This window comes from Haemorhous mexicanus, chromosome 5, assembly GCF_027477595.1.
Source record: "Haemorhous mexicanus isolate bHaeMex1 chromosome 5, bHaeMex1.pri, whole genome shotgun sequence".
Classification (NCBI taxonomy): domain Eukaryota; kingdom Metazoa; phylum Chordata; class Aves; order Passeriformes; family Fringillidae; genus Haemorhous; species Haemorhous mexicanus.
In genome coordinates, this window is record NC_082345.1 from 14,495,972 (window position 1) to 14,640,150 (window position 144,179).

The window sequence follows — 144,179 nt, forward strand, 5'->3', positions numbered from 1 at the left end:
TCTTGCCTTTTTTCTCTGTGTTTTTATACCACAGAGACATGTATCTATAAGATGCCAATACATCTGCCTACACTTATTAATATAAAATGAGACCATCAGTGATTTAGTATTCTGAAGTTTTCCATGTCAGATAAATCAGTTCAGAGAAGTGTTAAGTTCAGTCTAAATTTGGTTTTAATAAAAAAGCAGCAAACTGACTATGTATGGAAACTCAGACTGACTGCTCTCTTTCTAAAGAAATCTGAATTCCAGTCCCCTGTTGAAGATAAAGGTAAATGAAAAGCAGAGAATCAGATTGCATCCAGAATTGGATATCATCCAGTATGTTTCAGTTTGGTATCATAGTTATATTATAAATAAAGTCAACGGGAACTAAATATCCAACAGTAAAATGGATATTAATCAAGTTCAGTACTGATACCTAAGTTTCCCTCATGCTCAGCTTATACCACTTCAGGTGGAGCTTGAGTGACTCTAGTCATACATACCTTTGTTATTGATTGGTGTAAAATTCTCTTGCTTTGCTTTTAAAGACACAGTTTAAAAAAATATAGAGCGTGTGCCCAGTGAGGAGTGGTTGTACCTTTGGGATGGAGGTGTGTGTTAAAATTACAATTATATCATGAACCAAGTTCATCCAAGGAGACTGATTTCACCATAGACTTTCCCTCCCTGCAAAGATTTCAACAGCGCCTGGCCGCAGCTTCTCCACACTGCTCCACCCTCCATCCCATCCCCCTCAGCAGGTGCTCACAGTTGCAGATTGTGTGTTTGGGAGTCACTCTGGAATAGGTCTCTGAGCATGCTAGCCCCATTCCATCCAGGGAGCAGCCACTGTATTGTACCCTTTATTTTGTCTACTGTTATCATCTCTGTTGTAAATTATCAGATCGGCAGCCAATTTTATAAAAAAATTTTATAAACATCTATTAGATCAACAACAAAAATAGAATTGCGAAAACCACCACAGCTAAGACAGCCTCAACCCCGGGAGTCGGCGCTGGGTGAACCCTGGGTTCATCTGACAGTGTCAGCATCTCCGACGCGGTTCACCCCGATTGCCTCTCACAGCCGGCATATATACCATTTATTCTGCCTGAGGCAGAAATGACAGCAGACTACTGTATGTCCCTTCATATGTATAACTGGGACTATACAGATTCAAACATATACAGAAGTTAGTCCAGAAGTCCAAATAGCTCGTCTGAGCTTTCCCGGGGTAGCCTTCTTTCACATGTAACAGGGATGTCGCTGGTTTTGATGCAATCTCTCCAGGTGCAGGCCCTCCTGAGTGTCTGGCATTCCTGGGAAATTGGTACTTATTGCCCAGGAAGGTCTCATTCATACGTTAACGGACTCAATGCTATCTGGATGTCCCGGAGGAAATACTTGCATAGACTTCGCTCCTGCCAGAGCAGTAGACAACCTGATTTTATCTGGACGATGTCCGGGAACTGTTTGAATAGAAAAGAACTCTCTGCCTTCGGCTTATGGTATTCAGAAGCATATGCTGGATCTTTATAAAATTTTATACACTTATATACCATGAATTATCTATATCATATACTACACCTCTGTTAGGATGTGAATATGACTCGTCTGTTTCCTCCAATTGTACCCCCAGTCCTCTCTTCAAGGGGTTTCCTGTCATCTTTCCACACCTGTGGCACAATGACCTCTGACCAGCACATAAATAAAGGCTTTCTGATTCAGGGTAGAAATAACAAGTAGTGCAGGGGATGTTTTGACATGGGCATCCACAGAAAGTGGAGATGGCACTTGGTGTCCTTTGATTTTTTTTTTTCTGTTTTTACTCTAACTTTTCTAGTGTTCTACTCCTTTACATCATTTATCCACCATTACTTTATAAGATATACTATAAGATATTTTGTTTTCCACTAAATTTAAAACATCAGGCATGTTGATTCTTCTCGTCTCTCTGAATTTCTCCAATTGCCCCCAGTGTGATCTCTCCGTGCTTTGGATAAGGCTGGTACGAAGATGCTATTATCTCCACCCTTCTCAGCCTGCATGGCTGGCAGAGAGGATGGATCAAATGGTCACATCCTGTGATTTTTCCTGAGACCACAGAACCAGTGATTGTCCAGACACTAAAAACTCTCCTAAATGTGAGATTCTCAGCCTGAAAAAATACATTCATTCGTGTGACTTCAAAATTCTTTTGTGTAGTGGTCACTGTGTTCTGTGTTCTTTTAAAGATGAAATGACATTAAAACAGCATGCAGATGAAATTGAAAGAAAAGAAACCAACCCTTCCCTGCTGACCAGCTAATTTTCAGTGCTTTAAGAATTACAGAGTGAAGTAAAATTATTTTATTGCCTTCTTTCATCATTATGCTGCAGTACTAATTATGCTCCTGGTGTTCTATAGTTTATAATGCTATTTCCTGCCACTGAGTTCCTATTTCTTTATTAAATTAATTCTTTAAACATATGCTTTATGCTGCTAGTGAGGCCCTGGTAGCAGACTGTCATCTTAGAATGACACCAGTGGGTATGTTTTCATCCACTGCAAAGATGCAAATGATGGAACAATGGCTGTATAGAATAAGAACCATAGAAAAGTGATTAATATTTTTCAGAATGATCAGCATATGCTGCCACTGAGTGAATATGAAATCATCACATTTCATTATGGAAAACTGATGAAGTCTAGAGCATAAATAATAAAAGTTATGCAAACATATCTTTGCATGCATATGAGAGACTGGACTATGGAAGGCACTATGCATCCTAAAGGATACTTGCTTTGTTGCAATCACTGCTTTGCATAAACTTCAGTAAGAGTGACTGACATTTCAGACACATTCCCAGCTGACTTCAGAAAGATCTAAGGAATTTCAATCAAGAAATGAGCACATTTTTGATAAAGATGGACCCACTGCCACAGCTCTGATAGGCTTAACATGGAACAAAGGGTCATTGCTGTCTGGTCTGGGAAGTGTTAGCAAACTGCTTGCCAGCATTGGCAAGCTTAATAATGATAACCAGCTTCAAGGTGCTTCCCAATCACTGCTAGAAAGAGATGCATGAAACATGACTCTGTTCTTGTTGAAGGACTAACCACCAAGGAGAAACAGTCCCTCATGGGAACCATGCTTGTGTCACTAAAGGGAGTTCCTTATGGCAATTTAGTCCAATGGCCAACTGCAATAAGAACTCCAAAGCATTTTAATGTAGTCCTTAAAGCAATGTTGTGCCTTTTCCCATGGCTTGTAGAGGCATTTTGGCCCCTGGGGATTTCTGCACAGGTGGCACCCCTGTGGCACCCCTAGGACTGGAGCTGCCAAAGGTGATGGCTAAGGGTTTGGCAATAATAGCAAAAAAGAAATGAAAATAGCAAAAAAATAGCTAGCGAAGTGCTGGCTATAATGCATCTGGATTGTGCTGGGGAAAAGTCCTTGGCCAGGCAGGAGTCATGAGTTACTGCAGCTCCTTTGCTCTATTTGAGCAAAGAGAGGCAGGCTAGGGACCAGGGCTGGAGGTTAGCAAATGCTGAGGAAAATTAGGAAATGGGAAATTCCAACATTAAGACTAAGGCTCTGCTATTAAGGAACACTTTTATGCCTGAATGAGGTCTCCAAACACAGGATGCATGTCATCAGTGCACTCACCTGGCAAAATTGAGTGATGTGGGTTCCAACCATACTTTCAGCAATTGTCACAGGCTTGGTTGCAAACCCTGTCAGACATCACTCTGGAGTCTCTGTTTCCATGTCCATATTTTTCTCTCCATTCACGGATTACAGGTGCAACCCCTGATAAAGCCATCGGAAATCACACCCCAATATTTCAGCTATAATCAGGAAGTTGTTTATGTTTTTAATAAGTTGATGGTAGACAGTTTTATTTTTAATGAAAAAACCTTTTTTTTTTTTTTTTTTCCTCTCGGTAATTACAAAATTTCTGGTATTGACTGAAACAGTACATAAGTGAGGCAGGTCATGGCAAGATCTTGTTTCAAGAGCTTTGTCTTTCCTGTCTCATTACTCAAGTGTTCAACCTTTTCTGTGTGAAGACCACTAAGTTAGATATATCATTATAGTGATTTTGTCATACAAGCACATGCTTAAGGAAAATGTAGATCATCAGAATAATTTCCCATTTTTCCTACCTTTAAAGATATTTTATATCTTATTTTCCTGTTGCTAATTACCCTAAAAGGGGCTTTGTAATAGAAAAGGATTTTTGTCACTGAACCAGTCATTTTTCTGGCACACTGCACTGCTAGTAATGCGATTGTTTAAATAAAAAACGGTGCAGCTTTAACATCATAATATATGCACTCGTTTCTTTGTCTTTCATTCTAATAATGTAAGACATAATGAACTCTTGGTAGATATAGTAATATCCCATAAGTATTTCTACAGGATTTGTGTTGTCATTTAATATTATTTCAAAGGACAAAACATAATTCTTGCCATTTTGCTCAGCTACTCATTTTGTAATTTTTTTGTTCTCCCACTATCACAGAAAAGAAATTATCAAATTAACCATTTTAACAAGCATTTGCTAGTTGTGCCTACATAGCATTCATTTAAATGACTTGTGAAATCAATCAAATAATGGAGCCTAGTCTTCTTTCCCTGAACAATGACTTCAAGGAAGATCCACCTCCCTCTCTGGGAAAGAATGGATAGCTGGGAATGCTCAGGGGAATAAAAGGATTTAAAGCACTGCACATAAAAAGCTGGGTAGAGGAGTCTTTGAAAATAAATGCAGGCTTCAACAAAGGATGAGAAAGAAAAGGGTACAGAGGGAGCAGATATGGGCAGTGCATACAAAGAGGCTGCTGAGGAGATGCATAATACCCCAAGAGAACCAGCTGTAGGTGCTGGGCTGCAGGCTGAGGAAAACACATTTTGATGAGGGGCACAGGATGTGCAGAGGCTGGCTGTGGCTGATGGGTTAATGAAGAGACCTCGAAAGGAAGCCAGTCTGGAAAATTAAACTAATTATCTCAAAAAAAGTGTTGGCATTTCCACTAGTATGCAATGAGCCGCTCTTCACAATCAAAAAATTATGAAGGTGAGAAAAAGAGATGAAGTCCATTTAATATTTTAAAAATTACAACAAGTCTTTTTCCTATATCCCATAATTAGGATTAATTGACAATAAAAGCTGCCTAATTTCTCATCAATCCAGAGTGGTGAAAAGAATCTCAACATTACCTCACAGTTGCACAACTTCTGTCTGAAATTTTTGCATTTGTAGCAAAGTCTCACTGGAGGATTCTCTTAGAGCAGGACTGAAGTAGGCTGTAGCATTTCTGGTGAGTGTTTATGTACACTTCTCCAAAAAGCAAGCAAACATGGAAATTATTAAGGAAGATGGTGGGTGATCTTTCTAGATTAGTATCCTTAGAGTTCAAAAGATTTTTTTAAAAATTTAAGCTATTTTCTCAGTTTTTTGTTGGTTAAGTAAGTTGGTGGGTTAAACATGTAATTTAAAAGGAATGCACGTGGTTAACATTTTAATTGCATCAGAGCTAACAACTTCATGGAGAAATGCTAGATCATCATTACTGCCTGACAAAATTCCAATAATGTATATTCAGCCACCCCCAATTATTGAAGTAACAGCTGAGTCACAAGAGTTACTCATGGATATATGGCATTACTGTCCTCTGAGACTACCTATTGGACCTGACCAGTCATGGGTCTGACCAAGTATTGTAGTGACCAAGTCTGACCAAGTATTGTGTTTTTCTAGGAGTGTTTGCAATGCTTTGTGAAGATCATGTTTGAGCAGTTCAATAATGTTGGTCTGAAAGAGAATAAAAATGCCACTGTCCTTCTATAATATTTGTTGAGACTCAAATGCTGCAGTGTTTTCTAAGTATAGGATACAAATTTTAAAATAAATGTAACAACTGGAGCTCTGGTGACTGTGACAGATAGACAGGATAACCCGAGGTGTGTGCAGGACTTTTGGATGCTGAAGAGCATCACCAAGGCCCTCTTCTCTAAGTTGGTGCCAAACTTTCACCATACTCAGATGAGATTTCAGAACCTAGAGCCATGTCCAAATGCCTGCCATCCTTTAGTCTTGCAGCCTTTGACCATTATTCCTTTGTCACCAATTCCTCCGAGGTGAGCAGGTACATCACAGGTCAAGAGGATTTGGGGATTTTGTCCTCAGTAGTGCTATGGGTGACATCTGAGCTCTTCAAGGCTTCTGAGAGAGAAGCCTTGATAAGATTCTTATCTTATTCTTGTACTTCCAGGCTACTGCAGCTACAACTACACACCTAAGGCTTTGCTTTGCCTCTGAGTGCCACTGGGTTATCGTGTCCCTTGAAAAACTCCTCTTCCTATCATGGTACATGTTTGTTGGAAATGTAATTTTGGGGCTGCAGTCTGCAATTACCTGAGTGTTTTGGCAGGTGTGAGAGGGTGCTTCCAGTGTGGTAGGAGAGATTGAAGTGTGGGGAAAAGAAAGATAATACAAAAAAGATGTGTTCAGCAGCAAAAGGCAGGGAAAATGTGAAAGGAAAGGTTTTAGTTCTGAAATTCGGATAACTGAGGATAAAGCAGGTGGGATAGACACTGCTAACTTGATTAAAGGCAGTTGGCAGCAAAGAGGAAGATATATGCAGTACCCAACTGTGCAGCTTCCTTCAGGCTTTGAGGCCACTCTTCAGGGTCTGACAGCTTTGGGGGATGCCTGCACCTTAACTACATACTGGAGCTTCTTGTCATGGGAAGTCCATGAGGATTTAGGACCAATTACCCCCTTGAGTTGGAATGCTGTAGAGTTCCAGTTTCATGCAACAGGAATCTGCTTTGTGCACACCAACATCATTTTGAGAAACCAGTTAATATGTAGTTTTATGGGTACAGTCTGGATATTTGCTTCAAAACTACCCTATTGCTATCAAGTAAATTACTAAAGTTAACAGAATGACTGTGCCTTAGAAGTGCATGAATATGTCTTTTCATGACCATGACCAAGAATTTAATTTTTTTCCTTAAGGGTTTTATTGAAAGGCATATGATTAAAAAGAAACAATATGATCACTGCTATTGTTTCTGGATTTCTGCAAAATGGAGAAAACTAAAAAGAACATTTTGTTAACAGGACAGCTTTGCAAAAATACAAAGGACTGCATTCATACTTTGCTTTTCTGCCATGTTGTGAATATTTCAACCCCAAATAAGTTTGTGTAGTAGCTGAAAAATGCATTGGTTTTGTAAGAGTAAATCTTTGAGCAATGTCATATGCTTCTTTTTTTTAAGACTAAATGAATTGAAAGATCTGCAGCCCTGAGGAAGTAAGAAAATAGTAACCAAGTGTGAAACTTGATTTCTGTATTTGCACCATAATGGTGAATTATTTGCATGTCATTTGTCTAAAGATTAACTTTGGTTGATTTCCTAAACCCTAAAGAATAGTCTGAGCTCTCAACTTGCAGTATCTGAAGCTCTGCAGAACTGACATGGACAGGCCATACCACCTTGAAAATAAGCCATTTTTTAGCTTTCACGTGAGCACTTTTCTTTCATGTGCTTGCATTGCTAAGTTTAGTTTGTGGTTGGGTGTCTCAAACCATGGCCAGATGAGCAGATACAGCTGGAAACAGACTTCCTGCCCTTGCTCTGTTCCTGTGTCCTGTGCACCAGCTGTGATCTGGAAGCTGGGGAGCTGGTTGAGATCAGGGTCAGGGGTTTTCAGTAGCAGTGGAGATCCACTCTTGTGCCTCTCTAGCTCTCAGACTAACCTGAATCTCAGCATCCCTTAGCACACACAGTTCATTTCGTTTCTGTTGAGACCCTGTCCAAACGACACCCTTTGTTAATGAAATTTCATCTTTGTGGAGGCTTCAGACATCTTCTAGAGTAAAAGACATCTTTTACTTACCATGCATCCTACTGCTACTCATGTAGTAAAACTAGCAGGGCAGGCTTGGGTTGGTTTAATATGTGATGCAGCTTTCAGGTAGCAATGTCATCCTCTCTTGGTGATAATCATGAAGGCAGTCTTAAATGCAGGGTTTGGCTTGCCTGTTGATGATAGCACCTGTTTGTAACCTCATTTGTGAAAGATGAATTAGCATCCTTTTCTCCTCAGTGCAGAACCATTCTCTGTATTTGATTCTTCCCCAAGCCTACTTTATCAAAAAGCTCATAAAAATGGCACCAGCCAAGTGAGGTCACTGTTAATGAATATCTTTGATGCAGTATTTCACTATGTTTGTAAGGGTCGTAGCTGACCACACATTTTTTCCTAGTGAAGATAGGCTGTAAAATCATATCTGAAAAAGGGAGTTTTCCTGTAACTTCTTCATTTTGTGGAAGAAGGTTCTCTGCACCTTTTTCAGAGAACCTGGAGCTGAGCAAGACTCACCAATAAATGCAACTGTAGCAGAGATCTGGATTGCAGAGAAATACCCTCACAATAAGAAACTCATAGAAGCTGTTGCAGCAAGATGAGATAGGGTTTGCTGAAGCTCTGAACCTCAATTATGTTTATCCCACAAGCTGTGACCAGTGTTGCTATGCTGTGAAGAAGAGCAATCCCTAAGACGGACTAGTAGAGAACTTTGCTGTAATTTCACTGCAACATCAAAATTTAAAAAATATGTGTACAGATATTCCTGTGTCTCTGTCACTCCACTGCTTTATTAAAATAAAGTTGTGGCTCTTCAGCTTCTCTCAGCAGTTCTCTAAGCAGAAACATGGCATCCAAGATGAATTCTACCTAAGAAAGGGCTAGAGATGGAGGATTATCGAACTGCAGTGTGTGAGGTGGGAAGTGGCAGAAAGAAGCTCCTTTTTTGGTACAGTTTGTCACTTCTCTTCCTTTGTGAGTTAATGCCTTTCTCTGCTCATGCTTCACAGATTCTCTCTCCCACTGGGCTCAAATTCTACCTCTCAGCAGCCAAGGAGTATGGGGAATAAATCCTGAGTGCAGACAAGGGGCGCTGAAGATCAGGAATCTCAGTCTGCAGGATGAACTGAGAAGCTGGATACCCTGGCTGAAGTCAGCCAAGGCTCAGAGGAGCACAGCAGCATGCCAGATCCTCTCTGGATTTGAGCATATCAGCCTGGTAAGAGTCCAGCAAGGGTAAGTGTCCAACTGCAGTGCTGCTTTTGTGGTACACAATCACTATTACAGTGGCTTTACTATAGAACTCGTCTCAAACCAAACCAATTTCCCAAGATAATGCAGAATAAGGCCTTGAAGACAAACAATAATGTATTTATATAGTGCATTTCTTTTTACCAGCAAACATAAAAAAAAAAAGCACATTGATCCCAGATTACAATGTTAGAGATGCATGAAGAACATCTGTCATAATGACAGAATCATAAATCATCATGCTGAAGCCCTGACATGCCTTTTTTCATTGGCAAAGTAATTTTTTAAAATGGGATATAATTAAGTTGCTTAGAGCTACATATTATCTATTTTAAACCTATTATTTTTCTCATGTGAAAACTGTCAGGTGAAACACATTGGTTTGGTTTTGGTTTTAAATGAAACTAATAAAAAACCTGACCACTGTTCAGCACAGCAAATCAGGGTGCTGCTTGGAACTGTCCTATGTGAAGAAATTATAAGGAAAATAAATCTGTTAGTGAAACCATGCTGTAGGTGCACCAGCAAACCATCCTGATATGAAAAACAGATAAGTAGTAATAGGCCAGTATATCTGCATAAGGAATCCTCCAGTGACTTGAATATCAAAAAGGAAATCCTACAAAGAGTGAAATCAAGGGCATATTGTAGAAGCAGTGGCCTGCTTGGGCAATCCTGACCTTGATTAACAGCTCTTCTCCCATGGGAAAGCACATACCAAAGGGTAAGTCCAGCCATAAATACCTGTGCTTTGATGTACAGCCCAGAAAACTGGGCTGTGAATGTGTGTGGGATGAATGATAAGAGCTAGAAACATCAGCTCTACTTTTCTTGTTTTTGTGTGGTTGCTTTCTCTCTCCCAGTAGCTGGCTGTCTAATTGATCCTAAAACTTGCACACAGAAGAAACATGTAAATACTCAAGTGAGTTTTATAAAGGCAATTCTGCTTGATGACAAAGTGGTGGTCTGTTATTCTAAATCTCAAAGCATATAAATGAGATGGGTAGCAAAGCACTGGCATAAACATCTAGGGATAAAAGTAGAAAGAATCAGTGGCAAAATGAGTTACAACTTTCCTGGAGCATAAAATGGAAGAAAGAGAGATTCTATAAATACCGAGAAGTTAGAGGAAGAGAAGGGCAGAGGCACAAATAACAGACACCCAGAGCTGAGGAAAAGGTTTTATTAATTTTGGTTCTTTCTTCATATGCACAAAGTATTATTGATAGGTACTTAACAATGCTATTATTTTAGACAGAATGACATATGCCACAGAAGGAAAAAAATGAGTAAAAGAATGTTTGAATAATTGAGATGTATGCAAGTCTCTAGCGCTTGCTGAAATTCACTTAATACCTACTGGGCTCTTGACTTATCTCTGAAAGTTCCTGAAGGACTGGATAAGTCACCAGGGCCTACCGCAACTATGTACCCTAAGAAGGAAATACAGCCAGCAGCATACTTAAAATTTTTGGTAATTAGCAGAAATCTGACATTACAATATACATTTTGCACATTATTTTAAACCAAACACACACATGGTTTAAAGCCTTGCTCTTCCTTAATTCTTCCCATCATGGCACCTGAGTTTTAAAAAAAGGAAAAGAAAAATTTAGTGAGGTTTTTTCCCTTAAATTTAGCATTTATGCCAGGCTTAGATTTCGACACAATTAAGAAGTTGTTGGCTGTTTGCAGGGTTATAACCATTCCTGCTTTTAAAAATGAGAAAGGAAGAGCCTAGGGAATTGCAGAGTACTCTGCCTAATATCAGTACTGAGAAAGATAGTGACACAAATTATTGAGAAGTAAATTCATACCCACCATGAGAAGGTGATAAGAAGCATCCAACATGAATTTGTCAAACTAATCTAAGTTCCTTCTCGAATAAGGCAACTAGTCCAAAAGATAAAGAAAAGCGGTTCAAATGACTGTATGTAAGACCCAAGATGTATCTTGGCCTGAGTAAGGCTTTTGACATCATCCTGCATGCTCATAAATGAGCTAGGGAAAGCTGTTCCATTTGAAATCACTCCTAATTCAATCCATTGTCAAAAGTAAACCTAATACATGGTGGTTGGTAGCTGCACATGGAGATGTCTTGCACAGCTCCTAATGGATAGGCTTCTGTTAACATTTCAGTGAAGATTTAGATGACAGAATTAGAAATAATTGTATTCCTAAAAGCTTGGTAGGTGACAATATGTAAAGATTTGCAGAATGTGCTCAAGGACAGAATTAGAATTCAAAAATATCCTGGTAGGTTGTGAAATCCAACATGAAAATTTTGAACAAAGGTGATCGCAGAGAGCTACTTTTGTGAGGATGAAATCAAAAGCATAACCACAAAATGCCACTGCAGATAAAGATCTAGTGATTAATGAGAGCCATGAATGAGCCAACGGAGTGGTGCTGTTGAGGAAAAGAGATAAATGTAATTCTAAATTTTCTTGAATTGTCTGCTCATGACAGTGTATGTAAGATGAGATAATTAGCATGCTCTTCTGGGCACTGGTGAGGCCTCAGCTAAAATACTGCTTTACTCTGAGGCACCGTAATTTCAGAAAGATGTAGATCAGCTGGAGGCAATCCAGAGATCAACAAGGATGAAGATTGGAAACTTGGATACATAAAGCAAGGTTGCAAGTTCTAGTTTTGTTTTAATCTTTAATAATAATAATCATCATCATCTGCATCATCAGGTTATATGGCATTAAATAAAGGTTATATGGCAGTCTTTGAGTACATAAAAGGCTATTACAAAGAGGGTAGTTTATGGGTTTTGATGCCTACTAATGACACACAGAATGTCAAGGAAATCTTTTTCAGCTATACTACAATAAATAAGACAGTAACCCATTCTAACTAGAAGAAAAGATTACTGCTGGAATATATTACCCGAGAAGGTTGTATAATACTTGCCATTATTGATTTTAGATACAAATCAGAAGGACTGCCATCTACACTTATCAAGACAGTTGTGGACTTTCTTTGAAGCTAGGAGATGGCCCAGGTGCATGTTTTGTAGCAGGTGGCTGAGATCACTGGAACTGTGACAGAGCATACAAATTATTACAAGGTAATCCATAACACATTTTCACTAAGAGAGCATTTGAAAATTCCATATGTGATTCTGAGCATATTCAATTGCTGTTATGGAATATTGCAGAGGTTGCTCTTTAGTATTTTTTTTTTAACATCTTGCCTTTGATTTTGTGTTGTGAGGTTTTTGGTTTGTTTTTATTTTACCTCAGGAAGGCTTGGTACAGCTTTGATTAAAAATATTGAGGAATAACAAACTACATAACCCCTTGAGATTCTATCCAAATCTGTACTTCTATGATTCATGTACAAGCTACTGTATTTTTCTGAGCTGTTGAAGAGCTGTGCAAGCACAAGTTAATTATTAAACTAGTTCTTTTCCCAGGGCAGTAATGACCTAATCATTTATGATAGTGCTCAAATGAGAAATTAAACAAACATATCCAGAATAAACACAAATCAAATAATCTTTGCCAATGAAAAAGGACAAAATCTTGTTTTCATGCCAGTGGGTCTGCAAAACATCACAGATACAGACGTCAGTAAAACTAACAAGTGCAGGCTTCTCAACCTGAGAGAAATTCTGTTCTGGTAGTTCTTTCTATTCAAAGTTTTAGGATATTTTCCTATTTTGGAAAATTGGAAGAATGGGAATGAGGAAAAAAAAGTAAGTGTTTTGAAAAGGTTGGAAAGTTTTAAGGGCTTGAATTATAACTGAGCGTTTCAACATTCAAAACCCAAAATGTTGCAGTCATGGTGCACCACACGTGTATGTGTGTGTGTATATATAAGTGTGTGTGTGTGTATATCTTAGCTAGGGGAGCACAGAGCCCTCATATGCACAAGAAAATGCCAATCAGAATTACTGTGCAAGTAAAATAGCATTCTGCAATATGATATTTTTTGTGTTAGCTCAAAATTAATCTCTTTACAATTTAAAAATACTCACAAGGAAAAACTAAGCAAACCAATTTATTTTTCTATTTCACTTTTTTACTATTTAAAGCTAAGTTTTTTCAGAAAATATGCTCTTTGTTAGAAATTCAAACCTATATAAAACTTCTGACAAATTCTAGTCACTACTTAATATGAAAATAACTGGCTCAAAAATGTCTTTAGAGAAATCTGTGCTCATCAGAGTGGATGGTAGTGTCAACAAAAATATGACTGTAAACTGGAAGTGTTTTCAAAAGATGATCCTCAAAGATAGGATCAAGGTTATGACTTTCCAGAAATTTATAAATATTTTGTTTCAGTGTTTATAGGCTATACTTCTGTTGAAACCCAGGACATTCCTCTGACTGCCCTGGAGGACTTGAGACCCTGGCAGGGGGCTCAGAGACCTTTGGCATGGAGTCAAAAACACCTGTGCCTTTGATTTTAGCCCATGGAAAACGTTACCAAATTTGTGCGAAGATTTTGTGGGGGTTTGAACAGAATGATAGTGAATTTGTTACAGGGTGAAAATGTAGAATTTTGGGGTTTTTAGAATGGGGATTCAAGAGGCAAGATAGAGGAATCTGGGCATGTCCTGTCCTTCTTCTTCTTGTCCTCCATCTTCTGCTGTGGCACTTTTGGATTGGTTTAAAGTAGAGACAGACTGTCTAACATAGGCGATAGGTATAGTTTTTAGTATAAAAAGAGAACACCACCCTGGGGGCGGCCAGTGTGCCTTGAACCGACCTGGCAGACAGACCTCAGTGGGTCAGAAAAAGAATGTATTAGATAAGAGAAAATAAACAACCTTGAAAATCAGAGCTGAAGAATCTCAACTTCTTCTTTGGTCGCAGGGCTGGGATAAAAGACTCTTTAATACCTCGGGACCCATTTCAGCAACAACAAAGCCGAGATATTTCAGCGAATATCCACTGGCACTTTTGTTCTTTTACAACTATACAGGACATTTAGACACCAGAATAAGGATTTCATACTGCACAAGAACTTTCTCTCTTATAAGAAAACGACTGGAGCTTGTGAATTTTGCTGTGCAAATGGATAAATACTGACTGTGGCTTGCATCAGGTATATAATTAGATACCCAACCCCATGGCAGTAAAAAACTTGCAGAATTTCAAGGACCCTGGTAAAACATGTCAGGTGTCAAGGGCAGCCTTAATCCCAAAGTACAGAGAGGGACAATTAGACAATGGGGGTTGGGGTAGATAACCTTTAAAGATCTCTTCCAAACCGAGCTCTTCTGTGATTCTGTGACCCAAGAGGAGAGAACTCAGCTGAGCTGAGCTTGCTCAGGGCAGCCCCAGCGAGGTGATTTCATTGCTGGGACCTGTAAATATGAAGGTGGACTCTTTGCTTTGCAGGCCAGGGTGTTGGTACAGCCCCATTGCACACGCCAACACACTAAAGTGTCTTAAGCGGCTTAAATAGCTTTAAGCAGCTTTGAAGGCTTAGATACTGTAAGCTTATAAAGCAGTTTAAGCTGCTTAAACCACTCTAGGACTTTAACAAGGGCCCCACGACTGCTCCTCGCCTGATGAGTGAAACAAAGCTGGCTACAGCTCCCCCACTATGGGCTGGAAGGATGGAGCTGCAGGGCTGCCACAGATCCAGCAAGGAATCTGCTGATATTGACATACTTTGTCAGTGATGTTGTATGAAATAATGCATCATACACTTTCTCCCCTTGGTTATCTCATTGTTACTTTCTTTTCTCTTAATGACCTCACTTCCCCAGCCACTGCTGTGCCTTTTTTTCCTATTTTCACCAATTTATCTCAGGTTCTTTCAGTATCTCTTTTCTGTCTAATTAATTCTTCCTAAGAGATCAGTGGGCTTTTCTTACAGCAGTGATACCTTTTATGAAGAAAACACGTCTCAATTCAGCCTATTCAATTCACAGAGCCATGCTGGGGATAACTGCTCATTTGTATCAGGATGGTTTAACCTAAATCTAGAACTTTTTTTCTGAGAAGAAGGGCATGAGTTGATAGCGGCATTGTGGAAAAACCCAACCATGTAATCCCAAGAAGTACCAGCGGCAGTCATTAAGTTATCACCTACAAAATCAGGAAGCCAGATGGGAGAGCTTTGTTCAGAAGAAGGAATACAATGCACTGAATCTGTGTCGCAGTTTCTGGCATTTTGGAGGTTTCATAAAGGATGTAGGAGGAGGAAGTCTGGGAACAGCTGTCCAGAAAAATGGGTAAATTTATGTTCCTACACTGAATCTCTTAGGGCTGAAAGGGCTTTGTTTTCAGTTTTTACTCCATCTGTCTGAATTTGGGGTATGCTGTGCAAACCACAAGTCATGTTGTTCCTACCAAAGGATGTAACACCCCCTCCCTCTTACACAGAAGACAGCAGCTGAGTGTCGGTTTGGTTTGGTTTAGTGACAATTCACTTTGAGCTCCCATGCTAATAACCAGGGCAGTGGTGATAATACACTGGAGCACTTGAGTCAGATATGATATCCTAGCTGCAGAGGATCCTCTCAGGCCTGCATCACCCCATTTTTCTTGTGTTTGAATTCCCTTTCCAGTTCCTTTACATTCTCCTCTTCCTTTTCATACCCTTCACCCAGTTCCTGAGGCTGTATACTAATTTCTCAGGTGTTCTCTCTCCTCAACTTCACTGGGCCCATATTTTTCACTAGTTTATGGAGTCCCATCACATGTGCCTTTGTATATATCACACACGTCAACCACAATTTAGCTAAGAAATCAACTGTAAATCTCATCATAGTCAAACAATGTGTTTGAAAGACTTGAGAGTGTAAGCAGGAAGAGGGATAATGGTCAGCCCGACTTACTGATCTATTTTTTGCTGATTATCTATGTTATGCACTCCTAAATGATGTTACCCATCACCATAGTGTGTATTGTGCACACACCATGTCAAATGTGACATAACTATATAAGAATCATTTAACACTTTCATTAGGGCTTGATTTATACCAAAGGTTATTTTTTCCAGTATCCTGAAAGCATGTTTGTCTCCATTTTTATTGAAGAAAATGATTTGTAGCATGATCTATTTTTTTCGAGCCGTCAATGCATTTTAATCTCTTCTCCCATTTAGCCACCTATCAATAATGACTTCCTTCAAAATGTGTTTGAAACCCCCACATATGATGTCAATAGGATTCACAAGCTTGGTGAGTGATTGAATTATTTTTTTCTTAAATATTGGTTTGATATGCTCCCATCAGGTGGTAGTTAACAGATATATTTGTAGTGCAGTATTGGAACCATGGGAATGTGGTTTCCTGGGGTTCATGACTTGTGTCTACATCATCCTCCTAGTTGTCCCAGCTCCTTCTCCAGCTCCAGCCAGTTTTGTAGGAAAAAGAGCAGGTCTTCTGGACTACCTGTGGGCTTTGTGGATCACTGATCCACTGATCAGTGTAAGCTGCTTGGTGTCAATACAGCTCTCAGGCTGGAAAAGTTGAGCTGCAGTTCCCATTCCCTCAGCTTCAACAGTAATTTCAATCTTGTTCTTCTCTAGGAAGCCATCATTTGCAGCAACAATTAATGAGGGGAATTGAGGAGGGTAAGGTTAATTGTGAGCATGGAAAAGTCATATTTTTTAGCCCTGAATGCTATATGAAGTCATCTATTCACAACTCATGCATTTTCTTTGCCATATATGCTATTACATCTGAGGAAACAAAGGTCCCACTCATGTTGCAAGAGAGTTTGCATAATTTCAGAACTGAAGGATTTTTTTTACATTTGTAAACCAGAAAACAGAAACCAGGCATCAGGTCATGTATACAGGCCGTGGTTTGGCAGACATTTACCCTTATGGCCAAATTTCAATTGAAACTTGATTTCCCTTGACTTCCAGGAAACATCAGCGTGTGCTAAAATTAACTCTGCTGCTTTGAGGTGGCAGCAGCACTGCAGGTTTGCATGGCTTGATTAACAACTGTGTGTGCACCAGAAGTATTTTGTTGACTGCACTAAGCCTGGTGAGGTCACACATCTGTGCTGATCCACTCACCAATGGAGAAGGAAAGTTTTCAGTGCTGCTGCTGGACTAAATCACCAAGTGCTGGCAGGCTGCCGGGGTCGTGTTGCTGGGCAGATCATCAGGTGTTGGCCAGTCACTGAGGGCTGCTCACACAGCAAAAATGTACAGGACAGCAGACTCACCCTTCCTTCCTTCCCCAAAGCCAAGACGACTGTCTCCTTGATCAATCTGCAGAATTACAGCTGACCTTGCTACAGGACAGCAAGGAGCTTCTATAAGCCAAATTGTAAGTTTTTCTCATCCCTCCATCTTCTTCAGCATTTTCTCCCAAACCTTGATGCTCCCACCACTTTTTATTTTTTATTTTTTTTAAATCTTGTTAAGAAGAAGTAAAATAATAACTTATTTCAACTTCAAAAAAAACCTTTTATATACATTTATTCCTACCTATTTTTTGTTTCTTTCCAGCGTTAGTAGCTAGCGTCTTCAGCTAATGGGTGGCAGAGAATATTGCCTGAATCTATTATATATCTGTGAACACCAAATTCCTAGATTGCAGGACCAGCCCAATTCTTTGCTCTGCTGGAAGTCATCTTAAGAGGTAAACAGAGTTTAAGATTTTAGGAAGAAAGCCAGAGTTCCCACTCTACCAATATTAATTTCATGCATTCCCACCTGCATTCTTCATTCTATAATTGGGCTGTGCTTCCATCTCCACCCACATCCTGCCTTGACACATATTCACGTGTGGATGACAGGGGCAGTGACAGGTAAGCCACCAGCTTGCAGGCTGAGTCACTCCAGGAAGGCAGACTGTCATCTGGCAACTAGGATGGAGAAGAAGGAAGTGTGCCAACCAAACAGGTGATCTGAGCAATGCATGGCACCCCACATGCCAAAACAAAGGTTGCACAATATTGGCTATGACAGAGAAATGTGGAGAAAAACACAAGAATGACCTTTCAAAATGGCCTTAATAGTAGGAATTAAGAGGTACCAAAACCCAGCCTATTTGTTTTCATGGATCACTTTCATAACAAAGATGAATATAGCAATCAAGAAATTGAGCAATGGTGTAGTATAACCCTCTCAGGATTTTTGTTCACTTTTATATGGGTGTCTTTTCCTCTGCATGGAGCATCCTCCTCAAAAGCAGGATCACAAACACAATTTGTGAGTATGGAGCAATTATGCCATTTGTTGGACTGTACACACAATAAATGGCTGAGTAATGTGCTATTAGCCTAAGCATTAATACCCTCACCACCTCTGATGCAAGTAACCACTGGATTTCTGCTGGTCAGGCAGATGGCAATCACGCAGAAAAGTGCCAGCCTCCATTGCTCCTTGCAATAGGATGATCCTCAGTTTTGCTGAGTTGCTATATTCTATTTTTATTTATTTTTCTCAGAGTTTTAGAGTTATTTCAGTTGTTAATTTTTCCATGAGTCTGCAAGTGACTGCTGCCAACTCAACAATTTCGCTTCTGTTCTTGTTTCAACTTTTTTTTTATATATCTTGCTTGGCTTAAGTGCTTGTATTGTCACTTATAGGTTAGCAACCTTTTTTTAGTCAAGCAGCCTTGGGGTCACATGGCCTACCTAGGCCTTGTGTTAAAATAGTTTGAGTGTGAAAGATCTACCAATATGGTGGGAGACAGACTGATCTGTACTTGTTGTTTGATGTATTTTTAAGCACCTTGCTGGCTTAAACATGTGGGTCTTGCCAGATGGCAGAAAGACTCAGAAATAGATACTGACACAAACACCCTGCAGGGTCAGATGTTCTATATAACTGATGGTATCAGTGATGGTCTTTGTAATGCCAAGCAGAAGAGTCTGGGAAGGATGGGCAGAACTAATCAGGTAAGCCAAAAAAGGCTGCATCATAAAGAAAATAAAACCTCAGAAATAAAAATTCTGTATTTCTGTGTGGTGATTGAAGGGACATAGACCATGCTATGCAAGCAAAGCCAGTTTATTACACTAATCACCAGTATTTATAGTTCTCTAATGTCCATGCAAAACATTCCACTAAGACCCCTTTGCTTCTGTTCCCTTAGCAACACAATCTTTTCAGTGATCAAGTCCCTGTTACATTATTTTGCGCCAGCAATGTCCCTGTTACACCTTCTCTTGTCAGAGGGGTCAGAGTGACCAGACACGATGTGCTCACTTTTGTTCTTGCCTTGAGTTTCTCTCTCCCATGGCTTCCACTGTACCAGGGCCAGGAGCTCTGTGGTTCTACCCAGCTCAGCTCCTGTAGCTGTCTGATCTTCCTCATTGCTGAGACAATGAAACAGAACAATGAAGATGAACAGAGATGTATCAAATACTTAAAACTTGAAATTGAAACTCTTGCCCTGGTAGGAAACCACAGATCTTGTTTACCAAGTTACAAAAATCCTGTGTGGGTAGTTTGAACAGGAAGTGGGCTGATCAAAAGCAAAGATAGGGAAATACGTACAACAAATATAATACGGATCAGCAAAGCATTTTAAAGAAGTCAGCAGCAGAAAGTTAGCCCTACTTTGACATGAGATGATATGAATCTCTTTGAAAAGAGGCTGCCATTGGTGCAGTGATGACATCAAAAAAGCAAGTTGTAGTCCAGTAGGTAGCAGCAAAAATGCATTGAAAGACATTTTGGTTGTAGTAGAAATGCTAAGAGACCATTGTGTCACTGCAAAAGAAAAATTTTAAAAGTTGTTGAAAAAAAAACTAGGAAAAAAATGCCAAATTTTTACAAGAGAAAACATGGAGTTGTTAAAATATTAAAATGTGAGACTGGGAAAGTGTCTCTCTGTCCTATGCTATAGGGGAGGTCATTTACAGTGGAAGATGCAAGATGACACAGAATTGGAGGAGAGCAGCCTCTGGACTCAGGCCCAGAAAACTAGATGTTCATGCAAAGCAGCATCCTGAAAGAACACGTGCAATGGCATGCTTTGCTCATCACCACCTTCATTGATTATTTTTTAGGTTGCTTGACATGGGCCTCAGGAATGCCTTGTGGAACTTCAGCACTCAGCTCTTCCTCTGTCATCACAGCCTTGCAGAGAGGGGTGGATGGCTGCATCTGGGAGTCCATCTGAGTAAGAGGCTGGTTCGCTTTGAGCATTGGTGTGAAGCAAGGCTACTCTTGCTTTCTGGGGCTGTTTAGCATTATCATACATTGCTGCTGTGTGGGCAACACGAGCAGCAGCATTCTGTGGATATATGCACATTGCACATATCTTGGAAGCATAAATTGTGCTAGTAGCACTGTGTTACTGAGCCATAGACCTGAAAAAACCTGTGAAAATACATAACCTAGCAAAAGAAGTAAGCCAGACAGGATTCAAAATCAGTTATCAAACCAAACATCCCTGAAAGCTTAAAACCAAGCATCAAAGTCATGTTAGAAAATACAAATTCTGGGAAAGCAGAGCTTGCCAGTCCTGTCCATATCCCTCTTCTGACTGATTAGGAAAGAACTGACAGTAAAAATAGGAGAGTCTTCCACCACTCATTTCAGCATAAGGAAATTCAAGATATTCATTTCCAGATGAAAAAAAAAAAAAACTTTTTAGAGTTATTATTTACATGTAATTACAGTGCTAAAATAGATCCTGGAAAACAGAGACATCAAAGATGCTAGGAAAACTAGATGCCTTGAGAAAAACAAAGTGCCTATGAATGTTGGTCTCTGTCTCAGCAAAGAGTTGAACTGCCCACCACCACCTCTCCTTCCACCACAGTCAGCAGGGAGCATAGGATATAATTGTTGTGCATCCTCTGAGTGGCAGCCCCCGAGAATTCCCCCAGAGATGACCCAGTGTGTGTGAAGAAGACCCACCTGACAGGAATGATGGTGATCAATCCCAACTGTGTGTGCTAGAAACAGGAAGGAATGATGGTAAGAAAGGGAAGATGCTACCTTCCACAGCAAGAATAACATAGGGGCTGCAAAGAGGATCCAATATATTCTCCATAAGTGCTTTGTTTGCTCTGCAAAGCAAAACTTGCATTAGCTAGCTTGCCACTGGGGGTAATAGTTGTGAACTTTACCAAAGGGGAGGAAAATAATGCTCTTGCTCCAGAGATGCAAAGGGTAGCTGCTCTGCAGGAAAAAGCACTGCACCAAATACTTCAAGAAGCTGAAGTAAAAAAATAGCTTATTTAAACTAAACTTATTTAAACAGGGAAATAAACTTATTTAAACAGGGAAACCCTCTTGCTGAGGTATCACTGTGTAAATGCTGCAGCCATGGTGGACGGGGGAGAAAGTCCACGTCAAGAAGATTTGGCAGATGTGGGACTCAGGTAGTCATGCCAGTGGAAATTACTTGATCCCTGATTAAAGGGGCTTTGCCTTTCATGTATCTTCAAAGGTATCTAGAGTCTACTGGTGTCATTAGCAATGATGGTTTATTTTCATTACCTAGACTGAATGAAAGATCTTTAATCAAACTGTGTTGTATTAGAGGCAGTTCTGCTGTTTAACCATAAATATTTGGTGTGCAATCCGGTGTTGATTTGTAAGGTTAGTGGTAATTATAAAATAAGTAGTCCTTTTTTCTTTGTATTATCTACTGAGTTGTTTTTGAATATTAAGTTGAACTTAGATCCAAGTGTGCTTTTTGAGGTGATTACTTGTAGAAATAAGGGGGCACAATGAATATGTTCAGGATACATTGTTTGTGCTGCAATTCCCAGTCATTTATTTAGCCAAGTTTTGACACAAAAGCACTAAATCTATGCTTCTTTAGAAAAGTAAATCTCTATAGTCTGTTCCCAGCTTTCTTCTAGATTTCTCATAATATCAAGCCCACACACAGCCCAGATTCCTCAATGGTAGCTGGTGAAGTTTTTCCACCTTCTTGAGCTATATATATTCCTATGTCCTGAGCAGCAGCCTGTGCATGTGTTTTGAGTGCAGACTGCTGTTATTTTAGATACCTTCCTCCATAAAGGAGCCTAAGTGCTTCTTACATATCTTCATAATGAGAATTTTTTCATTACTTTCACAGAGGCTTAACCTCATTTCCAAAATGAGGTTGTTCTTGTTCTCCAAGTTAAATAACTAAATACAGATATATGTGTGAGTGTGTGTGTGTGTGTGTGTGTGTGTGTGTGTGTGTGTGTGTGTGTGTGTGTGTGTGTGTAAAATGTTGGGAGTTTGTCCATCAAGATCCATATGAATTTATATGTATATCGTGGTTGAAGTAAAGAACTTTATTCAGGAGGGAGTCTTAAATGTGTGCCTTTTTTAAAGCACCTACTGAAGAGAGGTTTCATGCATGTTTACACACTTTTCTGAATAGGGGTGCATGAAAGAACAGGCTTCTTTTCTGGAATCCAAACCTTGACTGAAATATCACTGCCTGGATCATCTGCTGCTTGCAAGGCTGGCAGCAGCAAGGGGATATAAACCATAGCTCACACTGGTGTCACCAGTAAGTGAAGGACACATTGCATGTACTTGTACAACATGTTGTTCCTCAGGTGAGACCATGTGCTTTAGTAACTCGCCTTTATGCAGTGGGAGCATCAAGATGAAGGTCATGGGTCCCAGAACACAGCTGTGATGAAGCAAATCTACATTGTGACATCCAAATTTGTTATATAATTAGAGCATTCAATTATAGACTGAAAGACATACTTAGACTGTATTAGAATATTCTCTGATGTAAATGAGGTTGAGTTAATTCCCTAACAGGCCGAGCAGTGACAAGAGAAGCAGTTAAGCTCCCAGCACTAACTGGGGACAAAATTAAACAAGTGGCATTCTTCCCTGCCCTGCCCTGCCTCACCTCCTCCTGTGCCCTGGTCCTATGGCCATGAGAGCCAGCTCCACACTGAGAGCCCCTGCCACAGAGAGTAATGTCCACCTTTTGTTGTAATCTGCTAATAAATGATTTCTCCTTTGGGTTCCAGCTGCAGCTCTGCCCTTGTGCAGGCTATTGGTTGGGTAGAGCAGCCACAAGCAGTGGGAACAGCTAAGACTCTTCAAGAATTTCAGTAGTTTTCTTGGATTAATACTGGTTGAATTTTGTCTCTGAAAACAGTAAGTTTTGATAGGAGTCCTTGTTTCTCTAGGCTGATCTGGCTGGTTCAGCCGTAGCTGATGTAAGCTGGAACATTGAGGCTTGTTTCAAAGAGAGAGGGAATGCAAGCCAAGACACAAACATGGGCCCCTATTTTCCTCTGAAAAATATTATTAGGTTTCCATTTTCCTCTTAGGCAGCAATAAGCTACTCCTCTGAGTGAGAAAAGGGTCCTTTATATTTTGGAGATATTTGAGGAAATTGCCATGGCATTATTGTTCCATAAGTCACTTCCAAAATATACTAGATCTCACGCAGAGGTGGAAAGTCTGTGACCAGACTACACAGTCTAGAAACAACTGAGATTAAATGCAAGGGCAGCAGGCACAATGTCCAAAACAGATAAATCAGGGTGACTGCATAGTTGCATTCTTGTTTTTCCACTGTCCTAACAGAGAGGGCAAAATAAGCCTGTACAGCAAATACATGAAAAAACACATACTGGAAGAAATATTTATGCTGTATTAGCATATTCTCTGCTCTAAATGAGTTTGGGCTAATTACTTATCAGACCAAAATGGGATAAGCAGGGGAGATAAGCTCTTAATATCACATTAGGAGAAATTATTAAGCAGAATAAACATAATTTATTTGATTCTTCTCTTTCTTATTTCAATTGCTTTACTTAGCAATTTCAGTAATGTTCTTTAACAAATTATTTATTTTCTTAAGCAGAAAAAAAAATAAAAATGAAAACAAGCTGGAAAGAGATTAATTTTATTCTGGCTCGTCGTTCTCCTCAGCAGATGAACAACTGCAGCATCAGCACAGATTTTTTGGATTAATAGAGTGCCACTGCCAGTCACAGGCTGTCATCCTCTGAGTAAAGCCCTCCTAGAAGGGGATTGCTGATGGGCACTGGTGAGAAACATGAACTGAGGATTTTCTTCTTGGCTGGGATGGCAATTGGATGGATGTACATTCCAGACATAAGGTAACCTAGAGTGTCTCCTCCAGCCTCTTGCCATCCTTGTCCTTTTTCTTTCCCCATTTCATCCCAGACCTCATCTTCTCCTACAGGAAGCCACAGTGGATCCCAGCTCCTGATCTCCCAATCTGAGTAGCTCTTTGCTCATTCCCCAGTATGACACTCTTTGCTTCCAATCTATTTGGCTGGACTGCCCTAACTCCCCAATTCCTTCTTATGATCCCATTTCTCATCTAGAATAGGTTTGGTATCCAGTATCTCTGTCTGAGAAACTCTTCACAGTGCATTTGACTAACTCTGTTCTCTTGATTTGAACATCTGTGTTGCTGGGACCCAAGGAAGGCAGACCCCTGGTTTTGTTTTGTTGACTAAACTCTTACAGCTCATGTCCATCCATAGCAAATGGGACCTCTTAGGAAAGTGTTCTGTTGAAATCAAAGTCATCTTTATTAAACATGCACCAATACTTTTCATATACCTGTCACTGACACAAAAGCTGTCTTCTATCAGCTTTCAAGTCCTTACAGCAAACTTGCAAGATGTAGGTTTCATCACAGAAGACACCCGAATTTTTAACCACAGCACATTTTCCCCTACAGCCTGTCAGACACATCAGAGCTGTCGGAGTTGCTCTACACTAGCTCCCCTTGAGAATGTGTGTCAAGTAAAAAGTCCTGAGTGATACCATTTCATATTGCTTAGACAGGACAACAGTATAAATGCATTTAATCTTATAAAAAGCATTCTAATATCTTTAGTGACCACTATGCAGACTTTTATTCCTTAGAGAAGCTAAGGAATGTCCTTGCAAACAAGAAAAATTAAATCATGTTGTGCCAAGGCCTATGCTCTAAGTAGTTCAAGGTGACCAGTGTGCAGCTCTGACTGTTACATAAAACAATTTGCAAAGATCTGTGAAATTAAACACAAAATGACAGCTTCTTCAAGAAAACAAGACCCCAGTGAAAAGCTCCAAGGACTATGCTGAAGTCATGTCCAGTAAGGATAAAAAAAGTGGGACCAGACTCAGTAGTAGTCTAGCAGAGTAGCTGAGAGAAGACTCTCAGTTAGGTGCAAGAAGTATGACACTGATTATGTGGGTGATTGTGATGAGATTTATTGCTAACACGGTATCTAAATGTTGCCACTGCAGTGTGTAATATAAGGAGGTCTGAAGGGCTGTAACAGACAGGGTCAGCTGGGAACATGCAGGTTTGCAGAAAGCACAATTGCAAAGCAGCAATGCACCCATGGAGCTACATAAGGATTTTATCTCCACCTGTTACTCACCTGTCCAAACCTGAGTGTTCCCATCCTCAGCAGGATGTAGCCTGCAGGTGTCCCTGCAGGGGTGGGATCCACCTGGAAGCTGCCCTGCAGCCTAGGGAGGTCACTTTGCCATTTGGCCCAGGCTCCAGGAGCATTTTGTACCCTTTGCAGGGCCATGTGTACCAAGATCAATCACAGCCATCACCAGTGCCCCACCCATGGAATGCATTAATTATGCAAGCATCCAGACAGTTCCTCCTGCAATTCCCACCTGATGTTCTTATCTTAGGACAGATCATATTCCAAGACTGCATGGGAGAGGGGGTTGGTGTATGTGGAGGACACACTCCAAGACCCGACTATTTTTTTGTCACCATCACAGGGGCAAATTGATACAGTAAACTTTGCTAATGAGCAAAATCATGAGTGGTGGGCTATTCTGGCTTCCTGGTGACCCAAATCTTGAGCTGCAAGGATGCTTCCTTTGACTCAAACTACAGAAAGATAGGTAGGCAGCAGATGCACAACAGCCTGGTTTGTACTTTTCCTTCCCTCCCCTGTTCTTTCCTTTTTCACATGTGTTTCCCTTTGATTTCTGTTTGAGAAAAATCTGTGTGAGATACTAAAGCTGTCTTTTGGAGAGCTGCTGTGATGCTGTTAACAAACTTCCAAAAAGCTCTGTTAGAAACAGCAGAGCATTGCTGCAATTCCATGTTTCCATGCGACCAACAGACAATATGCTGTCCTGAAATTCTCTAGCTATTCAGTGCCAAAAACCAGAGAGAGCCTGGGTTCCCTTCCCCTGCAGCTCTTGGGCTGTCTTTGTCCCTCTCCCATATGGCCCTGCCTCTGCAGGGAAGGACTGGACTCTGTCAACAGCTCCAGTAGAATTTCCAGCCCATCTCTGTGAACTGAATAACTCTCTTTTCTCAAATGGAAGACCCAATACTTTGTCTTTCTTCCTATATCTAAGCCTGTTAAACAACAATGTTTTTCTCACACGGACTTTAAACAGTGAATGCAAATTGGAGTTTTAAACTTAAAGCCAGACTTTTCTGCATTCTAAATATGTTTATTCTTTTTTCCCTTACATTTTTCTATATTTAACAAAGGGTTTAAAAGATTTCCTGTGATCCATATTGCCATAGGAATAAATGAGCATTTGTAACTTCCCTATCCAAAGCTTGTTTAGCAATATAGTTTTGTTCCAGTGACACAGGGCCTTTAATTCATTTGACCCTCTGGGTCTGTTTGCTTTACTGAAATTTGACTCAGCAAAGTTAAATCCCCTTCTATCATTCTGGAAGACAACTCATTTTATGTTTGGACACAAACCAATTCACTCCCAAAGCTACATCATCAACTCCCCCCTAACATTCCAGTTAGTGCTCCTAGGGCTGAATGGAAAAAGAAATGGTGATGGTTGTACAGAAATGCACCTCATTTCTATGGCATGCTCAGTGAATATCAGAACAATAGATGGTGTGTTAACTCCTATGTTTACCAACACTCTTTTTCCTTGCGTAGTTTATATATTTATCTAAGGGGGTGGCAGTCTACTGTCATTTTATTGTGCAAAATTCTTGAGTGGATACCATGAAGTAATCTTTTTTTTTTTTTTTTTCCCAAATTTATTTTTACTTGATATTTGGGAAACTGTTCTGTAATGACAAGCTCTGGAGCAAAATCTAAAAGACAGGGACTCTTCTGTATTTGAAAGATTTCTCCATATGACTGCAAATAAGAAAATTATGGAAATATCTATTCTCTTTATATTCCATATTGTTCAATCAACATGATTTTCTCTTCCCTCCTGCTATACAATCATGTGCAGATTTTATTTTGTCTCTGGTTCATTTTTAATATTTATATCTACTTGTTATCAAACAAAACAGAGCAATCAGTTGTTTAAGGATGTGCTGGAACAAATCAATACAGGAAATTTATATTTATTTCCATGTTCAGGCTATGGAAGGCTAGCCAGGGATATCTCTTTCCACTTAAAACTGTCAAGTCCATTGGAAAAGAATTAGGAGTTGGTCAAAAAAGGATTTTCCTCTCTTTTTTTTTTCCCTCCTCATCCCTTTTGTGTTAAACATTAGAGTCCGCCTATTACTGTAAGCCACAAAGCAGTTCTTTACCTGTTTCAGAGAAATCTGCTTGAAATGTGTGCAGCCTTTTTCATCTCCAGGCTCCTGGTCTGGGCAAACAGATGGAGTGTTTCTACCTGGGCTATTATTTTCTTTTCCTCTTCTACCCTTTGAGCTAAGCCATGCTCCCTGTGCAACCCAAGAGGGAAGGACTTCTAACCCAACACAGAGCACTGGCCCTCCACAGAAAGCTCTCAGTACTCTTCAGTCCCAGTGCACCAGCTCTTATGGACCCCAAAGCAGAGGTGCACATCTGCCTCATTTCCCTGCACTGCCTGATTGTATTTACACCCTCTGCCAAGCTGGTGATGGCCACAGAACCTGAAGAGGGAAAGAGTGAAATACTGCTTTCACCAAGGTATATATGAGAGGTAATTGTTGGTTGCTTCGAAGTCTGAATCACTCAATTTTCAGTGGCTTGCAATATCACTAACACAGTTTCTTTTTTCCACTACCTGTTAAATGGAAGAAACCCTTCTCTTTTATTTGAAACATTGGTTTTCTTCAGCTCCCTGTATTTCCTCTGCAAGTCCTTAGGCATTTTTCTTAATATAACTCTGTGCCTCAGCTACTGCACCTCACAGGTAACCATATAAGAAGAGTGTGGTATATCTGACATGACTCCTGTGACTCTGATCTGACACAGCCCTGTAATGCTACTGAGATGTGATTGCTACATGGCAGTCAGCACCGAGCTAGCACAACACTGGGGGGAAATCTTAGAGGCTGCAACAAGAATGCAACAACATTGGGAAGAAGGCAGTGAAGTGTGGCAAAATGTGAGTAAAGGAATGGAAAGACTGAAATGGAATATTAGTAGTAAATGCACTCAGGAAAAAAAAATATCAGAGGGTGAAGGCTCCTACTCTCTGCAGACACTGGAAATAGATACTGACAATGATAATACAAAATTGTTTTTTCATTTGTTATACAAAAGAATGTCCGTAAGAAAAATGAGGTAGGAAAATGAAAGGAACAGATTAACAAATGCACCTGAAACTGTGAAAGGTATTGGACTGGCATCATTCCAATGGCAAGAGCAGGAATCATTAACTTGAGCTATTTAGCATTCATATCAGGGCAAAACTGTAGAAAACTACAGAATGGAAAAAATTCTGCACTGGTCTATTGGATAACTGTAAATAATTTGAATCAACTTCTATCTTATCTTTTACAAATCAGTGGACAACTGATTATGCTGTTATGTAGTTTTATCACGGCTACCTCCTTTTATCAGAAAATGGTGGAGGGTGTTAAGCTAATGTACATTTCTTTTACCACTCTGATTTTGGTTGTTCAGTTTTTTTCTAGGGAAAAAAAAAGAGTTGTCATCTTCATTGCTTGATACTGCTGCTATTCAGATCTGGTTTTACATTAATTCTTCTTGGTTTGTCACTCACGTGTGATTAATCAAGCAGAAACTAAGAAATAAAATGATGTATTTTGTAAAGGTGAGCTAAGGTTTCAGTAACTGTGAAACTGTGGGTAGGAACACTGTGACAGACTGTCAGGAACTCCAACTTGGTCTAGTTCTAGCTACATTGGTGGAGTTATGCTGAACCATATTTTCTGAGAATCTGAATTTTAAGTATCCTTTCTATGTTCTTCATATGCAGTATAATCTCTGTAGAAATAATAACTTGGGAAAATTTTGCTTTGGTCAATATCTGAAATGAAAATTATGTCATTAGCTGTGAGCCGTCCCCCAGGGCAAAAATACACCCAGTTATTACTTGAGACCAGGAAAAAAATTGCAATATTCTCCTTATTTTAATCTTTTACTAGATGATGATAATGGCAAATTAGAAATTACTTCTGAGTTCCAACTTCATTTTAACATTTAGTAAATCTGTCTGCTACACATTTAATATTATTTCCAGTTTCAACAATATGTGAGATATCTCAGTATTTGAGGTCCCTCACAACAGGCCCATGGGACAGAAAAATGCAATTTCTGTGCAAATGCAAACAGAGCTATAGACAGTTTTCCCCAGGGAAGTAAGTGATTGATGCGTGTGTATATATATAAAATATAGATATGTCTGTTATATATATGTGTGTATGTGTGCATATCTATAAACTCAATCCAGTTGTGTTTAAGTCCAGAATATGTCCCTGATGCATGAACCATAATCCTTGATCCTATATCCTGAAATGTCAAATGATACCCTCAAAAAGTATATTAAAACTCATTATACTCTACACATATTGCTAAAATATTCCTGTGGGGTATGACTTGTTTGAAGAGAAGTACAAGAAATAAATTAGGCAGTTATTTACTTACATATTGCCCACAGTTCTATAGATTTATGAGGAAAACAAATCTGGAGTGCTGCATTGCACAACTTCGTAACACTGCAGTTAGATTTTCTCTTGTATTTACAGACTGGCTGATTTTAAAATCTATTCAAGCACTGGAAAATCATAAATATGCAGCTCCACAGATCTGGAGGTCAGGTTCCTGTGACTGTAATACATATTTTCTCTTGGCAAAGCTCTCCAATTTAGGGTCAAACTCTGCTTGCTTTTCTCATGTTTGATTTGGGATGGAAATACACGAGTGAAGGAACAGGTTTTGTCAGAGTATTGTATGGCTACACAGTGCTGACTGCTCCAAACACGAGCAAAAATATGTACTAAGGTTGTAATCTATGAGGGGTGGAATATGACAGTGTTTGGTAGAAATATTTCTTAAGAGGTCTATCAGCACCTTCGTGATTTCATAGGAAATCTAACTAAAATATGCCTGATATATGACTATTTATCCCTCCTAACCAAAACTTCTGAAGGCTCATAGTTGAAGCCTCATTTTGACTCCTCTATTAATATGAGAAATTTTAAATAAAATGAGTTAACAGATGTAAAAGCTGGTATCAGTGTTAACACCTTCAATTTCTGATCATAAATGCAATTAGGAATTGCCCCTTTATTTTAAATCCAGAAGAGAGCATGACTGAGAACCTGGAAAGTGAGCATCATGGTACCATCAATGCTCTATAACTCTCCTGTGATGGGGCACGGTAGAGCTGCCACTGGCGTAGTCATTGATTTTTGAAGATTCTCTTTCCTGCAGCCAACCAAAGCGTGATAACCCCCTCCCCCACCAAAAAACTGGAACACACAGCAGTGCTGTGTTCAGGGCATGACTGAACATTTGAGCAGCTGATGTGGCACCACTTCATCCCTGGCACTGCTGCCAAAAGGGTTGTGTATCACGTCATAACCCCAGAAGGAATTTCTGTACAGCTGGAAATTGCATTTGGAAAAGCAAAGGCAAAATGAACCTTACCTATCTCCCCCAGATATTACCCAAACAAAAAGATTTTTAAAAAGGAAATGCTCTTAGATGCTCAGCATTTGCCTAGATCCATAAATATCTTGAGGTAACTCAGAGCAAAATCTGTGGGGTTTAGATATTATCTATGCAAAGTTCCTATATATATCATCTACTCCTTTTAATGTCATTATAATCCCTAAGAATTAATACCACAAATAGTTCCATTATCATGTAATCCCCTAAGAATTAATATCAAAAATAGTGACAGCAGAATGAACAAATTGGAGAGAAGCTTGGGATATCTCATCCCTTATGTCTTGGGGCTGAAATGAGTCATATTGCCACGTCTCCTAAGGCAAAGAAGACTTTCATGGCTGAGAGGCCAGGTTAGAGCCTTGACATTTCTGTGCAGCAGTCTTGAGGTCTGTCCAGACACAGATGGTTGAAGGGCTCAGAAGGTGTTATTCCAAGTGACACAGTCCCGTGTCTATCCACTGTGGCTTTTAACCAGGATTGTGACCTGTTTATCCTCTATTTTATTGTCCCACCCTCTATTCAGGGCTGTTCATAGAAGTGGTGTAATGAAACAGAAGAGTTGGTTTGGCTCCAGCTGGTTCTGGTGCCTGTTGTCCAGTGTGGGTTTGGTTTAGTTGTGGGGACAACACTCGGGACACAAGGACAGAGAAACTCAGAATACTCAGAGGCCTTTGAAGAGATGAATATTTTATTTACTAGCTAGTTACCACTGCAAATAAAAATTTTAGTACACAAGATAAAAATAGTTTTATCTTTCTGCTAGGAAATTTGTAGCATGTTCCTTCGACTAAAATTGATAGACTCCAAATTTTCTAATAAGCTTTGCTTCTTTGAAAACCAACTGTCTATAAACAGCAACATGTGAAAGCAAAGCAACCCTTCTTATTTTCCCTGTAGGTATAGTCAGAATACTATCTCCAAACAACAATAAAGAAAGTTTTCGATGCTACTTTTCTATTCTTGTTAGTTCAGCATAGCCAACAGGAAAGGCCTTCTTGACATTAGGCAGATGTGCAATGATGCAGCAAAATCAATTTAGTCACACCAATGCAAATCCCTCACACAGATGTAATGCCTGTGTGCAAAGTAGGGCATTTCTGAATATACACAATATTTAAAATGAAGTGAAAGAGAGAGATCCTATTCCTCCCAACTGATTCCTTAATATGATTCATATAGGTGCCCCTGAAAGCCTAAGTTGAAAGAAAGGGACTTTCTGGTCAAAAGTAAGGGTTCATTAGGAGTACTGTTGATCAGGAAGGAATATTATGACCTTTAAATTCCAAGTTGCAGTAGCTTAACAGATGGAATAATACTTTAAAAAATACCCTTTACCTTTAAACTGAGAATATCTGACCTTAAAATCACTAGGAAAAGAAATACATGATTGCATAATTGCATTATATGGCTACTTTTCAGAATAGAAGTGAAAATTAATGTGGTTTTGGTCCTGGGCTGTTTTTAGTAATTTAATGTGATCTGCTGTCAACAAGAGGGAAAACAAACCTCTGATGTTCAATAAGACTAAGAGAAGAAAATGTACCTTATTATGGGTATCCAGGAAAAGTTCTATGGGCAAAAAATGGCACAGCCTGTGAAGGCATTATTGAAAAACAGGTGAGGTCAGTAAGGAATACCAGTAATGAGGTAATGACCATCTTCCTTTGCAGTCTGAAGAGGTCTGGGGATTTTTTTTTCTTTTTTGTTTGATTTTTTCTTTAATAAAAAATGCTTCAGAAAACTGTGAATTTGAAGCAAAAGTTTTATTAATTTTGAAAGTGTCTTTTAGCTGTTATGGAGGAAAAAGTTCCAAATACTTCATGTATATAATTTATTTAACATAGTGATAAATGAAATATCAAAATCCAAATAAAATATATTTATTGAAAGCATAGTTTTTAATCAAATACAGGGTATGTTGCAATACTTTTCTTTTAAAAGTATTTTGAATTTGGGGAAACTCCCAATCTGAATGCAAGCACATTTTAAAACCTGGGATCCTTTTTGTTAAATAAATCTGTGATTCTCCTTGCAGCTGAAGACTAATGCTAGGGAAGTGAAAAGATATGCAGGGCTTCTTTTCCATGTACATTCACCTACAACCTGACTGTTAAAGCAACATTTTCCTCCTCCACCTTCCCTCAAAAAGGAGACTAGGAAGTCCCTTTTCAGGAATGAAGTCAGGGCAGAATCTCATCCTGGTAGTTTACAGTCTCCCGGTAGAGCCAGGTGACTTGAGGAAACACTGTTTTGTTCATATACTGCCAGGAGCTGGCAGTGCTTCATTTTGTTCTGGCAGCAATGCTAACAAGAACCTGAGTAGGAAACCCTCATGAGATAAGGAATCACAGAATATGCTGAGTTGGAAGGGACCCACAAGGATCATCGAGACAGGGCAAGGGAAGTGCTCAGGCAGGTAGGGAGCTAAGCAATCAATTATTACTGAATTTCAAACCCACAGGCAATACAACTATACCCCCTGCTTTATAATTACTGAGATTCATCAGCAGGAGCTGTGGCCTGCACTGGGCGATTCCCAAGTTCCTTGAAATGAGTCTAATACCCAATGAGGTTACTTGTGCTGCTGCAGAAAGATATTTCTGGCCTTTTACGTGTCAGAAAAGAAACTGGATGTGACAGATTTGGAGCTGGCCTGTGATAATTTAGGAATATGGTCTGTTGGCCTGATTATTTGGTTGAATATCTGGGTTTAACTCATCAGAGGTTAGCCTGCAGTTGCATTCTTAAATTATCAGGGCTGATCTGTGTGCCTTACCCTGGGATGCCCCACTTCCATTGACACTGCACAGCCAGGGAGTACAGGGACTTGGAAGGGGAAGACATTAAGTTTTGAACCATGGCATCTCTTCATGGGCAGGGCTAGAATCCTACTCATCCCTAGGAGAGACAGAGGGTTCCAAAGGTGCATTGGGAATTAGAGATGGGACCTAGGAGTGTCTGACAGAACAAGTGGCTAGAGCATTGTTATGAGACATTAATTGCAATATGTTCATGTATATCTAGGCTGTTTCCATATGTTTGTGGAATTTTCAATGAAAACTAAAAAATACCTTTAGAAGAAAAAGAGGTTGTGAATACCACAATAATTTCCATCAGTTTTTATCTAATATTGGGTGTTCGGAACTGGCATGCTGCCTCTCATCTTAGGCAAACTCCTTTTCCCTGAAAGGGAATCTAATGGGATGAACCCTGGGTTAATTTACAAAAGCAGAGTGTATTCTCTGAGCATGAAACCAATAGGAAAGTGGGCAGAGGTGATATTATTCCATAGTTTGCAGTGGAGGTATGTTGCGTGGAGAACTGGAAACATTACATGGCGGCTGACCACTCCAGAGTGCTGGACCCAGCCTTACCTCTGGTGAGCTTCCAGCTGAAACTGGTCAAGAAAATCTCTTCTCAGTTGTTATTTGCCAGGTGCTAGAGAAATATTTTACTTGGGTAAAGAGCATAAATAATAGGACACAAAAAAGGTTTCCAAGAAATCATCCTCCAATCTGGAAGAAAAGTTTTATGTGTGTGCCTGTATATGTTAGGTGACTGAAGTATTGGGAAAAATGTGTATTTTATGATTGGCTTTTTGCAAATATTATATGTGTTGTGTTAGAAAGTAACGCTGCATTAATTCTCTTTAGTAGTGTGTTAAATATAGTTTTAGGTTATAAAAATTGTTAAAATAGAAACTATGCTATGTAGGATACTTTTTTTAAAGAAAGGACTTGCAGCGAGATAGCAGCCACAGGACACCTAAATCTTTCAAAGAAAAATAATTAATTGCCCTCTTATCAGAGGAAACGAACTTCTTCCCACCTCGAAGCGCTGTTAGGACTAGGAGGAAGAAGTTGACCAGGCCGAATCCTTTGTTTGAATGGAATTTATGCATCATGTATGAAGTGTATGAATATGCAACAGGCTATTTTTTAAGGGTTAATCCTTAGTTAACGGGTGGGGTGTCCTTTTTCGGGCTTGTGCTGCCCAGAAAAAGGTACCCGGACGGTGCACGTAACTCTTTGTTTTTATTGTCTCATATTGTCTTAATTCAAATTGTCTAAATTATTATTACTCTAATTGTATTACTATTTTTATAACTATTTTATTACTATTAAACCTTTAAAATTTTTAAAAAAACAAGTGATTGGTGTTTTTCACAGTATAAAAACCAGAAAATTGAAAATCCTAAGAAAATTACCTGAACCAGGTAATTTTTCTTACTCTCTCCTTACTGAAAGAACAAGTAAGTATAGCTTGATGGGTTCTTGATTGTGGAGTTCCAAAAGGCAGCCTACAGATCTAAGCTATATTCTAGATCAATTCCTAATTGAGAATTCAGAGTTTGGGAGGGACTATGCTCGTTCATTGCTTGTTCCAGATATTTTAGTATGTAAAGTTCTCCTACTTCACTGTTGCTGGAAAGGTTAATAAATTATGTTTGACTAACCATGAATTCCTAATGCATTCACCTTGCTTCCAGTGAACATATTTTATATTTTACAGATTTTGAAAACCAACCACATATTAATATGTCCATTTCTCAAAAGGACACAGACCAGTAAAGGCTGTATATTCTTGGGACACATCCTCCCAGTGACTGCTTTGTGTTGCTGTAATAGAGTCTGGCCAGAAAGCTTCCAGATCTATGTCTTGGATGACTACTGTGTCAAAAGCATTTTTAATGACACAGACAGAGAGCTGAGTCTCCTCTCCACTTCCTTCACTGTTGCCACATAAAGGTTAATCTGGGCTGGCACACTGCAGAACCCTACGGTTTTTAGTCTGTAAAAAAAAGTTTGGAAAGAGTCTGTGTAGTGTCACATGGCTGTTTTAAGAGGAGGAAATGCACATGCTGATGTTTAGTGGTAATCTGGGAAGATTTGCATCTGTTGCATTTGCAAAGCCAAGTGACAACTTTTCTAAAAAATCTAGAGATACAAGAAAGAGACAAACTGAACCAGGGACAAAAGGAGGAAATTAGAGCCAGCAAGTAAATTCTAAGTGCAAGGAACTTCTAGTTATGATATCTCCATTGAGAAATTCTTCAGTGCAGCTGGCAGCCATTTCTTTCTGCAGCTGAAGTTTCTGAATGATAACTTTTTGTAGAGCACATCGCAGGAATGTAGCTTACAAAGGGCAAAAAATCTAGACTGCAGCCACAAAGTGTATATCTGAACAGAAGGCAAAATGCTTCTGGAATTTGCTTTAAATGGGATGTCCAGAAAAAGCAGAGGAGGTAGCAAAACAAATTGTAAACAGAAGTAATGAGTAGCATAGCAAGGGAAGAGAGAAGCAGCCTCAGCTTCTGGATGTTTCCTGGCTAGTCATTTTGATTTCCAGCTATCAGCTTGTAACCATCGTCATTCTTTCTTCATTGGTTTGACTCATTGCAGTGAAACACTAGAGAGCCCAACAAGTCGTCTTCCTCAGAAACTGGACAAAACCATCAGCTCTTTTCAGACAAAAGCGAGTACAGCACATATTGCCCTGTGGTGGGTTTGTCTACATGACCTTTTCCAAAAGCCCCAAGCCAGCTCTGCCAGTGTTCCCTGATGGCCAAGTGTGGTGTAGCTGTGGCCAAAAGCTGTGCACCCAAGTCAGTATAATGGGATGCCACTTCTTTCACTGATTGATGCCACTTCTTTCTCTGATCGTTGTCACACTTTGCCTGAACAATGTGGTTGCATTTAAAAGCTTTTTTCCTTGCTCCCTTGTCTACCTGTACTGAATAGTTCCTTATCTCAGGGTAGTTTTTTCTGTTCCTCCGTGCCCTTTTGTTTCTGTCCCAAGTACTCCCAATGCCAACACTAACAAGAAGGCTCTACATTCAAATTCAAATTATGCAAGTTCAAACTTTCATTTTAAATCAGATGCTGTTCAGATGCCACGAAACTACAGATTTCACAGTCGCAGTTTGAGCAAGCTTTGCAAACATCCCAAACAAACAAACTTTGCAGGAAATATAATCCTATTATTTTACTAATCTTTGGGACACTGCCTCACGGGGATCATAATTTGCAACAAAGCATCTAGTCAGTTCATTTACAGAGTGATCTATGTACCATTACACAGTATTGCTATTTTCCTGTGCTAACATCTGTTAGAGAAATAGTTCATCCTAGTTACTACTACCTAGTTTGATGCTCTTATGACTTGCTGTTACTCCTCACAAATGTATTATTTATTGAGTTTCTGATCATGTTTGCTCTCAATACTAATCAACCATCCTTCAGTTATTGCCTGTTCCTCAACAGACCCTTTCTAATGTCGTTTTCGTCTTTGCTAATTTTCACCTTGCAGAACCTGTACCATCCTCCTTAACTTTAATTCCAGAACCCATTTCATCATTCATGGCATGCTCTCAGCCTGCAAGCTCCTGTCACAATGGATTGTTAGCATATCATCATAGGGTGTTGGATAACCAAACCCGTAGGGGGGGAGAAAAGAGGACTACAGGACTCTCTTACCACTTGGTGACTCTTAGTAAAGGGACAGAGGCAGCTGGACTGGGAGGCAGAAGGTATACTTCAGAAGAGTGCTTCTGGAGGCATTTTTCCCTTATGTGTTGGCAGGTCAGGGATTGAGAATGTATGGCTTGTCCTTTCCACTGATATTCTTAATCAGAGAATGACATTTACCTCTTAACAATTCCTCATTGTAAAGCCAAATTCTCACCAGAACAACCTGTAGTATTGTTCTCCTGTTACCATGATAAATTATGCATGTAAGACATGCTGAATCATGAACGCTCCTGTACACAGTCGTTCCTTGTGCTAAGAAATTAGTATTTTGTCATGTACAGCTTTATTATGGTCCTCTTTATTACAGGACCGATGTTAGGGTCTTCAAGAAATTGCAAGAAAGTGGGAAGTATACTAGCTGCTCTGGGAATTTAAGCACAGACATATGGAATATTCTGAGGAGCCTGGACCTGGTTTATGGTTGATCTAGCTACTAATCTAGATCAGTGCTAGATCTAGCTTTGTTTCTGCGTGCATGCTTCATAGAAGCTCACAAAACCACAGAACAGTTTGGGCTGGAAGAGACCTTAACTATTATATGCTTCCACCTCACCCTACCATGGGCAGGTCACCTTCCACTACACCAGGTTGCTCAAAGTCCTGTCCTGATAGAAAACACAGAGAAGAGAAATTTTCAGGTCTCCTGAAGTTGCTGGATAGAACTTCAAGACCAACTAACAAAAATGATAAAAAGAATGTAAAAGTGTGCACACAGGATGATAAATGTAACCAGTAGATAAACAGATAGTGAGGATTATAGTGGCTTTTTAAACCAAGTTATGTAAAAAGAAGCAACAGCACATGTCCTAAGAGGAGTTCAAGGAAATGTCATCTGTAATATTGGGGGCACTTGGTGAGTACAACCACCAAAGACCCCTTCAGAGAGCTATCCTTCTGGTGTGTCCAGCACTGTAAAAAAGAATGCCTGCTGTCTGATACTCAAAATTGGGATAGAAAGTTTTATTGTCTGATTTCAGTATTGGTCCAACATTGCCTTGAACACTTCCAGGGCTGGGGCATCCACAATTCTCTGGGCAGCCTGCTCCAATGTCTGACCAGCACAATACTTAAGGCCTTTGATTCAATAAAATGTTGTGTCTAAACAAGAATTGCACTGTTCCATTGTATCTTTTTAATTGTACCAATCACCAATTAGCTTCAGTCAGGTAACATGGCTGCATGTGGTGGTATTGCTGTGATCTGCCAAGACGACAAAACTTACAGACTCTCACCTGCACACAGGGCAGGGAGAAGGGTGACCTCTTTTAACACCCTCTCCAAGGGACAAAGACGTCTCAGAGAATCACAGAATGGGTCAGGCTGGAAGGGACCACAGTGGGTCATCTGGCCCAGCCTCTCTTCTCAAACATCGTCATTCTAGAGCACACGGCACAGGACTGTGTCCAGACAGCTCTTGAGCATCTCCAGCGAGGGAGATTCCACACCCTCTTTGGGCATCCTGTTTCAGAGCATGGCCACCCACACAGTAAAGAAGTTTTTCATCATATTCAAGAAGAACTTCTCATCCTTCCTCTCACCTGGACAGAGCCAGGCAGCCACCCAGCTGCGAGGGAGCGGTCACTGGTGCTGGGGAGCGGGCGGGGCTCCCATGACGAGGCGGGCCGGTTCCTGCGGGGCGGGCGGGGCAGCGCTCGCCTCACGTTGCGGGGGCGGAGGCGCGGTGCCGGAGGGGCGGTGCCGGAGGAGCGGGGCGGGGCGCGGACGGGGCGGGGCAGCGGGCGGGGCGGGGCGCGGGCGGGGCGCGGGCGGGGAGGGGCAGCTGGAGGGGCGGGGCGGGGCAGCCGCTGGGGCGGGGCGGGGCAGCCGCTGGGGCGGGGCGGGGCAGCCGCTGGGCGGCCGTTGGCGGCGCGGCGCGGCGGGGCAGCCGCAGCTGGGGTGGGCGCACGAACACCCGCGGGGGGGGGCCGGTAGGCGGTGGCGGCGCGGGCGGGAAGTGGCGGGGCTGCCCCGCCTCCCTTCAGCTCTCCGGCGGCGGCCGGCGTAGGACAATGGAAGAGGCGGCAGCGGCGTTAGCAGCTGCAGCGGCGGCGGCGGCGGGGGGGCCGTGCCCGGCGGACCGACCGGGGGTAGCGGCGGCGGCGCTGAGCGGGGAGAACGAGGCCGAGAGCCGGCAGGGCCCGGCGGAGCGCGGCGGGGACGCGGCCCCGCTCAACCTGTTGGACACTTGCGGCGTGTGCGGGCAGCCTATCCAGAGCCGGCGGCCCAAGCTGCTGCCCTGCCTGCACTCGGTGTGCCAGCGCTGCCTGCCGCAGCCGGACCGGTACCTCATGCTGCCCCCGGTCCTGACCTCCGCGGCCGCCGGCGCCCTCAAGGAGCCGCCGCCGGCGGCGCCTCCCTCCTCGCCCGTCTCTTCGCAAGCCTCACCCCTGCACTGCACGCCCAGTAAGTGTCCGTTCTTGCCCGTACCTCCCCCTTGCCCCTGCCTGGGGGTGCTGCCCCCTCCAACCCGGAGACCTGTGGGCCGCGTTTTGGGGGCACGGGGAGCTGTCGGGACCGGGTGCCGTGGGCGGGGTGCGGGTGCCCGGCCGCGGAGCTGCCGGGGCACGGAGCTGTCGGGACGGGAGCTGCTCGCCAGCGCCAAGGCTGGCGGCGGGGTTGCGCTTCGGCTTGGTTTGTTTTAATCGTTATTTTTTAAATTTCCCACCTCGGAGGGAAGGCAGAACTACTGTGCTTTCCCAGGACCTCTGTGGGGGTGGAGAGGGGCGGTGAGAGCCGGCCTCCCGCTCCGGGCCGTGGGTGCGAGGCCGGGCAGCCGTTATCGGGGAAGCCGGGAGGCTTTGGCCCCTGGCCGGCGGAAAACCTGAACACGGGCTGATAACAAAGCGCAAAAACGTAGCGAGAGCACAGGCTCTTTTTGAGCGGTGTTTGGAGCGTGGAGCGCGGCCGGAGGGGAGTCCTGCAGGTGTCATCCGCCGTGCGCGGCGTTCGGCCGGCCGCGCCTGGGCGGGGACCGGGGCGGCCGAGCAATAATAACACTTGTCCGGGCCATGGGCAGCCTGGATGGCTCTGATGATGCATTCATGCACCACTTACTTGCTAATTACCGCGCCGAAGGAAGAATGCCGCGAGGAAGTTTTGTTAAGCTCATGTACTGACACAGTAGCCTCTGTCAATGTGTTTGAAAAGTACATGTCGCTGTAGAAGGTGTGGAGTAAACTCCTTCCGTTTGAAACTACTTCCCTAATGTTTTTGATTTTTTTTTTCCCCTAGCCTTCTTAGGCTGAGTCTAATGGATCACTTGGTTTTGTTAAAGGCAGTTTCGTCTGAGAAAAAAGTGCAAACAAACATCCTGTAGTGGAAGCTGGTCAAGGTCTTGGAAAATCTTGTATAGGAAAGAGGAAGTGTGATGGAAATTGAGCTAATCCCTAGGTATTAGTGGAGGTTGTACTTGTTGGAATGTAGCGGGGGCTCAAGAGAAAAGTAGTAGCTCCAGGTTGACATTCTTAAGTTCTTTAAGTGGACTTTGGAAAACTTGTCCATCCTGCCAGAGTTCTGACCAAAGATTACCATTTAATTATATAAAGTGTTTGCAGCAATTCCTAAAGGAGACACCGCTCTTCAGAGAAATAAATATGTGGAACAGCTAGACATTTGCTTCAGAATATCTGAGAATCTCCCAAGTATGTTAACAGGATATGCTGAGACTCTTCATCTGTGAATGTCTGTGTTAGTATATTCATTCAGTCTTTAATTTTAGCATGTAAAGTCTGTCGTAGTCAGACTGCCTAATCCAAAGTTACAGAGTGGGAAAATCTGTAGGACCCAAAGCCTATATACTTAAGCTTGATTGATTCAGGACGTGTGATTGCTCATACATCTATGAGTAGAAATGGGAAATTCTGTATGGGAGGAACATAAAAACACAGGCTCTGGAGTATGATGAGATATTTCAAGATGAGATAGTTGGAAATAGGAAAGAGGGCATAGATACAAGCTCAGGAGTTTACAAGGTAGTGTAAGAGGCAATATCATCATTGTCTTCTGAGATTAGAAATCATGAACAGTATAGGTCCATTCCCAGATGTTCTTTATAAATATAGCAGAAACAGGGATCTGTAGCTGAATGAGAAATGAGATGCATCATAACAATTAAAAGATTAGTGCTGTTCAAACATCTGCTTGATAATGAATCACAGCAACAGTAAGCTTGTAGCTCTGTTCCCTCCTTTTGATTGTGAATTGGTTCTGTATGAATGGTTTCACAGTACGTACTCCTCCTCATTCTACAGATTTGCAGACATACTGTATTTTTGGTGACAATTATTTTTAACCTGTTGACTTTTCTCCCAAGCTACTTTCGTGCTACCATACTAGAGTTCATTGTCCAGTTGGAAGAAGAAACTCACACTCACCTTGAGGCATTTTTTTATATCTTTACTTGTCATGTGTTTGCCCTGGTTAAAATGACAGCAGCTGTATATTAGCTAGCTATGGCCAAACTTGGGCAAGTGCTTTGTCTACTTTGTTTTCCAACTGGTACAAACAAACCTGTGAATTTGAAGTTAGGATTGGGAAAGTACCCACCTGTTATCATCCAAAACTGATTATATAGAGGAAATTTGTTACAGTTGGAGGAGTTCTTAAATTCTCACAAGATGGTAGGAAGGACCAAAGTGGAGCAAAACTGTCACCTCTTTTGGTAATATGTCATGCAAAATGCTTAGGAGGAATGACATGAAGAAATGAATGGAAGAGTATAATCTTAGAAAGCTGGATAACAAATGACTCTTCTGATGTAAATTATGAAATTACTGTGACTAAACTGAAGAAATAAGCCTCAAGGAAGTTTTTTTCACTGGAAGGAATGTCCTAAGTAGGGAACACAATAGAATTGCAAACTATGAAAATGTCCTGAGAGATAAGCAGACAGGCTGATTATGCACCTGTGCTGAGCACTTGAGTTGCACAAAAAGAAGCCTGAAGAAAGATTGGTAGAATGGAGTCTGTCTTGAGCAAAAGACAGGATGTGATTTGAAAAGTGCTTCACCAAACTGGCCTTGTGTGTTGTATGGATACTGAAATTAGCTGAGAAACAGGCAGCTGAAGAGGTTGAGCTTCAAGTATAATCTGGAGAGACTTTTTGTCTCCATCGAACTATTTCCAAGAAGAAACATTTGTTCACTTTACTGGAATAAAGTGTTCAACTTGCAACATACAAACGAGTTTATTTGTTGGCTCTCTCTCTGTGAAGATTCTAACAACTAATTAAGGAGCTGTGAAAGAAAAGACTTCAAGCTTTAAGTGAATTAAGAGTTTTCGAGTTGCTCACTTGAATACAAGATTCAATATGGATGACAGCAGACAAGTGGCAAGACATACAGAGGAGTTTCATGTGATAGATGTTAACTATTATTCCTCTTGAAGAGGCAAACTGATGGAGAGGCCAGTTGGCATGGATATATTCTGTACTGCCACATGCACTCAGTTTTGAAGTAGAATAACTTCTATAGGAAAGAAAACCTGGAGTTTCTGCTTTTTTCTACCATTCCTGAAGTTGGAGGTGTTGAAGTATCATCCATGTGTCAGACACCAGTGGTTTTAGCACAGGAGAGTTCACTGCTTTCTGAATGTTCAGTGGTAGTTTATTTGCTATAGGCGATAATTTTGGTGTTGCAATGCCAAAAAATGGGTTGTCAGTCAGAACATTTTGGACTGCAGGGAGTGCTGCAAGAGCAGCTCTGTAAATGTGACACTGGCTTATGAGCAAGTATCTGCAGCTACCTCTACTAACTATTTGGCTAAGTTCATGTGGGTGTTCTTTTTGTTCCTCAAATGGCTGTTCTTTACTGTCCAGTTGTGTGAGTTACAACTGGAGCATACACAAAAAATGCTGCTATTAGAAGCATTTGCCTAGATTTTGTCTGGGCTGCACTTCAGTGAGTGAGCAGTAGCCTGTAAGGGTAGTGTTTGTAACATGCAGACCCTCATAGTACTCTTCTGGAATTTTCAAATGTTAAATAGATATGAGAACGCTGCGAAGTTAGAGATTGAAATTCTATCCCTTCTCAAAACTTTTTTAAGTTGCAAGTAGCCTTGTTTGTTTTTTGTCATAGATCTGTACATGAAATGGACTTGGAACTGGTGTGGGGGAAATACTCGTGAATGTAGTGGCATAGCAAAGTTTTATGCAGCTATCATCATGAAATCTTATTGGTGTCAATGCCAAAATAGTAGAGAGAAACTTTTTTTTCTGTAACTCCTCTGTAGCAAACCTGCTAGCAAACAAATTTATATGAAGCTGTTAGAAGCACATAATATTTGGACAATCCTACTGTCTAAGTTCTTGTAGAGTATCTGGACTAACATTTTAAATATATTCAATATATGCTGTTAAATAAGGAATAAATACTTCAGAGTTACTAAACAGGGATTCAGAGGTGTTCATGTTTCAGGTTATTACTTCCCAGAAATATTTACTTGGCAATACAGTTTGAAGTTCTCTAATGATGCAATGAAGACCTTACCCTTGACATCCCTTCAGATATGTGGATGGCATCTGCTTTTTTTATGAAGTCCCACAGGCAGTCCTTTTACAGATAGCTTCAAATGCTTTCAGCTTGTCATCTGATCTTTACATCTGGACTTTCTGGTGTCATCACTTCATTTGACCTTGAAAATACAGCTTTTGACATCAACTTAAATTTTGTTACTTGTTTCTTTAGTTACTTCCCTCCTTCAGTTGGATAATTATTGGGATCCTTATTAGTTAGTTTGTAGGATATAATAGCTTAATTTGAGGTTTCTTGTGGCGAAGTTCAATTTTTCTTCCTTGTCTTGGTAGTCTAAGAAGACTTAAGATTCTTTTTCTAAATCTGCTGCTACAAATTATTATTTCCATTTAGTCCTTGATCTTGCCACTTGCTCTAAGTGGATTCTCTCCATCTTTGCCATTACAAAGAGCCCATATTTTGTTTGTGTGGCTATACACTCACGCTTTCACAGGCATGGTTGAGTCCTTTTCACAAGGATCATCTTGTTTCTGCTGTGGTGCATCAAGAAGTAAATTGTTTAATCTCCAACATAAGGAGATTTGCGAGTGCTAATATTTGGAAATAGTGTATGTTATAGGAATATGTATAGGAAAGACATGTCTAGTGTTCATTCTGTTTTGGATTTGTGCTTACTTTGAATTGAAAATTCCCAGAGATTGCATATGTGAAATGAATTTAGCATTGTTACAGATGAAATACAATATTATTGTTTTGATAGCCTGTAATGGATGAATCTCTTGGTTAAAAAAAAAAAACTAGTAAAAGCTTAAAATATTAATTTAAGTATTAATGAATAGAGAAAGCTATTTTTCTAGTTATAATACCCTTCTTTTAGAGAAAAGTATGCTCTTGAGATATATACAATGGGATATGATACTTACTGTACAAGTGTAATTTGAAGTAGGGATATATTTGCCAAAAGTTACTGCTTTCTCTTCTGCCAGGAATTCCATAAAAATCTGGATGCATGCCTATACAGCCTTTATTAAGGCAGGCAACTGCATGTTGTGGAAATTAGCTTGAATCATGCTTGCTCTGATATATGATTAATGTAAGTGTGTAATAGATGTTTATTGTTTTATGTATGCAGAGTAGCATTTCTAGGGTAGTTTGGATGCATTTATGTTCCGGCTTCTTTCACGCATAGGAAGTGGGAGATGGAAAAGCTGAAGCCATCAGGAACATCAGATGAGTGTTAAAACAACTGCAGATGCCAAGCTCATTCCAGTTTGAAGCCTTAGAGAAATTAGGCTGTACAAGTTATCAAAATAGGTGTATCATTGTGTGAAACATCTTTTCAGACAAAGATCTCTATCCTCAGAGGCCAACCTAGCTCTGTTTCAATACAAAATCAGCTAATTACGTCTCTGGTAAGCAATTAGTTGTTTTAGCAGTGAAAAGGAATTCTAGATCATAAGGTAAAAGGATCATAAGGAAAGCAAATACATACTAATGTATTATAAATTCTCAAGTGTGTCTAATTGAAAATGTATTGGGCTGTTTTAATGCTTATAGTAGAGATATCTCTTAGGAAAATGTCTTCTCTGAAGAGCAAGGGAAAATAGTGGTGCTCATGTTCATGAAGAGGCAAGTGGAAGAATGTTTTTGTGAGCTAGTTTATTCCTAGGAAAAATGTCCTGAAGAACTACTTAGTTCTGCAGCAGGTTTTTAGCTTGGTCTGCTGAATTTCATGAGTGCTACAAAGTGACCACATTCTCTCTTGATTCCGAATGTTGTGTTGTTAAACAAAACTTTTCTTTTGTACAGGTAAATCTTTATGCCAGTATTGTGTGTGTTTGCTAAGGTGCTGTAGGAGGAATTTCCATATTATTTGGTGGAATTTCCCAGTAACAGGAAACTTGCAAAGCTGGTATTTTGCCTGTTGCATCTAATCTAAAAACAAGCCAGGGGAAAACCAAAAGGAATTTTAGGTGAATTATAAATAGGACTGTATTTCAGGATGAGTAACTGACTAGATGAAAAAAATCCATTATTTCTGAAATTGGAAATTTAGGCTTTTAAATGGTTTTTGCAGTAAAATTATATGCTTTAATACAGTAGTACAGTGGTTTGATCTTGGATGGATGCCAGATGCCCACCAATTTTGCAAATTTAAAGGACACAGAAAAAATGGTTTCATAAAAAAATTCCAGTGGTGCTTTTAAAATTTACTTCAGCAATTAGGTAGCTATGGAGTTGTGTATGTTTAAAGTAGGTGCTTGCAGTTCAAATGTGCTTTGAAGGCATCAGTGCTATAGTTGAACGGACCAAATTACCTATTTTTTTTCCTGCTGGCCAGAGAGTATGTGTAAAACTCTTTCTTTGCCATCAAAGAAAGCATGAAACAGTTGTGTAAAGTAAGTAAGAAAATGACACAATTTTTTACCAGGAAACAGTATTGTAAAATCAGCTTTGAAACTGAAGGTTGAGCCAAGGAATGTCCCTAATTACTTGATACTGTGTCTCCAGTGATTCAAGTAAATGCTTATTTGAAGCTTTTCTGTGGGACAAAATTGCATATTACCTTACATACATTACTAACATGATAGAGGACTGATGTGAAACAAGGTTTCCAGTTATTTTTGAATTTTATCAGTGGGCTATTGGAAAAAGATGACAGTAAGCAAGGCTCAGCTCTTTGAACTGCACTCATGGGTTTTGAGGGCCCTTGTTTGTAACATGGATTTGGGTCATGGTGACATCCTCATTTCAAAAAAGAAATCTGCAACTCTGGTGCTAAATTCTCTATTAATGGGAGTACATGGGAACTAAGCCATTTGCGTTCTGAATGCAGAAAGATTTCTGCTTCTGATTAATAACTAAGTTGCCACAGGCAACTTTCTATTAAAATTGAGAGTTTCCCTTTCAACTGTAGTCCCTCAAGTGAATATAGTTTGAATTTGAATAAAACAAGACTGTAGTGCAAATACCCTTTGAACTAAAATGATTGCCTAATTTGAAAAGTGACTGTATAATTTTCCCAGTGAGCTAACACATCTATCTGGACTGTAGCTTGTAAAAAAGAAGCAGGGCTATTTTAACATACATGCTGACTTGGAACCCCCCCCTGTATTTTCTAGGATGCCTACATGAGGTCAGAAAGCATTTAATAAAACTTACTTGACTGGCTTCTTTTGTGTCTAGGCCTGTGCTCTAGAGTCTGAGCATGTGTGGAGCTGAAGTTTGTTGAACTAATGCTCTAATCCAGCCCTCACACAAGTTCATGTTGTGAACCTGCTATGTCAGGGTACTTGTAACACTGATGCTCTTAGGGGAGGGAGTGCTGGCAGCTGCATGGGGAATGAGTAGGTGGAAAGGAAGAGGGAGAGAACTGCAGCACTCCTGGGACTGGAGGATGAGACATTTTAAAGTGGGAGCAAGGTTCTAATTTCAAATGCAAGGTGCAGTGCCTTGACAAAACAGCCCAGCACCAACAAGTGTGTTACTAGAAAAAAGCAGTATCCAAAATTGTCCTGAACAGCAGAAGTGTGAATTGAAACACAATTTTTTTTTTTTTTCCTATCATGGACTTTGCTTTAAAATGAGTAAACTAGTTGCTGAAATAATGTAGGAGTGTCAATTGCATGCCCTTCTTGCCAGTTGGTTTAAGAAGGGGTAGCAGCTTTGAATCTTCTCTGCCTTTGAAAAAACTTTGATGATTTGTAACTATTGTTTCAACAGTTTTCAAGTAAAAATTGGAATTCATAGCATTGCCCAGCTGCCAGTAGAACAGAAAACCATTTTAGTCTGAGGATAGTAGAGCAGAACAGCACAGCATTGTAGAAATAGGTAAAGGATGTAACTTAGGCAAACAGAAGTCATGCAGAAGGCAAGTAGGATGCCAGCTCAGGTCTGCAAGGCTGACAAAGCAGAAGTTACAGAAAATAATGATAGTGCTTACTCAAAAGTGGAGGTCAAAGAACAGCCCACTCAAAAGGACACTGGACATTGAGGGCCACTGAAAAAGACCCCCAAAGAACCCTGTAAGGACTCCCAATAAGGGGTGTGACTGTGGCAAATAAACTAATGCATATACATCAAGTAAGGAGGATAAGTAATGAATATGCCATCACTGTGTATGATAAAAACCTGTTTGCTGAGGGAACTTGATTAGAGAAAGGATCCTCCAAGAGACCAGTGCACTGCAATAAAGAGTGCCTGCTTTGTGATACTTAAAACTTGTTAAATAGTTTCTGTCTGGCTAGTTTCAGTATCACAGCCCCAAAGTGATAAATTAGGGAAGCAGGCAACTCATCAGTTGGACACTCCGATAAAGACAATCCGTGTAGCAAACAAGCTTTGTTGAATGAATGTAGAGCTGTATAATGATGGGCAGTGTCCCATAGTAGGACCTCAGTAATGGCTAAGTGTCTGGGAACTTTGAAACCCTGGGGGTATCATATGTGTGGATTATATTTATTTCTTTTGTGTGTTTACAGATTCCTACCTTTTCTTGCTTAAGCAGTTGGTTTTCAGCTGTCTTGGTTTGGATAAGACAGGTGCCTGCTAAAGAAGGCAGGAGCTTCCCCTGAAATGGAGAATGCAAACCCTCCCCACCCCTCCAAATTGCTATGAATTTTAAATTAAGGGGCTCTCAGGCAACAAAAAAATACGGGAGCAGGAAATAACAGTTCTTTAATAGGGAAGGGGGGAAAAAACATAAAATGATAAAATAAAAACAATGCAGTACACTAAAATGACAGAGTCAGAACTCAACCTGACACCCTGTTGGTCAGGGTGCTGGCAGCAGTCCAATTGGAAAAGTGGCTGCAGTCCTCCTGTGGTGTCAGGTGTGGTTCTGTTGGAGCAGGGGGTCCTGTAGGAAAAGGGTGATTCTTCCTCCGCAGATCCGTGGAAGTAGAAGCAGCTGCTGTTCCTCTGGTGAATCCAGTGGAGAAGCTGTGCTGGTGTGTCAGAATCTCCTGATTATATCTGGATAGCAATGCTCGGCTCCTCCCTCTGGGCGGAGCATCTCACAATGGGATGTTACAGTTCTTATCAGCCATGCAGTGACATTCAATAGCCTCTTATCACGGGATGCCCCCTGCTGAGGGAGGAGTGATTGTGATCTCTCAGGGAGAGAGATAAGGGGAAATTGCCCACTTAACACCTAGACAACTGCCATACAGATGGTAATAGAATACATCCTGCCTTGCAATCCAGAACATCAGCACTCAGTTCTGTTCCTTATTTGCTTTTGTCTTGTTTGTGGGCCTTTCACACATTAGCAGCTATTGTTCTCACTTGTTTTAGCTTATGGACTGGTTGTTGAGCTTACTAACTACAGACTACTTGGCCTTCAATAGTTCAGTTTTATCTTCCCTTTGGGTGTAGGGAGAAGGGACTGTGAGGGTATAGCCCACTGGTTAGCTTATATTGGAAATCACTAAACTTGGAGTACTTAGACTGTTTAGTTTAATCAACTGTTAAAAGAACTTTATCTCCTTTAGAAGTTCTAAAGTTTTCTTCAGTCCCTTCTCTATGCAATAAACTCAAATGTGGTTTCAGAGCTCATCTGTTAAATGTTGTCTGAGTAAGTATTACCTCAAAACAGACACATAGAATTTTTTCCTTGGATAAACATAGGGGGTGTTCAGATAGTTTATCTGTATGGGAGTCCCTAGATGCTAGCAACTCTTTCTTCAAATATTGCACTCTAAGTTGTTAAATAGAATGTTTATTTTCTGCTTCATAGCAAAGGCAGAGTCCGGTCTTGTGAAAGAGTGTACAGAAGTTTCTGGAATGGAACATGTGGGAGGACCTGTGGTTTTCTCACATCTAGCAGTGAATTTTAAACAAAAAATTGTTATAAGAAACTAGTCTTATGTTTGTTATAACTACTGTCTGTACCATCAGAATGACTTGCAAGCATTGCTTTTATCACTCAGTAAACAAGTATTTGATATACAGACTGTTGGCACTGGCACCTTCAGTAAAATTGTGTGCATCTTGATGGATTGTGCAGGGAGACAGTACTCTGTTGCCTTTTGCTTTTCAGAAATGGCCTTATAGCTGGACTAGATACAAGTTAGAAGCAAAGCCATGATTTGTGATAGCTCATGTGTCTTCTAGATTATTATCACAGCCATTGACACTCAACAGGGCCAAAGATCTCTCCTCAAAATAATGATTTTAGAAGCTGTTTTGGCAAAATGAAGATGACTTTGTTTATGGGTATCCCAAATGGATTCAGCTGACAGTCCCCTTTGCTGCATTCCACCTTTTGTGCAAGAGCTGAATGTAGTCTGGATTCTTTAAGAAGCTAAATGCTAATCTCACATCTTTTAGAAATCCATTTAGCAACAGTATTATTGGATTGTGTTCCAGTCTGATTGTTTGTATTGTGTTGGCTTTTTTCCTTTCCCTGCTCCCAGTTCTTTTGAGATGAGGTCAGGTTTAAAATGATTTCTTTGCCTGCCTTTTTGACTGATCTAAATTTTTGAGAATATAGTGTAGGTGTTGTTAGCTGGCTTCAAACTTTTGTCTGGCTTCAAACTTTTGCCAGAATCAGTGTTGTTCTGGCTTAAAGTTGTGGCTAGTTGTTTTTGCTTTTCATTTGTCATTATGCCAGACAAGTAGATAAGGAACCACAATGCCATGGTGGAATGCTTGTGATTATGCCTTAAAAATAAAGAAGGAATAGAAGTACAGTCCTAGCTCATTCTCAAGCTGCTATTGGATGCCAAGTGTAGTATTTCCAGAACTTCATTATCAATCCTTTGAGGCAGTATGGTGCAAGAAGGTGGAAAGAGATTGTGTGAGTGAAGAACAGAAGGTATATAAATGGCACTTATGAAGACCAGTTTTGGTAAAAGATGAATTTTCTTAAGCTTCATTCTTTGTGCCAAGAATGTCATGCTGGGAGAGCTCTTTTGAATGAGTTCTTCTTTAGTTCTGAGAAGATGGAGGAAACCATAGGAATACTGAATTTCTTCAGTGGATATGGATGTTCATTCACATCAGCCAACAGACTCTGGCTTGTCGTTCAGTTACCTACTGCAGATTACAGCAACAGAAGGAGCTACACCATGGGAACATAAGCAGTATCACTACTGACTCTGTAACCTGCTGTTTTCTGAAAGCTGTAGGGCAGCTGTTAGAAATCCCTGTTGTTCTTATTTGATCAATTAGTTCATCTCTTCAACCCAGAAGGAATATGCTTTATTAGTTACATTCAGTAATTTTTGTATTAATACAGTGTCAGAGGAGATGATAACACTACTTTTTAATTAATGCTGGTTCTTGCAGGCTGCACAGCCATGTGTGAATTTCACAATGCATATATTGCTCCAGCTTGGTACTCTGTAAAGCTGTGTGGGAACTGAAAAAAGCTGGGCACCTTGCTTTTTGAACCCTTACAACAGTGCTATGGCATACTGGGCACATGTAAGAGAAGAATATAAAATGAGCTGGCTTTTTATTCCTTTTTATTCCTACACCCAAAAGTGCAATCCCTGAAAGGAATTCTTGCAATTGAAGTGGATGCCCAGTAGTGAATAAGAGTACTACTGTGGTTACTGGAAAGAAGTGGATGTTTTTAAGGTGTAATTCATCTGACCAAGTGAAAACATCTGCTCTAACAAGTAGACCACTCATGACCTAACTATTACCTATGTCTGCAATGACTGTGAAGGGAACTTCATGTAACGTTTAGATGAATCCCGCTGAAGGTACTAAAACCTGGCAAGACTGCAAAGAAACTATCCATTTTTCAGGTGTAAAATTCTATTCTGTGGAATCAGCACAATAAATCAGTATTAGTTTTGTGCTACCATTAAGAGTTGCTTTTTCATAGATGCAAAAGTCCTGCCTGTGGACAAGCTTGGGAGTCTTGGGTTATATTACTTAAATGCATTAAATGGCTCGGAGCTTTACTTTTTTATTCCATTAATAATGTCTTGCAGAGCACTCAGACTTATCTGATATAAACTGCAGGAAATAGGTATCTTTATTTTTTTTCCTTATTAGAGTGGTAATTTTCATCAAATATTTCTGATACTTTTAATTGTCTCTGTCCCTGACAACAGCAAGCTTTAAAAAAATAAATCTAGAAAATTTTAAAATACTGCCAGGTCAAAGTATTTGTTATAGAACAGATTTAATTGCAGCACAGATTCAAAGTGTACCTTTAAAAATACTCTGAATTTATTGATAAATACATAAATTCTTCTTTTTTGCTGTTGGGTAGCTAAGTGTTGGCCAGTATACTTGGATGGTAAATCTGCTATTACTGTATTGTTGTTGAGAAGAATATATTGAAGACATTACTTAATAAAAAATCTCTTCTTGGTAACAATCAGCCCTTTTTTTCTCTCCACCCTCTCACCAAACAAAATAACCTAAATAAAGGCAGAGCCTATTATTTTAAACCAACATATTTCTATGTACTTTGAAACATCCATTCCCTGCACAAATACTTTACAGATAAAGTTGATGGAATGTTCCATTATATTTTGCATCATGGTAATCTGTATTTTGAGATAGTTTAAAGGTAACATAATAGAGGTCTTGATGACTTCTGAACTCTGTCCTTGAGGAGAATTTCAGAATAAGTATCCATGTAGCAGAATATGGACAGATGCCACGAACACTGCAGTTAACAAGTTGATGGCTCTGAATATTGCCACTTCAGCATTTTAAACCAAGTTTTCCTTTGGAGATACAGACTGCAGTTTGTTAGGGTGCAAAGATCTGCGTGCCTCAGATGTGTTCTCCCACAGGAATTTAAAATCACAGTATCAAAAATGCATGACATAGAATAGGCAGGTGAGTTGAAATTCATCTGTCTGAACTAAAATATCTTCTGCCATTGCTGAATTTTTGGGATGCCTGTAATATTTTTAAAAGGGCTGGTTAATGTACTGCACAATCCACAGGAGCCCTATTTCCTTCTGGAATAGTAGCTGGAAGCCAGGCAGGATATTACCTTCAAATTAGGTATGTCTGTTTAGGCACCTGAATTGCTTCTCTGAGGCTAGTGGCTGGGTAAATGAGGGCCAAGAGGGTAGTTTGCCAAGTCTCTTAGGTAGTTTCCAGTTACTGAATGGTGGACATATTGAGAATGGAAGCAAGACTGGTGAAGAACAGGTTGTAAGGATGCATCTGAGCACTTGAAGAAGAGAGGGAGTAGCATGAACTAGTCAAAGGCCTTGAGTTGCATTATCACTCCTGTTTGGTTGACATTTATAGTGAAATACTCTGACTAAAGCCTGTTACCTACTGCTTATGTTGTTCCCACTACTGCTTCTAATTTGGTTCCCTTAACATGATCCAGATTCTTAGAAGTTGTTTTTTGAGGCTTTTTTTTACCTTTACATCTGCTCAGTGTTGATGGAAACATTAAGGTAGCTGGGGCTAAACAGAAGTGGGCGAAACACTCAAGAGTGTCACATGTTGGAATGTAGTTTTCATCCTTTCAACAAAGAATTAAAAAGAACTAACTCTTCCAGTGCCTGAGAAGGGCTTGGTTCTTTGGGTTGGGACTGGCTCTAACTGTCCAAATTACACTCTGCTAGCCTCCTATTTTTATAGCTATGATTTCTGGGAGTAGATGCATTGTACTGCCACTACTGAACTAACAGCTGGTGGTAGATGAGAACTCGAAATGTGACTATGAAATGCAGTGCTCCAAAGAAATGATTATTAGCTGTAAGGCGGGGTCTACCTTCATACCAGAGATTCTAACAACAAATTTTTTTTATCCCAGTCTTTTTTTTTTTAATTAATTATAACATGTTAACATGCTGCTATTTATGGAGAAAGGTACTAATTTCCTTGTTCCAGAAACACATGGATACAATGGACTTGAGCACTGTTGGCAAGATCCAAGAGTATCTGCAAAATGGTATTTCAGTAGAATGTATAAATCTAAACAGCATTAAGCCCACTTTCAACATGAAATACTTGGGTGATCAGAGAAAACGATGCAAGAATATCACAGAATCTTAAACATCCTTGCATGTTATATATCTGAATTCATTACATATCATTTGGAAGTACTTGGCAATTTCAGGACTGGAAAGAATGTATTTTAATTTTGATGAAAGAAATGCTCATCACAGTCAGCAGTGACAATTGGCTTGTTGGCAGATTCTGCATCTTTGTTTAAGCACGTTCATTGCAAAACAGTGAGACTTTTTGTTCATCATCTTGTACTTAAACATTGTCCATCCTGCAATAACAATGTTTCCTTTTGTTAGCACTGTGACACTTCTTATAATTGTGTTGTTGAAGAAAATGCATTGGACAGCTTTGGATGTGAACGTAAACTCTGCCATCAGAATTTCTTAAGGTATTCAGAAGTGGCTGGAGAGTCAGTTCTTGCAAAATTAACAATTTTTGAAGCCTAATACATGCTATCTAAAATGTTTGAAGATTGGGCATGTATAGCAAAAACAATGAACCATTTCACAGAGCAGCTGAAATATTTTAATTCAGCTCTGCAGTGCTTTCCAAGAAAGTCAATGTACTGCAGCATAAAAAACTGGCCTGTAACACTCTTCCAGAGGGGGGATTACAGCTAATAGTCTTTGTCTGGTTTTCATTTATTTGCATTTTAAAGGATTTAAATTAATTTAAATTAACAATTAATTTTAATTTTAGTAAACTTCTTGCTAGATTGGTGGTGGGTTGGAGTGTTTATTTCTTGGCAGTAGGTGCCAAATTTCCCTTGAGATGTGCCTGCTTATTGGTTTAACCTATCTCCCCTCTACTAGCAGCAGCAGGCTGTCACAGCTAGATGGGAGCAGCTTTTTCTGGAACAAACTGGTTTGAAGAAGTTGCCAATTTTGCAGCACCAGTAGTGGCTTAATGAGAAGCAAGAAGAAAGCAGTAATTATTTTAAAAATTGATTCAGACATTATTTCTCAAGATACTGCCTCTCAAATTAAGTTTTCTAAGTGTTTGTTCTTTACTGGGAAACATGACCTGTGTAAATATAACCTGCTTACCCTCAAACCCATGCATTTTAATGAAAAGGCTTGCAAGTATTAATGGTTTCTACAGAAAGAGCAAGAGGAGAAAAGAATCTGTAGCTCTCAGTAAAAACACCCTAATTTTCTGTGTAGTTATGTTTAAAGTCTTATAGCTGGTGCTGCCTTCAATCTCTGACATACTTTTTATTAGTTTTAATTAGCATGTCCATGTTTTAAACATTTTAACTGGATGTGTAACTTGCTGTTAATATTTTTTTTGTTCTGAAATCTGTATGGTTAGAATTTCAAGCAAAACATCTGTAAAACTGGGAAAGATTGCTGTACAAAACCCTAATTATTTATTCTGTAATGATTATGTCGTTGCAGGTAAAATTGCCAGTTGCTTCTTAGCACTCTAATAAAGAGAACTCTCTTTCAGAAAACTAGTGGGTTTTTGACTGATTTAATCTGAAGAAAGGGAACTATTAAATCCTCCCTTTTTTAGTAAAGCACTTTGCATCTACTAACAAAAATACCCTCTTGGATCTACAAATGATCATCCAGTGGCTTTATTAAATTGGCTCTGAAACCTGTTTGCAACAGTGAAGAGGCAAATGAGTCAAAATTGGGGCAAACCAGAGCCGTCTCCTCCTATTATCTTGGGATGCTTCAGTGGTCTCGAATGTACTCCCAGGAAATTAAGTTTAGAGTTGGAAATAATACTGTATAACCTATAATCCATTCTGCTTAATGGCATGAGATGCCCTTATGGATGCAGCATGTAATTTGTGAAGAAGCCTAAGAATGGGCCATGATTTTTCCTACCGAAAATGCAGTTTAGCATTCCTTGAAAGAGGTGTGTGTGTGTTATGAGCCTGTAGACAGTGGGGGGGAAACACTCTCCTCTCCTGGCACAGCCCCATTGAATCAATATTACAGTCCCTAATCCAGCTCAGTGCATGGCAGCACGAATCTTACTGTTGCCACAGGATAGAAATGAACGAGCAAGGGAGCCAGCATTGTGGTGTCCTGGCCTGGTTCAAGCAAAATCTGAATGTGACATTCCACAACTGCCTTGGTTTTTCTAAGAATGCTGCTCAGAAGGGTGGAGGTCTTCTCTTTTGCTCCTACTTAAGAGTCACATGGGCTTGATCCAGCTCCTTTTACAGCTGAAAAAACAATGCTCCTGATGCCAAGACCCAGCTATTTAGATGTGCCTCTGCCCAAATTAGGGGTCAAACAAGATCATATGCTGAAGTCCATAATACAGATTTTATTTAATATGGAATGTCAGGAAGAAAGGTAGAAAGAAATGGAAAAGAGAGCATAAAGAGAGATCAGGTAGAAGACAGTCACCGCCTATAGATCCAGTGGTGTCTTTTTGATCCTTCTTCACCCTGGGCTTCTCTCGGTAGTGGTATTCTCCAGGTCTTTTCACTATTCATACACATTAACATAGAAACAAATTACTGCTCATTGGCCACACAGTGCTACTATTCTATTGTTAATTGATTCCCTTGCTTCTAATGCTAATTAGTCCTTGTACTCCTTGTACTCTTCCTCTTTGTTTGAGTTGGTGGTTGATCTTCCCCTGCTGGAATTACATTTTCCCAAGTCCAAGCTGATTTCAGCACAGTTGCTGAGCTGGCTTTCCTTGTGGCCCATAAATTCTGCAGTTCTGTGACAAATTCTTCTCCCCCAGCTTTGTTAACCACCCCCTAGATCTGAGATAACACTGAGACAACAGCACCCCTTTTATCTTATCTCAGGTTCCTGCTGTGGTGGCTTATCTTACAGTCCAAGTTCCAGGTATCAAGGGAGGCATTTTCAGGTGGCTTCAGTGGTTGGTGCTGGTCACAGATTTCAGCTGTCCCAGAACTTGGGGTGATCTTTCTTTGACTAGTGATCTGCATACGAGCAGTTGCTTCTTTACACACATTTCCACAGTGGGAATTTTTATCCAGATGCATTACCCAGAATGAGCTAACCAGGTCTCACCTCTGCCAGGCCTGGAGGTAGCACTACCCTGTCACTCCATTCCGTGCTTATCTCATGGCAAAGTCAACCTGTGGCTGTGACAATGTTTGAGACAGGCAACTGTGTTAACTCCTTACAACTGGAACAAAGGAGCAGATAAAAATGTGGGATTTGCTCACTCACCATCCTCACAATTATAATGATGATGTTTATGAAGCTCCTCCCAACTTAAGTCATATGTTTTCACCTTCCTGTGTTTGCTTCATTAAAGAGAAATAAGAATCTTATAGAATTACTTTGACTAATAGAAACCCTGATACTTGAGATTTTTTTGGTTAAATTCACCATCCTGAGGTTGACTAAATCTGGGTTAAAACTTATTTGTGTAGCAGTCATCAATTCAGCATTATTACGGAAGCAGGTTTACCCTCACACAGTGGCAGAAGAAACCCTGACGTAAGGATAGACAGCATAAGGAATTCTAGAAAAGAAAATTCACTAAGATTTTGAGAGTTTTGGGCAATTTTTCCTTTTTTTCCCCTTTTCCCAAGTTACACTAGAAATTCTAAGTGATTTCTTTAAAAGGTAGTTGGCAATATTCTGTTGGTGAAAAGGCACTGGAAATATTTGGTTTTGTCTTGGTATACTTCCTAATTTCTTGCCTCCCCTTCCTTGTCTTCAAGACCAACTCAAGACATCTGTGTTGACCTTGATATAAAGAACGGAACATAAAGATGTCTTACTTGTCCAAGTAAGGGAACAATATGTTTTAAAGAAATAGATTAAATAATGAATTTATTCATTACACAGAATGCTCCACGTATCTGGAACCACTGGATAAACAGATAATGAGGAGTACAGTGGGTTTTGTGGTAGCTATGTAACAAGAGGCAACAGTGCATGCCTTAAGAGAAATTCAGTGGAAGGTCACCTGTAACACTGGGGGCTCTCAGGGAATGCAGTCAGAGACCCCTTCAGAGGACCCTGTAGGAACATAAAAGGACTACTGTTACTAAGAGGTAGATGCATTCAAATTAGTTCTAGAAAAGAGGAGGTGTATGTATTAGCCAGGAAGTACACTGTAATCAATATTTATGATCATGATGGAATAAATATTTTTTTTGTAAAGTTTTGTGACACATCAGAGTAGGGGAAATAACCTCCGTGTGTCCAGTGTGCTGCAATAAAGAATGCCTGCTTTTTAGTACTTCAAATTATGTTAGAAAGTTTCCTCCTTAGCTTATTTTGGTATCAGCCCAGAGCACTGTGCTTTGTCAGGGTCAAGAATGAGCAGTAAGGGAACAGGGAGAGGGTGGTTTGTAATTGATGCTGTTGAAAAATGTAAAAAATAGTCTTTTTTGGAAAGTGTGTAGCTTGAGTATTAGGAGATGTGTTCACTCTTGACTGTAGTAAATTGATTTGCTTAATTACAGGAGAAATTCAGTACTTGTAGTTCTGCTAGCTACTTGACTTACCAGAAATGAATTTCTCAATTATCCGTGCAGATGATGATATAAAAAATGTTACAAAAGTTGTAGCCAAAAAAATGGAATTTGTATATCAAAGGAAACTGTGCAAATGTGTTTTGAAATGCAGACTGGTAAAATGGCACTTAAAGTAAAATCAGTCTTAACATCATAGCTGTTCAGATGAAAGTGAAATGTCTTGATAACAAGTGAAAAAATGCTTGCTGATTTTCCAGAATAAGAATTACTTTAGTGAAATGGGTGGACTTTTATTACAGCACTGCTTTATACTGAGTTGCAAGTTAAATGTTGAGCATCTATTGGAAGAATCTTATGAAAAAGTTACCTAAATCTTGTATGAAGCAATTTGAATAAGGAATTAAGTTCTTCTGCAGAAAGTGAAATATTGAATAGTTTCTGTACTTTTACATTTTATTGTAAAAATGAAGCAGAAACTGCTTTAAGCCCACGCTGGTTTAGTTAAATATGCAAGTGGTGAGTTATATACTGATGTTGAATTCATTGGGTTAAACAGATCTTTTTTCAGGCCCTAAATCTATGTTTCCTCTCAAATAGGAGCTGAAGGTCTAGAATCTATGTCAGTGTAGACTTGCATGACTGCTCTACTGTAGGCTTTTTGCATGTGACTTCCATGTCCTTATTTCAGCCTAACTTAGTTTCAATTGCTTCCTTTTTTGGTTTTAATGACCATGGTAATTTTCTTCAAGCAAGATATCAGTGCTTAGTATTTTATAGATTTTTTTTTTTTTTGGATGTTAAAAACAAGCCTTAGCTAATAGGACGTTCTTATTTTCTGAAGCTAGAAAAGGTGTTGCTTAAAAATGTTTATATAGATCTTTTCCATTTCAACCTAGTACTCACAGCTCAACTTCAAGTTTTGAACTTTACTTTGTTCTTTCTATTCTGTTGAAAAGACTAATTGTTTAACCCTTTGTTAAACAATTGTTACTGGTTCTCAGTTTTCTTCAACCTGGAACCTAACTATGTTTCTGTCTTAGAATTGTACCCCATTGTGTTTTGCAGAGGAGAGAAGGGAGAGAGCCCTGTTTATTAATTCCTACATTTCTATTGCTTTCCCTTGCTTAATGTGAACATAGTAATGATATTAATACAGGTCAGTTCTTCCTCTCTACAAGTCACCTCATTAAATTTGAATGTACTGCATTTGGGTTCTCATGTGACATGGATCAAGGTCAGTCACGTCACACTGCTGGCGTGTTTGTGTGTGTGTGTATGTAATACCGCCCAGTGTCCCTTATTAATATTCCACACTAATAAGTGTTTACTTTAATCCACTCTATAGCAACAAATTGTCAATGGGAATACATTCCCTTTATAGTAAAATAATTATTTCTTTATAAGATTAAGGCAAATTCCTTATGGCATTGTAACAAGAAAGTGTTTGACCTTGGGTGATAGAATATGTCAACAAGTAAACGTTACGTCAGTGATAAATGAGAATTTTCTTTTTCTTGCTCACACCTTATTGACAGGAAAGTAGGATTACATACTTTCAAAAATATTTATCCTTGCAAGTTGTCTTTGAAATGACTTAATGTATCTTAGTTTGTGCAAGCATAATCAGATTTTCTTTTTTCCCCCCCAGTCGGTGTTATCCGCTGTCCAATTTGTGGTCAGGAATGTGCAGAGAGACACATCATAGATAACTTTTTTGTGAAGGATACCACAGAGGTTCCCAGTAGCACAGTAGAGAAATCAAATCAGGTAAGTGCATTAACATGTAATCAAGTTAACACCTTTTGGATGTGTGTGCATATCCTTGGCTTCTTGCTGTGTGGCCTTTTTGCTCTTCATATGCAGACAGAACTTCAACTACTTTGACATCACATGGGGTAGCTACTCTAGAAATCATTAAAATGTATGAAAATGCATGTGAAGAAGGTGGTTATGTTACCCTATACTATTCGTAATTGTTCATAGAAACTTGCAGCTTAATAGCAAAATATAAAAGTAAGGAATAGTCATTAGAATGGGAATTTCTGTACTTTGGACAGGGTATTTGAAGCACTCTTTGAAGCAAAGATTTGAATAACACTATACCAGGAGATCTAAATGAACTTTATCACATTACTGACAAAACATGTCATTACATAGCTGGAGTCCTGTTGCCAAGGAAGAGGCTCAAAATGCTAATTGGAGAGGATGGTATATTGTAGGGGTTTCTTGTTTGTTTTCCTTATGCAGGTTGCCTCTTCTTCCCTTTGCAGTCAAGTAATAGCCATCTCATAAAAGTTGCTTATCTGGAAGAACAATAATATTGGGGGTTTTTTCTCATGATGTTTTTTCATGAGGCAAGTGCTAGCTAGTGTGGAAGCAATACCAAGCAAATAGTCACATCTGTGTAGGATCACAACTGAACCTCTGTTAGCACAATATTGCATGTCTTCATTTTTAGCTAGTAAGGGAGTATCTCATGCATCTCTTTACTCAAGGAGTTTTTATTAAACTCCAGGAACTTACTGTAAATAATCCAGCCTCTTTGTATGTTGCTGCATTCTTCATAAGAATAGTACAGTAAGGTTGCTATATCAGTGTGGCTTGCATTCCAACTCATGCCCTAATATTTGGCTGGTGGTCTCCTTTTATTTTGAAATTTCCTCTTTTTCACTTTCCCATTTTAGGGGGGACTGAATCATTGGCTCTTGAGCTGTTTGCTTCAGGGGCAGTGTCTTAGAGGTCCTTTGTTGTGCCTTCTGCTCCTTTCAAGGCTTAGCTGGAATTTGTGCTTGTGTGTGGGAATGACCGCATCTCTTGGGAGCAGATGACAGGAGGCAGTCAGGTTTGTGATTCCGACTCACTGGCTATTTAAGGCATATATGGTGTCATCATCTCTGAGGAACTGAACTTGTCTTGCAAGCCATTAAACTGTTCAGATTTTAAGGAATTTTGAAACTGGATTTCTGAGAAATGATAGACCTTACCAGAAACTGAGCTGTGAGTTGCTGGAAGTACAAGCTGTGTTCTTGAAATGTAGGGCTGTTTGAACTTGGCTTTTTTTGTATTTGGCAAGGGGAAATGTTTGTTTTTTGTTTGTCCCCTGGGAATTGCAGGATAATATCTGAGTTTTGCAGATGGTTGTGAGATTTACACAGTCTCTCAATACTGTACCAGTGAGATTGACAAAATGGGTAGTCCCTGTTGAAAATTTGACCATAACTTTTATAGTGACTTTAAAATTAGGAAGAGAAGCAAGATAGCAAATAATGTTATGCAGAAGCAGTCCTAAATGTTTTGGTTTTTTTGAGAGGGTGGGGTGTCCCATAGCCTCTGCTTAGTTAACAAGTCCTCCACGATACTGCTTTGGGGAGTGGTGATAGAAATGGATTTTTTTTTTCCCTTGGGAGTAGTAACCAATTTTTTAAAGTCTCTGATGACCCCCTCTTTCTCCTCACAATACTTTTTTTCCTTCCTGTGAAAGTTAAGTGGAGAATTCCATTTACTGAGTGATGTGAGCATATGTCAGGGAGGTTCTTGAAAGAATTTGTGTTTCCTTTAGATCCTTTCTAGACTTTGGTCTTACTCTTCTGTGGGAGCTCAGCACATCACTCCTGATGTCCAGAGCTACCGAGAGAACCCTTGGGGGGCTCGGGAGTCCTGGCATGTTGCCAAAAGCACTTGGTGGCTTGATTTTGATCCATCTAGAGATGTGCCACCGATGTATGAGGAAATGGAACCTGCGAGAATCACTCGGGTGTAAATGGTGAAGGGAAAATATCATTACAGGGTGAATCACAAATTTTGGGGTTTCGGCACAGGGGGGTTGTAGAGACAAGATGGAGGAATCAGGGTGTGCCACCAGGCTTTTCCTTCTTCTTCCTGTCTTCCATCTTCTGGGGTGGTGTTGGCACTTGTGGATTGGTCTGGGGTGAGGGTGTACTTGGTGACGAAGATGATAGGTATTGGGGACAAAAGGTAAATATGATATACGAAGTTTTTGTTATAAAAGATGCGGCCGCCTTGGGGGTGGGCAGAGTGCCTTTGGCTGCCGTGCTGGTCAGATCCTTCGGGCAGAGAAAGGACTTTATAGATAAGAGATAATAAACAATCCTGAAGACTGAAAAAACCTAGCGTCCAGTCTCATCCTTTGAAGCCCAGCGTGCAAGAACCATCCTGAGCGTGTGTGGGGGCAGAGACAGACAGCCGACCCCAGACTCTTCCATTCCATATTTGTTTTTCTCTCCCCCTGACACAAATCAGCAGGTTTGCAATTTGAAAGCGAGTCCATTCTTCAGCTAACATCCTTGGCTGAACTCAGCACACTTTCTGTAGCAGTTGAAGGCAGACCAGCAGACTTTGCTGAACCAGCAGAATAGGACATTCATGTGCTTTTTTTGCTGACTTTTTTCTAAAAAGATGCAGCTAGATGTTTTGTTAGATGCCTGCTAAGTGAGTGTGGACCTTACCTCTTGGAAACTAATGATGTGCAGTTTTCCTCATTTAAATAGATTTTTTTTTGTATGATAATGAAACTTTTTGTACATTCCTTTGTACCTTGGCATAAGAGAAAAGCTGCACTGTTCTGTAAATGTTTCTGTTGTGGAACAGCAAAGTTAAATCAATAATAGTTAAACTGATTAGTGTACTGTCCAGGGGGGAATGTTATGAGGTTTAAGGATGATACAGCCTTCTAATCAGCCTGTCTTGTTTTGCCTTTGAAGGAGCAAAGAAAAAAGAAAGAAAATTTGCCATTAGTATAGGCAACAGATCAGAGAAATTAAAGTAGAAAAGATACTGACACTTGTAGGAAATACTGCATCAGAGATCATCCGAATTCTGTTCGAAACTGGCAATTTTATAGGATTTTTTCTACTGAGGTAGTTGATTTGTCTTAAGTAGTTTTGCAGCTTTATTTGAACAATTAAGAAATTAGAATTGGAAGCAAGGCATGGGTTTTGTGCAAATATTGTTGTGGCTTAGAACCACTGGTCTGTATCTATGATTAGCCTTATATGTGTCTTGGCAGGAAGGACTGTTTTATTTCAATCCTAAAGAGACTGCAAAAGACCTCTTGCAAATGAAATGTTTGATTGTGTCAGATTCAAAATAGTACTACTGCTAAAGCAGTTTTTAGCATACTGAATTAAAACTGCAGGAGTGAATGGCATATCATGGAGCCTGGCATTGTGGGAAGAGAAAACTGGAACCCATGAAAGTTCTGTCCATCTATCTATAATCATGTTTATCTTACCTGAGCCTGATTTGGGCAGTTCAGTACACTACTGGCGTAGCTGTGCTTTCTAGCAATTTCTGCTGAAGACTTCAGCAGCAGAAGAAGTGAGCATGAAGAAAGTGTAGAACTCGAATTCCCTAGTACATATTACACAAGAGCTTTTCTGGGTAGCATTAAAGGTTTTGTGCTGGCTATTAGCATAGGAAACTTTGCAAAAGAAAAGAAACTCACAGGAAATGCAGTAATTGTGTAGGTTGTGGGCAGCTAGGACATAAATACTTTAAAAGAGCAGATGCTTTAAAATTTTTTTTCACATTGTGATTTATTGAAAGACTTGGCAAAATTATCAGCTTCTAAAGAGAAGTTTGAAAATAAAAATAATTATACTTCATTCATAAGAGTGAGCAGAAAGGGGCTTCAGACCTAAGAGATGTTGCTGAAGCAAGTGCTAGATTTGAATAAGACTGAAGGGTAGACAAGTGAGGGAAATTTAGGGACTTTAACAGAAGAACATGGTGTATGCAAAGCATTAAAAATAAAAATAAGAATTGTGAGATTGATGCAAGAGAGAGGACCTCAGTGATAACGTGGGAGTTGGTGCAGCATACTGAGCCTCTAGTGCATTTTAGTCTAGGTTCTAATTCTCATAGCTTTTGTGTCCAAAACAGAAATTGTGTAAAAATATTTTTGATGGTAAGAATAACATTCTGTAACTTTACCAGTTACTGACGTGAGAGTTTAAAATACTGTACTAGGAATGAAGAAGAGTTGGGTTCTATGTGAGATGTTGGGAATTGTGATAAATGGATATGATTCGTGCTAACTAAATTTTAACTATATCAATATTTTAGAAAATAATTGATATAAAATAATAAAGGAAAAGTATCTGTGATTAGTGTTATAAAGCACATGGGCCCCTTGGCAGATGTTACATGTAAAAAACAGGATACAGGATGTAGTATTGAGATAAGCAAGATCTCAAAACAGAATCTGCCTTGGGATGAGCAAAGCTGGGATGATTCCAGGTATGGAATCTTAGTTGTGGTTTTATCTATCAAATAATAAGACTTATTTGGAATATAATGCTTACTTATATAACACAAAGCTTAGTGTGCATGTATAACCTGCCAGGTTATTCAGAGGACAGCAAGGAACACAGCGAGCCTTCCTCTGAAAAGACCACCAAAAAGCCTGGAGAACCCCCTAGCAACTAGTGGAGCATGCACGGTGCAGTATAGTGATGTAGAGTTCAAGAATCAAAACTAGGAGGGGATTTATGGAAAACTATTGGTGGATATTTATTAGCATACAGTATATAAGTGTAGTTTGGATTCCTTTGTTTCATACGAGAGGCAGGGTGAGAAGCCCTCCCTGTACCCTGGTTGGTTTTGCTTATGCTTTATATGAACCTTAATCATACCACATTTTTGTATATGCTTGATTATATTTAATATACTTAATTGTATTCATTTATATAAAATTGCTGTTCAATTAAAACTGCTAAATTCAATTTTGTTGTTTATTAATTAGACACATAGAACTTCACTCACAACAGGAATGTAGTAACAAAACAAGGTATCGGCTTACATCTGATACTAGACCCAGATATTAGGAAAGCAAGTCTGACTGCCAGAGGTGATTAATAAGGAGAGTTTAGAACAATAAGTTTAAGTTTGTATGGTGCCAGAGGAACCACTGTGTGTTTTATTGTGCTTAAAGAGCTTATAAAGGCTGTACTTGTGACCAAAACATCTCTGAAAGCCAGTGGTTTATGAAGGTGGGTGATAGACTCAGGAAGAGTCACAGTATGCTCTTGTATGCCTTGAAGTGATGTGGGTATTGATGGGATGGTGGGGTAAGAAGGATTTCATGCATTTTGAGCTGTCAGTACTTGGTTCATATTGGGAATTACATCTAGTCTCTGTTTTTGGTGATTTTCTGTGTGCCAGGAGATAGTTGTGTAAGCATTAGCATCAGTGAGGTTTGGATCCAGTGGGGGAAAGCCTTGCATCAAATTTACATTGGTGAAGTTTGAAGTTCACTGAATATTCATCTGGACTATTTTGCTCTCTTCCTTTGAAACCTTGCTTGACTATTTAATCTCTTTAATACTCAAAGTGTGTTTAATTGGAAGAGTGGTTACTTATTACAGGAGCTGAGAAGACAGGTCTGTTACCATAACTCTTGCAAGTAAATGTGTTTTTTCTGCCATAAAAGCTTGTGGATTTTCTTAAAATAGTACTTACCTGCAACATGCTGAGTAATTTCTGCTTTCATTAAATTTGACTGAAGGCTGAATGAACACTTCCTGGGGTTATAAATACTAGAACTTGTAACTGAATTAAATGTAATTACAAGGAAAACTCAATTAAAAATAAATGTCTGTCTGACCAGAATAAAACCTTGTAGGTTAACTAGGGAGAGTTTTCTTTAAAATCACTGAAACACTGCTTGTGTGAGTCACAAAAATAAGAATGAGTTTTAGGTTTTGTAAGTGCATAACAAATATTTGCTGTAATTATACTTCCATGTGCTTTAGCTGTATAGCTTAATGTAATAACTAGGAGTTCTAGCAAAATCCAACCTATATCTGGAAATGCATATTTCAAATCAGGAGTGGATAGGAGCAAATCTGATGCTACCTAGAAGGCATTGCTGTTTTGACAGCTTGAGTTATGATGTTATAAAGTTATAAAAGCTTTAGAAATCTGTCTCCTGTCCACTTGTGGATTTGAAGAGTATAAAGATGGGATATATATTTTTGATACTACAAAGGAGGAGTTTTTGTCTTTTGGCAACACCTGATTATTGGTTATTGAATCACAATTTTCATCTCATTCCACGTACAGCAGGTCAAAGGAGTTAAAAAAACCCAACTTAAGCATATTGAAAAAAGAAAATAGATGAAGCTCTTGGAATCTAGGGAGAATTAATAACTTCAAACTTTCTTTGAACTTACCTAAATGTCCTGGCATGTTCATCTGCCTAATTTTGCTAAAGGTGATCTGGAAAGGCTGTTGTGGGGAGTTTGGTTGGTTGGTTTTGCTTTTAATTTGGTTCCTGCCTCTTTGTTTGTTCGTTTGTTTGTTTTTGTTTTGCTTCTTTGACTTAGAGAATGCCTTTTTTTGGTTTTTTTGTTCTTTTTCTCTGCTTATTTTGTTTTTAGGACTGGGATTTTTTTACACTAGAAAACCAAATATCCAGTATGTAACTCTCCATTCTGACTTTCAAAAACATGTCTGGGTATTTGGGGGCACAGCACAATCACATCTCTCTGGCCACAAGACTGATGTGAAAACTTTCTAGTGTTGCCCATTCAGTTCCCTCTCCAGTCAGCGCTGCTAATGTAACTGAGCCTTGGGCTATGGTGGTGTAGTCAGTCCTGGTTTGCATCACAGTCTTGCAGAGAGTTGCACTGGCACAAAAAGGAGGAGACAACTGGCTAAAGAGAAGGGAGGGAGAGAATTTTTTTCCCGAAGAATTAAGAACAGTTTTAAATTTTTTTTGTTTTGTTTTTCAAAAAGTCATTGAATTTAAGGGTTAATACAAGTGTTACACTCTAACCCCAGCTGGTAACCAAGCAGGGTTTTTTACTTCCTCCTTTCAGTTGTTTCCACCCTCCCTCCCCACCTCCAGTGGGATTGGGAGGAGAATCAGGGGAAAAAAAAAGGTAAAACTGTAGGTTGAGCTAAGAACAGCTTAATAAATGGAAAAAAGTAATATTAAATAATTATAATAATAGTAGTAATGAGAGAGAGGGAGGGAGGAGTAAAGCACAAGACAAAAAAGTGATGCCAAATAAATTTGCTCACCACCCACTGACCAGTGCCCAGCCTTTCCCTGAACAGAGATTGGTGCCTCCCACCCAGCTCCGCATGGTTCATATGCTGAGCATGATATTCTGTGATATGGAATATGGTATGAAATATCCCTGTGGGAAGCTCAGGTCAGCTGTGCTGGCCACACTCCCTCCTTGTGCATGTGCATGGCAGAGAGCATGGGAAGCTGAAAACTCCTTGAGCTTGTGTAAGCACTGCCTAACAAACTGATGTGCTGGTTGTTGCTATCAATGTTATTTTTGTACTAAATCTGAAACCACAGCACTGTGCCAGCTACTAAGGAAAACCCCCACTCTACATAGCCCTGCTGAAATCAAGACAGAAAGTAAAAATTTTCAATTTCCTGATTACAGTTCACTTCCTTTATTTGCTTTATTTCAATTTTCTAGACTTTTTAAAAGATGTCCTGACTTTGGTATTTTTCCCTCATCTACTGGTCTGGATAGGAATAAGAATATTTTTTTGTTAAGAGAAGAAGGGGAAGAAAAACCAAGGAGAAGTTAAATTTTTAAGATTATTTTGTAAAAGAAAACTTTCAGGCCTCATTTTTGTAAGGAAACAGAAAAAGGGGCACAAGCCCAATTTTTTCTCCTTTGTAGGTCACCTTTAATGAAAAGAAACTGCTTCAAACTCCAAGTGACAACAAGAGGGGTCAACAGCCCTTGTGTTATAACTTCATTTCTCATAAGATACTTCCTTTGAGAGGTAACATGATCCAGAAACATAAGCACAGCATTGGGAATCTGGAACTCATGTTCAAATTCCAGTTCAGTCAGTAATTTGCTATGTGGCCTAAGGCAAATTTTGTGCTAATTTTCCTTTCTTTCCTGGAGGGGAAACTGGAACATAGTTTTTTATCTGCATGAGATATAAATATTTCCTTCCTCTTTAACTTAGTCTATATTTACCTTGTGTGGGTACAGAAGTCGTTTGGTTGAGTTTTTTTAATCAAACTGAAAACAAAACTAAAACCTAACATTTTCTCCTTGTTGCTCCTGCGAGCAGAAATCTGTCACTGTAATCTGTAGCATGTTGCAATCTTCAGACACCTGAGGCTTTGGTTTGCAGCAGTGCTAAACATTGCCAGAAATGAGTGGTAGTTACCTCTACCAGTACTACATAAGCATGTTCACTATTTTTTACTACCAAAACCCTATTGAAGGTAGGACTACAGAGGCATTGTAAAGGAGGGGTAAAAATGAAAAGATGTTATGAGTGTGTGAAGTGGTGTTGTCCATCATTCAAGGTTTTCAACCTGTTGTTCAGATTGTGGTACTGTAGCAATTTTTTCTTGGGTATGTATTTACTCTGTGTAGAGAGGTTTTGGTCTGCTGACAAGTTTGTTTTCCTTAATTAGTTCTTTTTCCTAGGTCTGTTTGGTGTAGTCCAAAAAGCCCCAGGAGTTAACAGGCCACAGTTTGAAAATTCTTGTGCATTGGTTGCATATCTGTTCTGGGGTAGCTTTTTTGACAAACTTAATTGGAATACTGTCTTTAAGATGTGATGCTAAGATTCTTGAGAGGAACCTTGCTGCTCAGTATGGTGTGTTCTTCCTGAAACCAAGCAGGTGATTGGAAGCTAAAATTAAAACAGCTTCTAAAATCAGAGGCTTCTAAAATCAGAGTAGTGCTGCTTGTGTTCTGTCATTAGTAAATATTTCACAACAGCATCTTGTATACAGTAAACATTGTTTGGCTTCTAAGTGTGCAGGGAATGGCAAAAAGTTGTGGTCTGACTTTAATCATGTCAGGCAAAGATTTTAGGGTAACACTGACAAAATGACCTGTTTCTTTGAAAAGTTGCATTCAATTACTTCTGTGCTTTTATAATGTTCCTGTACCTCAGGCAGTTTTCTGTTCTCATTTCACTGTTTTCAGAAGACTGTTAAATTGCACTGATGATGTATGAAAAATAACCTCTGTGTATTTTCCAAACTTAGTTTACCAGCTACTTTCTTCCTCTTGTCAGGTCTGCACAAGCTGTGAAGACAATGCAGAAGCTCATGGGTTTTGTGTGGAATGTGTAGAGTGGTTGTGCAAGACCTGCATCAGAGCTCACCAGAGGGTTAAATTCACAAAGGATCATACTGTGAGGCAGAAAGAAGAAGTATCTCCAGGTAACATATTCATAATTTCACAAAGAATTTGTGTCTGCATTGGAAAGTTATGTTGGACCAACACACTTTTTTAAAAAAAGTGGCAACTTCAAACCTGGTGTTTTGCCAGATTTTTTGTCTTAGATAAGCTGAATAGTGGTACAGGTGGTTTTTCTTTTTTTTTTTTTAAATTTAACATGTTTTATCTTCCACATGGATTGATTGCAAATTATTGTCTAGACTTTAGAGTTTAGCTGCAGAAAAGACGTTTTTAGGCATTTTGCTTCTCTGGTTTTACTAGAGGTCTAATAAATGGTTAATATGAGCTTTATTGTTGTATACAGCAGGAAAAGGAGCACTAATAGATTATATATTTTCAGCATTCTGATAAAAAACCAGCCAAAATTCATGTTTTAGCTAAGTATCTTTTGAGCTTGAAATGTTTTGCCTTAGAAATGTACTGAAAGTATATTATGAATTGGGGCATTTTTCCTCAGTAGGATCTATGACAATTTGGGCTAGAAGGGACCTCAGGAGATCATCTAGTCCAACCTCCTGCTTCAGGCATTCAGTTCTGAGTTCCAGTTGCTCAGGGTTTTATCCATTTGGGCCCTGGGCACCAGCAATGGTGAATGTGGTGTACAGTACAGCCTCTCTGAGAAATCTTGACTAGTCTGTGGTAGAAAAGGTTGTATTTTTCTCTTCATTCAGAACCTCTTTTGTTTCAGTTTTTTCCCCACTGTGTCTTGTCTTCTAGTATCATTGAAGGAGGATAATAAATGTTACAGGATGCTCACAAACATTCTACTGGTTCTAATATGTCCATTGGACTTACATGATTTTTCTTGTAAATACATACTTTTTAGAAATTGTTATATATTATTTTTAATATATGTATTAGAATAGATACTTATTTTTGTTCCACCCTGTCTAGTACTATGAGGTAATCTATTGCTCAAAGGGTCTCTTCCACCATGGTACTTTGAAGATATTTGCTGTATTGTGTATCTCACTTTCACCTGTGGTTAATCAAAAGTGAGTACTGAGTGTACTTTCAAGAGAGCACAGAAGTGGGTAGGAGTGGCTGATGGACTATTAGGCAGAACAGGTCTTGGTGTTAGGAATGGTCCCAGTGCACTCAGGCCTCTTTGGGAGGCAATTTGTTGGTGAGTTGGAAAGAATTTTGACAGAAGGATACAGATCTGAAAATAACTTCTTCCAGATTTTTGGAAAACAAGTAAATAAATGGGTATGGAAAAGAGACCTTATTGATCTGCAGTGAAGGATGAGCTGCAGTATGAAGCCAGTTTTCGGTACAGGCTGTATAATCCTTATGAACTCAGTGTCCAACCTAACTCCTCGAAAATCAGCCTTTGTCAGTTAAATTGTTTAAAGAAACAGATTCCATTTCTATGATCTGGTGGTGCTTCCTGCTCCCTTTGATACTTGCTCACTAGAAACTGAATGAGACCTCTCACCCATTTAGAATGGGGTCCTAAAGGGAAGTTCATATCTCCTGGTTATTACATTCTGTATGTTCTACACTTTGAATATCCATGTCTTGATATCCTCAAACCCCTTTCCACCAAGTGAGCTGAGAAAAAAGAGCGTAAATTAAGTCAACCACCTCCTCATCTCCATTTAAGAAAGGAGCTTGCTGTTTGTGTAATGTCTTTTGCAGCTGCAGCAGTACTGGCTACTCCTTTTGTAAATAGTTTTGTGAGGTCAGAAGAGATTATGTTAAAATAGGTTCTAGACATTTTCCATTAGAGAGAGTGCTAGCTCCATGCTTAAGCAAGAAAAGTGAGACATTGCAGTTTGAGCTTATGGCTGTTACAGTCTCAGTGAGGGACCTGATACACACTTGGTCATCTAAGGAAAAACAGGAGAGTACAAATCTTGAACCAGTCCAGTAGACTGTGCTAACATCTTCCTTTATTCAACAGAGGCAGTTGGAGTGACCAGTCAGCGCCCAGTGTTCTGCCCTTACCACAAAAAGGAGCAGCTGAAGTTGTATTGTGAAACCTGTGACAAGCTGACCTGCCGAGACTGTCAGTTACTAGAGCACAAAGAGCACAGGTATCAAAGCAAAGTGTGTATTTTATGCATCTCACTTGCAGGAGGGTAGCCTGAAGTAGATTTGGGCAATCTGGTTCTAGCTGTATGGAGCACAGTCAGGTGGAAAAAGTGTATACTAGAATTTTCTGCTCAGAAACAAAACTCAAAAAAACCAGAGATTGTATCCCAAAGAATGTGACTGATGAGTGTGTGTTATATTTAGAATAAAACCTAATTCTTCCAGTTGTTAATCTGGTAACTTAAGCACAAGACCTTTTTCACAGTCAAGTTATTTGCTCAGAATTTGTTGCTATGCAGCTCTTCAGAGAGTCCTTAGAAAACACAGGGGCTGTGTTATGCAACTGTACACTTACATGTAATGTCTCCATTTGTCCTTCAACAAGATTATATAACAACATTACCAAACCGTTCTGAATGGAGAAAATGGGAATTCTTTTTTCTGTGCAGAGCCCTTTCAGAGGAAGAGTTAACCTGCAGTTTGGCTAATACTATACTTTGACAACACTGTAACAGTCAAATCTTTGTGTTGCTGTTCTTTTGGTTATCTCTTACTGGTCACTGAAGCTGAAAAGCAGGATTATATACAACCTCTGAGTACAAGGCAAAAATCTTGCTGGTTAACACATACTGTTGTGTTTTAGGGCAGATACACTCTGGTTAAATATTAATGTGCTTGCTATACCTGATGCAACCACCCAAAGATGCAATCACCCTGCTTGCTTGACCAGGTGAACGTCAGGAGGTGGAGGTGTTGGCCACTCTCGCTCCTCTCAACAGGCTAAACATGGCTCTTGCAGAGTTGCAATCTTCCTCTTTTATTCTCCTTTTCTTAGGATTTATATCCCTTTTATAATGTGCCACCTCTTTTTTTTCCTCGATTGCTAAAGATTTCGGTTCCTTGATTTAAAATGTTGCCAACTTCTACCAACTCAGCAATTTCTTCTATTTCTGCATCCTTGTCTTGCATGAAGTAATAGCTCACCTGCATTTTCACATTCAAAGTGTTACTACTTCAAAACATTAATTTTTCTTTTGCTAAAATTAGGCTATGGTCACACAATATCCTTTTGTATTTATGAAAATCGTAAATTCTTACCCCAGTATGACAGGAAATAGACTGTAAAATTAAATGTACTATAAATGAAATATATAAGCATTTGCTGACATATGTTTCCATGATGACAGTTAAGTTTTGGAATTGAGCAGCCCCTTTCTTCAATTAAAGAAGTATTCTTTTCTAAGTCACTCTGCTTTTTAGCAAGTATATTACACCTTTTACATGTGTAAATCCTCACTGCTTTTTACTACAGGTACCAGTTTATAGAAGAAGCTTTTCAGAACCAGAAAGTTATCATTGAGACACTAATCACCAAATTGATGGAGAAGACTAAGTACATAAAATATACAGGGAAACAGATCCATAACAGGTTTGTATTAGATTATGAGGTTAAAACTGTCAGAAGGCAACTTTACATGTACTGTAGTTTCTTGAAATGTTTAAGTTAGTGTATTTAGTACCTCCCTCCTTTTATTCTTCCAGAAAGAGGAATTCTAAAGTTCACTGTAGTGACTGTTGCCTGTTCTGTATGCTTGGCTGTGTTAGGTAATTCTTCTGCTCAGCCCGTGGACTTAATGGGCAGCAGTTGCTTGGGTGCAACAAAACAATTTATGCAATAAAGACTGTAGAAGACAGTCTTAAATGCTTCCCTACCATCAGCAAATTAATTTTCCTCGTGTAGGTTCCTCTTAGAAAGTGAAGGTTATGACTCATGTTTTCATAATGTTTGTGACATGTATTTGAAGATTTATGTAGTACTTTTATTCTTGGGGCTCTATTCACTGGGTACTACAAGCCCAGGAGAAAAATAAATCTGTAAAATGCAATCTGCAGTGAGCCTTTGTGGCTGCTCCTTCAGTAGAGTTCAGGGGCTGCAGTACCCAGAGAGGTTTAGCACAGCAGGGGATGTCAAGTGTGACTTGAACTCTTCCTTCATCTTTGCAGTAGAGGTTTCCCCAGTATAACATTAAGCTTTGCTGTTATGAGTTTGAGCACTGTTGTTGAAACAGCTAAATTAGTGCCATTCTACCTTAGATGGAAATTAGATTTAAGCAGTTTTGATTGGCATAGACCATTCCAGAAGAGTGCCAGAGCTCTGAAAATCGACAATTTCAATTACAAGGAGCATTTAATTTTTATCAGTGACAGATGTCAGAATGACAGCATTAGAGTTTGCAAGCAGTTAATTAATTTTATTGTAGGTCACTGTTACTTGCTCTATTTCTCCTAGTAACTTTCCTGGCTATAAGTGTCTGATGATACATGTATTAATTGGTGCATATGACCAAGAAGTATTGTAGTCTAAGCAACAGGGTTTTTTTTAAGTACTGTTTAGAGAATGGGTTTATGAGCTAAAGAACATTATTTTCTATTCTGTCTACTTACAGGATTCTTGAAGTGAATCAGAATCAAAAGCAGGTGGAACAGGATATTAAAGTTGCCATATTTACATTGATGGTAGAAATAAATAAAAAAGGAAAAGCACTGCTGCATCAATTGGAGGTAATTTCATTTCTATCATAAGAAAGAAAAACTTTCAATCTTAGTATTTTTTTCTATGTATTCACATTACAGTAAATTTCTAGCATTAGTCCTCTGTGCATGTCCTGTCATGATTCCAAAGCAAGTGGGGTTTTTGGTGGAGGAAGGTTTGGTTTTTGAGGGGTGGCCAGTTTTTTTCTCCATGCTTTTGCAATTCATAATTACACACATTATGCATGAAAAGTGTTCTATCAGATTTTTTCATAAATTCAGTAATCCAGTAGCAAATCCCTGCAGAGAATTGTCTAGAATGGGTACCTGGAAAAATAATATCTCCAATTGTGTTTTAAAAAGAGAGAGTGTGTGTGTGTCTGTGTGTGTGTTTGTGTCTGTCTGTAGAGAGGCACACACATATATATACATAAATATATATAGAAATGTGTCATTAGCACAGAAAGTCCTGATATCTTGAGTAAATGTGTACTGACTTTTCTGTTTGATAGCTGCTGCATCAGGGGGCAGGAGTCCTTTTTAGAGGAGCTATGTGAAACCACTTGATCATTGTGAATTACCAGTATGAAAGTTAATGCCTTTTAACTGTAAGTTGAACCTTTTGACTGGAACTCCTTTTCTACTTGCAGACTCTGGCAAAAGAGCATAGGATGAAACTTCTGCAGCAACAACAGGAAGTGGCAGGCCTCTCTAAACAGCTGGAACACGTCATGAATTTTTCCAAATGGGCAGTTTCCAGTGGGAGCAGCACAGCACTGTTGTACAGTAAACGTTTGGTAAGGTTAGGAAGACAGCTCTTTCCATTCACCCAGAGAAAGGGTTAACTCAGATATGCACGCACATGATTGTCTGGAGTTCTAGGGTATTAGAATTTTTAGTCATTATCTACTAATTGGAATATTTATATATGGTTTTCATGGTTTTCTCTTAAACATAAATACAGAATATTTCTATAAATTAAGCTCTCTGGTCATTATTCTCTCCTGTTACAATACCATAGAACTATTGTAGATCTGCAGGAGTAGGAACACCTCCTTTTCTGTGGGTTGAAAACCATGAAGCCAAGAAACACTGAGAAAAAATGTTGTGTGTCCTACATCATCATTGTGCTTCTTTACAATATTTGCTACAGCATCTGAGTTCATGAAAAACAGTATTTGTATATCATAGTGTCTGGTGTCTAGCATTTTAATGTAAATATTATTATATGTCTTTGTCTGTCAGGTTCATCTCCCACTGAACGACTTTGAAAATTGATAAAAATTAAACTAAAGTTTTTGTTTGTCCATACAAACAATTGCAAAGCCAGATATTTCATTGCTGTAATGACCCTTAAGATCTGAGTGCATGTTGTCTCACTAAGCTGAATGTTCATGATGGACAGAAATCCTAGAAAATTTCAAAGTAAAACAACCCAAAAGCTTGCCTTGATTTTTCCAAAGGTTACTAGACTGTACTTGCCTGATAGCAGAAATCTGGGGCAATGCTGAGGAAAGATGCTAGATGCCTTTTTTTCCCCCCCAATTCCTATAAACTGGTTCACAAAGTTTTTTTCTTTATTTTCTCATTGGTTATTTGGTGGGTTTGTTTGTTTGGGTTTGAATTTGCTGTTGGTTTTTGGTGGTGGGGTTTTTTTTTTTTGATACCCTTTATTGATACTGCAGGCTATAGCAGAATATTCCTTGTTTTTATCAACTTCAAGTAGTTAAATTCATTTGATCTGCCTTATACTGCCTCAGCCAGTCATATTTTTTATTTGAATAGAGAAAAAGGACATCAAACTGAGTCATGTTGTTTATAATTGCTTAGTGTTGCCATCAAGACTCCGCTACATGAGTAAGAAGACAAGTTGTGTTTCAGGCATCTTAATCATATAAACATTAGGCAGCTGAAAGAAAGGACCATCTAGCCCAGAAAGCCTCAGCAAATGAAAAGTATTTTTCAAAAGAACAGATTGAGCTCTAGAAAGTTGGTGCTGCCTGGGAGTTGAGTAGATAACCCATCTGTGGGCATTTGGAAAAATCTGTTTCCAAGGAGTTTTGCATAGAGAAGCCTGTGAGACTTGTGCTCCAGCATATGCAGGAGAGAGGAAGGAATGTCCATCAGACTTAAAGGCAGCATTAGAGCCTGGGGGCTGTACTCTCAGGCTGTACTGTTCACTACTACTAACATGAGGTAACCAGGCAGGAGTTTATCTACAACATATGTGTGTGCACAATAGTAGGAAAATATTGAAGCAAACTATGGCAGGAACTGTGTGTGACCAGTACTGGTAACAAGACAAAAGCCTAGAATTTCTCCAGTGTCATCTACTTGATTCTGGTAGTGTACACAAAAATCCTAAGGAAATCTCTATCCAAAATAATAATAATGCACTTAAATTTTTTTCATGGTCATTTAAAAATCTTGAGTCAACTTAAATGTTTTTTGAGTATGGTCTTAAACTAACCTGCCTAAAATTAAAAGAAAAAAATCTTGTGTCATTTTAAACAGTTAAGATGATTTCCCCAATTACATCTCTTTTCCAGGAAATAATCTATCACTCAAGAAAAACAAGAGTTGAACTCCTCAAATTTTGGTTTTTTTTTTCCAGGATCTGCTGTGTGTGACTCTAAAATTAGTGCCTGTTAGATTTTGGTATATCAGTTGCTGACATTTCTAGTGAAACAACTGCAAGACAGCATTTTCTTTCTAGGCACTAGAGAAATTGTGAGCATTTGGTAGAATATTCTCTTGTGTAATCACAGTCCAGTTCTTTGGAACCAAGGCATTGGAAAAATTTGAAAATATCTGTGAATCTGAGTTTTCAAAGACAGTTTATAAAAATCTGTTCTTTGGCTGTCTGAAGAAAACTTAAATTTAGTACAAAAGAAAATTCCCTGTGATCATAGTTGTTGCCAAATGAATGGCATACTTTGAAAGAAAAATGAATGGGCTAAAATAGATTCATGGGGGAAAAAGCATCAATGGTTATGTAAATCTGAGTAGTTAAAGTAATGGATTATAATGGCCAAGTTTTTAGAAGGATATGTATTCTACAGGGAAGAACTGTTATTTTTGTTTAGGCTGTAGTTAATTCTTTTTAAAACTACTTTAGGAATAAGGGGAAAATGTTAAAAATACCTCTTTATTTGTAGCTTGGACAAGCTTCTCTATCTTTAACCTCAATTCTCGAGGGGCTTGTTCAGGGGAGTTTTTGTTAGTGGGTTTTTTTTATTGGTTGCTTTGTTTGGTGTATGTGGGGGTGTGAGGGGGTATTTTTTGGGGGTTTTTGTGCTGTTCAGATACATGGCTCTGGCCCCACAGGGGAAAAACTCCCTTGTTTTTGTTCTTGTTCTAGATTACATATCGACTACGGTATCTCCTCCGAGCAAGGTGTGATCCCTCTCCAGTGACTAACAATACCATCCAGTTCCACTGTGATCCTAGCTTCTGGGCTCAGAATATTTTCAATCTAGGTATGATACATTTTTATTAGCCTTTTGGTGTCTTGAGCCTATTTTGAAAGCAGCTTTCTTTTTGTGACGACAGCCTCTGGCTATTCATTTCTTCATTTACTCTGTTAAATGTATTTCCCTAACTGTGAGAAACATTTAAAGTGCATGGCATGGGGATAAGTATTATTTATGAATAATATGATAAAGTATTAACAAACTTATCTTGTTTGAATGGTATATGTGATGGTAAAAATAGCAGCTTTCAGTTTTCTGGTCAATACTTCTAACTTTTGGCTTCTAAAACAAGGAATGCAGTTTTTAACCTTATTTCACAATCAAAGAAAGGGTTCCTGCCCTCAACCGACACTCCCAGGTCCTTTCCCTTGGGACAGCTTTCAGGCACGATGATAAGCACCCTAAGAACTCAACAGCTTAGCAGGAGGACTTGAAGGTTTTAGAGGTCTTTCAGGGTTTTGACTGTTGTTGTGCTTCCTTTCTCTCTCCACTGTTATCTTGGTAGGCATTTTTGTTTTTCTGTCATGTGCAGAAATGAGATGCCTCTGGGACATTTTCTGCCTTTCATCAGAAAGTGCTCTCTCAGTGTACAGAGGTGCAAATGTGTGATTCTCTACAATGTCAGAGGCAGAAAGTGTTATGGCAGTTCCTTAAGGCAAACAAGCTCCTTTTCCCAGACATGAGGACACTGCATGGTAGAAAGGAAATTCTCCAAGTTCTTTCTTTATAAATAATTTTCTTAGAGACAGGAATTGAAAGTGAAACGTATTTCCAGAAACCAGTTGTCAGTTTGTGTGGTGATAACTCTGAACTGCTGCTCAGCTGAGATGTTTGTCGTGAGCTAACTTTTGCCTGTGTTTGGTGGACTCTTTCTTGTGTATATTTATTTAATGAACTTCTGAAATATGGTACGTTACACTCTGAAAAGTGCTACAATAGAAATGGCACCTGTATAGACCAGCACTGGGGTTCTTGTAAGACTTTAAGTGATAGGTAAAACCAAATCATGTTTATCTATCTAGTTTCAGAAATCACAGCCTTCAGGCCATTTTGTTTATGATCAGACATGTTCAATTTCTGTAGATAAGCTAGATTTAAGAACCAGTGAAGAAAAATAAAAAAAAGTCTGAGTAAAGAAACAAATTACTTCAGAAATGGTTTTGAGTTCTAGTCAGGCTGCATGTCGCTGACAGTGTGATGGCATTTCTGCTAACTGCCATACTTCAGTATTGATTTTATTCCATTTGGTTAAAATAGGTTCTTTAGTAATTGAAGACAAGGAAACTCCACCACATATGCCCAAGAGCCCTGTGATGGAAGCAAACTTACAGCCCCCAGGCAGCTTGCCCCCCAACCAGCTCTCCAAGTTCCCGACACAGATCAGCTTAGCTCAGCTCCGACTCCAGCACATGCAGCAGCAGGTCATGGCTCAGAGACAGCAAGCTCAACGCAGAGCAGGACCAGCAGTTCTGCCAAACCCAAGAGTGCCAGGAGCCATGCAACAGCCTCCTGCTTCTCATCAGGTAAGTTAGGACTGTTTTCAGAGTCTCTTTGTTCCATGGCACTGAAGGAGAAAATGAAGTAAGATAGGAAAAAAAGGAAAGCACTTAAACCTAGATGCATAAGTTCAGGTGTCTTCATCTTCAGCACGTAGCTATGTAGCTGGCTTAGAGGACATTTTCTTTACTGAGAAATGAGTGGGCATTTTAAACTTGCCTTGCAAAATGCACGGTAGCACCCAGCCTGTATTTATTCTTTAAAAAAATAAAATCTTGCTGTATCCAGCCATATACAGTGCTTACCAACATTTTTGTGTTTTTGTCAAGTTAAAAGTTAATGTCATTAATTTTTTTTTGCTACATCTATTTTGCATAACACCCAGTGATTGTCTCATGTATCTTTCAAAGCTGGAAACAATCTCACTGGCTCTTGTTATGTCTCTTCCTATAATAAAATAATTCAAAACTGTCTACTAGGTTTTTACATTGAAATTCAATGCTTTTGATCATTCAGACAAATGGTGTGGTACTATTTATTTGGATATAATTTATGAGGAGTTTCAGAAGTTTAAAAGGACCGTTTTGTAAAAAATGTGTGGAATATAGAACAGACCTCAGCTGACTTGCAGAACTGTTTTTATTGTTTTTATGCAGGCACCTCCACGCTTGATTCATTTTCAGAATCACAGTCCCAAGCCCAATGGTTCAGCTCTTCCTGCACAACAGATGAGATTTCCCCAAAATCAGAACCTACCAAGGCCAGCAGTGAAGCCCAACCCATTGCAAATGGCATTTTTGGCACAGCAAGCTATAAAACAGGTAGAGTGTCTTTCCCTTTTCACTCTCCATTTAGAAATGAAACATCAAATGTGCCTTATATCATCTTTTATACTACACTTCTAGAGTGCTTTTCAATTAAAACAGAGATTACGTTATTTTTCTATGACAAGATACCCATAATTTTCTTCATGAGGTAACTGTCAAGTTGCTTTTATTTTGACAGTTCTAAGCAGCTGAAGCATTAGGGAGGTGAGCTAATGTGTGTGCTGTGCAGGTGTTTCATTCTCTTACTTGATATTGCTGTGGTTTCTGACCATTTATGCAAAACTTAGCATGGCCACGGTCTGCACACTGCAGTCAGTGAGTAGACAAATCAGAAAATCTCAGTTTATCTTGATGATAGTGACTTAACCAGGAACCAGGTGAAACCATGACTAAAAAGCTAGAGCTGCCATGGTTCCCCAGGGTATGGCAAATCTGAACCCTTGCAGGTGAAGGGAGAAAAGAGAGTCCACAATTGTGACACCTCTGCTGAGTGAGACTGATCAATGCCCAGCTGATCAGCAGCTGAACTGGGGCAGAAGCAAACACAATGGTGTTTAGGAAGGCTCATCTTTATTAAAAAGCATATTACTGCCACATGAGTTGCTGGGTGCAGGTGAACAGGAAAGAATCAAACAAATCTGTGACCTGAAAAGTGGGCTAATACCAGTTACGTTTGCAATGCTTATGATGTCAGAGAACTAAGTCAACTAAATGGAAGAAAGATGAACAATGTCTAAGAGAACTTGTGAGAATAAAAAGTCACTTCTGTTCTGTGCCTCTGAAAAGAAGGCTGGCCTATCAACAAGCCTTTCTTTCAAGATACCTCATAATTCAGTAATGTCTTTCTGAAACTAGAGGCCAGTAAATAGAATGACTGACTAAAAAGAAATTGAGCAGAGTCAGATTTTGCCTGCAGTTGCCAGGAAATTCCATTAAAGTCATTGAAAACTGTATACATCTAGATGAGAAAGAAATTTAGTCTGACTTGACTGTGCACTTCATATCATGGTGTTAAATGTATATATGGATGGAGATCCAGTCAGCATTTCAAATTCTTAATGACTTTATGTTGTTAAGGGAACATCAAAGACTTCAAGGCATGCAGGTTTATTTGGTAAAGCACTGGAGCAGTTGTGCATTCGGCCTATTACCTATAATGCTTTTATTTAAAAAACTGTTACTTTTTTCCTCAACATTGTCAATGCAGCATGAAATATTAATAGATACTTAACACTGAGGTGTAGATTTGAATTTAAGAATTTACATTCATTTCTTCTATTGATAGTTTTCAAGTACTTGTCATCTTCTTGTGAGATTGGTTCATGAAATGAGATAACTTCAGAATAAATCAGGATTTTATGTTTGAAGTCAGTTTCCTGAACTAAGCTGCTGGCTTTATCAGTATATTCAGTTAGATGTGACCTGTTGCAAAGAAAAAACATGCTGAATTGTGGATTTTTGTCTCTTCTCTTTAGTGGCAGATCAGTAGTGGACAAGCTTCATCCACCCCTTCAACTGCAAGCAGCTCCACATCGACTCCATCCAGCCCCACAGTCACTAGTGCTGCTGGGTGTGATGGGAAGAACTACGGTCCCCCCGTGATAGATTTGAGTTCCCCAGTGGGCAGCTCCTATAATCTGCCATCTCTCCCTGATGTGAGTGTGACATAGAGGCATTACAGATTCTGTTTTGAAGTCTTAACGTTTCTGAGAAATAGAAACCTTTTAGACTGAAATTCTGTTTGTCAAAATGAAACAATTCTAGGAAATAAACAATGCAGAGTTGCCTGCATGTTGCTGGAAATACTCAGAACCATTCTGGGAGACATCTGTTAGGACAACTAAGAAAAGTAGGATTACAAGTTGTAACTGTAATTGGACATGTTTATTTGTATGCTGCATATTTTTCTGCAGGCCTCATAATGATCCTTACAAAATCCTTACAAAAATTTGTTAGCTTAGCTTTCGTTTACCAGTGTCTGTAGATGGCAATAGTTTGCTGATGGCATTTCTGGTAGATTTTAAACATTTTTAAAATCTATTTTTAACTTATTAAAGGAGCTGTCTTATCAGTCAGCATACTGGATCTATTCCTAATATCTTTTCCTTTTGGTAGTTCTTTTCTTCATATATTCTCTAACGTGCCTGTGAGCTGGTGATAGAAAGAGCATAGTAAGATCATAATTTCTTAACCTTCTAAGCTTCTGAATGGTACATGTTTGCCAGAGGTCCATGTTGGAGTCATTGAGTCTTAGGTGATTTTATTTTTCCACATAATTGCCTAACCTGTTTTTTGTGGTCCAAGGTTTGTAGATACCTGAAGTGTCATGGTTTTTTAGTCATAGCTTGCTGTTACTTCCTTTATCTCCCATCTATGCTTTGTTTTTACCTACATACTGTGTGTTCTCTGTATTAAAATGGAGTACATAGGCTACAGAATCACAGTATTTGTCAGACTTAAAGGGGGAACTACACAACATGGTCATTAAACCACTGAGCCTGTGAGACCTTTTAGCATATTTGTTTCTGTGCACAGTATTATGAACTCTTCTACTTGTGTGTGATGGAGTTCATACCTTCAAGATATATGGCCCAAATCCTGTCAATGTGCTGACCTTGCCAAGGCTGCTGCATCCACTGCTGCTGCATCCACTTTGGATACATCTTATCAAACATTATCTTACATATTGAAAGAAACCAAACATTTCAAAAAGCCGTTCCTCCTTACCAAGCCAGAACGTGTAGTAAAGTTAGAATGCTGCATTGGGAGCCCCTGGAATAAAGTTCAGTTGTCTGGCCTGAGCCATGGTAGAAAGAACAAGTGTTGGTTTGCTGTTCCTATTTTGAGTCAATATGCATGGCTCCTGTCCAGAGGGTATGTGGGACAGATGAGATTGAGTGTCCTTTGAGTTTCGTCCAGTCCTGTTCTACACCAGTGCATTAAGGGGTAGTTTGTGTATAGCGTCTTATCTTTTTGAGAGTATTTACTGTGAGCAAGTCCAAGGAAGGTGTGGAGATAAATTTACTTAAGTGTGTGAAAGCTCCATGTTGGATTTAAGCTTTCTCTCTAGCCTGTGGAGACAAACTGGCACTTACAGAATTAGCTGCTCTTAAAATGAAGCAGTGTCTGGATTTGGCTATTTGATTTTCTTTTCAGGGAAAGCAAGATTATATGTTTTAAAGTAAGCATCTCACTTTTGGATGAGTAAACTTTGGTGAAATGCATTTTGGTCTTTGCTTTCAAAAGAGCAGCATGGCAGAGGCTTTTTTGGTTTTGTTTGGGTTTTTTTTGTTTTGGAGGGGTTTTTTTTCCGTTCCCAACACTAACTGCTTCCCTTTGCTTCCCCACCTTTTAGATTGATTGTTCAGGAAACATCACACTGGATAATGCTGTAAGGAAGGATGGCACTGTAGAGCAGAATCAGCCAAAACCCCCTTCAAACAGGACTGTGCAGTCACCAAATTCCTCAGTACCATCACCAGGCCTCTCAGGTAATTGAATGTGGTGCAATTTTCTATTTAAGTGTGCAAATGAAAAATCAAATGTGGCAATGCTGACACTGACATCAGAATTAGTTCTGTTTTATATTAAGCATGAGAAATAAGGAAGTGAACACAAAGTTGTAGAAACCATAGTAGGAGGCAGAGTTGAGATAATATTTTAGCATTGTGATCAAAAGCATCCAGATCTTAAAAACAGGGAGGGGGAAAAAAAGGGTAGATTTTAGCAAATTGGATAGAAATCCATAGGAAAGTGACTCTCTCAGGTGTACACCAGATTAAAACCTAGCAGCTGTGGTAAGAGACAAGTATTTGAGAAAGTGAGAGAGGGTGTAACAGCAGACTGGAAATGGTGCCTTGGGTGGGTAGTGCAGCACTGACACAGGATGACCAGAGAAGTTACTGTGATGGGTGGCTGAATGTGGTGGACCTGGAGGATCCAGGGGATTCCTGTCACCATGCTGGTGGCCCACCATGCTGGTGGCAGCTGTTCCTTGCTCCCATTTTCTGACCTGAGCTGTGGGAAGGCTGTGGGAGGGGGAATTCCCAAGGAGCACTCGTGAGACGTTGTGCACTTGCGTGGCGGTCCCACATTCCAGCGGGATAGCAGAGACAGCGGGTTCTGCATTCACAGGCAGCACTAACAGCCCACTCAGCCTTCTCAGGGCTGCTGCTCAGCCATCTGCCTCACAAGGCTTTTGGCTCTCTGGGCCCCAGACCTTTGGTCTCTCTCATATCTGTCCCCCAGACTTCTTCCTGCTCACCAGCTCCAAGTTTCCTGGCAGTTCTCCTGAGAGATCTGCTTGAATTTAATAAGACAAAACAGCCTGCAGAGATCAGGTGGAGAGGTTAGTCAGGCAAAGGTACTCACCCATCAGCCTGCTTGCATGTAATGGGCTCTTTCTTAGTCCTCTTTCCCTCTGTTATCTCATGCCTCTCATCCTTTCATGAAAATGTATTAAATAAGATATTTCTCACCGCAGGAGAAATTTTCCCCAAAACGTGTGTACTTCTCTGAGTCTTATCTCAGACTTGGCACAGGCCTGTGTTCTGTTCTAATCTGATCCTTCTGTCCTAGGAGGAATCAGTGTGACAAACGTACACCCTCCAATTCGTTCACCCAGTGCCTCCAGTGTTGGGAGCAGAGAGAGGTAAGGAAAGTGTGAGAGAAGAAAACGTAACTTCCACCTCCACAGAACATGCCTCAGTCTCTTCTCTCTTTAATGCATAAAGATGTCAATTTGTCTCACCTTCTCTGTTAACAGGTCAGGCCTGATGCTTGTTACAGCACTCTTTGCATTCTAAAAGCAGTAATTTCATTTGTAATGTATTAATAGAACATCAAAAGATGTATTGACTCTGCAAATGATGGCTAGGTTGGTGTTATTGAAAGAATACCATTTATAAATTAGGTTTTAAGTTCAGAAAAATCAGCTAAAGGAAAAAGCTGCATATTAAAAGTCCTTGCAGAACTATAAATTACTCCAGATTTAAGGAACTGATGCTACAAAGAGGGTTATTAAGAATTTTCTGCTGCAATACAGTTAAGTGAGCACTAGATATCTACTGAGAGTCTACACAAATGTTTTCTTCCCTTACTGATGGAATAATAATGAACAAATATATTTACACAGCGTTCTTTAATGAGTGCAGATCTGTTAATGTGTTGCAATAAATTAGAGCATACATCTGACATGAGATTAATTTTTCATGCAGAGAAAAATCAGATGATATTCATCCTACTTGAGCTGGAAATGCAGGTGCTTTTTAATCTGGGATACCTTTTCCTCTATTCCATTTACATGGTAAATTCTGTGAAGGACTCTTATGAACAGTTTAAATTAACAGTTTAAATGGTGGTTTGAAGAGTCTTTACTTGCATTTTATAATGTGATTTGATATGCTGCTGCTTGAATTAATTTTGTTGGATTTAAATTATTCACTTTTATTTAAAAAGATAAGCAGGTATTTTAAAGTGTGATTGTCCATTCTCATCCTGTTAGGACTAAATACATGAAAAAAGACAGATCTAGTTCTAAAAGTAGGGTCCAAGTTTTGGTGGAGCTGCAAAGCTGTAAGAAAGTTTCCCAAGGTAATAGAAATGTATTTTATCTGCTTTATTTGTGTAGTTTACAATGTCCAGTGAAGGTGCTTTTTTGCGCATGATTTGAAAGAAACTGAGATTTGCAAATTTTGCACTAATGGGTCAAACCATGAGTAATTCTCAAATTTTAATTGTGCAGCCAATAAAATTTTCCCATTTGGTAATGCTTTTTCAGTATACATCAAAGGAAATAAGTTTGCATGTTGCATTCCATAAAGAGAATACTACTCAGGATTCAAAGAAACAAAGTAGATTAACATCCCGAGGTCTTGGAAAGCATCAGTGAACAAAAGGGGTCCAGTTCTCACTCCCAATTTCCTTTTTTCCCTGCCTCTTCTTGTCATTTTCAGTTCTGGCTCCTCCAGCAGGCCACCAGGAGCTGATTCTACACACAAAGTCCCCGTGGTTTTGTTGGAGCCAATCAGAATTAAGCAGGAGTCAAGTGCATCAAACGAGACCTTTGATTTCCCGATTGTTGTAGTGAAGGAAGAGACAGAGGAGGAATCCCGGCCTCGGAATGTAATGTTTGCAGCTGGAAAGAGCTCCTTTCTCTTTGGAGGGTATTTTGTATTTATGGGGACTAAAATAATTTACTTGTATTCTGTTGGGAACTGTTTCAGGGGAAAACTAAAAAGCTAAGTAAAAGGAAGAGGTGAAATTCAAAATCAAACTAGCCCTACTGCCAATTAAATTAAATTGTGTGATCAGACTGCTTTTATCCATTGAAAACCTGGGAAATCTAGGAATAACTTGCAGAGATGAAATTTTCAGGTACTGCTAGGAAGTGTTTCTAGTCATAGTGCAGGAATATCCATAAACAAGGAACTAGATTTTTGGGCCGAGATTAGTTTTTTATTGCTGGAGCCTTTCATAGCTAATTTCTGGTGTTCATTTGCCGGTGTTGTAGAGTGTTAGCAATTTCTGCATGCATGTAGCAAGCTGTATGGCTGCTGGTATATAAATCTGTTATTCAGGTCAGTTAGCACGTTTTTAGGGTCGTGTAAATTCACATAAATACTGTAATCTGACTTCCTTTGTTTCTTCCTGCAGTCCATACTTACTTCCTTGCTGCTGGATAACGGTCACAATTCCACTTCAGAGGAAGCCATGCTAAGAACAGATGCACCAGACAGCACAGATGACCAGCCAGGGGCACTGCAGGAGAACACATCCCCTGGGAAAACAGGATGGATGGGATCCTCCCACGCTGGCGAGGGCAGAAAAGAGGATGATCCCAATGAAGATTGGTGTGCTGTATGTCAAAATGGAGGGAAGCTCCTTTGCTGTGAGAAGTGTCCCAAAGTATTCCATCTTTCTTGTCATGTCCCTACACTGATGAGCTTTCCAAGGTAACTGACTATTTAAATTCCATCTAAAATTGCACTAGAAGACATTAGATTTGTATTGTGAAACCCAGGATAATAAGTTTCAGTCTCGGAGTAAGAGCAGTGCCTTCTCTAATTTATCCAGGAGTTTTATTAGTAGGTGAAAATCTGAATTTTCATGAAACTTCAGCTTAATTGTATATTTTTCTACAAAACCTAGTAAAACTCTTCATTTATTTGACAATTAAGCAAGATCACATCTAGGGCCTCTATTATTAAAACTGCAACATAGAATTAGCAATCTGTCATAAAATGTTTTAAGGGTGACTAAAAATAGTTAAATTTCTTAATAATAATGATTTTAAAAAAAAGAAAAATTAAGACATGTCTACAGGAAAAATCTGAATAAATACAGTATTAAATATATTACCTCAGTGCTAAACATGGCTACACTCCAAGCACAGGCTGTGTAGTGACTGACATATTTTAAAACAGGCAGTGTTGAAACAAGTATTAGGCTTTCTTGGGTGGCTGTTTCAAAACCATTGCTCAGTTTCTTGACTTTCAAAAATTGAGCCTTAAGCAGATTATTGTTTTAAGCATTACTGACGTTTGCTTCTGGAATTAGCGTCTTTGATTGAAATAAAGGGCATTTGTCAATGCCCCAGCTTGGAAATCTCATGCAATAAGCTTGTTTGTATTAAAGGATAAAAACATTGGTCATAACATGCTCATTGGTGAATGCTTTTATAAATATTAGGTTTTCAGAATAAATATCAGCATAGTTTGCTGGTGTAAAACATTTGGATAGCAACTTAGCAGGTTGATCATCTCTGTGCTACTCTGAACAGGCATACTATCTTTTAAATGTCAGTTAAAATGGCACATAAATATGTTTCTCTTACTTTTAGAAACTTCAGTTTCCAGGGTTTTTTAAATTAAAACAATGCTACATTACAGCTTTATGCCATAAGGAAAACCCAGTAAGGTTACAGTAAGCACTTAAATTAATAAATATTTTGTCTGGCAAGGAAACAAAAAGTAATCTTGAAGCAGGTAGATAACTATGCATTAAAAGACTTTGTTTCTATTAAAATTAAATATTCAATAGCAAGTCTTTAAAATGCTTCATTTTTACTGAATCATTCAGTGGAAACTGAGGTAATGATGTCTGAGGGCAAGAGAGCCAAAAAGCACTTTGGTGGCAGGAGTTCAGACCTGTAAAGGTGCATATTACTCCAGGTGCATTGTGTTCCTGGGCTCCAGAGCACAGTTAGGTGAAGCTTCCTCCTGACTTCTGATGTATCAGGTTTTTGTTCTCATCTTTGTGGGGTTGCTTGCTTTTTTTTCTCACAACTCTAAATCTGCCAGACAAACTTTAGTCTCTTAGCATTAGTTCCTTCAAACACAAAATAATCCTGTCATTGTGTCAGGAGTGTCAGTCTGCTGCTTTCATGGTTGCTTTTTTTCCCCGTTTCAGGTGGATAGAGCAATTTCACAGGTTCATAGAGTCACAGGGTGTTTTGGGTTGGAAGGGACCTTTAAAGACCCTCTAATTTGAACCCCCCTGCAATGCTCAGGGACATCTTCAACTAGTCAAGGTTGCTCAGAGCCCCATCAAACCTGGCCTTGAATGTTTCCAGGAAAAAGGCATCCACTACCTCTCTAGGAAACCTGTGCCAGTGTTTCACAGTCCTCACTGTAAAAAACTTTTTCCTTGTATCCAGTGTGAATCTGCCCTCTTTCAGTTTAAAACAATGTTCCCACGTAGATTCATAAGGCCACAGCATTCTTCTTTTTTCTTTCACTCCAACCTACCACATTGTTCCTGATTCTTGGGTATTTTAGTGCATCATTCCTCTAATTTGTCTCTTGTATCTTGAGATCTTTAGATCATTGCCTGTATTAATTTTTGTGTAGCTGCCATATCATTTCTGTGAGGCTAATCCAGACACACAGGTGACACTGTTATAAATCACTCTGTGAAGTTTAGACAGTAGAAAGTAAAACTTCTTCTTGAAGCAAAATGCCCATCATTCACCACTGCATGCTAAAACTGGCAGACAGTGAAAATTTTTGATCACTCTAAATAGAAAACAGTAAGATTTTCTTTTTAAATCTGTGAATTCTTCTGCCTTACTATTGAAATGAAATAAAGAGTGCTGCAGAAACTATTTCCCGTTTATGAAGACTATTTATCATAACATACCTCTGGGTAAATGCATGCACTTGGTCTCACAACTGGTTATTGCTGGATTCTGTCTATTGTGTGATGATTCAGCCCTCTGGTGGTTATCTGCAAGCATGCAATTTCTATCTTTTTGTAGAGAACTCTAGTAAAAAAATAGACTCTTCATAGTTTTTTTCAAAACTTTCAAATTCATAAATTGTGTCTGACAATCAGTAGACATAGCTTTCAGAACTAATTATCTTATAATCTCATGCTGACCTTTAAATCTCCAGTACTTCTTATGCAAACTGGTAAAATCATGAATACCTGACAGTTTTAGGGAGTGAAATATTTTCAGTTTTACAAAGAATCCTGTCTGTGGTAATCTCTGTAGATTAATAATGTGCTGTAGATCAAGCTTGTAGAGGGCATGTAGTTCTCAATATAATACTAACACTTTGCCTTCTCTTCAGCCCATATGACTCCTTCAGTCTCTCTGTAGTTATAGTTGTACAGGGCTCTTCAAAGTGCTGTCCTTAAATCCTGTGAGCTCCAGTGGAAAAACTCAGTATTGACAAAGGTAGAGACCATCTGTCTTTCTGCTAGGACACCATTAATGACACCAGTGCCACTGAAAGGACACAAAGCTGTAGTAAAGCATTTTTGCCAGCAGCCTTTTGTACCACCACCAAGAAAACAAGAGAGATGCAGAGAAAACCCACCCCACAGATGAGGGATTTACCCAGAAATATGTGGAAAGCCTTCCACAAAGGAGTGCTCCCTCACTGAGGTCAATGTGTCTGTTTGTCTTCTTTAGTGGAGAGTGGATTTGTACATTCTGTCGGGATTTGTCCAAGCCAGAAGTTGAATATGACTGTGATAAACCTGCTCACAGCTCTGAAAAAAGAAAATTGGAAGACACCATGGGTTTGGCACCCATAGACCGCAGGGTAAGGATAAAATTATTATTTACAACTTTGAAGCTGAAGCAATTTTGAACTGTGTTAGAAACTTTTGTCAGTGTTTACCTGTTTTCAGTTGGCAACTTGTGTAAATATGTTGAAATGAGTATTTCATTTGTGGTCTTAGTCTACACGTAGAGCCATTTATGGCAGAGTAGTAGAGAGGCGACTCTCAGGCTCACGAGTATGACACAGATTATGTGGGTGATTGTGATGAGATTTATTGCTAACACGGTATCTAAATGTTGCCACTGCAGTGTGTAATATAAGCAGGTCTGAAGGGCTGTAACATAGACAGGGTCAGCTGGAAACATGCAGGTTTGCAGAAAGCACAATTGCAAAGCAGCAATGCACCCATGGAGCTACATAAGGATTTTATCTCCACCTGTTACTCACCTGTCCAAACCTGAGTGTTCCCATCCTCAGCTGGATGTAGCCTGCAGGTGTCCCTGCAGGGGTGGGATCCACCTGGAAGCTGCCCTGCAGCCTAGGGAGGTCACTTTGCCATTTGGCCCAGGCTCCAGGAGCATTTTGTACCCTTTGCAGGGCCATGTGTACCAAGATCAATCACAGCCATCACCAGTGCCCCACCCATGGAATGCATTAATTATGCAAGCATCCAGACAGTTCCTCCTGCAATTCCCACCTGGTGTTCTTATCTTCAGACAGATCACACTGGCCATCATTTGTGTGTGTATGTGTAGGACAGACTTTGTCACACCATTATTTACATGTGCTCCATTTGTATTTTGCATTTAATATAAGTTATAAGCCCTGTAAAGATGCTAATATGGGATCAGCAAGCATAAAATCACACAGAGGTATTTTTTAGAATCTCTTTTGAGGCTCAAGAGCCAATTTATTATATTTGTATACACAAAGAAAAAGGGGAATACTGAGTTCAGTATTTTCTTTAGTTTGTAATTTTAGAATAAGCTGTGTAGGATTCCTGAATTACTTGGGTATCTATTTTTCTTGGCACAGAAGTGTGAAAGACTGCTGCTACACCTCTACTGTCATGAAATGAGTCCTGCCTTTCAAGATCCAGTTCCTCCCACAGTATGTACCTCACTTCTGTTTTATGTTAGCAGCATATTTGCCATGTTTCTAGTGGCATTCTAAAGTCCATTGTCATAAGTCGGATTCCACAGACATTCAATGCATTAAACATGTTTAGTTTTATTCAGACTGTCTGAAGGGGGAAGTTAAAAGTTGAAGCATTGGGTTGGCAGGGGATTTACAAGTAAAATTCCACAATAACTGATTTTACTTAATACTTCAAAAATAGTTTTAAAAAGTAAGTTCTAACACTGCTGACTTCATACCCCGAGTTACATCACTGAGAAGGTAAATTGGGATATATTTGGGGGTTTTAAACATTACCTGATTTTGAGAATTGGGATACTCCATAGTACTAAGATGAAATTGAATTTCTTATTGACTTGAAATTTGTTAGTTTAAAATGGTAATCAGTACCTGGGTGCAGTAGGAGTCCAAAGCTACAAAGAGCTACCACTGTGATCAGATGAAAAGATGTTCTTCAGGACAAGGCAGTGGGGAAGGACAAGCCAGTGGGGAAAGAGTTCATCAAAAAGCAGTATGGTCCTAAGCAGCCTTTACTCCATTTGAATAGGAATTCTGAAGAACATTCCACAGAGCTTAATAATAAGAAATGGCACAAGAGATTGATTATTCATATGATGTCACATGTTACTAAATTCAGGTATTTAAAACATGAATCCAGTTAGGAGAAAGTAGAAAAAATATCAATATATTACTACTGGATTTCATTGTTATTTACTTTCTTATTATTTCTAAAGAAAAAGAACTCTTGATCCCACAGCCAGAGTTTGGGTATGAAAATCATTGAGATCTTTGAAATTTGCCATCATTTCAAAGGACTTATTTCATATGGTGGTCTTGAGACTGAAACTTAATAGAGAGCTTATTTGACTATACCTGAAAATAATATCCAAACCAACTCATTTGCTCTATTATATGTACTTAGTGGAGGTTTTATGTGTTTCTCTTTGATTTTAAAACAGGCATTGGAAAGAGTATACTTTAGCCAACAAATTGTCATACATCACTGTTATTCCAGAAACTGTCTGCATGTATGTTAGAAGTGCAATTCTTGTGTCTTTGAGTTGTACGTTGAAGATGAGACTAAATCTTGCCTACTCCCTCAAATCTAAAGGTTTATAAAACAATAAATTATTAACATAATTGCATTTTGGACTTTTCCCCACTCAGGTCCCTGATTACTATAGAATAATCAAGAAGCCTATGGACTTGTCAACCATCAAGAAAAGACTTGAAGTGACCAATTCATTCTACACAAAGCCAGAAGATTTTGTGGCTGATTTCAGACTGATTTTCCAAAACTGTGCTGAATTTAATGAGGTTAGAAAAGCAGATACTTTATCAGCTTTGTTGGCTTAGTTGTTTTCAGTTTAACTGTAATGGGGGTACAACTTAAAACACAAGAACGTATTGTATTAAACCTACTTTGATGATGAGACTGCAGTGAAAACATAGATCAGATTTGACGCTGCTGTGGTCTGAGATAACTCTGCAGTGGAGATCTTTCCATAGAAGGGAGGAGGGTGGTAACAAACATAGCTGAATGGCCTGACAGCAGCTAAACAAAAAGACAATGTTTATCATACAGGTTAATAGTGGGCATTATGATCTAAAAATTGATTTCGTCCTGCTTGTGTCAGATCTTATATTCAGTGGGATTTTCATTCTGGGATCCCCTATGATTTCAAGCTGCACACAATTGTTATTATCCCCTACTGCACATAAGGGAGTATATGGTGAAATAGGGATGCAGGTTCTGAGTTGAGACAGAGTAGAAGTTTTCCAAGGTAGAAATCCATTTTGGATTTAGGTGAAATGTACATCTTTAATTTAAGTCTGTAGTTTGAAAACATAGCTATTTAGTCTGACTGCCTGTCCTCATAAAAAACCTAAGCTCAGAGAAACTGCTTCAGTGAAGGACAGAGATAAGGGGGGAGACAGAGAGAGATAGAGACACAGACTTGATGAAAGAGCAGGTCAACCTGACCTAGGAATTCTTTCTGATAAAGAAGAACTAGCTCCAAATGTCACTCATTTGTAAAAATAAATATGTATGAACCTATTGTGAAATTGTATGCAGATGTATTTGAGAGAGAGAAAAAAATACCTGAAATTCCCAGAAGTAGGCATGCCTTTTAAAGAGAGTAATCTCCAGTCCAGCTGCAATAAACATACCGACTTTACAACTTTCACAAAGTTGTGGAGTTTTTATCTTCTCCACAAAACAGAGTGGACTACAAAATAAGAGAATTACAGTGGGATTAAAAGCTTTTCCAAGTGGCCTCTTTGGGGTTCTCATCCAGTCACCCTGAGAGCTAGGACTTACTCCTACACTGCGCTTCAGGAAACTGGTAGTTGTGGTGGCTGTGGATGACTTTAGGACTGCTCAGTGTTCCATGTTACACTCATCATCTACCAAGTAATATTTTCTCTGTTACTAAAAGTATCTGTAAGCTAGAAAAGTTTCTAACACCCTGAGGGCATATCTGTGTTTCACAGCACAACACAGCACAACTCTGTCCCCCTGCTCCCACCCCAGTCAAGATTTTAAGAGTTTTTAGAATCTTTATACAGCTTTGAGTACCCATGCAGTGTGGCTTTTGTGAGTGGCTTCTATGGTCACCTCTTAGAGAAAAAAAATCATTGGTGGTTGTTGGCTGGAAGATCTGCCCTCTCTCTGTATTTTTGTGCTCTTTAGGACTCTGTGCTCCATAGCCATTCCTGCTGATTTTTTTTTTTTTTGGTAGTTTGTACCTAAAAGACCTAATGTGATCAAAGTACAAAGCTACTTCACAGTGCACTGATGTTGTTCATTCACCCAACAGCCCGATTCAGAAGTGGCTGATGCCGGCATGAAACTCAAAGCCTACTTTGAAGACCTTCTAAGGAACCTTTATCCTGAGAGAAAGTTCCCTGTACAGCCAAGCAGCCAGAGTGAAAAAGATAATCCAGAACTTACTGATGACTCAGATGATGACTTTGTACAGCCCCGGAAAAAACGCCTCAAAGGAGAAGAACGCCAGTTCCTTAAATGAGCCACGTGTGTTACTACAGAAATTTTTTTAAAAACTGAGAATATTTATCACTGGTATCACTGTTTTGACTTGTAGGTTTGTGAATATTTACTAGACTTTCTACCCCCTGTCTGAAACACAAATCTAATGGAGATCAAGGCATGTGAAAAGCTTCTCTGAAGTTCAAACCTTTCATCTCTTTTCTGGAACAGCTCAGAAATTGCCATTTGTGTGGGATGACAGCTGTTTAACTTTGCTTTGAAAAAGTTTGTATAGAATTGAACTTCAAAACACAACATGAGTTCGACATGTGGCTTTCTGAATTTAAAGAAAATGTGATCTGATCTAACCAGACTTTTAATTTTACCAAAGGCATGTGGCTGGCCATAATTTGATGTCTCTGTACTGTATTTAACACAAGCCATGAAAAAAGATGGTGTCATGTTATTGTCCTGCAGTACTGGTTGGTATAATGAAAGTGTAGTTGCCCCAAAGAAGTTACTGGAAATTTTTAAATGTAAGGGAGAGGGTATTAAAAAAAACTTAAAAAAAAATAAAGAAGAGGAATTTGTCTGAGAGTTTCTAATGGAGGAAGAACAGAATATTTTGGTTTGCGCCATTTTTCTCACCACTAGCAGGAAACAATGGTATTTCTGTACTATTTTGTTTTACAGGTGTCTCAAGTGTGATGTACCTCTGTTTAATGAAGTTGGTGGGAAAGTCTTAAGTGGAAAAAAAATGTATGTTTGCAAAACTAGTCATTCTTGTGAACTTTTAAAGAGGGGAGAAAAAGCATCTTTTCTGTCCACAACCTCTTGTTCTCTTGCCACATTTCTAAATATGTCAGAATGCAACCAGTATTTACTCGGGAGTACCCAAGTTTGAAGAGAAAGATATTGCTCTTCAGCCCTCCATCTGTCCCTGATCACCAGAAAACGAAGATGAATTACCTTATTTTGTTCCATCTACTTTCCAGGAGCTCTGACAACCTTGGGATTGGTTCTGCCCTCAAAGCACACCTCCAGTGGGACCCACCTGTGAAAGCTTTCCATCAGTTCTGTGGTTTCAGCTGGCTCCCTGAAAAACTCCAAACTCAATGCAAACAAAGCTTCATCCCACTCGAACCCTGTATTTTAAGGCATCTCTGAGGGCACTGCTTGGGGTTTCATTTCTGTGAGGGAAGATTCCCTTGACTTTAACACTGCTGATGATGTCCTGAGTCCGGAAGGAAGGGGTTTGGGGGGCTGGGACATAGCTGGGGCTGTGCAGGAGCTCCGGGTGGTCGGCACCAGGATTTGCTGTCTGAGCCCCTCCACAAACGCACCGTGCCGACATTCCCAGGGAACACCAGCTGTTCCTCAGGGTAAGTTTGGGGTATCAGGGGGGTCTGTCCGGCTGAAGCATCTCTGGGTGCCTGTTCAGAGCAGCCCCTGGCTGAGGAGCCGTGGGCAGCCCTTTATCCACATCCATCCCAGCACTGCCTGGGCATCCCAGTGCCCATCCCAGGGATGTGTGTGGCATGCTGCCTGCCACAGGCAGGCACTGCAGGCACAGCTCCTCCCCTGCAGATACCAAGGACAAGAGGTGCTGGTTCCCTTCCTGGGGCTCCCGGCCTCCTCCTGCTCCACATTCCCAGCCAGCTGGGACACACTGAGGAAACACCAAGGAACATTCCTGGCAGGGAGTGGGAGTCCCCAAGGGCTCCGTGCAGCTCTGGGCCAGCCTCAGCACCTGCAGTGATTTTGGGCTGTGAACACTCACTTGCAGGAAATGCCTCTCTGCAGGTGGAACCAACCCTGACACTCTCCAGAAGAACTTTGGCCATGGACCAAGTGATCCCTCAAAACGTAGCCTGCTCATTTCTCCCTGGAAAGGGACATGGAATGAGCACCTTTACAGCTGTTGGGTAAATCCTGGAAAGGGCAGGAAACCAGGGTTATTTTCCAGTAACAATAGTTTTGTGCTGTCGTGTCAGGTACCAGCCAGTTCTGCTCTAGAGCCAGTCTAGGGGCTGGTGTGTAAAGCAGCATTAGCAGGACAGAAGGAGCACCATTTGCATAGGAATTCCCTTGCTGGCAGCAGCCATCCCCATCCCAGGAAGGACATTGCTCATGAGCCTGAGATTGGCTCAGGTGCTTGGAGCAGGGTGCTGACAAGGCCAAGATTCTGAATTCAATCCCCACATGGATCAATCACTTATCACTGTTTGACCTGATGATCTTCGTGGCTCTTTTCAACCCAGAATCTCCTGTGCTCCGAAATAAAGAGCAAGCAGTTTTCACTGGCTTTTTAAACCCACAGGTTTTTCCATTGGGGAGCACGAGACACAGAGCAAATGGGGGAGAGGAGGGAGAGCATCAAGTCTCACCCGGCAAGTGTTGAATGAGCGGCTAGAGCAGGATCGAGCCCCGGCGGGGTCCCGGTCCCACACGGGGCGCAGTTTGGACTCGGTCCCAGCGCCCGGCTCGGAGCGGCTCCTCCCGCCCGCGGCGATCCCGGTCCTCACCCCAGCCCAAATCCCGCACCCCGCCCGCCGAGAGTGAAGCGGCTTCGCCCGGGACCCCAGCAGACACCGGTAGGACCCGACCCAGATCTCGGGGCCCGGATCCCGGTGCCGGCCCCATCTCAGCGCCTCAAGCTCCGCGTAGCGCTCCGAGCGCCGGTCTCGCCCCACCCCGGGCCGAGCACCTACCGCACCGAGCGGAGCGGGCGCGGATCCGTCGGGATTTATGGACGGGGCGGGCCCGGCACAGGTGCGATGGGAACGGGCTGTGGGAGCTCGCTTCTAACGCCTCTGCTCTTCCTTCCTTTTCTCCCTTTTCCTTATGTTCTCCCCCACCCCTTTTCTTTCCGTTTTCTCCTGTATGGAAAATCACCCTATGAAAAGTCGGGGTCCATAAAGGAGACAGAGAAGCCAAGGCAGTTTATTTACTAAAAACCCTTCGAGCCAGGCTGTTTTCCCATGGCTTTCTATTCTAATCTAAAAGATTTCCAAGCTTTACTAGAAAAGAGTTCAAATCCACAGTAAAATACCAAGCATCCAATTATATCAACAAAATAACTTATTTTTCTCATGCACCCCATCACAGGTCCTGGTGGGACCATCAAGTGGTACAGATGCAGTATGAAGCAGGGAAAAAATTAGGATGATTTCTCCAATTCCCGTGTTCTCAGTGAGGCTGGGGAAAATAAGGAGAATTTAGTTTACACGAGAAGATTGGAGTCTTGATTTAGTGACTGGCAGACAACACTTAGAGGGAAACATTTCCACCTATCTCAGCACAGGCAACAGCAGGATGGAATCTTGGAACAGAAATTATCAGGTGCTTTTTTCCAAGGCGGCATCTCCCCAGAGAGCAGCCAGGGGGAGGGGAGAGGAGGTGAGGCAAGGCAAGGAGAGGAGAGGAATCACTCTTCTCCTGGGATAGATGTTGTCCGTTTCCCTGCCTTTCACATCCTCAACAGCAAATTTTCCTTATGGGTAACATGTAAGAAAATAAAAACTCCAAGTGAAATTTGCCAGGATGACAGCCCTAGGACAGACATTTTCCCTGCTGTGCTCCTGCTCTTCAGAGTAGCCAGGAGACCCCAAAATAGCACAAAGAGCCACCCCAGTACCACAGTTATCGGACACCTCAGCTCTTGGCTGTGAAGTATCCTGGAAGCCCCAGCAGGAGCACAGCCTTCAGCACAGGTCCCTTTGCACAGTCCAGGTGCACACACCAGCCTCAAACTCCTCCCTCCAAACTCAGTGACCTTCTGGATGCCACAAAAGAAGGAATTCCAACCCAACTGGGATTTCCTCCCCCTCCCAGCCTGCAGGCCACTGCTGGACAAGGGCAGCGCTCCCTCCCTGACCTGCTGGATTCAGTCTGACTGCTCCAAGCTCTCCCCCACTGTGGAATTACAGCTGAAATATTACACATACAGGAAGCCGTTTTTGAATTAAAGAGATAACACTTCACTCAGCTGGAGAAAAAAAAAAAAAAAGTGAGATCTGCTATATTTCCCTAAGCCAGGCAACACAATTCCAGACAGAAAAGCCTTTTCAGTTTGGGTCAAAAAGAACATTTCATTCCACTTTCTCACCGTTTTCAACAATCTACCATATTAATTTTGTCTCTCTTCAAACAAAAAGCCAATTCAGCTTTGAGAACCGTATATTCTGGTGTCCCGAGCTACCACATAAATGCATTTCTCTTCCCCTGTGCCCCAAATATATCTTAGAATAGAACCATCCAAACTCACTTTTCCTGGGAACCTGCAGAATTCTGCATCAGCAGCTCAGCATTGCCTGATGAAAACCCCACAGATTTCCAGCGGGTTTTGCCCGCCTGGATTTTCAATTCCCTGCCCTGGGGCAGGTGTTTCCACTGGGCAGGGCAGGGAGGGTTCACACCTCATGTCTCCCTGAGCTGCCACTGGAGCCTTTGGGTGCTGCTGTGTCAGCCCCAGGCCCTAAAGCAGCATTTCCTTCCTTCCACCCTTCCAGAGCTGCCCCACAGTGCCCAGGAATGCCCCTGACCAAACCCCACAGCTCTGGTTTGCTGGCTTGTTCCCAGCCCTTGTTCAGCTTGTTCAGTGAAAGGATTTCACTGAAACAAGGGCTGAAAGTCTTCCTCAGAAGGAGGAAGAACATGTGTGTATGAGCAATCCCTCAGCTCCATCCCTTTCTCTCCCTTCCTTTTGCTCAGCTCCTGTCCCACACGCAGTGCCCACCTGGCCGGTTCCTTCGTGTGGTCCCACAGAATTCCCAGCAAACAGCAGATCCACATCCCTCCCTCACCCTGCGCGTGCTCTGGGGGTCACAGAGCAGGAGAGAGCACACCTGGAATGCTCAAAACCTGCTCAGCTTTGCTGCTTCAAGGACTTTCACACCCAGAGAGCTGAGCGTTCCCAGACATAAACACCGCAGATTTGATACAAATCTGACAAAGATTTGATTTGGTTGCCAGCGCTGTGGCTGGTTCCACACAGACACACGAGGCTGCTGCCAGCTGCCATTTCAGCAGCTCCCGGGGACATGAACACCTCCCACACCTCCCACCTCACCAGCCCGAGTCCGCCCAGCACTCCCAGGGAGCGGCTGGCAGCCGGAGTTCTCCCTGCTGGCCCTGCCTGGCAAACCCTGCCTGCAGCTCCGGCCGCCACCTCGCAGCTCCTGCGAGAGAGGAGCTGCATCCTGCTGCCTGCTCCCGGCGCCTCTGGCCCACAGCCCGTGGTGTCCCCACAGCCCGCGTCCCCGCACGCCGCTGGCCCCACAGCCCGTGTCCCGGCACCGGGAAACGCCGCGGGAAACAGCGCTGAGAGCGTTGGGTCGGCGTGGGGATCGCGTTCAGGCAGCCGAAGAGAGCGGATTTCTTCCGGGCCGCCATTTCTTTTCTTGTCAAGGCGCATGCGCACGATGCCACCATCTTTGGAAGTGCACGCAGCTGCGTGCCGAACCGCCATGTTTGGTGTGGTATACGTCACCTCCGCCCTCCGTCGCCACCTTGGGTGCTGGCGGAAGCCATCTCCGGCTAAGCTGCCATGTTTGGTGCTGTACGATTAAGGCCCCCCGCTCCTCACAAGGGCGTCTGTCTTTCCGGCTGCCTGAAATTCCCACACCCGACTCCCACGCCGACCCAGCGCTTTCAGAGAGATTTTTCGTGGTGTTTCCCGGTATGGGAACACAGGTGGTGGCGTCAACGGTGCCGGAGGCTGGCGAGAGCTGCCCGAACGGCAGCAGGCAGAGACAGGACCACCTCTGTCCCGGTCCCGCCACATCCGCCATTTGGAGTGTGGTCGTGTCTTGTCACGTGATTTAGTGTCGCTTTTGCCATCTTGGGAGTGGCGGACCGCGGCGTCCTTTTCGCGCCGCCATGTTGAGAGTGGCACACGGGCAGTTCTACCCGCGCCGTTCCCGCCCGGTGTCCCCGGCCCGTGTCGCGGTGCGGTCCCGCCTCTGCCGCCCGGCACAGCCGGCACACGGCTGTCTTTCTTCTCAGTCACCGCCCTGCACTCCTTCTATCCCCTGGCCCCGCTCAGGGCCCGGAGTCTTTGCACTCCTAACTCTCCTTCACCCCTCCATTCTATTTCCAGACATCGCCGCGCTCGGTCCTGGCTCTTGTCCTTCCCATGCTCGGCAAGCACGCCAGTGTCCCGCTTCACCCAGCAGGGGACAGCCGGGAACAGCAGGGACGAGCAGGGCGCTGTGCCGGGGGCGGCAGTGCCGCTCTCTGCCGCCAGGCGGCAGCACCACCGCACAGCTCAGCCGGGGCTGCGACAGTGCGGAGTGGAGAGAGAACGGAGAGAAAAGTTGGGATGGAGCCCTTCTTATTTCCTTCACCCCGATAACCTTTTCTTGTGTTTTCAGGCACTTGATTGTTCCATTCATATATAAAAACGTTATGTCATTACTTTCAAACCCTACAGATTTCTAGTCAGTTTCTTACATTCCTGTATATAATAGAGTGGATAGAAATGAAGTAGATTGAAATGAATTTATATATAAATATTACTTGTCAATATATGAAAAACTAAAACTTGACAGGTTTTAGTATTCTACACACACCTCCTCCCTTTGAATTTTCTTGCAGTTTTGGGTCCCTCTGGGGGAGGGCACCCAGCATGACACCCCTCATTCCCCACTCACCTGCTCCTCCACAGCATCGTGGCTCTCCGGGGACATTGAGTGCCCCAAATGACATCGGAGCCCCCGAGTCCCCACCTCCTCCCCCACCCCCGAAGAACGGTGAGTCAAAACGAGTCAAACTGCCCTGGAGAGCAGCACATGTGTACATCTCCCCAAAAGGGCTCTCTCTGCTGGAATAATAAAGGGGGTCAGCCTTCAGAAGGGCTGAAGTTCCTCCCCAGCTCCGGTGTCACAGGCTGGTGGCTGCCCCACCTGAGTGGGCAGGAAAAGCCTGGACTGCCTTGGCTCAAATCAAACCAAATTCAGTTCCTGTGCTCTGAAGGGGTAGAGAAGTTTCCCCACTATGGACAACAGGTTGATCTCCACTCGAGAATTGCATCACCTGCTCCTGGCTGTGTTCCTTGCCTGTCATACAGCCATTTTCATTGGCCATGAACAAATGCATTTCAAGAGTTTTAACTGTTACTGACCAAGTTGGTTTTGGTGGGGTTTTTTTTGTTGTTTGTTTGGTTGTTGTTGTTTTTTTTTTTAACAACCAAGAAAATACCATGGACAGGAGACAATTCCATTTGAACAAACTCTGAATTTCCATTTCCAATTTTATTTGAAAAGAAAACTAATAGGGTAAGTGCAGGAGTATATAGCCATTACCAATAGAATCAGTAAGTTTCCCAATATTACTTTTGGTATTTCATGGAAAAAACACATTCAGCCCAAGATTTCTCATCCTTACCTTCTTTCCCTAACAAACACAATTTCACAACAAAATAGCTCGACCTGGGTTACTTTCCCTTAATTTCCACCCGTGTCCACAATCCTGGCAGGAGCCTGGGGAGCAGCAGAGTCCCTCTGTGACTTTGCTGTGTTCAGCTGTTCCCATCAGGCCAGTCACAGGCGGCAGCGCTGGCCTCCCCTGCCCCAGCAGCGACTCCTCCCCTGCTGCGAAGCTGCACCTCCAACAGAGACAGAAGGATCCACTCCATGCCGTACTGGGGAAGGGGAGACTGTGGAGAAGGATGACAGTGTCAGCCCTTGAGGTTAAAAATAAGAAAAACGACGTGAGAAAATGACAAAAAAGTCCAATTTGACTTAGGCTCCTTCAGGTGGCATTTCATGATCCTGCAATGTGTACTTCCTCTGAGTTAAAAAATAATTCCTTCACAGGACTGTTAACTTCTCCATTAAGCCTCTTTTGTTATTAAGATTTAGGGATTTATTACATCCAGCTTTAGTTCCTGTAACTTTCCCAGTTACTCCTCTGTTTACAAAAAAAGGGGGTAAAAAATAAAGAGAGACCAACTCAACTATAACCATTTCCTTGCTTTCCAACATCAAGCACCTTACACTGGAGAAGAAAGAATAGGTTGTTTCTACACATCCAAATTCCTTCGAGTTTTAGTATCATCTGTTTCCCTGTAATTATGAGAAGTGTTTTGTACAGCACAATGAATAAAATGGTCACATTTTCAGAAGACACAATTGCCCGAGGACAGACAGCAAAACTGCCTCCAGAGTCAATCTGGGCACATATTTCCCTTTTTGCAGTCTGAGCTCTCTTTTGTGTCACACCTGAGATTTTCAGGTTTTTAGTACTCTGCCCCAGTCCTTCCTTCTCCTGTCAGTGCTGCTGTCACATGAAAAGAGCAGAATTTTCTTTAGCACTGGATGTCAGTCTTAACACCAGAAGAAGTGGTTCAACAGGCAAGAAACCTGTCTGCTGCTTCCATGACTGCTGAGGCCAAGGATGCCAACTCAGTCAGAGAGCTGCCATGTCCTTCCTTTGCTCAGAGCTTGCAGTGGGACAAGCAGCACAAAACCCAGCAGATCAGAGCCACCTATACACAGAACTTTCTAGTGTGAACCATTCAAAACAAAAGAGTGTGCCCCAAAGCCCACAGCACACAATATCCCAAATTATAATTCAGAGTTGTTCTGTGCAACACTCACCCTTTACATCCTTTATGAGACACAGACCCATGCCAGGTGTCTCAGGTACATGGCAAACTGACACCATGGGCCCATCTCTGTAAGGACAGTGCACATTTGCAGGCACCTGCCTCGTGTGACACTGCTCCCAGCAGTCTGGGGGAGACCCCCCTGCCCCTCAGCCCTCCCTGCCCTGGCTGGGTTGCAGAGTGTCCCACACACCCTCGTCAGGCTGGGACAAACCCATGGAACATCTGCATTCAACACCGACTGATCTCCTTCACCACTTCCTGCCAGGAGACTGATCCAGCACACTGATGGGTTTCAATCCTAATTGAGGTTCTCTACATTCTTTCTCTGCCCCTTCTCTACATTTTCCTTCAATTTTCTCTTCCAGCCCCCTAGTTCTGTCTAAAACAATGCATCTAAACAATAATACAGATAATATATCAAGTTCAGATAAAGGCACTGAAATCAGCAGTTCTGGTGTTACAACCTTCTTATAGATAACTAAGAACTCTCCTGGAACAGGGAAAGAGGAGAAACCACACAGACTTTCAATGCAATACTCTAAAACCAGCAAGCAATTTAGTCTTGTATATTAAATGTTTAAAAATCACATGCATAATTATAGAATACTTTATTGTTAAAACAATATTTCAAAACCCAACCCTGACAGTTTTGAAAAGCTGAGTTTCATGAGACCTGATTGATATTTTGATTATTCTTAACTTGGAGTTTCCCTTGAAACAAAATCAGTGGGTAAACCCAACATGACCTTGAAGGGCCATAAGAGCCCAGATATCCAATTCCCAATTCCCTCAGGATTTGTTCATTGAAGCTTTTTAGGGTTAATTTAGCAAACTTAAGGTTTTGTGATGTCATGATCAAAATAACAAGAAATCTGTGAAAAAGAAACTTTACTAAAGCTGTCTAAATGGTCCCTGCTGATGACTAATTGATACAACTCATTTAAAAGGGGGTAGGATTGGTTCAATAGTCACAAACCCATCTTGCCAAGATCAGAGTTGTCTGCCCACCGAGGACCCAGCAACCAGCAGGGACATTTCTCCCACTCTCCAGCAGAGACCTCCTCCCTCCACATCCAGTGAGCTGCAGCCACTCAGGGAGCACCAACTAAGTCCTGGGCTGGGAACAAGAGAGAGACAAGGAATATTTTCACGTCATTCCAACCTCAGAGGTGTCCAGACCTGGGAGAAAGCACTTCCCACACCACTCTTGAATTTTCTTCCCTGTCCATTCCATCTTTGGAAGGCTTCTGTGGGAGCCTGACTTACTTGTGCAGTTCAGAAACTGCACATCCCTAAAGCATTCCCTTGAGAACATGAAGCTTCCCTCATGCATTTCATTTCTTTATCCCAAATATTCTCCCCAATTATCCACATTCTAAAAAGAAAAGAAGGAGGACCAATTAATTCTGACATAAGGAATGTTGATTATCTCAACACACTTCCAAGCAAAAAAACATTTCTGCCACTCTAACAGATCCACTTTATCTTGTCTCAATTAAATATTAATAATTTAAATATTGTATTAAGAATCTTAGGAACACAACACTTGGAATTCTCAAAAACGGCTTAGCTTTGCTACTTGAAGGACTTTCACACCCAGGGAACTGAATGGTCCCAGACATAAACACCACACTTGATACAAATCTGATATAAAATTGGTATTGTTTGGCTACTAAGCTTTTCCAAAAGATGTGTAGTCAAGGCTGGAAGTCCTTGCTGAGGATTTTCCATGTCACATCTGGACTTACCCTGGGGAAAACCCTACTCCAGGGACTTGGCTTTAAAGAGGTTGCACTTGATGTTACAGACACAGAATTTCTTTGTGATTTGATCTTCCCTGCACCTCCAAACACATTAAAAGAATGAAGTGCAGAGTCCTGAGGCTCAATTATTCCCATCCTCCTCATATCCCTCTTCTCAGCTCCTTGTGGATTTGGGCCTCCTCTGAAGGTCTGGAAAGGAATTTGGATCCCCTTCAGTTGGTTTGCTTTCCAGCTTTTCCTCTAAGGTGGCCCAAAAGGCAAAAAAAGAAAAAAAAAGCCCAGAACAGCACAAAATCCCAGCCCCTCCCAAGATGCAGCTCCTCACACCAAACCTTGGGAGAACCCATGGTGGTTCTAATACTGCTCCAATCCCACCTTGAGCTGAGCGTCCAAGGTGCTCTGCCTAATCCACATCCAAGACTGGATAGCCCAAATCCTGCAGGAAAAGAGGAAAAGTGAAGGGGAGAGGGGAAAGTGTGAAGTTTTGCGGTTTTCCTCTGTGCATGACAGGATTGAAGGGTGGGATGGAGAGGTTTTTTGGAAAAGAAGTACCAAAGGCTGCTTAATTCCCAGCAATTAGTGCTGCTGAGGTTGAATACAAGAGGACAAATCCACTGGGATCAAACAGGAGTGGCTGACATGGAGGGTTATGACATAGACCTGCAAAGCTGGAGCCTTCTTTCTTCTCCAGGGCTCTCCCAGAAATTCTCCATGTCTGGATGTACTCCTGGTCTCCCCACTGGGGAGGATGGACTTGGATATCCCAGGTTACTGGTTAGGCTAAAACAATAAAGTTATGCAAAGTGATTTTCCCAAGGAAATGACATATTCTCTGAAACTGGGATAGCCTGTCCCATGGCTTTCCCCAGGAAGGGTCACAGCTAGATATGGTCTCCCGTAAAGGATTCCATATGGGCTCACCTTTCTCTTGGAGCTTGCCTGAATTCCTCAGCAATGCCAGGGAACATGGCCATTTGAGGGTTTTGGCAGATTTGGCTCATTTGTCTTTTTAGGCTTTGTTTCCTTCTCTCAGTTTTCCCACTGGATTGTGGTCTCCAATGAATATGTCAATCCAATTTGATTCCTGTTCTTTTGGATATTTTTTGCACAATTCCTATACAAAACTAGTCCCCCTAATAGGATGACTTTCCCTACCATTCCCTAGCAGTTTTATCTGCCGGTCAATTCTCTACATTTCTTGTGATCTTCCCAGATTTCTGAGCTTCAAAAGTCAGGAGATTGGCTTGCCTTGGGAACTAAACACTCTTGAGTAATTGTCTGATAACATCTCCACGTTTGTCAGTTGATCCTTGTGCTGTCCTTCAGACAATTCCAAGGCTCACTGTTCCCATCTGGGAACAGTCCTCAGTCTGGATCTTCTCATGGAGTTTCCCTGCTGGGATCCTGCTCAGGAATCCATGTGGTACAAATTTAGCAATTAATTCTTCTCACCCCTGCCTAGTTCTAATTCCAAAGGATTTGGTGTCTGCCTTACCCAGCTGGAGTCTGGTTCTAGCTCTGTTCTTCCTGCTTCTGCTGCTTACCATTTCCCAGGAATTCTACCAATGGAGTGACAATGTCTTCCATCTCCTCCAGGATTCCCTCTGTTGGGTTTGGTTGCTGGAAGAATATCAAAACCTGGGCCGCCAGGGCTTTACTATCAGGAATTACATTCCTGGATTTGTTCAGTTCCAAATATTATCTCTTCCCAACAAGGCACTAAGCATGGAAGGAATATAGAAGGGGATGTGCTAACCACTGGTTACCCCTTTGGAATGTCAGAGTTTGGAAAGAAGGGCAGCTGGGACTTTTCCTGGTGGTACCCGTGAGGTGTATTTTAACTAAGAGCTCCTTCCCATGTCTTCCCCTGAATACACCAAAAATCCACCTGTTCATTCCCCAGCTGCTTCCTCCCTCTTTTCCTTTATCCAACAGAATCTTAACAGGTGAATATTCCCCTCTGGAATAGCACCTTTCATTCCAAACCTAATAAGAAATGAATAATTTCCTTTGACCTTCATTATTAGGATTTCATCAAGAGCTGGTAGATGGAAAATGATCCTCTCCTGCTCCCTGCTGGATTCCTGGATTACTGCTTCTTCATCAAGGCTCTACCAAGCAGCAGTAACCATCACTTATGAAGTAACGTCAGTCCTAAACAGGAAAAAAGAGGTGAGCTTTAGTGGCATGATGATGAACACCCCTAATGTTCATTCATTTTTGTATTCAAGTAATTTCTGCCACTGGTGGGGCTAATTGCTATCATTGACAGCATATCTCTGAGATTAATATCTCACTGATCCACGACCAATCAGAATTTCACCTGGTACTCACACAGAGGTTCTTAACATGGAAAGAGCCTTTGTGCCAAGAGACAGAGATGTGGATGAGGAATAATTATGCATCTCCATTTTATTTTTTCCTGAGACTTATTCAGGAATCTCACTCCACTTCTTGATTTGATTTCAAAAACACCCTGGAAGGTGTTCATTCAGCATTGAAAAGCATATGGGTGATGGAAATTCAGGACAACCATCTGCTGAGGGGCAGAGTTTCCAACAATGCAGCAGATCACCAGAAGGATTCAGTGTCTATGGTGAACATATTAAGTGTGGATGCCACCAGATTTTCACTGAAACACAGAAACCACTCCAAATCCAAAGGAGCCAAAGGCCACAGAGGATGAGGCCACTTCTTGAAGGCAAGTGAGAGTTAGAAGAGGTTTCCTTTTATCCCAACAGACTCTGTAACCTTGTCATTGCAATGGCACATACAGAGACTAATGAAAAGTCAGATGGCCCTGACCCATGTTTTGCTGTTCTTGGAAAGCCTGGTCATAAATCTCTTGGAATGAGTACAAATAAAGATAAAAATAGTCCATCAGCAAATGTTACTTGTGTCAATATGAAAGAGAATAAATACTAAAATATGGTAGAGACTCCACCTTCCAAAAAGACATTTTTATAAAGCAAAAGACCAGTCTGTCAAAAGAAATGAGCTTTTCTACAAGAGAGGGGTAGGACAACAAGAGAAGGAAAAGTGCTGTCACAAATATGTTTTGCCCAAGACTAATTTTGCAAATAATTTAAGCAAATATATACTAATTTATGCACTCGTAGTGGTCTCATGGAAGACCATGAGGTCAGGAAAGACTCAATTAAAGTTTGTATTGTGCTGAAAACTCATTACTAGGGGTGTGGTTTCAGACTTTGTAGAGGTTTTTTAAGTTTTTTCCTATACGAAAATCTTACATGACATAGCAGACAAGCTCTTGAGTAATTCAGATTTCGTTTCTTTAGCAAAGCAAACTCCGTACCCTCCAGGCAGTTGTAAGACTGCAGAAACTGTAAAAGCAATGATGCATCATTTTCATTCTACCTTGACAGAGCAAAAACCTGAAGGAGATAACACCTGTCAGATGTCTCTGTGAAAAAAGTTCAAGAACTGATGCAAAGGCTGAGAACTGAGGTCTGCAGCAAAAAGGACTGAAATGTTGCCAAAAGAATAAAAATGAGCTGTGCAGATGCAGTGGTAACTACATTATTAATCAAGGATTTGAACACCAACAGCAATGCATGCAGTGCTCAAAATCACAAGCAAGGAGGGAACTGAAAAAAGATCACAAAGAATGTGCCCTGGAGTTCAGAAATTTGGGATGTAGCCATATTGTTACCAGGCTTAGTTGTGACTGCATTATTGCTCATAGATTGTCAACTAATGTGCAGAAGAGCACCAACAAGGAAGTAACAGAAAGTGGCAATGCTGGCAAAGCAGGTCCCACTGCCTTTGGGTTGTCTTATCAGGGGTCGCATGATAGCACTTTACAAACATTTTCCAAAAGATGTCAATATCCACCAAAAAAAAAAGCTGAAGAACCAGATTCATGCAAATCCGAACCTGAAAGGCAGAAGCCCAGAAATGACAAGTCCAGTGCTGCATTAATGCTAATGTGGAAGTTAATAAAAATAGAAGAGATTTTTTTTCTTTGCAAAGCAGAAGGTCTGGAAATCCAATTGCTGATGAAACAAACCAAAATACTGGCAAAAAGCCACTAGGGAACACACTGGGTTATCTGAGTAATCCTGTGAAGAATCATAGAATATCCCGAGTTGGAAGGGACCCAGCAGGACCATCGAGTCCAACACCTGGCCTTGCACAGACACTCCAACAACCACACCCTGTGCCTGAGAGCATTGTCCAAACACTCCTTGGGCTCTCATAGCCTTGTGGCTGTGACCATTTCCCTGGGAAGCCTGTTCCAGAGCCCTTTCCCTAATATCTACCCTAACTAACAGGAATAAAGAAAAATCCATCACTTTAGCTCAGCATGAAGGTGGTGGAAAATTATTTTATATTATGTATCCCCAAAAATTCACTGGGTATAATTTTAAAGGTAATAAATATATTTGTTTTTAACATTTATTGCATTAATTAAGATGTTTACATTCAGAAATGTTTCTGAAACATTCTAAAAGCAGTGCCATGTAACAACGTAATATTTACACTATAAATATTATGAGTTGTTCATAAACATTTTTACCCATGTTGCTGATTTGCTATGTATCCCAAGTACCCAACTCAGACTCACAGAATCACAAAGATTGCTCCTTGAACAGTAAATCTAGTGCAAGAAACCACTTTACCAGAAATACTGAAACAATGAATTTAGAAGACATGATAGAGGTCTACAGAATGTGATTTTTTTGAATGAAGAAACGTAACTACAGACTACAAGATTTCATATGAATAGACATATAAAATGCTGTCTGCTTGGGCAAGAGATCTTAAATATAAAGCAAGAAGGGCATTTATTTAGAAATGTACTAGAAAGCATAACTAAAATAGCAGAGGTAAAGTAAATACCAGTAAGTAATTGTTCCCCTTCATCAAGAATTATATCTGTGTACTTTGTAGCTGATCCTGGCCAGTCATCTCTGTTGTTTTATGAACATTTGCACAGCCAGGAGACAAACATTATGGTTACAAAGAAGGCCAGTGAATTGAGAACTCACCTTTCTGTTCCTTACAGTCTATTGAATGTGTATTTGCCCCAGTTTGAGCAGGTTTCCACTAGCACTCAATCTGGAATGACTCTTCACCCTCACAGGGAAGAACTTTTTCCTCATATCCAATCTAAACCTTCTCTCTGTCAGTGAAGCCATTCCCTCTTGTCCTGTCACTCCAGGCCGTTGTCAAGAGTCTCTCTACATCTTTCCTGTGGGTTCCCTTCAGGCACTGGAAGGCCACAATGAGGTCACCCTGGAGCCTTCTCTTCTCAAGGCTGAACAATCCCAATTCCCTCAGCCTTTCCTTGTAGAAGAGCTGCTCCATTCTTCTGATCATATAGGTGAGACTCTGGGACAGGTTTCCCAGAGAAGCTGTGGCTGCTCCATCCCTGGAAGTACCCAAGGCCAGGCTGGATGGGTCTCTGAGCAAGGTGGATAGTAGAAGTAGTGTCCCTGCCCCTGGAACAAGAGGATTTTTCAGGTGCCTTCCAACCCAGGCTATTCTATGATCCTATAACTCTGCTGAGTTCAGTAGACAAACTGACCTTCTACACCCTAAAGGGCTCTGTGACAGACCTGAGACCATAGAGGGGGGACAGGAGACTTGAGAAGCATGGGCTGTATCCTCCTAGATGGCTCATCTCCCTGCATGGGCAGAATTTGCCAATCCTGTATTTCTCAGCAGGAGCAGGAAGCTGGCATGGCTTGTGCCAGGAATTGTGCTGTATTTTCCACCACCGATGGTCCTCAGGGAGGATCAGGCACAATAAATTGAGTGATTTTGTCCAACACAGCCTCTCTGTGCTTTATCCAGTGAAGCCCAACATCAAACCCTTTCAATAAGGGTTTGTAAGATAAAGGAGTAGCAATAAAAAAATATCAGACAAGGAAATTCCTCTCAGGAACAGGAAAAGTTTCATGGAGAAAAATACTCTGTCTTGGAGGACCACACAGATCACCCTCATTTGCCAGAGTATAGCAAGTGCCTTCATTTCAGTTCATGATGTAGTTAAAACAGGGAGATCTAATTAAACCTGTTTGGATGGAGAAACAGTATCAAGAGCAGGGAGAAGGGGAAGGATTGCTTTACTCCATGGCTATTACGTCAATAGACCCAGGAGACAGACTTCCCAGGTTGTAAGTCAGTTCCTTTGGAAACATCACCTTCTGTTTCCTGCAGGAAACGTGGACAGGTAAGAGCAGTCAGTAGTCCATGGGAACATCCAGCTGGAGTGGTTAGGAAAGAACACAACAACCAAAAAGTGAGCATTGGAGGCAGAGGGAATATTATTTTAATATCTGGTAATGGACATTGAACTCCTGCACATTTGCTGTGGGAGTCCAGAGATCTCCCACGCAGCAAAGCCAGACTTTCCCTTCGCTGCCATCAGCTGCTTGGACTTGTGCTTATGGCAGGAGCTGCTGAGTGTGCTACTGACAGAATGGAAAACTGTGTTAAAGAAAACATCGACACCAAAATTATTGCTCCTGGACTCTGTGGAAGTCTCTGAAATTAGACTGTTGTTTTTCTCTGTAACTGGGTAAAAAAGTGCTGCCACCCATAGAGCAGGTGGGGTGTAGGATTTCTGTCACCTCTGTCTAGAGAGATTTTAAGGTCCCTTCCAAGGGCCTTGGAATTGATTGCTCTTATCAGGTGGTGAAGGAATTTTCCTCAATGGATTTCTTTGTGAACAGAAAGATAGGGAACAGAATTAGTAGCCAAGGCAGGTAAAAGAGACTGTGTCTAATAATTTGCAAGAGTTTTTGTCAATATCTGTGTATGTGGTGGTTTTTTTCTCCAGTTCTTCATGCTGCCTTCTGTGATTTATCTCATCACTTGAATACTTCTCCACTTACTTGCCTGGTGTTTTCTTCCAACTACTCTCGAAAATTTTGAATATCCAGTATTGGTACAATTCTGTGTCTCTAGAAGCCAGCAAGATGAACTTTAATCATTACTAATGTCAGGGAGTCAAGACCTTCCTCAAACTGCCTTACTACATGTAAACTGGGGAGGGGTGGAAGGGTGCCTGCTTCCTTGCTCTGCTGGAAACAGTGTCCAGCCTGATTGTCATCAGGCCCTATCTCCAGGCACAGCTGATGGTCTTCAGCTGAAGCTTCAGAGACTTACATTTTCAATCAAAGTATAAATCAGCTGGTAGACTCTTAGTGTGAGTGCTGGGGGATTTATTTGTGTGCCTCAGGTTGCAGCAGCAGCAAACCTGAATTTGGAAATCCCAGCTGAGCTCCAGCTGTTATGATGGTGCTTAAAACTCATCTATCTGATTCACTGTCCTCAATCAGCCTGAAGATTCCTTTGTAAAATAAATTATTTCCAGGTTTTGCTTTCCCACTGAGGATATTATTTAGGATTATATTTCCCCAAGTACGTTAGCATGCATTTTCCAGGCTGAATCCTGTTTTATTTTCAGCCCACATTTCAAATGCCTGTGTGTTATTTCTCTGTCATCTTTCATTTGCAGTTCTTCATCTCATATGTATATTTTCTTAAACTTTAGTTTGTATATAAATGGATTTAAAACATTACTGCACACCTTCCCAAGTTTAGCATGTTCTTGGCAAACAGTCCTGTTTGTAGGCACAGAATCCAAGAAGATAAATTTACAGGAGACCTGAAGAGGTCTCCTGGTCTATTCCCCTGCTCCACCACAGCATCAGCACCATCTAAATTGTTCGTAGCAAGCATTAGCCTGGTCTTTGCTTAGAATTCTCCAAAATTAAAAATTCCATTATTTCTCTAGACAATTTATTCTGAAAATGTGTTGCAGTGTTTAGTTTAGCTTTCTCCTGAAAGATTTAAAATGGCTCAAGAATCACTTTGATCCTTTGTCTTAAGCAGTTTTTATTCCAGTGTCTTCCTTCAGGCTGAACCTAAAAACTGTGTTTCTGACTAATTATCAGTGAGGGTGGAAACCAGGAATATTTCCCATTCCTTTACAGCCTCATTATTGCTTGTTGTTGTTGTTCTGTTTTCCCAGTTTAACTTAAGAGCTGTCCATAACAGAATAGTTCTCAAGGAAACACTCTGATTTGCCATTTAAAATCTTTCACAGCACATCAACTGCAATAACTAATAGCCACACCAAGACATCTTGGGAAACATTTTACACAAAATTCACAGTGAGAGCAGATTCTAAGAAATCTCAGTTATGTTTGGCAGTGTAGTAGTTATAGGTCAACTCTTGGATTTTTATTTTAAAGCAGCAGTTCAGTGTTGGTAAAGGGAGTCAGCCTGATCAGTGACTTCAGCCTGCATCTCCCTGGATCTTTTGGGAAAGAGAATGGGGTTTACATCTCACTATTCCTCCAGACCCCTCGGTGGTAGCAGGTGTGGACTGATAAATTCATGATTATTGCCTTCATGCCTTTTCCTCCCTGGTCTTCTGACCCAAGACCACTGTGAAGAATGAAAAATATTTTGTGTCTGCAGCCATTGATCACTAAACATGTTACTGCAACCATCTTTTTGCTTAATGTGACTCTCTGAGTAGTGATTGGTTGGTAGAAGCTTCTGGTAACTATGGGCCTCAGCTGGACCTCATCCAGCCCCTCACAGACCAATTCAACACTCAGAGAGACAGAGAAATCTTTCCATTGACTTGAAAATGCATTAGCTTGGGCCTCTCCATGGACTTCACCTTCTATCACAGTATTCTGAGCCTCTCAGCTGTTACTTGCAACCTTCTAGAGTCTATCACTTAGCCACAAGTAGAGCTAAAGACTTCCTCTCAAAATGTCTGAAAATTGCATTTTAATTTTATTTTAATCCATAATTATTTCACATCAGTGTGTTGCTGAAGACAGCCAGGCCCCAGACAGCCAAAAGGTTTTTGGCAGGATTACATTAGCACAGGTCGAAGATGACCCCTGGAGGACTAATAAATGCTGGCAGAGTGGTGTGCTAGGGATATGGTGGTGCTGGGTCCTTAAGGAGAAATTCTACTGCCTTAAACCAATTGTTTTACAGGTTCAGATTACTGAAAGTTTTTTAGGAGTTCGTGAATGGGGAACTGAGGTTAGCAGAGGGCTGGTGAAGGGCAGGATGGTTTCTTTGCTCACTTCTTTCTGTGTTTAAACCATTTCAAATCTCCCTCTGGACAGTGGGGAACAGCAGGCAGCAGCTGATTTTGGAATTACCATGTTTTGTCTGTGCTCTTCTGCTATTTGTTAACTCCCTTTTCTCACTTTTTTTTTCATTTCAGACAATTCTTTCCCCCTGTCTTTTCTGCTCCTTCAGTTCTTTCACCCATATCTCTTTTCATCCTCATCTGCACTCTTCCTCCAGCTTATTTGGTTGGTTTGTGTAACTTATTTACGTGTTATTATTTCAACTGCAGTAGCAGCAACAGGTCTGAACTGAGCTCCAGTTGTGCAGTTCAAATGTACAGCAAGGGACAGTCATCACCCTCAGGAGTTTATACTATGAATGGGCAAGAAAACAAGGAAATTGAGTTTTCCAGGTCCTGCAGCAGGTCAGTGGGGAGCAGGAGTTAGTGCTGGAGTCTCTCAGCCTGGTCTCCTGAGTCTCAGACTAGTCCATGTCTATCTGTCACCACTCTTCCTCTTTTGTGTGTGAAAGTGCATAATTTGTTCCTGGCAGTCTTGATCATCTGTCCATATAGGACCAACCTGGGGAATGCTGGTGGTTTTGTGCTGTTTTTATGGTGTTGTTTTCCCAGAGTTTTGTCCCTAAAGTTGAGACACCCTCCAGGATTTGCATACAAAAATGTTATGCTGTGCATGCTCCAAAGTCCTGCAAGCATTCAGTAGTCTATGGAGGAGCAGAGTTGGAATAGTTTCTGCTCCTTAAGGTGTGTCAGAGCTCCTCTGTGCAAGGCATGGGACACAGGGATAAGCAGGAATAATATAACCAAGGCTATTTATATACATTGAGTTCAAACTTCAGAGCAGACAGCCTAAGCTCTTGTTACAATTAGTCTTGTGGATAGAAAGCCACTGAGCCTGGTCTGCTTAATGCTGCTTCTCACCTCACAATACAGGTTTAACACCAGCTATTCCTCCACTTGGGAATTAACACATTTCTAGAAGATATTGTTTCAGAGCTGTTTCCCTTTGAGAATGAGGGATGAAATTATCTTGTTAACCGCTTTCTCCTTTGCCAGCTCAGCTTTTGGTGGAAACTCTGCAAATGTACTTCCAAGAGCTCATATGTGCCATAAGTAGGGAGGTCCATGCAAAAAAAGTACATCCAGAAGATTAATCCTGAGGGATTTACCTTTTTCCCCTTTCCTTTTTCCTAGATATTCTCCCCACTATATCCAAACATTGATCCAATCACTCCAACAGTCACCATGTTAAAAAAAGCCTGTATTTTCAGTCACTTGAACAAGTGTTTGTACTTTTTTTTTCCCAGCCTTGTGGTAAGACATCTGAATTTCTAATCACTCACTTTGTCAAAGTCAGTCTGGGACATAGTAGGATAGAAAGAAAGCAAAACAAAGACAACCCCAAACCCAGAACACAAGCTCACCCGAGAGGCAGAGAAGGCATAAAATTAAGAAAGAATCTGTGTGGACAGCCTCCTCTCCACAGAAAATCCTGAGCCTGGAGACATTTTGACAAGCCAAGTGCTGGAGTTGCATGATTTATAGGTGCTGCTGTCAGTAGATTTATTTTGTGGGTCTCTTCCGAGATTATCTCCAGTTCCGTGGTTTTGTATCCTGATGCAGGGTGCGTTTTGCACTTTGATTGTCTATGTGCTGGAGATGTTCATTAGGCTTTCAGAGGGATATTCCATAGCTGTAAGCCTTTTAAATCACATACAATGTGTTTCTTATTTCCCTATGGCATTCTGCTTGCATCTGCTTGGTATGTGGGACGTCCAGGCCAGTCGCATTTCAGTGGCCTGTTTGTCTCCCAGGGATGGAGCACGTGGCCGATAATACAAGGACATGCAAGCATTCATGGTGCTTTTCTTTCGAAAGCACGTGCCCAGTGTCTAATACAGTCAATACTTTTAGGGACAAACACAAGACAGGATTGTCCCCTGTGCCCAAGAAGGCAGAAAAAACTGGAGCGTTTGCACTTGTGGAAACTTTGCATTTAAGATTCATAGAAAACAGGCTGGAAATTCATCCTCCTAAGGAAAGGATGAGGATTCATAAAGAATGCTGATTATGTTTGTAAATTTATTTGCTAGCAAAAACCCTGAGTATGTCTCAGATGCTATGGAATCCCTGCATTGCTGCTTTACAATATAATCCTTTAGTGAGAGCTGCAGCAGACACGCAGGGTGAAGCCTGAGGAATGCTGAAAGAATATCTGAGGGAGAAATCCTCCTGCTTCTTCCTTTTCTTTTCTGCACTAATTGCAAATGAGCAAGGAGAAAAGCCTAGGACATGGGCTGGGATTCCTTAAATTCCACAAACACCATGCAGCTGCCTAAGTGCCCTTGCCTCTCCCAAGTGTTTTCCCACAGGTCACTAAGCATCCGAACATCTGCTGCTGGATAGATGTACTTCCCTCCTCTCCCTGGCCAGGGTGAGTGCATTGAACCCTGGTTAAGCTCTGTTAGTCTCTGCAGGAGCTCTCCGTGTAGTTCAGCTGCAGAGTTGAGTCTAATCCATGTTTTCAGAGCACACTTCCTACTAGGTGAGACTCCCCACAGAGGAGGAGTTTCTTTCCTTGCCTCCTGCTGGGCACTTGGATAAAGTAGTTAACATTCAGAGTAGTTAAAATCACTCTTCAGCCCAAGCACGTGTGCTCCAAAGCAGGTGGTGAATACTCAGGACAACAACTTCAGAAAAAAAGACTTTCTGGGTGCCTTCCTCCATCAAGGACTCTGATTTCCATTGAATACATTGGGAATATCAAAAAGCTGAGAAGCCTGTCAATGATCTAGAATGGAAAGTAAACCTACTGGAGTGGTAGTCCTGCTGGAAGAACTCCCGAGAGTTATTGGGACAGCTGTTCTCCCTGCCTTCCCTTTTCAGCAGTTCCCAGTTTTATGTAAAAGGGATGTTGGGTGTATACTCTGCTGTTTCCAAAATGAAGATATTTAGGGAGACAGAGACTCAGCTCCATTAAGCCATAGTACTTAATAAAAATTGGGAGTGTCAGTGAATAACACTGCTTATTAGTGTTATTCAAAGATCAAAAAATCTCCATATCATGCTTTTTAACAGAGAAAACTGCAGTGTTTTAGTAACTCAGAACCTTAACAAGACATAACTGTGCCCATTTTGTTTCCCCTCTTAAAATTTTGCACGGCCTGACGGAGCAGGAGGCGCCATCAAATGGGCTCAGTATCCCCTTTCACAAATAAAGCGTGTACAAAGTGTGTCAGCATTTCAACTGGGGCCCTTCTCCTGAAGGCCTTTAATTAGTGCAGAACGCAGACTTCAGTTCTTTTGCCAGGGTAGATGAAAATGATTTTGGAAGACAGCCCAGACAGAGGAATTTGTCATAGGTTAGAACTGTTCCAACTCTAAGAACCAAGTGTACAGCTTATGCAAATCACTTTGCTAAACACAGATTCTGTGTTAATTTTTTAAGGCTTTTTCTTTGACTAGCAACAAGAGCTCACTTGCCAGATCTTGTCTGAAATCAAAAAGAAGTGACTCCTTCTCTACACCCAGAAAAAAAAAGTTTCTAGTCTAAAACATGCCGAGAAAGAGCTGGCATGTAAGAATAAGGCAAATGTTCATAGGAAGTAGAAATGGAAAAGTCAGATGACATCACCGCTCCATCTGCCCAGAGCCCTCGGATTCCTCAGGACAATGTGCTCCACAGTCCATTGGGGATAGGCTGGATGAAGCACTGAGCAATGTCTCACACTGAACTGAAGAAATGGGCCTAAAAATGGAATGTCAGACTGTTTTCCTAAGAACTGGCAGGTGCTGCCACCGTTGCCCCCCAAGAGCCCTATTCAGAGTGCATTGTGCAGGTAGGTCTGGCACCTGCTTCAAATTATTAATGCCAAATTACATCAACTGTTATCAAGTCTTTTTGGTGCTTTAAAATCTGCCAGACCAACATTTGAAAAACTAACAAAATTAACAAAATAGCAAAGCTTGACTGGGAATTGCCCAGTTTCAAGTTTTCCAAATGTGGGTGGATGCTTATACCATAGATGAAATTCAGCTTCAAAACAAGACCTCATATACCATGTTCAACCACACCACTAATATACCTCCCTTTAGGAGTTCCTGAAAATGCCCCAAAATGGCAATTCTCTGCAGGAATTGGCCATGACCAGTGTCCAGCTCAGTACAGGGTATCAGAGAGACTTGCAACATTGTGACTTCCAGTAGAAAGTTTCAGCTCATCTGGTTTAGATTACGTGTACAATCAGGGGTCAGTGACTTTGTCACCCTAGAGTGACACTAATTCAATTCATTTTGGTCTGTGTGAATCACCTATCATAAGGATTTAAATATCTCTTAATTTATGACAAGACATAAAATATTGAGTAAAGATAGCTAGTTAAATTATAAAATTACTAAGAAATGTATGTGTTATGATGTTTGGGAGTTAAAGCTTTGACAATTGCATGTGATTATATTATACAAATGTAGTACATATAAATATACAAAAGATATGTAATGCACGAATGCATTATACCTACTATATATTATATGCATATAAAATATGCCTATATTCTTGTATGCACTATTAATAACTATTTTAAAATTATGAGGGATATGACACAAACATAAATGGTACTTTAGACATTCTCCTAGCTTTACATTCCCAACAATCTTGTGAATCGAATTTCTGTAGTGATTCCTAGATTTATTGACTATGATAATTTACAGTTACAAGGTTATATTTAAGACTGAAAATGTTATAAAAATGTCTTTGCCAATTTGAATCCCTGTTCCTGTGGTTCTCAGCTTATTAAAATCTTGCTCTGAGATCTACAGAAAAAGAGTTTGGTTATATTGTCGCAGACTGATCCCTGTTTCCTGAATTCAACACAAAAGAAGAAAGTACTTCAGTCTTTCTTTGAGGCTTCTTCAGTCTTCCCCATTTAAACTCAGTGGCCTCCTTCACAAGTAAAATCCATTTCTACAGGACCTGGACAATAGGACTCAAGTCGATAGAATCATAGAACCACAGGATTGTTTGGGTTGAAAGGGTCCTCCAGAGGTCATCTAATCCAATCCCCCTGCAGTGAACAGGGATATCCTCAACAGCCCAGGTTGCTCAGAGCCTCCTCCAACCTGGCCTTAAATATTTCCAGGGATGGGCATCCATCACCTCTCTGAACAACCTGTTCAGTGTTTCACCACCCTCACCATAAGAAAATGTCTTCTATCTACTCTGAGTTTACCTTCTTTCAGTTTAAAATCTTGTCCTATCACCACCTTCATTAATCTGCTTAGTCTCAGCACCAAACTGTACAGAAGACTTTCTAGTTGCCTCCCCAAACCCAGGCAGGACCCAGGACTGCAGGGAATTGCTGTGGTCTGGTGAATGCAATCTAAATCTAGGAAAGATGTGGAACGAATAAAAATAATAACAAAAAAAGTACCCATATGAGTCAAACTCAGAATATTTGGTACGTTTATAGATGCAAGGACTGAGATCCTAACACAGGAGGAAAGGCTGAGAGAATTGGAATTGTTCAGCCTGGAGAAGAGAAGGCTCCAGGGTGACCTCATTGTGGCCTTGCAATGCCTAAAGGGAACCTGCAGAGATGGAGAGAGACTCTTGACAAGGGCCTGGAGTGACAGGACATGGGGCAATGGCTTCACACTGACAGGGAGGAGGTATAGATTGGATATTGGAAAGAAATTGTTCCCTATGAGGGTGGTGAGGCCCTGGCACTGGTTGCCCAGAGAAGCTGGGGCTGCCCCATCCCTGGAAGTGTCCAAGGCCGGGGTGGATGTGGTTCTGAGCAAGCTGGGATAGTGGGAGGTGTCCCTGCCCATGGCAGGGGAGTTGGAATGAGATGGTCTTTAAGGTCCCTTCCAACCCAACCCATTCTGTGATTCTCTGATTCTGTCTTTAGTGGTTGCAGTGACAAAAGTCCCAGCAGATGGTGCCAGCATTTCCCTCAATGAAAGAAGTTAAAATTCCAAAACAAGGCACTGAGTGTTCATCAAAGAGAAAGTGGATAAAGGCATTAGGCTTTGTGGTTCAGCGGAAGCCATGCAGTGATGACATTGGTGGATATAATGGCAGGGTAAAACAAGAAAGATACATTCTTTTAAAAAATTTGAATAATTTCAGAAAGATGTTTGGGTTTGGGCTGTCTTTAAAACAGTTTCTTATTTTAATTTTTTTTAATCCACAGAATTTTGCTCAGGAAACTGCTGAGTTCAGAGAAGGGAGATGACAGACCTTGCTTTGAAGCAGAGATATTGCTACTGAAAGTATGATTGTCACCACAAGCAGTGTGCCATAAACACATCAAGGCTTAGGCAGAAGAAAAAATATCATTGGTTGAGGTTAAACCCTAGACTTAACCATGGCAAAAAAAAGAAAAAAAAAAAAAGTGGCTTTAAAGTTGATACTTTTACACTAGAAGCTGGTAAGTATTTAAAGCTCCATTAAGTAACAGTGTTTAACTATTGCAGGGGTTTATTTGTTTGTGTTTTTCAAGTCCAACTCCAGCAAAACTTTAGAGATACCACTTTTATACCCTTGTAAAGGCAGTGGGAGGATAAGAACTTTAATCACATTTAACCACAACTCTGCAATGGGGCTTTAGAGGAATGTTGCATTATTTCCTCTGCTTCCCATGGTGTTTTCTACCAGAAGGGTTAAGTATGTAATTTTTTTCTGCTCCATCCTTCTCAGATCAGCAGAGATCTGAAACAGAACCTCCAGTTACATCAGTGAGACTACAGCTTGTCTCATGGTCCTCTTAGAGTGCCATGTGAACTTGCCCCATCCCTTGCTTCACATAAACCATTTCAGCTGATTGAAGTTACAAGCCTGTAAGTCAAAGAAAACATAGATACTGACTGCTGCCGGAGAGTAAAAAAAAAAAATCCCAAAGTACACCAGTTGTGCCTTTTGCAAAGGAAACGTGTTGGCCAGAGAATAAGCTGCATTCCCAGTAGGATCTTTGAAACTGACACAAAGCATTTCTAGAAATTATGCATGTTTCTTTCGATAGCAATTCAAAGCATTTCTCTCTCTCTCTCCCCCACCTGCCCGAATCTTTAGCTTCAGTTTGCCAGAGTGGCTGAGAACAGCGGCTGACACCCTTCCCCAGACATATAAATGTAAGGGAAACCCCAAGGCCTGATTGTATCTGTCATTTGTACCAGCAGTCGTGGGCTGCGAAGGCTGAAAACAATTGTCCCCCCTCCTGTGCCAGTCCCACGCAGTTATTGTTGTTCCCACTGTTTTGTCCTGCGGCGGTGACCCCGGGATCCCCGGCATGGAGTGTGGAGAGACAGGGAGCAAAGCCCAGGGCAAAGCGTGAACCGCTTCCAAAGGGCTTCAGTATATAAACAGCAGGGGGATGATATTTGTTGTTTCCACTTTCCAGTCAGAGAAGCAAGAGCCGGGTCAGTGACACCAAAGGGGGACAGAAAACCTCTGGCTTTTAGGTCCCCACTGACTCCTGTGGTCAAAGGTATTGCTGGTTTCTCCCAAAACATCTCCTGCCTCTCCAATGGATGGCTTCTGCTCCCAGTTAGCACTTCCCAAGGCCTCAGGTCTGGTGGATGAAGAGTGCAAAGTCACAAAATCATGGAATCATAGAATAGTAGAATCGCAGAATCAGAGAATCACAGAAGGGTATGTGTTGGAAGAGACCTTAAAGATTACTTCATTCCAACCCCACTGCCATGGGCAGGGACACCTCCCACTATCCCAGCTTGCTCAGAGCCCCATCCAGCCTGGCTTTGGACACTGCCAGGGATGGGGCAGCCCCAGCTTCTCTGGGCAACCTGTGCCAGGGCCTCACCACCCTCATAGGGAACAATTTCTTCCCAATATCCAATCTAAACCTCCTCCCTGTCAGTGTGAAGCCATTGCCCCTTGTCCTGTCACTCCAGGCCCTTGTCAAGAGTCTCTCTCCATCTTTCCTGTGGCAGTACCTTCAGGTACTGCAAGGCCACAATGAGGTCACCCTGGAGCCTTCTCTTCTCCAGGCTGAACAATTCCAATTCTCTCAGCTCTCCTTACAGCAGAGCTGCTCCATCCCTCTGACGAGCTTGGTCTCCCTCCCTAGGACTTTCTCCAGAATCCATGCCTTGTATTCCTTGCCTTGTTCATGACTGCACTCTCCATGGCTGGGGTGGCAGCATTTCTGCCCTGCCCCATGACCACTCATATCTGTGCCTCCATCTCTACTCTGGTCTCATTTTTCCACATATAAACTGTACCTTCCCCCTTAATCTCATTTTCCTTGCTCTTTTCAACTTTCTGCCTTATGTATACCTGATACTTTTCTTAATCCCTTGTATTTTCTATTTCTGATCTACAGGCAGTTTAATTCCTATTATGACTATTTTGTTCCTATAAAAAGTGAAGTTTATTGTTGGTACTGATCCAAATCTGGAAGGAAAATGTCATTGCTTTTTTTCCTCCCCATCAAAATTTGAGGTTTCACATTCAGCTCTCTGAGTGGATGAGGGTTTTGCTATTTTCAGAAACATTTCAGTCACAATCTCCTGTTCTGTTGTCAAACAAAATCTGAAATTGTGCTGAAAGTTTTCACTGAAGCTCTAAGTTCCAGGCAACTCTGTCCCATTGATGCAGCTCTACAATAATGCCACTTTGTGGCCATGTCCTAATGAATACCTTCCAGTATGGGGGGAAAACAGCCTATTCTCATTAAAAGGATTGCTTACCCTGTGGAGTCCATCTCACACAAAATAAGACTCCTAGAAGAAATCAGGAAGACGCCCCAGCTTCAGAAGACCCAAATTCTGAAGAGCATTTCAAGTCTGTCAACAGAGAGAAAACGCTCTTTGCAAGCAGAGTTTATTCTGCTTCCTGTCACGGGTGGCTTTGCACATTTTTCACAGGAAAACACTGATATGTCAACTTGAAAGATGAAGCAGGACTTCTAAAAGGTACCAACAGCAAAAGCAACATGAGTTCAGAGTGGTTTCATATCTCATACCATGGGTTAAACCAGTATTTTCTGCTGTATTCCTATCCTTGCTTCATGACAAGGTGGCTGATATGCCCAGAAAATGGTTGGGAAGACATCTCCCTGGACATGGCAAGATCACTTGGGAGTGTACTCCAGTTTGCTCAGGAGGGTTTTGTTTCCTCCTGGCTGCACCTTCCTGAACGGTGTTGCAGCTCTCACTTCCATGGCTCAGAAATGCACATCCCATGTAGCAGCATACAGGATGCTGTTCCTGGTAGATACCAACACATAGGCATTGCACAGTGGATCATTTGAGGACATGTGTTCCTATGCACCCTGCATAAACACCTTATATCTGGCGTAATACCATGTTAACACCAGATATTAAGGTAAGGAGTGACAGGAATGTGAAGTATGATGCTCTCACTGCTTTTCCTTGTGGAAAAAAATATGCGTGTGATAGTGATTACATACATAATGCTGCTCTGACCTGATGAGATCTGACCATAGCAGCAATGAAAGACCCAGCTCAGCACTTAAGCACACACTGAATTTCATAAAGATCCTTAATTGTTTTCTGCTGGCTGGATTATTTTTTCAGACCTCTGGATCGCTCTGCCAAATGGAGGGACTCAAACCACACCACTAAGGTGTCCAGAGCAGAGACAACAAGAGCACAGTTCCATTATTCCTGTGTATAGAGAAATGGCTGGAAGGGACACAAACCCAGTGGCTGTCATTGTCATGTGAAGCTCTCTCTGGGCACAGCAATATCCCAGCTCTGAATTCTGCACGCGGCTCTCAGGGCAGCTGCTCACAACAATGGGGCCTCTATTCCTTCTGGCCCAGGCAGGGAAACAGAAGCATGGTGAAAACATAAGCTGCTCAGACAAGATTAAATGCAGCCCATGTAGTGATGAATCCCATGAGAAGCATTTAAGTTTCCATCCTCGGGTCTGTGCCCTACTGCCTCGAGTAGATGCCTCTCTGGGACTCCAGAGCTCACCTCCACCTCTATCTCCATTTGTGTTTCCATCATCCCCAGGACAGACATGGAAATGCTGAAGTCTTATTTGAGCTCAGCTAGCAGAAATTCCTTAGTAAATTTGTGAGCAGATTTGTAGCTGAATGCAAAGACAACATTTCCATCATTACTATTGTGAAAGAAGTCTCCAGGACAAACCTCAGTACAGATCCCAGAGTTCTGCCAGTTCATACCATCTAACTATGCTTCCTTCTTCATGAGGAGACAAAGATATTTTCACAAATAATCAGAGAGGCGGGAGGAAAAATTTCCACCATGGCAGAAATGTTCAGAGTATTTAATATTCCAGCTTTTGTGCAGAAACAATTAGCAAGCAAATGCATGTTGTATGTCTGATCCTGGAAAATTCTGTCCCAAATCAGCACAGCACTGTGATTAACTGAAGGGGTTGCACTGCATAGTCTGTCTTGTAACAGTTGGAAGAACAGTCTTTTCCCTTGATAATGCCTGAGTGTCAGGTTCAGGGAGCCGGTGTAGATTTGGTGGCCATGCCTTCTCCCCTGACTGAGATTAGCCACCATCTGGTAGTGCTTCGGAGAAGAACCTTTCCCCATTGTCACTTCCTTTGTCTGATGGTCTGTAACATCTGACCTTTGCTTCACAGGTCGTGGCCTTCACCTCCTTTCTTTCCAACAGGAGTACCGACAGCAGGGTTAAGTTTATATGATACCTCTGGTAAGTGCTACTTCTGAGCGCTGGGCTTTCGCAGCGCTCCTCCTTTCTTTGATGCTAAAGTTTCTGTTTTGACCTCCGTGCAACATTAAATCAGTCTGCCCTATCTGCCACCAATCTGGCTCCTTGGTTGCAGGGCTCTGCACTCCTGTTTCTCTCTTCTGGCTTATGGTCTGTGGAGAGCTTGTAAGGTGTGTGCCAGTTGTCTTTGCAAAGGTAAACTTTTTTTTTTTTCCCTATAATCAGAGCCTTAAATTCTCTCTCTCATTAAATTATATAGCTCTTATTCTTGTTCTACGATGGAGTAAAGGTCCACCAACAATCAAAGCAAGAGACAATCTTGCCTCAAAGTGCTTCCTCTCTGATGTCAAACAGGAGACATTTTACCTTTTTCTTTATTAAAGGACAGAATTCCATGGCAAGACTCCCATGAGCTGATGTGAGAACAAGATTCCATGTGAAGTGATTTCCTTAAATTCATGGCAGAATGTTCTGGCAAGACAAGTATGGAGCCCTAAATTCCTGAATGTTGAATACTGTGCCACACCACTAACAAGAAGAGCACTGAGGGCTTCAGTGATAAAAGGAAACCATGGTCTTCCTTCATCAGTCTTCCTACCACTGTGGAGTGTTTTCCCACTCTCATCCCCTAGACTGAGAGATTCAGGCTGACAAGGAAGTGAATTTAGATTCCATATAAATGACAAACTTGACAACCTTGGAAGTAAACATTTAGCCACACACAAAAGGCTTAGACATGGAAACAGAAATACAAATGTTCCTTGCATGAACCTGCTGATTCCTCAGCTTGGGATGGAAGCTCTCTCTGTACAGTAGCAGTTTTACTTTCCCCAAACATTCAGACACATATTTTTGAAGAATTTGGACAAATGCTGGTGCTCTTCTCTCCTGGAAATCAGTTCAGGTCAGATACTTCATTACTTTTAGCTCCCCTAACTGCCTTGAGAGTGTCAAGAAGAGCTGCTGAATGCATGGGCAGGTTGGTGATGTACCTGGTATTATCCTGTGTGAGTCCCACAGCCAGTCCCTGCCACTGCCTGGGACCACAAACCAAAAGCAACCTTTGGTTCACAAGCTCTGCAAGCACGTGGCTTCACAGCATAACCAACACCAAGGATGTGATTGCATGGGGGCAGCTGAACAATGTGAAACCCTTGCTCCAGGAAGAGCAAAGGAAGGATAGGTGAGAGCAACCATCCCCAGGTCACCCTGGGAACAAGTCACAGGCCCAGCCAAACTTGCCTCAGTCCATGATGGAACAGGGATCCTCAGGCATCCCTTCGGTACCTCTGTGTCTGATTGTGCCCCAGGGCACCTCTTCCCTGGCTCTTCCAAGGTGTGGTTTGCTATGATGTTCTCTGGCACACACAGATTTTGGTGTGCAGTTCCTGGTTGGGAAAGGTTGGAAACTCCTGAGGTACAATTCACCTCAACAATGTGCTTCAGACATAGGGCCAGACAGTGCCATCACTGTGATCAGGGGCTGCTTCGGGTGCAGTTTCATTTCTAGGTGCTTTTCAGCCTGGCTACTCTGACACAGCCATGGAAGTGCCATACAGGAAATTTAGAAAAGGGTTGTCACCACTACTGCTTATCCAGAAAGGCCTGGAGTAACAGGACAAGGGGAAATGTCTTCAAATTGACAGAGTAGGTTTAGGTTGGGTATTAGGAAGAAATTCTTCCTGTGAGGGTGGGGAGGCCCTGGAACTGGTTGCCCAAAGAAGCAGTGGCTGCCCCTGGATCCCTGGAAGTGTCCAAGGCCAGGCTGTATGGAACTCTGGGATAGTGGAAGGTGTTCCATCCCACGGCAGGGGGTTGGAATGAAGGGATCTTTAAGGTCCCTTCCAGAATAAACCATTCTATAATTCTCTTGGAGTACTTTTTGCATATCATTCCCCCCTCTCTGGGAGACCTGGGCTGGAACACTGCTGCTCCCCCTTTGGCGGGGAGGGGTGAATCTCTTCCAGGCATCCTTTTATATTCTGGAATACGTCTGCCAAATAATTACTGAAGCTGCTTTAAAAATTTTAAAGTCTTAACATAAAACTCTTTCCAGTATTTCAATGGCCATGCAATTAATTTTGGGGGAAAACAGAAAATAACAACTATGATTCTGTCCTGGATATTTTGAAAGAAGACCACTAGGTCTCATCCCTGGCAGTGTTGAAGAACAGGCTGGATGGGGCTCTGAGCAACCTCTTCTAGTGGAGGGTGTCCCTGCCCACGGCAGAGGGGGTTGAAACTGGGTGTCTGAGGTCTCTTCCCACCCAGGCCATACCTTGATTCCAAGATGTTCCAAACTCTTCCAGCAGGCTCCGGGCGCAGCTGCTGGCGGTGCCGGCAGGGGTCGCGCGCGGGCCGCGGTGCCGGAGCAGATCCCGTTCCCCGCATCCCGAAGCGCTGCACTCGGCGCTGGCACCTGGCTGCTGCTCTAGCAACAAAAAATAGCAACAGCCCGTGACTGAGGCTTTTAAAAAGGCAAGTTTTCTATGTGCTCTTTCCCATCGCGTTTGGCACCTTCTCTTCCTTCACTTGCCCGTTGAAGCTCGTGCTGCTGGGACGGATTCTCCTCCGCAACCACCCTCTGTTCGGCAGAAGATGCCTTCATGCCTTTTATGCAAGGCATAAAATACCTTGCCTTTCCTGGAGGGCTCTCTCTTGACTAGGAGAACCTCAACTGAGAGCGAAACCCGTGTTTTACGGCTTCTTTAGCCTGATGTCTCAGAGTAATGACCAACACAGACATTCAGAACTGGTGGAGTTGTGTATAGGTTACACAAGGCAGGAAAATATTTGCTTGTCGTCATTCCTAGGGGAAGCCCACTTAAGAATAACTATGAACATTGTACTCGAGATGCCTTTTTTTCCCCCCCAGACTGGAAAATGAAACATTTTCTCTATACATCCAGAGACGGCACATGATGTGATTCTTGGACTTGATGATCCTGATGAGTCCCTTCTGACTCAGAATATTCTGTGATACTAAGAACCTGGAAAACCTAGGGAAAGATATTCCAGGGCATCTCACTTTGGATCTGGCATTGACTGTAGCACTTAGAAGTTAACCACACAGCTAATAAAAGAATGTGCAGTAATTAATTTTTAATGATCGTTTCCTGGGTGTGGCAAGTGGTTTTGTCGCTTTAAATTCTTATGCAAATAAAATCAAGCTAATCTTCTTAAAAAGGTAGCTGTAGCTGTGTCAGCCTATTCCGAACTGGCAGGAGTGCTGCATAATACTTGGAATTCTCTAAATTGTTCATGTCAGTGGGATATCAACTACCAGCACAATAATAATGATAATAGGCATGTGTTTGCTTGCATAGAAGTTATTGCATAATTAAGGGCCTCATTAAGGGTTTTCAGTACCACAGAAGAATGCCCCTAACTTTCTGGTTGTTTTCATCCTATTAATACCAACACCACATAAGCCACTCCCCAGGCGACTTGTTTTAATCACTGGTTAGTTGGGAAATTCAGATGCAGCAACATATCTAAAATGAATTAACAGTACAATTATGGCCAAAGTGCTTTCATTAAAAGGGAGGAGTGCCTTTGGAGAGACTGCCATCTCTCCAAAGTGATGTTCTCTCATTCTGGCTTACTTGGATGGTGCAACCATGCACCTAATCTGATTCCAGTCATCCTACATAAGTGGTATGGGAACAGTAATTGTTAAATGCAAACCTTCTAGTATTTTCAATTCCACTAAAAAAAGTGAACAGTACCAACACTGCCCCACCTCAGCAACACAGGAAACCAAATGACAGTGCTGTGCAACGCAGGAAATGTCACCCACATCCACAACTCCAGGGCATCACAATCATAAGCATCCTGCAGGCTGGCAAGTTCCAGGAAGCATCCATATCCCAGTAGGCATGACAAGGTGCTCCATCACCCAAAACAATCTGAAAACCTGCTGCACCACAGGGAAACAACCTGAGAGAGTTCTAGCATGCCCAGATTTCCAAATTGCACACTTACAGGGATTCTGTTAGGTGGAGATGCCCACACCACAGGGCAATCTGAATGATGCTAAGAGCCCTTGAGAATGGCTTCTGCTGGAGTCTCTGCACAGGGATCCAAAGTGTCTGCAGTCCCTCTCTGAGGCAGGTTTGGATCTACAATTCCACCTGTGGACCTAAAGCCTGGGTCATTAGCATTTCTTAAGATGGCAGTAGATTATCCAGGAAGCCAACCACAACCCACACTGTGAAGCAAGGGAAACAAAAACAACATAGTCGTCACTGCCAATGTGACCTAGGGCAAAATTCCTTCCTGACCCTAGATCTGGAGATTGGTTTAACCCAAGTATGTGAGCCACACCTGCCCACAGGTACTTGAGAAATTTTCCAATACCACTACAAGCATAAGCATGCTTGTCCAGCCTCCTTTTTTTTCAGCCAGGGCAGTGCCGGTACTTCAAAAGTGAAATTAAACTTTACTGTGTGGGTGATAAATCACAGAAGCTGGGAAGACTGTTTCTTCCTAGTACTCAGGCAGCCAGCAGAGCATGAAGTCTGTGACTGACACTAGATACAGTACAGAAAATGGCATCTGAGTCACCTTCAAACTCCTTTTGCTCGTCCTCATTACATGCTTGAGAATAACACATCAAGCGCAGCATCAACCTTGTAGGTGAAAACAACTCCAAAGGCACAAAATCCTTTAGCACAAATACTTCTGGTAAAAAAAATCTTCAACCACACAAATATTTCTGGTAAAAAATATCAGCCTACCTTTGCTTTTATTCCTGCTGTGGAATGGTAGGCAGCTGCCTTGTTTCCTCTGAAATTAGAATGGTCTATGGATTTTAGCATAAAACAGTACAAAGCAGACAAGGCAATCACAGCACTTTGTGAAAATTTGAAGGTCTGTGTTCTGCATTTTAATCCTGTCAAGCTGTATTAAAAAGAAAAGAAAACTGGCTGCACCTTTGTTTTTAAACTCCTACTCTGACAGCCTAAGATAAGGTCAGGGTTGGAAGTAAGAGCAAGGCCGGGGAAAGAATTATGGTTAAGGATAAACACACCCAGGACTTCAGAAGTGAGACAAAATGAACATGTGCAGTTCTTCTTAGGTTATCATGAATCCTGGTAATCCTGAATACACAAAACAGTGGCCAGCAAATAGAAATTGTATCATGTTATTTATGAAGCCATAATTTTAACATCTTGCAAACCGGGTTGTGTGTTACAGCAATAGGCAGGAAAATCATAACCTGATCAGTGCAAGGCGGGCTGGGGAGCAGCTTCACCCTGATTGTTACAAGTGAGGTGTGAAGTGTTTGGACTCACTTCCACCCTGGCCATGGACTTGCTGCAGGAACTCCATCAAATCCCTTGTCCAGGCTTCTGCTTCCCCCTCACCTTTGGTCTGGTGTTATTTAGTCTGAAAGCCTGGGAACAGGCACTATTTTCAACATAGTGTTTTCTTCAGTGCCTGGCATGACAGAGGCTGATTTCACAAGACTTTCCATCCTACAGAAAAGAGACAAAAGCTGCACTAAAAGAATGTTGTTTACATCGTGATTATCTGTAACACTGTGGTCCTAGCAGTAAAAAAAAAAAGTGGTCGAACTCATGTGCCAGGCAAGAAAGGGGACAGACTCTGAATCATCTGTGAAAATGTTAAATCCCCTGTCCTCCCTTTATCCCCCTTTCCATGGCTTGGACAATCAGGAAGTGTCATTTCCTCACTTTTAGACACACGGCTGTGCCAGTTCAGTAGCCTGGTTTTGCACCTGTTTCCCTTGGATGTATTTAGAGGTAAAATCCTACAAGAACTGTTATGTCAGAATCCTCCTACTCATCAACCTTGCCAGGGAAGTTTTTCACCCAGAATATCTAGGACTGCAATATGCATCCCGAGGGCTTTGTCTTCAGGCCTGTGCTCAGTCTCAGCAGAAATCCTGGGAGCTCAGGAATGGTTTCCTCATGAACTGTCAGTGGGCCTGGGATGAAAAATAAAGACCAGGTGCCTCTGTAAGAAGCACCTGCTATACTACCAGATATTCCGAAAGGAACACTGGTCTGAAGTGACATTTCATGGGGGGCCTCAAGTGCCCATGTTCAGTGGTATCATGGAGATTTTCCTGACAATGATAGGGAAAGAGAAGAAGGATTTTTAAAGCGACTTCAGCAGCTATCTGTAGTTTCTTAGGAGACAACAGGTTTTCCCATGTCAAAACTTGCCATAGGTACATTTCAAAGGTCCACCATAAAGAGGAAAGCACAGACAGGGGTCATCATTGCTCCATCCTGTAACCTCAGCAGCAACACCAGCAGAAGACAGACCCAGCAAGGTCAACAGACCAAACTTGGAGCTGACAGGGTTACTCTGTTGAAAGCAGTGGAGTTATTTCCATGTAAGTGAGAGAAGAAACCAGTCAGTGTTTTGTCCTGTGGAGATGAGGCACCACCACCACAACTGTTGTCTCCTGCTTTTTCTGCAGGACCACAGGTGACACTGTAGTTGCAACAGCTGTAACTGAACCCAAATACTTAGATTTGACAGCAGAATGAAACATGTCTAAAAGAAGGCTCAGTCTTTCAGGCACTGCAGGAGTAAAAAGCCATCGAGGCAGTGTCTTAACATACCGAGATGTTTCTGAGATAATGTCTTCTGAGAAAGAGATCAAATGAGAATCTGTTTTGCACGGCTGTGTTTTGCCCCACTGCCTCCAGAATTGTGCAGCTCTTTCTTCTTTGTTTTTGCTCCAGATTGTACCAAGAGTGTCTTGCATCAGGTGCTTCTTGGAAGCCTTTTCAATAGGAGCAGGATAATTGAGGCATCAAATTGCATCCTGTGGGAGTTCCAGGATTAGGCCATAGAGCATGTCATGTTATATATTCTAAAGGACAAAATGCATTTTATGTTTTGTCTGTTCACTTAGCTATGAAATGATGAATTTTGAAATACCTATAATTTGCCTTCATCTTGTTCACCTAGACTGCCACACCCAAAGTGGTTTTTTGCTAGTATGGTATATTATAGTCATCATCTCCTGATGCAACAAATCAAATCACAGAGTGGTTTGGGTTGGAGGGGACCTCAAAAATCATCTCTTTCCAACCTCCTGCCATGGGCTGGGACACCTTCCACTAGACCAGGATGCTCAGAGCCCCATCCAACCACTGCCTTGGACACTTGTGTGGGAGGGACTAAACATCAAAGATTCAGTATCTGGCCTTTTCAAATTCTAGGCCTGAATACTCAGTGGGTTGGCTCTGGACTTCACTCTTTCTTTTGTACACAATTCAAAGCAGGAAAACCATGATCCCTTTGGATCACTAAAGGACTCCCCTGGAGAATTTCTCTTTTCCTCTTGTGCAGCAAGTTAGGCTTCTGCCTCTTACCCTGCCAGACCAGAGACTGGTGGATAGTTATGGTAATTTTTGTGGCTGGTGAAATATCCTGTGGAAGAATTCTTGTACCATTGCTATTATTTATTATTTGCTGAGTGTTGACAACATGCTTCCATGCTGAAAAGGAGAGTTTAGGCAGGGAAAGTTTTATCTGCATGTGCACGTGTACATGAATATGCCCTCACTTCTGCCCTTTGATCCTTCTGGACTTGGGAGCCACAGCCTGAAATCTTTGGGGCAGCTCCCTTTAAACTCAAACTGGAATCCAACATGAGCATGAAAAATACAAGCTGCACATTAGCTTCTATTGTTTATTTTGATATTGAGGAACATTTATCTTAGCCTTTCCCTAAACATCCTCAGCAGTCTTCCGCTGAAGTGGGAAGAGCAGCACAAGGAATACCGCAAATACCAAGGTAATGTTATCTGTTTTTCTACAGCAGACTTGGCGAATTTTGAAAGGATACCCACTGTGGTAAATTCAAGGCTTCAATAAAACCTTTTGATAACGAAAATAAGGAATGTCAGAGATCAATAAAAAGGCCAGATTCTGTGGTTTTTGGTGGCCTTTTCAGACTGAGGCAGAAAAAGGATCCATTCAGCTTTGCAGCAATGGAGTGTGGAGAGAAGCTCAGGGATGTGCCCTCCCCTAAAGCATCTGGAACAAGGTACTCACCAGGGAGACACAGAGATGTGCTGGGAACACATAGTTCCAGCTGGTAAAACAGCATGGAAGGCTGGGTCAAACTGGCTAGGGAGGCATCAATAAGTATTCAAGGACAGGCTGGATGGGGCTCTGAGCAACCCGAAATAGTGGAAGATGTCTCTCCCGGCAAGAAACTGGAATGAGATGATCTTTAAGGATCCTTCCAACCCAAACCATTCTATGATTTATGAGTAATATTTTGTTTTTGCACCTCTCTGCACCTCAACTGACCTAATAATTTCCAACTGAACCATACCAGGAAAATGGGCTGCATGGAAAATCTGGCCATTGAACTGGTAATTAAACATTTCAGAGAACTTTTAATTTTGATCATTCTGCCATTTACTGTCATGACAGGACTGCTTGTGAGCACTTGCTCCCTCCTTTTTTGGGCAAACAGATGCATATGCAGGACGTTATGAAAACACAGGCAATTTAGGCCAGAAGACTGAGGAAAATTATGATGATGATGATGATGACAATGAGACATATTTGCTGCGTGAGTAGCATCAGTGTTTAAAGATGCTGTATTTGAAGCACCAAGGACTTTAACATTTAAAACCGTAGATCCTTCACGTGGATGGTCATGCCATATGCTCTAGCAAATTTTTCTCTCCCTGAATGTGCAATGTAGACAGTTCTGAGGAAGAAACCTCTATCTCTGTTCTCTTTTGTATGACTTTGTATCCACGCTGGAAGTAGGCTCTGTTTGTATTGGCCGGAGATAAAGCATCCATCGGTGTGTTTGTTTTCACCTCTACCTGTGCACGGGTACCACAGGGAATGTTTCCAAACAGCAGATTAATCAAAAAGCACGAGGTGCAGCTGCATCCAGATTGTGGTTTCTTCTCTCTCTCTCTCTCTGAGGCAGAGAGCATTTGTAACCACTTTCCTGTATTCACAGAGCTGCTGATGATCGCATCTTCTTGGAATCTGCTGCTTGTGCTGGCGCACAGCGACAGCAGAACCACGGCGGCCGCCGGGGCTCGCTGATTGTCTCTCTTCTCCTGGGGCTTGCCGCGGTCACTCCAGTTCCTGCTTCCAGGGAAGGGGAGCCCGGAGGGGGCATGTGTGATCTGGCTCCAACTAAACTCACAGAGGAAAGCAAAGTCGGGGTGGAAGGAAATGGAAGTGAAGAGGGATTAACTCCACTGGAGGAGGTGAAGCCCCACAAGGTGGGGTGTGTCTTTTCCTAGGCTTTCAGACTAAGTAACACCAGACCACAAGGTGCTGAAACCCGCAGCGGCAGCTGATGGGTGACAGGGAGGGTGTGGGACGTTAAGTCTCCACATCAAAGCTCCTAAGAAAAAAAAAACAGCATTCTGGAAAAAGGGAGGGCAATTCACCAGTGTGACACTGCCTCTCCTAGGGAGAGCCGTCACTTCTAACAAAAGGCTGCTGATCAGGGCAGGGGGGACTGAATGCAGCCTAGGGAAAAAGTCCTGGCGTTGAACTTCTGATGAAATCTTTGTGTGGCCTCAGAGGTTCATGGCCCCCTGACCTCTCCCTGCGCAGGGGTTTGTCGTGGGCTGAGACAGAAGCAGCAGCAGCAGAACACTCATGTATAGTTTGCCTCTTGCCATCAGCACACCAGGTCGGGTCTCAGCTGGGATAAGTCCTCTCCTGCTGGGAGACGTTTCCCATTTCTCCAGGTGAAGCTTTAGCTCACCTCCTGTAGTATCCATTCAGTAAAGCCACCTTGCCAGTATTTGGAAAAGAATACTTCGAGGAGTTTCCCCTTTTTTGATGGAATCTCTCTGCCTGTAATCTGTCTATCTGTCTAATCTTGCCTGCCAGGATGTATCTCTCTATCACTCCGTTTAAAGCTGGAAGCTGGTCATCCTTTCTTTTTTTTCTTTTTTTTTTTTTTTTTTTTAATTCATTTTTGCTTTTTTTCCCCTGCCCAATTTAGTCATATCCAGTCAGGAACATGTGTGCTTGCCCTAGTACAGCTCCCTGTTGGGAAGCTGCTGGTGGATGCAGACTGTTGATACTCAGAGCAGAAATGAGGAGGTTGGACCCTGAGGACCACCTTTTGCAGCTCCTCCTGCCCAGGCTGCCTGTGTGACCTCCTTGTGGGCTCTGCCATGACTTGTGCCACCCACAGTCTCTGAAGAGCAGCAGCTTGAGGGAAGGAAGTGACTGCTCAGTTTTGCCCAGGCCTGCTCAGGCTTTAAAGTATGTTTTGCTTGTTTGCAGCCTATTTAAGCACACACATCAGGGTGGGTGCCAGCCTCCGGTGCTGATCCATCAGCTGTTTTGGCCTGATGCTTCCAGGGAGGGAGTGCTGGAAATGATGTGGATCTCTCCATCTTTCTGGCTGATAGCATCCCCTCCCCTGTGCCAGCGTCCTTGTTCGAAAAGCTGTGTGGGTGTCAGATCTGGGTCCAATCCATTGACAGATAAACCCAGCATAGTAAATTATTTGTTTTCAGCCAGGTTAGCTCCCCCATTCCCCTGACCCTGTCACAACCTGAGATTCCACAGAACTACAGCACAGTGGGCACAAGCAGCCAGAGCAAAGAAGGAGTGCCATCACTTTTATTGGCTTCCCCACTAAAAGCCATTTTATCTCAGCTGAGAAAACCACATCCTTGCTATTGCCTTCATTCTGAATGTCCTGAGTCCTGAATCCTGCTCCCACTTTCCATGCAGTCCCATCTGTCCTCTCCTATCCAGCTGTGCTAGACGCATCACTCTCCCCCAGGTCTGGATCTTCTACCTCCCCATCTCAGACCTTCTGATGTGCAGTTCTCAGCCTTTCCCCAGTGAATTACTCTCTGATGGTTGGTTATCACCACGGCTGACACAATGAATTGAAGCTCCACTGGCCAAATCTTCTACTAAAACCATCTCCATGCTTTCAGAACATGAGAATACTTGATCCTACTGTACCAAGCAGGAGGACAGTATGAGCAATTAATGCCAAGAAACAAAACAGGAGGGTAAGATTTAAAAAACTGACCTAAACCCCAGGATATTGGGCTGAACAGATCTGTTGCAAAAACAGTGTCTGTGTTTCCATCAAAATCCAGGGATGACATAAATTGCTGAGAAGGACAATGGGGAAATCAAGATGTAGCCCTAAACAGCACTTGGGAACTCCCTCCTGGAGGAAAAGGGGAGGCAGAACTACGGGAAAAATTATTCTCATGCTTCAATATTTTTTTCTGAATTCCTTGGGGTGTGTCAGGGTCACAGCATGCCAGCAGCTGGAAAGTGCACACTCTGAGTGCTCTCCTTTGCCATAACCTCTCATTGCAAATTGGAAAAATAAAGGACCTTCATTTCATCCGACTTACTCTGTAGTGCTATTGGAATATCCCTCTTGAATTGTAAAGTCACTGCCCAAAGGGCTCTCAGCCTGTGGAAAAAGGGTGTTGTCCACTAGACCAAAACACTGGGATTTCTTATAGAGGAGTACCTTTATGTCTTGAGAACAGGAATGACTGAAGGAGGAATTCCCTGCTCTTCTTCTTTTTATTCCATTTCAGCCTTAATTCAGAACGATGGCAATGTGCCTGCCTGACTTAGGCACAGAGCCCAAGTCTGGATACCCATAGAAAATCCTCAAATTGGCTGCCAACTGGCCCTGGAAAACTTAAGATTTTTGTTAGTACATATGATCTCTAGCACAAGCAGCAAAAGCAAATTGAAAAAAAAAAAAAAAAACCTACAACCAAACCCACATTCAGTTCAAGAGCTAAACAGATAAATAAAGAGCAGATTAAAAGTAAAAAGTGTGCCAGGTCGAAATATCAGACAGATCTATGTCCTTTGCACATCAAAGACTGCAATACCCTGAAAGGCAACTGCCACTCCAATTCTATTTAACCTCAGTAGTGCAGAGAGGAATTCAGGTGTGACTCATGCAGGTGAGTTAAACCACAAACCAAGAGCTGTTCCACATTTGGAATAAAGTGATTAGTAAAAGACCCAAGTGCTGGAGGAGGGGCACACAGACTCCACAGAGGTTTCAGAGGTGGGTGCTGGTTCTATCTGAAGTCCACGATCAGTTGGAGTAGTGACAAGAGGCTGGGAGCACTGAACAGCTTCCTGATTACATTCTTTAATTCTCCTGAAAAGACTTGCCTCTTCAGGATTGCTCTAATCTATAGCCAGACCATAGGAGGTAGAGCTAAAGGATGCTAAAGGATGCTCAGGGCAGATAAAGGGAGGAATTTCAGTTCAGGAATTTATAAACAGAGAGTTGAGAAACAGTTAAGCATCAAGCAGAATCAGACTGAGCTCCTCCACAACTGCCTGCTTGTGATCAGGAGGCTCTTAGGGTCACCACTCTCATTATGGGGTGCTTGGCACCCTCTGTGTTTGTCCCTGCATCCATCCTTCCATGCACACCTTCCAGTTTAAGGAAGAGAGAGACCTCATGCTGACACAGGCTCAATCGCACCGGACCACAGCGCTCCTGCCAACCCCAGCACCAACACTGTGAGAGGGACCAGGGAAATGAGCAGGCAGCAGAACCTGGGGCTGTGGTGTGCCAAAGTGACACTGCTGGGTGTGTAATGGGCTGCACATGTGTTGTTTATGTGTTTGTGTGAGTGCGCATGAGACATGCCTCAGCCTTCATGATTTTGAATGACTTTTTTCTGCTTTGGCCAGCATGGGAAGGCCGCCTCCCACTGCTCACCACAGCCTCTCCCTCCTCCCTGGCTGCTGCAAACCTTTCAGCTGCATCCATCTAACCCATGCGAATATTAAAGCTGTTAAATTGATGGGCTGAGTAAATAGGATTAGCTCTGTGTGCCCAAGGGGGGAGGCTGCTGCTTGCACAGACTGATAGGGAGACAAGGGGGAAGGCTGAGGAGGAGAGGGTTGCTTTCAAGACGACAAGAATATGCTATCTGGGAGGTACACGGATAGCTTCCAATCTGCCCCTGATTGGATTAGACATGCTCCTAAATGTGAAGTGCCTATACAAGTCTGGGGCTTAGCTGGTGCCGGGCTGCTGAGAACCTGCGAGGTGCTCCCCAAGGATTGCTGCCACCCCGGCGGGCCCTGGAGACGTCTGACTGTCAGGGGGCAGAAAGCCCCTGCTGCTGGGCCCTGTCTCACCCACCGTCCCAGGCATCAGATCTTTAACCCGCTCCCGTGAAAGCTGAGATCCTTTGCCTCCATCTGTTCACATGCGATGGCTTTACAATTCCCCTCTAACCCACCAAAGGGAAGCATGAAGTGATCTCTCGCTGCCTGGTGGAAGGAAATCTCTCCCTCCCACCATCTCCCCCTCCTCTTTTTTCTCTTCCAGATGAAGAATTTGAATGTCTTCATGGTCTGTTTAAAATATAAAGTGAGTTCTTGACACATTTTTTGAAGCTGCGCTTGTCTGGGCATTGATTATTGTCACTAACAGCGATGTGAGCCAAATGCTTTCCTTTTTCCCTAAGCTTTGATAATATTTCCAAGAATTTTGGCTGCTTTTTTGCAAAGTTAGTTCCAGCAGCAAAATACTAAAAAAGAAGTTTGCACCTAGCCTGTTATGGAGGATAGCACGAATGGCAGCGGCTTAGTTAGACCTTTCTTAGGTTAGTAGAAAACCAGCTCTAAATATTTTTAATTGGAACAGAAAAAATCTGAGCAAAAATATTGTAGATGCTGAACAGAGGAAAACTGTACCACTGTGATAACTGTGGTTTATTCCATGGATATTATCCTTTACTTATTTTATAGTCACAGGGAAAATACTGGGGAGGGAAATCTTTGTTTAACATCTATTTTGATAGTAGTTATGCAGCGCTCTGATGCCCATATGCTCACTCTAAATTAAACACTGTCCTTGTTTTGGAAACAGATGCTTGCCCTGATATTATATAGAGGTAAAAGTTATACATCCTCATTTTCTGTTTTTGTTTATTCTGGCTGGAGATAACAGTAACTCACCTGCAAGGTCTAAGCTGCAACAATAATTTAGGTTAATAGAAATAGCCGAGAAAAATACAGGAAGGACCATGAACTCTGTAGCCTGATACAAAAATTATTCCTGTTTTAGCCAGGGAGATAAAAAGGAAAAAGGAAGTGATTTCACTTCAAGAAGTGAGTTGTGGAGCCAGAATTCAGGTCCTGGTGCTGGTACTTACTTCTAACCTGCTGCTCTTGTTACTTATCCTGGCAAAGACAGGTAAAAGTGTGAGGCAGGAATAGAGCAATGGGAACATCCAGAATGGAATTGCAGCACTTATCTCTGCAGGAAAGGTCTAGGCTTCCTTATCATCACCCAAAAGCTGACTGAGAAGGACATCTAGGCTTCAGGGAGATACTTGTGTCAGAATAATACCTGGTTATGAATACAGCTGCGATGTACCACATAGATACTCTTAGTAAATGATGTCATAAATAGAATACAAGAACATCCATTGGTGTTAGACACCCTGTTTTCCCCCAGCCCTCATGAACACCTGAGAACATGAATTATCTCCCCATTAATTTAGGAGCTGTGGTGACAACGTTTGGTTGTGCTGTTTTCCCATTAGGCTTGGGGGTATCTTGAGTGGGCCTGATTGCATTACCTTGTGTTGGAAATTGAATTGCTGTGTCCAGTGCCCTTGAACTACTGTGTAAATCAAAATTTCTGTCTAGCAAGCAATGGCATCCTTCACCTTCCTCTGGAATAACTGGATATTAACATACACTCTTCATAGGAGATGAAATTCCCCTTCTTTCCATCTTTCTATCAGGTTTAATTTTAAATGATAAGTTAATACAAGTGAATGCAGCAAATTGATGCTTTCTGTGTAAATGTGTGCTCCTCAGCAGCACCGCCCCCCCCAACCCAGCCAGCATCAGTCTTGGCCAGACCTCTGTGTGGATGTGGCTGTTCCTCTGCCATCCATCCTTCCTTATCTGTGTCACTCCCCTCAGTCCCTCCCCCTGCAACAGACACATCACTGACAGCAGGCAGAGGTGAAGCCTGCTCAATGGGATGTTTGCTTACCTCCGTGTGTTCCTGACACCGTCTAACTTTAAGTCTCCCTGCGGAAACCACTGAATGCTCTGCTAGTTCCAAATCAGCCTTCTGACTCAACCCAGCTTCTTCTGTTTTAGCAGTATTCCCATTTCTTTGCTTGAATAGCACCAAAAGGACCTTGAAGTTCCCCTGAGTTGACTCCATTTTTCTTCCTTTTCTGGCCTCATTAAAGCTGTTCTTGATTTTATCACTTCTTCCTGCACTCCTGCACTTGAATGTTGTGTAATTATATCAGATAACCTATTCAAACAAAGGAAAGGGAAATTAGAGATGGAAAGGCTTCTTTAGACTGAGAAGAAAAGCCCCACTCCCTTGGGAAGAGGGCAGGAAAGGACCATGCACTCCTCACTCACCCAAGTGACATGGGGCTCATGTCTCCCTTGAGATCCAGCTACACTTTCAGACCTCACTGGAAAGAACTTCCTGATTCTTTCCATGATAGTTCCACTACTTAATTCCTTGGCCCACACCTAGTTTTGCCCTTCACCACTCAAAATAGTTTCTAAAAGGTTCATTTTTCACATTTTGTAGTTAAGAAAAGTGACACTGAGTAGGGTTAAATGATGGCTGTAGACCCACAGTACTTAAGACATATAGGGATCTCTTGGACACTTAAATTTGCTCATTGAAATCCCAGAAAACATGTCCTAAAATTTGTTCCCAAAACTCACCAAGCACCATCTTAATTAAGCATCTTAATTATCCTTTCTGCCCCTATGCAGAAAGTGTGGCTGAGTCCCAAACTGTAGTCCATATGCAGCTGATATAGGGCCTGCCCTCTGCACAAAAGTCACTGGTCTGCTGAGCTGGGTTTCAGGTTTCCTGCCATGAATTTGGTGGGGTTTAGGATTTAAGCAGTCATGTCTGCTCTTTACTCAGCCACACTGAGATGACATTAGGACATGGCACTGCTCTCCACCAGTTGGCTGCAAGGTCCAGCACAGCCTGGCTGAGTCCCCACTGATTGTTGAGTCACCCTTGGCTTGCTGTGTGGATCCCTGCCAGGGCCACCTGAACTGCTCTTGCTCTCCTGGCCAGGCACTGCTGCCTCCTGCTCCTCAGCCTTCACATTCCATACTGCTGCAAGCATGTGAACAATGCATGGCATCTCTCGGGTTGTTCCCACCCAGCCTCCCTACTTTTACTGGAAATGAAAATCTTTCCAGGAGGAAGGAATCCCTTGAGATCTGAGCAGAGGTTCCCTCAGCTGGCTGCTAAGAATAAAAGATCTGAAGAGCTATTTCCATTCCTGGTTGCGCAACACAAAGCAAGTCACTTAACCTTTCCATGCCTTATTTTCCCTCTGGACTGGGGAGAGGCCATACAAGTATGGGGAATGTGGGATGACCTTCAGCCAGAGATCCAACCTGATAATCCACCAAATGATCCACACAGGGGAGAGGCCCTACGAGTGTCCCGAGTGTGGGAAGAGGTTTCAGAGCAGCTTCAATCTCCTCAAGCACCAGCAGATTCACACAGAGGAGAGGCCCTTCTGCTGCCCCAACTGCAGGAAGGGCTTCAACCACAACTCCACCCTCGTCATGCACCGACACATCCACACCAGGGAGAGGCCTTACGAGTGTCCTACATGTGCAAAGAGCTTCACCCAGAGCTCTCATTTGACCCGACACTGTAGTAGCCCACATTTTTTTGGGAAATGCTGTGGTGTAATACCAGGACAGGCTTTCAAATGCCTCTGAAGGCTGCAACTGATCCATACATAAGCTGCCTGCCATCCTATGGCCTATGAAAGACTCTCATGAGGGATGGAGCAGCTCTGCTGGAAGGAAAGGCTGAGACGATTGTGATTGTTCAGCCTGGATAGGAGAAGGCTTTGGGGTGACTTTATTGTGGCCTTCAGTACCAGAAGGGAGCCTAAAGGAAAGATGGAGAGAGACTCTTGACAAGGGCCTGGAGTGACAGGACAAGGGGGAATGGCTTAATTCAAAGTAGGTTTACTTTAGATATGAAGAAGAAACTGTTCCCTGTGAGAGTGGTGAGGCCCTGGCACAGGCTGCCCAGAGAAGTTGCGGCTACGCCATCCCTGGAAATGTCCAAGGTCAGGTTGGATGGGGGTCTGAGCAACGTGGGATAGTGGCAGGTGTCCATGCCCATGGCAGGGGGATGGAACTGGGCAATCTTTAAGGTCACTTCCAACTCAAACCATTCTATGACTGTGTCTATTTTGCCCTTATCACCCTGGAGTCTCTCATCATTGAATGCTTTCCAAATTCCACCCTCCTGCTGAGCAGTTCAATTTCTGAGTATTTTCTCCCAGATGTTTGAGAATCTTTTTTTTGCTGAACAGTATTTCCAGCTCCCTCTGTACTGTCTGTCCATCCCCACTGTGCTGTTGTATAATATGCCAACATTTTGATCTTCTTACTCATGTAAGCTAGCAATTCCTTGCAGGAGTTTCAGCAGTTCAATTTGTCCCTCTATTTCCATTCTGTGCCATAAGAGCCTTGCAGTACTCTTTAATCCCCCCCACATTTCTTTACAGATACATATAAAACCAATTTTAATGGCAGTCCAACTCTGACCTCTATCAGACTACTGTACACTCTCAGAACCACCCCTTGCACAGCAACCTTCCGTTCTCTCTATATATCTGACTCCCCAGATACGCTGAATTTAGTTTTCACATTTCATTTCAAGGTTCTGCACCTTCTGCATCTTTTTTTCATTAATTAGGTGAACAGGCTTGGATAGGTTTATCTAAAAGGCTGAGGCTTTGAAAATTTTCCTTCGATTATGAGTTTTACATGATATTAAAGCTCATGGGTGAGGCTTTCTTTGGGATTTGTCAAAGGAGAAACAGGCCCAAAAAGAGTTTTCTACAGCTAGTCAAAATGCAGAGGGGCTGGTTTTATGGGTACATATTCTCACTGCAAGAGGCAGCAAGACAGAGTGTTCACAGAATCACAGAATCATTTAGGCTGGAAAAGATCTCCCAAGATCATTGAGTACAATCTGTGACCAATCACCACTGTGCCAACCAGATCAGAGCTCTGAGTCTTGAGCACCTCCAGGAATGGTGTCTCTACCACCTCCCTGGGCAGCCTATTCCAATGCTTGACAACCCTTTCAGTGAAGAAATTTTTCCTGATATCCAGCCTGAACCTCCCCTGACACAGCTTGAAACCATTTGCTCTTCTCCTGTCCCTTGTTCCCTGGGAGCAGAGCCCAATCCCCCCCAGCTGCACCCTCCTGTCAGGGAGTTGTGAAGAGCCAGGAGGTCCCCCCTGAGCCTCCTTTTGTCCTGGCTGAGCCCCCCCAGCTCCCTCAGCCACTCCCCATGACTGACTCTCCAGACCCTTCCCCAGCTCCATTCCTTTCTCTGGACACCCTCCAGCCCCTCAATATCCTTGTCATGAGGGGCCCAGAACAGGAGACAGGATTTGAAATGTGGCCTCCCCAGTGCCCACAACAGGAGGACAGTCACTGCCCTGGCTCTGCTGGCCACACCATTGCTGATCCAGGCCAGGTGCCATTGGCCTCTTGGCCACCTATGTACAGCTAGCTCACGTTCAGCTGCTGTTGTTGAGAACTCCCGGTCACTTTCATCTGACACAGAGTTCTAGGATAGATAGCCATGGGATGGACATGCTTGCAGTGCAACTGCACCTCCCCAGCAAATACAAACATCCAAGTCTTCTTCACTCCATGAGAAAGAAGCAAAACTGTGTTGCCATCCCAGAGGGTGGTCTGGGATAACAGCAGGACACAGCTGACTGAAGCTGGGTGTGATGGAAGCTCATGCTCAACCCTCTTGATAAGCCCTCCAACCCCCGCAGGAGTTGTTCCTCCGCTGCTCTGCCCCTGGACTGAAGGCACACAAAGCAGTGTCTGGCTGGCTGAGGTTGTGGCAGAGCTCAGGGAGCAGGGACGGCGCCGTTCCTGAAGTTCGCGCAGATGCTGCGGGAGGCCGTGCCCGGCGGGCCGGTACCCAGCAGAGGGCAGCGGTGCCCGCGCTACCGCAGCCGCCCGACCCGCGGTTTTCCCCCACACTAACCCTATCCAAAAACCAGCCTGCATTGCCTCTAGGCTGGCAAACAGCCCACACGTGTAAACCTGCTCTCCTTCCCTTCGCCTCTAGTCTCGACCACCCAAGCATCGACATCTGCCAGCGTTTGCTGACCAACCAGCTGGGGTCATGGCTCCTGGCCGTTCAATCACATATCTTGGAATCGCCTGGTTTGGAAGGGACCCTAAAGATAATTTCATTCCAACCCCCTGCCATGGACACAGACACCTTCACTAGACTAAGTTGCTCAGAGCACCATCTAACCTAGCTTTAGTCCTCCTGTCACTTGACCAGCCATGTGTAAGAGAGCTTTGGCATGAAGGAAGATAACAGTGGGAGTACTTCTAAATGCCATCCCCCCGTTCTGGGAAAACTGGTTTTCTCAGAGAAAAAAATAAAACTGTGACCTAGTGGTTAATTTACATGCAGAGGAGTCAGGAGTCAATTTTAATGTGGTTTGAACTGGTTCATTAATATCTAATTAAAACAGTAAGGGGAGGAAGGCTCATTTTATGCTCAGTTAATCAAAAGACTGCAGTAGCTACTTCTTTTCCTCTGGGGATATTGATAACTGCTGGATTTAGCCCTCTGGAATTAGGTTGGTTAAACTATTCCTCTCCAAAATCTGTGAAGCTTAAATCCACCTGAAGTCTTATTCCAGCCCTGAAATACATCTGATCCCAGCCCTGAAACCCATCTCTATTTTGTTACATTATAGATGACTGGTCCTGTACCTTCATGTTATTGCGCAATCCCAGAATAGCCTGGGTTGGAAACGACCTTAAAGCTCATACAGTTCCCACCCCACTGCCATGGGCACGGACACCTCCCACTATCCCAAGTTGCTCAGTCCCATCTATCCTGGCCTTGGACACTTCCAGGGACAGGGCAGCCACAGCTTCTCTGAGCAACATGTTCCAGGGCCTCATCACCCTCACAGGGAAGAATTTCTTCCTAATATCCAATTTAAACCTACTCTCTATCAGTTTGAAATAGACACATTAATACATATCAATATTGGGAT

General features: G+C 41.5%; 1 protein-coding gene and 1 long non-coding RNA gene across 3 annotated transcripts; both read left to right on the plus strand.

Annotated features, from left to right (window-relative positions):
• Nucleotides 1–8,855: 8,855 nt before the first annotated feature.
• Nucleotides 8,856–30,825, plus strand: LOC132327145 (uncharacterized). Of its 2 annotated transcripts, none has more exons than XR_009486450.1 (4): nt 8,856–9,087; nt 12,037–12,178; nt 16,177–16,252; nt 20,052–30,825. It is a non-coding gene; the product is annotated as an uncharacterized LOC132327145 (long non-coding RNA). The 2 variants fall into 2 exon arrangements; XR_009486449.1 differs by lacking the exon at nt 8,856–9,087 and adding an exon at nt 9,543–9,826.
• Nucleotides 30,826–39,341: 8,516 nt separating this feature from the next.
• Nucleotides 39,342–94,528, plus strand: TRIM24 (tripartite motif containing 24). Its single transcript, XM_059845982.1, has 19 exons — nt 39,342–39,751; nt 59,844–59,962; nt 69,236–69,383; nt 71,309–71,441; nt 72,752–72,868; nt 73,887–74,001; nt 74,622–74,768; nt 77,333–77,450; nt 78,702–78,967; nt 79,598–79,762; nt 81,244–81,423; nt 83,124–83,259; nt 84,347–84,419; nt 85,723–85,891; nt 86,423–86,721; nt 89,685–89,817; nt 90,814–90,888; nt 92,083–92,232; nt 93,738–94,528. The coding sequence occupies exons 1-19, from the start codon at nt 39,358–39,360 to the stop codon at nt 93,945–93,947; spliced, it is 3,147 nt and encodes a 1,048-aa protein (XP_059701965.1). The 5' UTR covers nt 39,342–39,357; the 3' UTR covers nt 93,948–94,528.
• Nucleotides 94,529–144,179: the final 49,651 nt, after the last annotated feature.

Bases quoted from the DNA above. Each gene is read 5' to 3' on its own strand.
- TRIM24 (XM_059845982.1), top strand. From the start codon at position 39,358: ATGGAAGAGGCGGCAGCGGCGTTAGCAGCTGCAGCGGCGGCGGCGGCG. The intron at 78,968-79,597 runs GTAAGTTAGGAC...GTTTTTATGCAG, and splicing joins AGCCTCCTGCTTCTCATCAG to GCACCTCCACGCTTGATTCA. The intron at 90,889-92,082 runs GTATGTACCTCA...TTCCCCACTCAG, and splicing joins AAGATCCAGTTCCTCCCACA to GTCCCTGATTACTATAGAAT.